The sequence below is a fragment of the Accipiter gentilis genome, chromosome 23 (assembly GCF_929443795.1).
Source record: "Accipiter gentilis chromosome 23, bAccGen1.1, whole genome shotgun sequence".
Taxonomy (NCBI): Eukaryota; Metazoa; Chordata; class Aves; order Accipitriformes; family Accipitridae; genus Astur; species Astur gentilis.
Window position 1 is genome coordinate 10,950,387 of NC_064902.1, and position 131,185 is coordinate 11,081,571.

At 49.9% G+C, this 131,185-nt stretch overlaps 3 protein-coding genes across 10 annotated transcripts; 2 read left to right on the forward strand and 1 right to left on the reverse strand.

Annotated features, from left to right (window-relative positions):
- The first annotated feature begins 4,486 nt into the window (after positions 1-4,486).
- On the forward strand, positions 4,487-78,289 carry FLNB (filamin B). 5 transcript variants are annotated; one of them, XM_049826104.1, is made up of 47 exons: positions 4,487-4,871; positions 29,240-29,488; positions 30,479-30,576; positions 31,491-31,638; positions 34,818-34,936; positions 35,692-35,769; positions 36,548-36,710; positions 38,001-38,198; positions 39,916-40,053; positions 41,256-41,382; positions 41,942-42,078; positions 42,438-42,631; positions 42,983-43,096; positions 43,667-43,810; positions 44,159-44,282; positions 44,531-44,691; positions 45,294-45,384; positions 45,618-45,787; positions 47,958-48,075; positions 48,791-49,053; positions 49,599-50,196; positions 50,427-50,600; positions 51,016-51,178; positions 51,561-51,721; positions 52,874-53,041; positions 53,638-53,727; positions 54,549-54,672; positions 54,945-55,101; positions 56,835-57,024; positions 58,898-59,145; positions 60,891-60,965; positions 61,688-61,790; positions 62,688-62,828; positions 64,421-64,549; positions 65,026-65,199; positions 65,349-65,507; positions 65,894-66,097; positions 66,478-66,630; positions 66,947-67,069; positions 67,632-67,898; positions 68,359-68,496; positions 68,587-68,702; positions 70,571-70,703; positions 71,751-71,927; positions 74,396-74,614; positions 75,560-75,763; positions 76,470-78,289. In XM_049826104.1, exons 1-47 carry the CDS (start codon positions 4,523-4,525, stop codon positions 76,655-76,657), a joined length of 7,959 nt encoding a protein of 2,652 aa, XP_049682061.1. In that variant the 5' UTR covers positions 4,487-4,522; the 3' UTR covers positions 76,658-78,289. The 5 variants fall into 5 exon arrangements, with proteins under 5 accessions (XP_049682061.1, XP_049682056.1, XP_049682059.1 ...); XM_049826099.1 differs by lacking the exon at positions 53,638-53,727; XM_049826103.1 differs by lacking the exons at positions 4,487-4,871; positions 53,638-53,727 and adding an exon at positions 25,273-25,393.
- Positions 78,290-87,161: 8,872 nt separating this feature from the next.
- On the reverse strand, positions 87,162-95,699 carry DNASE1L3 (deoxyribonuclease 1 like 3). Its single transcript, XM_049826944.1, has 9 exons — positions 95,541-95,699; positions 93,504-93,674; positions 91,708-91,796; positions 90,978-91,070; positions 90,572-90,684; positions 89,942-90,054; positions 89,414-89,571; positions 88,479-88,575; positions 87,162-88,244 (listed from the first exon to the last, which is right to left on the reverse strand). Exons 2-9 carry the CDS (start codon positions 93,633-93,635, stop codon positions 88,116-88,118), a joined length of 924 nt encoding a protein of 307 aa, XP_049682901.1. The 5' UTR covers positions 93,636-93,674; positions 95,541-95,699; the 3' UTR covers positions 87,162-88,115.
- A 1,311-nt stretch (positions 95,700-97,010) lies between these two features.
- ABHD6 (abhydrolase domain containing 6, acylglycerol lipase) lies at positions 97,011-116,125 on the forward strand. Of its 4 annotated transcripts, none has more exons than XM_049826545.1 (10): positions 97,011-97,216; positions 104,285-104,349; positions 106,058-106,201; positions 109,690-109,846; positions 110,266-110,379; positions 110,596-110,728; positions 112,028-112,185; positions 112,819-112,873; positions 113,361-113,461; positions 114,200-116,125. In XM_049826545.1, exons 3-10 carry the CDS (start codon positions 106,083-106,085, stop codon positions 114,374-114,376), a joined length of 1,014 nt encoding a protein of 337 aa, XP_049682502.1. In that variant the 5' UTR covers positions 97,011-97,216; positions 104,285-104,349; positions 106,058-106,082; the 3' UTR covers positions 114,377-116,125. The 4 variants fall into 4 exon arrangements, with proteins under 4 accessions (XP_049682502.1, XP_049682506.1, XP_049682504.1 ...); XM_049826547.1 differs by lacking the exon at positions 97,011-97,216 and adding an exon at positions 100,462-100,586; XM_049826548.1 differs by lacking the exon at positions 97,011-97,216 and adding an exon at positions 103,535-103,776.
- The last annotated feature ends 15,060 nt before the right edge of the window (positions 116,126-131,185 follow it).

Genomic DNA, 131,185 nt, shown 5'->3' on the forward strand with positions numbered 1-131,185 from the left:
GGCAATACCTGAACCAGGATCTGCCAGTGGTAGAGAAAAGCCCTTCCACCTGCAAAGTCTCAGCCCTGAATGCTCAGCCACGGCCAATTCCTGCTCTAAACAAAATGTGCAGATGTTGGATTAACATTCGATATTAATTCTGATTCTTGTCCTCTTGTGATAAAAGCAAGCTGTTGCTGAATAATGCATCAAGCAGAGAGCACATACAGTGTCCCAAATGGTCGGGATCACTCATAAATAGCCGATGATTTGGAGGAATCCAAGAACATACTATCACATGAGACTGTGATACAGTTGATTACCCTGAAGCAGACCTCAGACTTCATTAGTCACCCCATCATGCGCTGCCTGTCCACTGATGTCAGCGAGGGCCCGCGCCGCCGCTCCCCACACCCTTCTGCTTTTGCAAGCCAGGCTTAAGCAGACCTTTCCTGAATGAAACAGCTGGTGGTCAGAGCTGCTATTTCTCCCTGCTCTTAGGATGCTCCAGAAAACTAATGGCAAGTGTCCACCGCGAAGTCCCACGGTACACTTCCAGGGCCCCCAAAGATGTGATAAATAATCTGTGCTGAGATTAAATTTCCATTAAGGATTATCACTGATCCCAGCAAGAGCAGCAGCAGACCTGTAAAGGCCGGCCAACTTTTATTTATCTTTACAGTTTAAACTATGCTCCTAGGTTTTTTTATTCCTGCCTACAAAGCAACTCCCTGTAAATTCACAGAGCCTAATGCTATATTCTGGTTTGAGAGACATTCTTCAATATCTTTTTGCTAAAAATAGAGAAACCGAATGCCATTACAATTCATCCCATTTGTCAAGGCTGCATTTTCAAACGCAAAATATTCTGAACAGTTCTACGATAAAACAGTAAGCATTTGGCAGTGGAAGACCTCTGCTGCTGAATAAACAGGGTCTTTTTAAGTCCAGCCTTGCAGTGAATTATCATAAAGAGGGAGGAAGAGTATTTTTAAAACAGTGGAAAAAATTCAATGCTGTGTTTTTGCAACTGCTTACAGAGAACCAGAAAAGCAATGACAGTGTTCTTCCTTCCTTATATCTTCATCTAGTGAGCAAAGGAAGAGCCAGGACGGAAAGATCCTCATCATACAGGACAAATCAAAAGAAAAAAGTGTATCTGCCCCAGCGCGTAGCGTTGAAATCTCCCTCCCTCTCTGCATATATACATATGTCCACGCAAACATCTACCCGTATAAATATACACATAAGGTATTTCTGCAAGGCATACATTACTTCATTTGTAATAATATACAGTACCAAGACAGTATTCCAGCAAGTACAGATTCATGGGTTAGCTTGTTTTTACTTCTCTGCCTCCTGATGAAACTTGAAACACATGTTCACTTGTGTCGAAGTGCCTTCCAACTTCATTTCAAAGGAAATCCAGTTTTTCAGGCCAAACGTGACCCCAAGAAGAATCCGATCACGGAGCAGCAGACAAGAGGCGGACAAGGCATTGATGCCAGAGGAACTGCCCGGCGCAGTGGTCACTGCCACAGCCGGGTGCCACACTTGTGGCCAGGCAGCTCCCAGACACGGTGCCTCTCCCGATCTCAAACACCCATGCGGGCGATGGGGTGCACGCAGGGGCTGTCCCCCTCTGCTACCCGTCGACCAGAAACGTTACTCAGACCACAGCTGGGAGGGTCATCTGTGAATGGGGAAGGAAGGAAGGAGGGAAGGAAGGAAGGAAACAAGATCTGTTCCTCAGAGCAGAAATTATTTTGCTTTTTTTCATTCTCTTCCCATAAAGCAGTCTTTGTTTCCCAATAATCGTGAAAGCAATCGGGATGCAAAAGGCTGAATTATGTTCAAAAGCCCTGATGGGCAGGGAAGGGCAGCTGTGACATGGGGTGCTGCGTCCAGACCACCAGCATCCCACTGACCCCGCGCGGTCCCAAGCAGCAACAGCCCCGGCTGTGCCGCTGCCCTTCTCCCGAGGCTGACGGGGTGAGCTGGGCTCACAGCTCCATGCCAGCGCTTTGCTGAGCACTTCGCACCTGGTTTAGTGCCTCAATGCTTCTGGTGGGATGGACGGATGGATGATGAAGTGGTGCAAAACCACTCAAAGAAACCGCTGTCCTGTGTGCGCAGAGCATGTCGTTGCACAATACGTTGTTGGGATGAAAATTTTCATTGCTGGGTCTATGGAACAAATGACCCTTACTGAAAACTTCAACTAAAAATTTAAGTTAGAAATTCAGGTCCCGATACTGATTCTGCCTTTTTCCTGTTTAATTTTTATTCACTTGTTACAGAAAAAAATGGCTGAAGCTTCAACTTTCAGTGTGGCACGGGCACAAAACGATATTAAAGAGAGCGTGCATTACTAAGTGCGGGAGTGGAGCGGAACTGAAATTAAAACGTTATAAGCAATCAGCTAACCTGGATGTGGAATGGTTGCTACGGAGTCCCAACCCAGGCCAAAGTCAATAAGCAATTAGCATCTATTAAAAGATGAAGTATAGGATGACGGGAGAACGGCCCTTGAAAAAAAGGCTCAGCTCCAGGTTTGCAGCCTGCTTTCCCCAGGGCTGGACCAGCCTGTGCTGACGGCAGAGAGCTGCCCGCGGAGGCACGACCTGCCCCGGCTGGGGCACCGCTCTGGCCCGCCGCTGGTTTTGCTCTGTAAATAAAATCCCTCAGTTAAAGACAGTTTTTATTTGAATCCTTCTTGCTGCTTGGCTCAATAGTTTGAGGAAAGGGCAGTGGCTGCTGTACCATGAGATACACCTCATGGTTTCAGTATATTACATCTGATCTCCGATTTCTTTGACCGTTTTAAAACAGGAGGCGATGCCGGTCGGGGAGCAGTGGAAGCGTAGGCATAACTCCCACTTTACCACACCTTCATCTTTGCTTCTTTCTCGTTTTCTTGCGAACAAATTTATCTAATATAACTTAGTCTGGGGGAAGGAGCTGTTAGGTCACTGGAGAGAAACCACAGTGCCACGGCTTACTAAAGGCGTTAGAATAAAACCCTTGAAAGAAAATAATTGGAAAGCTGTATTCTAATTTTAGTGGAGAGTGGCTATGGTAATTTAATTCAATTAGACTTTATTGATCGTGTTTCAATGGATTTGTTTCCTCCGACAGACTCCCCGCATCTTTCAGTGTGACAGCTTTGATGTAAATAGACACGCAGGCGTACACTTCGCTTGAAATCGGTGGAGCAGCTCCCGGTAGCAAAGCCAAGGCTGTAAGTATGCGCAGGATCAGTCCCCGAGGGCAGGGCGAGCGGGTGGGCACGGGCTTCCCTCGGGGCAGGGACACGCAGGGACACCTCACGGCAGCTTTCACTGGCCCCGTAAGCGTCCTGAGACGCCTCGGCAACCTGCACGAAGTCGGCACGTAGCAACTGCAGATGGGGCAGTTCTGTTGACTCTTTGCTGTCATCAGATGAGTCAGTGGCAAGTCACGGTGCTGTCTGTCGGCAGGGAGTGGCGGGCCAGGAAACCAGTCACAGAAAGTGGGGGAAAAGAGGAGAGAAACCCCCGGGAATTCCAGCCTTACTTGTCCCCTTCTTGAAGTTTCGCTTTTCCTTAAACGGTCGATAAAATCCTGCGTACCAGCACAGAGGGTGCTATCCCTTAGCAGCGTGCTGCATCTCTTGCGAGCACCGTCACCCTCCCCAGGCTCCGCTGTACAGGCGCCAGCGCGGGGTCACCGCCCCCCCCCCCCCCCCCCCGTGGCTGCACGTCCCCCCCAGCAGCCCCCCCGGCCGGTGGCAGTGCCTGTGCTGCAGGAGGGGTGCTGACCCGCCCGGGGGGCGCACACGCGGGGGGCTGGGCAGTTCAGTTGCCTTTGCGGTGCAAGGTGGGGGGGTGGTGGCGTGTGCGCGCTGGCACCCCCCGGCCACGCACCAGCGCCAGGTGAGTCGCGCTCCCACCCGCCCACTAGTGCCACGGGCGTTGTGCTCCGGCCCACGCCGCGCTGCAGCGCAGCCCGCGATCCCGCCCGTGCCCCGGGGCAGCAGTGCCGGGGTGGGGGGGGGGGGGACGGGGACGGAGACGGAGACGGACACCGCTCCCCCGCCCGGCGCCACGGCCAGGTGAGGGTCGGTCCGGCGGGGGCCTCCCATCCCCGCCGAGGGAGGGAAAGGCGATGGCGCTGCCAGCCCAGCCCGGTACCCGCGCAGCTTCCCCCCCCCCCCCCCCCCCCCCCCCCGGGGCCGTGTACGGCGGGGCGCGGGAGGCTGATGCAGCCGAGGGCGTGCCGCTCCCGGCGGATAAAGGCCGGGCGGCGGCGCGGGGCCCGCGCAGAGCCGGGGAGCGGCGCGGAGCGGGCGGGCCGAGGCAGCGGGGGCGGCGGCTGCTGCTGCTGCTGCTGCTGCTGCTGCTGCTGCTGCTGCGGCGGGACCAGGCGTAGGAGCGGGGCCGCCGCTTGAGCGCCGCGCTCCCTCCCCGCAGGCGGGCGGGCGGGCGCGGCCGGGCGGGGCGCGGGCGGAGCGGAGCCGATCGCGGCGGCGGCGGCGGCGGAGGAGGCGGAGCGGGGCCGCGCCATGAGCACGCAGGCGCGGAGCCAGGGCGGTCGCAGAGCGGCAGATCCCGACGGCGAGATGCCGGCCACCGAGAAGGACCTGGCGGAGGACGCGCCCTGGAAGCGGATCCAGCAGAACACCTTCACCCGCTGGTGCAACGAGCACCTGCGCTGCGTCAACAAGCGCATCGGCAACCTGCAGCACGACCTGAGCGACGGGCTGCGCCTCATCGCCCTCCTGGAGGTGCTGAGCCAGAAGCGCATGTACCGCAAGTACCACCAGCGGCCCACCTTCCGCCAGATGCAGCTGGAGAACGTCTCGGTGGCCCTCGAGTTCCTGGAGCGGGAGAGCATCAAGCTGGTCTCCATCGGTGAGTGCATCCCCAGCGGGTGGGGTTGGGGCTTTTTTTTCCCCCTCGTTTTATTGTGGTTTTGGTTGTGGGCTGTTTTGGTTTTTGGGTTGGGTTTTTGTTTTGTTTTTTTTTTTTTTTCCCCTCCGCCGGACCTTTGCATCGCAGAGCGTGGATGGGCTGGGGGCACTGGGCGGCCGTGGGGTGCTCCCCGGGGCTGCGGGGTGGGAAGCTGAGGGGTTGCTGCTTTTCTTTCTTTCTTTGGAGCGTAAGCTTTGGGGGTGTAGCGCGGAGTTGGTCTAAAGCTGCGTGGGCCATAGGGCTGCCCCGCAGCCCTGCTCTCGGGGCTGGCAACGCTCTCCTGTCCTCCTGAGGTTCTCTCTTAGTCACTGTTTCCCAGGTGAGGTTTTGCTTTCGGGTCTTTTCCTGAAGAAACCCGGTGCCAGAGCACGTTCGCCCCCTGTGCAGCCCGTTTCCTCTCCGATAGCCCCAGCAGGAGACGCAGCTGGGACGATGCTTGTCCCAGCCTGGGGTCCCTGGGCTCCGGTAGGGTGCTGGAGCCTGGCTCCCGTGGGGTGAGCTGCGGGGAGGTACACGCTACCATAGGGGGTAGAGGAGGGCGAGGAGACTTTCCTTGCTCACTAGAGCCCAGTAGATGATGCCAGCGTTCAGGTTAGCGTGGATGCTTGCCTAAGCGCGGTCGCAGCTTTTGAACAGGGCTGCGCTTTCTCCTTAATCTTTCAGCTGTGGTAGGTCATGGGTGGAAAATGTACAAGGGCCTCTGCTAGCTCCAGGAGATAGGTGGTTTGAGCTAACGCCTGCCCTGGCTGGCACTGGGATTGACTGTCCATGCCATACTGGAGGGTGCAATTGCTAGGTAACTGGTGGGCTGCTCAGGAAGTTAAAGCTGTTGGCATGCATGTCAAATTGCAGATGATCCCTCAGGAATGCCTGTGGTGACTGTTTTGGGAATAGCTCAGGTGTGGCTGCAATGCAGTCTGTAAAGCAATAATTTGAATGCCTGAGAGATCTCTGGGAAGGAATGTGAATGCCTTTTCTAGCTCTTTGCCAGATAATTCTAATTACTGCCTCCTGATGACTCTGGCCTCGATGAATTGCACAGCTGAATTTGGGTGAGTGCAGCTCTGCTCAGTTGCCTAAAACTCTTGGCCAGGGTGAAAGCTGTTTCCCTTCAGAGGCTGTAGCTATAATAGCAAGAAAATAGAAACTTCTCCAGTTTGGGAGAGACCTGGCCCTCTCTGGAAACCTGTGGCTGGGCGGAGTAGGTGGGTACCCTGTTGTTCCCCACTACTAATGTGTAAAAGCAGCTTCGGACAAATGAGGACTGTTGGGTCCCGAATGGCTGATTATCCTCTTGGGGGAAGTCGCCTATCGTACTTGCAGCTGGGAACAGAGCTGGTGCTAATTATTTACTCGGAGATGCACTGCCTTTGCACGCAGTGGGGTTTGAGTTGCAGCTGCTGACTCCTGGGCTGAGCTTGCTTTTGCTAACGTTGGAGCTCACCTTTCCTCCTTAGCGGCCACAATGCTAACACCAGGCCACTGCTCCCCTCCTATTGTATTGTTTGCCCTAGAAGAACGTTGCTGCTCTAGCTGCCTTCCTATTTGTCTGTGGGACTTCCCGAGGGCTGCGGGTTTGGGAGATCAAGGTTAGTCTGGTCAGGCCTGGCTTCCAGCGACTTCCTTTTTAGAAATGCCGCTCCAGCAGCACAGCTCCCTCACAGGATTAGACTGAGCTGCAGGGTGGCCGTAATCGTTTAAGACTTGTCTAACCGCTTTGCAGCTTACTTGCATTGTGCTGGCTATTAAAAAAAAAAAAATAATAAAAAATTAAAAACCCTCCAAACCCTGAAAAAACTTGTAGTCGAAGCTTTGGGAGAAGGGAATGGCTATGGCTGCTAGTGCCTCTGCTGTACCCCAGCCTCTGCGTGAAGGGGTATACAGCTCCATCTGAGCTGTGCCACCAGAGCTGGAGCCAAGTGGTAGCACAGGAGCCCTGCTGTACAGTCCTGGATAAACTGAGCCCCTCCTGAAAAAACATCCTGCACTCACTTTCCAAAAAAGACACTCAAAGCAAGCCTTGCAGTGCTCCGCTTGGTTGAAGGGGCTGAAGCCCACACCACCTCTCCTGCAGGCGCAGTGTTGGCTGGGATCACTACCTGTCCCTATCCTGTTTCTCCCTGCACGTTCTGAAGAACTTGGGGCTTGCTTTGTGTTTCTAGTTTCTAGTCTCCTTTTGTGTTGCTGAACAAAACCAGGGCCATTACAGGGCCTGGAGCTATGTACCAGTAAAGGCTTTTAGGTGGAGAACTTTTATGACCAGGTTGGTCTTTAGGGCCTGGGGTGTTTAGGGCCAGCTCTGAGCCAAATCAGCTGGCAAAACCTGACAGCTGCAGCTGCTGGATTTCTGGCATTAATAATGCCATCAGATCTCTGCTAAGTGGATGCAGTGCCTGTTCCAGTTATTATTTAACTTCCAGGAATGTTTTGGAAGCCATCTATTATGGCTCAGCTACTGCTGCTATACTACAACCACACTTTTAAACTTTTTCAGTAGCAAACTTTTGGCATTTGATATTTGTCCATTTAAAATAAGTCTGCCTCTACACAGAGAAATCAGTTAAAATTTATAGTGTTTGACCACAACCCTTTCTGGATGTGGTTAGGAGTCCAGCCTCTCGTGCTGCTGTTACCCCTTGTTCAGTCTCTGCTCAGTCTTTTGGTAGTTTCAGGATGCTTTTCTTCTAAGCATGAAGTGCCTTCACTTCAGTGCGCATTCGACTGCATGTGTGGTCTACTATAAAAACGGCCATAAAGCACATAGGTGCTTTGTGCCATCCAGCAAAGATGGGATTGAAAGCTCTGAAAAACCTGCTGTGGGGGCAGGTGACTTCACAGAGTCTTCTGCTCAACATGAGGTAGCTGCTGTGTTACTCAAGTGTTAACAAGTGTTTAAGTCTAGCTTTTTTTTTGTCTGCTAGACTGAGATAATTGCAGATTCCTGGGTGCTGAGTGGTGTGCCGAGTGACAGGCGCTGGGGAGTAGGATGCCAGGAATGCAGAGCACAAGGGCTTTGCTCTTGGCCAAAGGAGCTGATCGACTCCACAGATTACTTTGTATGGGAGCCACATTGTGCCTTGCTAAAAGCTGTAGCAAGTGGCAGAGAAGGGGGGGCTGAAGCTAATTTGGCACTGAGCTTGCCCCTAGAAACCCTGATAACAGGCAATAGGAGTCAACTGATTCAGCTTAGAAACAGAGGAGTTCAGTGTCTGAAGCCTGTGGTTTCGGGCTGTGACCTGCCAAGTTGCACCCAAGCTTGCAGCCAGCAGGTCCTAGGTGTGTGCTCCGGTGCTGTTCGGTGTTTCTTGGCAGCGTCTTCGTGGGCAGCACTCGCCTGGCAGCCCCGTGTTGCTGGCAGAGGCAGGATGGGTGCGGAGCAGCTGGCTGGCTTGTTTGGTAAAACTGTAGTCTTAGACTGATGCAGTCAGATTGATCAAACTGAAAAACATGTGGTTTCTTTGCTGGGTTGTGCTTTCACCAGATAAGTGAGCTGATATGGCTTGCCTCGCAACTGCAGGATGTCAAGTGGCGATGCAAGTAAATGGATGGGCAGGGCCAGCCGGGGCTGCGTGGCAGCTCTGCTGCCGTGGCACTGGGATCCAGTGCCAGCCTCGGATACAGGTGTGTGGTTGGTTTTCAGGTTTGTCTTTGTGGTGGTCCTGAGTCCCCACTGCAGTGCCTGGAGGGAGCTGAGACATGCCAAGTACTTGATGCGTGCACTGCGCTCTGTAGTGCAGACCTCCAGCATGCTCTAAAGAGGAAAGTATCTTGACCTCGCTGAGTCTGAGTACCTTATGAAAATCTTATTTTTAGGAAAATAGTTAAAAACCAACTTTCTTCCCTAGGCTGTTCATACACTGAAGGGTGACAAAGCAAATTTCGAGTTCTAGAGGAAAATGCATCTCTTCTGAAACTTGGTAAATGTGTTATCCTGTAATGCCCAGAGCTAGGTGCTTGAAAACTGAAAAAAGGAAAATGTGTTTTCAGCCTGTATACATTTAGGGTCTCTCTCTGTCTCGCTCCAGGTGCTATTAACACATCATAAGGAGGTAGTCAAAATACACTTGCATTTTGTCTGCCACTTACCTGCGACTTCCCTGGAGGCTGTTTTCTGGAAAATATCCAATGTGTCTTGGAAGCAGGTTTCTGCTTCTTGGAAATGTGACACTTAATCCTTCCCCTCGAATTATTTTTGATAGACTGGCAGTGGGCCTCACTGCTGGAAACTGGAGGTGGCTTCATTTTCTGAGGGTGGCTGGTCTCCTCAGGGCCTTCTGTTTCAATAGTTGGACTGCTGGTCTAGAGAAAAAGGGACTTTGCATGAGCTGTTTGCTCCAAGGTACAGGAACCTATAAGGTAGCTTACACAGACTGTTCTTGCATTCTTTTACATATGAGTGGAAACTTGTAAAGTGATCAAACTTCAGTAAAATTACTTGGGACCAGTGAGACTAATATGCTAAACAGCTTTTTCATTTAAGGCACTGAATGCTATGCCAGCTATTCAAGAAGGACTGAAGTCTTAACTGCTCCATATTCTAATGCCATGTCCTGTATTGACTTACCTGGGGATGTTTAAATGGGTCAGGATAACTCTTTTCCTAGCCTACAACTGTAATCTAAGAACGTGGTTAGCCTTGTGTGTGGCCATGCTCCTGCGTTGCCAGTATTGTTCTGTGTCCGCTCCAAGCGATGGGAAATAAAACAATGATCTCTGAATTTCCCAAGCTGCAGAGGAATTCTGTTTTCTCTCTGCCCTCAGAAACAAGACTTTGATGTGCAGCTAGTTTGGGACCTGAACAAGGGCTTACCAAGTTTAGACTACTAATATGTGCTCAGAAAGCACACCAGAGCAAAACGGTGCGTTGCGGGTGATGCTGGTGTGAACAGACCTCTGCTGTACTGTGACACTCGCCAGGCTACTGCCACCAGCATCAGGTGGTCCTGCCTGCGGACCTGTCTGCCTTTACTGCCTGGTGTGGAACGCAGCTCACGAATACGGCCCCTAACCTGTAAGTCACTGCAATAATGAAGGTGCAAAGCTCGGCGACCCGGGGTTTGGCTCTGTTAGCGCTTGGTGCCGGTGTGCTTGAAGAGCCTGCCCCAGTGGCTGTTGCTTACAAAGCATCAAGCCCAACTTTGGCTCTTGGGGAGGTAGCCAGGCTTTCTGTGGAGAAACCTGTAGGTTCCTGTGATGTTTTCTTGCTTTGTGTGGGTGTACTCTGATAGTACTGTGGGTCCTGTTCCAGAGCACCCACCCAGGGGGAGGGGGGCTTGGTGCAGGTGCGTGGAAGTAGGTAAGGGTGTGTTGCTGCAATCTGCTTGGATTTGGCAAGAAAACCAGAATCAGGTGTTCCAAGCGTGTCTGTGCTGGAGGAAGGAAATGCTGTGTAGCTGAGTGTTGGCTATTGGAGGAAGAATCCAAAACAAAATACATGTAGAAAAGGCTAAGGGAAGGCACTACCCATCCTTGTAAGGAGATCTGAGCAGTCTTTGCTACAGTCTTCATCATACGGCATGCTCATGAGGCTTAGTCTGTTGCAGGCTGAATTCATGCTAACAGTGGGGGGGGACCACATATGTGCCTTCACGTGTTTGGAGAAATAAGAGTAGCAGTTTTGATGAAAATACAGTGTCTGTGAAACGTGTGCTAGCTGCTCCTGTACCTTTTCTCGATTGCTGTAGTAGTGCCTGTGTGGTAGAGGTGGATACTCACCCACTCCTCTCGCAGCTGCCGCCTGGGTGGGGTGAGCGGAGCTGCCCTTGCTCTTCTGGGAACTTGACCTTGGGTTCAGAGTTGAGTCAACAGAGATCTGAGGTTATCTCTTCAATGGGCTAAGCGAGCTCTGCCTGTTGATTTGGATTAATCCAATGAAGCTCAAGTGAGGTTTTTCCCTAGGTCTTGCTTCTGGGGACTTGGTGCACATTATTTTTTTTTTTTTTTTTCCCCCACAAGGCAAAAGGTTCTGTAGATTGCACTCCTGCCTGTTTGTGTTCCTCCTGAGGGAGGATCAGTGCTCTGTAATCTAATACGGAAGACACGTTCTTCCAGGTCATCATTAGGAGATAAATCCTACTTCCTGCACCCAAAAGCCTTGCAGTGAGTGTATGTTCTATCCTAACCAGATGGTTCTCTGGGCTCTGATGTGGTCTCTAACCTGTCTGTTGTAAGCCTCTGTCAGCTTTCTGTCCCTCCTGCAACTAACCTTGAGTTTTGGAGGTATTTACATAATATCATAGTGAGGATTGGATCTGCTGTGGTGTGCTTTGCATTCAGCTAATGGATTGCAATTCCTTGTGTAAATACTACTCTGCTGTAAGCAGTCGAAGTCTAACATCCGTAGTGAGATGTGTGCAATGTCTAGTTCCTACTGTGCTAGTACACGGCAACTGTAGTACTCGCAACCACTGCAAGAATAAACCAGATTTTTTGTGTGTGTGTGTGTTAGCGAAAACAAGCTAGGCAACTTCAAACAAGAGCCAAATGAAGCTTTGCCCAAGTTCCTGGGGAAGCAAGGGGTTGCCTTGCACATCCTCCCTTGTGCTGACTAACACAGCGGACACTGTCCTGGAGCTGCTTGGGGGTGGGCAGAGGATAGAGCAGCTGAATCCTGTCTCCCCTGGTGTGATGGGTGGGGGCTGTATGGATCTCCTGCTGATACCGCCCTTGGAAGAAAGCAGCCGTGGCTCTCTAATAAACCTGCTGAGAAGAGTGGCCACACATAGAACTGCGCAGTCTGGTTGCTAATGGGATGTTTCCTCTGAGTCAGATCATGGTCCTCTGCTGTTCCTTGCAACTTGCAGAAATAGACAGCTAATCTAATGGAAAGGAACCAATAAATACTGAAGGCAATCTCTAGCTTTAAAGCATAAATTCGGCTGATATTTCAGAGCTGTTTTCATCAGTGAAATATAGCAATTCTTACTGATCGGGCTGGTAAGTTGTTAGTGGCAGAGCTTTGAACATCCAAGCTGGGATCTTTCTTGCAAAGGGACAAGCTGTTTTCGTGTAACAGCAGCAGCAGGTTGCATGAACTCTCCTGCCAATGTTACCCAGTAATAGCACAAAAATGGCTGTGGGCTGCAATGACATCATGGGCTGTGGCTCCTTCTCCCTTGCTTCAGGGCATGCCGTAAATCATGATGCGCTTATTTGTAAGAGCATTGAATCACTCCAGCGTGAGCTGGCCAGGCTGCGTGACAGCACAGCTCCCAAACGCTGGGCCCTCTGAGGGCAAGGTGGGCGCAGACAGACAGACAGACTGCCACGCTGACACCCACCCACCCAGCCTGCCTGCTGCGAGGGACCAGTCGGGCAAGGGCTGCGGCAGCAGCGTGTCGCGGCATCGCCCAGGTGCCCGCTGGCAGGCGGTGCGTTGCTGCCGACAGCGCTCGCGTGGCGTGGGTGCTGTGCTGAGCAGCCAGCCAGAGGCCGTGAGCAACCCTCTGCTCTTGCCACGCCACTGGGATGCTCTCGCTGTCTTCTGCAAGCCTGGGTGGGGTGCAAGTCTTTGCAACGCTGGCCGCAGGCCCTCTGTGCCGCTGCTCTGCTGCGGAGCCGTAACCAAAAGCGGTGGAGTCACCCTTCCTGCTAGCCCACGGCTGGCGCGTCTTCCACCCGTTTGTTTTTTTTTTTTTGGTTTTTTTTTTTTCTGAAATCTTGGGGGCGCTTCAAACTGCGAGATGAGCTCTGGGCTGAGCGGTTAAATGCTGCTCTGACACACCAACTCCTGTGCCCTGCATAGGTGCTGCAAGCATGTCTGCACCTGGGGGCTGCTCCAGCCTGCCCTGGGGTGGGATGCTGGCGGCTGGCTCTCCTCCACCCCTCGCAGCCCACAGCCATTTCAGGCTACCCTGGGTGCTTGCGGCTGCCTCCTGGTTTTGATTAGTCTGTGGCGGCTCTTGTGAGGAGACAACGTATGTGTCTGTATTTCTGAGCCTGTATTAAAGGGCATTGTCGTGGTTGGTGGGCCTAAAAGGAGCTGTAGGTGGCAAGTGGTGAGCTGTGTTGTGTAAACAGGCTTTGAAAGGTCTCCTCTGGAACCCTGCAGCAGAAGGCGCAGTGTACAGAGCTGCTTTGAGCAAACCACCCGTGATACGTGCATCTGAAGGTTATTCAAACACAGAAGAGGAAATACTGTTCCCCTTGGCTAGGTACTAATGTGCTCTATCTATGCTTCCTTTAATTGGTATAATTAACTGGGTTACATTCCCTTTTCTCACAACAACCTTGCAGCAGTAGGTGCAGCATGCTTTTAGTGGACTTCCCACAGGCAAAAATACTGGCAAGCCAGGTCTCTGAGCTAGTTTAGGTCTCTAGGCTAAAACACTGACAAGTACATCTTGGAGGTGACCTTTACCTTTGTGCAGATCCTCCCTTTGTTATAAGGTGAGTGGTAGCAGCAGGACCCTCAGGGCTCAGACCACAGGAGCGAAGAGCCCGAGCTGAGGGGTACATGCAGGGTCTTGCATTTGTCTCTGAAGCATCTCCGTGGCTGGGCACTGCCAGTATAACAAATACACCTTGCATCTGTCATGGTGTGAGACGGATGAACCTGACTGGTTTTGATCCTCACTACAGAATGGGGAACACTGGCTTGCTAAACAAAGTTGGTGTCAAACTGTCATCTCGATGGTGCAAGATATCAAGTGTTACTTCACCTCTAGCTAGACAGTGAATTTCTGCGGGGTTTCCTTCTCTCTGCAAGGCTCAGAGTAATTCTGCTTGTTGGTCCCCCAAATAATCCAAAGCCCAGGCACCTTTGAGCCTGCTCCAACACCTGGATGCTTCTGCAGAGCAGCTGTTTGCTGGTGTTGCTGCTAGTTGTGGTGGCCCTCTGAGCAGTTGTCACTTGCTCAGATGTGGCTTGTTATCAAATTCCCGTGTGGGGGAAGAGTTGGTGTCTCAGCAGACTTAACATACTGGCTGTGGGAAGGCTTAGGATGCTAGTCATGGTGTTTCAGCTTTGTTCCAGCTGTTGATCAACAGTGTGGCTGCATGCAAATATCTGATAGCTTATGTAACTGCTTGAACAAGATCAATGATCTAATTAAAAGTCAAATAGAAACAGCTTTAGTTGTCTGAGGATTATTTCTTTTGGTAACTCTTTTAGGCTTGTGGTAAAATGCCACTATGAAGAAATAGAAAAGCTAGGCTGGTGGCTGCTAGGAAGATTTGTGGTGACTCTTTAGAGAGAGTGGTGACTTCCAGTGCCACAGCCTGAGCTCAGCAGTGCTGGACACTGTGGCTGTCAGATGTCAGGAGAAAGACATGGGTGCTTTTAAACTGGGACTGCAGGACCCTCTCTAGTGGTGCCATCTTAATGCTCTCTTAATCCTCTGTGGTATCTAGCTGTGGTATGTAGCTCTGTGGTGTCTAGGGCTGGCTGAAGTGAGTTTGACACTCTTAACAGGATGCAGCATGTGTGCTGGACAACTGAACTGCTACATCAAATAGAGATGGCCAAAGGGAGGAGGGTAACTCTTACCACAAACCCAGTACAGCTGCTATCGGAGAAGACCCCGGCAGGCAGAGATTGGCAGTGTGTTGATAAACCAGCTCCTGTGCTAATAGTACTTCCCTGACCTAACCTGAGTAGTGGGCAAGAATCGCCAGCTCAGTCAAGTCACCAAAGACCATGTGAGATGCCTACTTGAGGGGCCACAAAATCAGGCTGCTGAGGAGCCAAAAAAAAGTTAGAAAAAAAAAAGTTAGAAAAGCCTGAGAGAGTCTTCCAGGGGTTCAGATTCTCCTCCAAAATGTAAGAGTGAAGAAGCACTAATTGCATTCAGCTTGCTGCCACAGTACAGAGGGGCTGGCTCAGCCCTGCCCTTGGTGCCGTCACATGGGATGATTAGTGGCTGCTAAGTGAGCATTACTGAGCATGCTAATGACTTGCAGACATCTGCAGTTATAGAGATGGGAGCATGTGGGACTCCTGGACAAGGGTGTTGCAAAGACCTTGTCCCAGAGAATTAACCACATCGCCACTGGGATCCTCACTTGAGTATATCCTAATATACCGCTTTCTGGGAGGAAACGGTTCGGAGCTACCCTGCGAGGGTCAGCTCACAGAGGTGGTTTGTTCTGCCATGAAAGCACCAGGAACAGCAGAGTCCAGTGAGGAGCTGCTAGTTCAGGCCCTGGAAACAGCAGAGATGTCTGGGGTTTCCTGGGTGGAAAGCTCTGCTGAACAACCCTGACTCAACCAGGGAAAACCCCTTGAAGTTGGTGGCATAAAACCCTACTTCAACAAACCTATTTCAAATTTTGCTGTGGTTTTGTAGCCTAGCTCTGAGTTCAGTGTTTAAAGAAATACCTCTTCTGATACAGGTAAGTAACTGAAGAAAACTATGTACCTTTAACAGGTTTTTGATTGCAAGGAGGAAAACCAAACTGCTTCACATGAAGTGCTGCAACTATTGGTTGGAAACACTGCTTAAGGCAAAGGAAGCCTAAATATTTTAATTAACCAGCTTTATTACTTAAACATAGGCTTTAACAAGCTGCAGAATATTTCATACTCTACCTGTAAGAAAAGTAGCTCAGGCTTCTGAAGCAGTACCTGGACAGCAAGAGTATTCAAGCTCAAATATAGAAGCTGAAAGGAGCATCCCAGTCTTCGTCTAGGAGTAGGACAAACACCTGTGGGGCTTTTGTTCTGTCTGAATGCAGGTAATAGCATGTTACTCAACGTTTTTCGTGGTGAAATGGAGGAACTGATAACAAACGAGGTGGCCTAATGCTGTACCTAACCTGGTAGGTAACTAGAAGGGTTGTGTGAGATCAGGCAGAACAGCATAGCTTGCAATGTTGCTGCAACTATTCCAGCTCTAGCAAAATTGCCCCTAGAGCCAGTGCTTTATTTTTTTGTGCTGTGTTAAAAATGTGAAATACAATAGGCTTGCAAATGTGAACAATGTGAGACTGCAGATTAAAAAATGAGATCTTGCAGCTGGTGAGAATTTGGGTAATTGCCTGCACCCTGCTCAGTCAGCATGTGTGTGGTGGAGTGCTGTCCCTGAAGACTAGGGAGAGCTGCAAGCTTGTGAAGTTTGGAAAGACTTGTGTGAAGCCTTTAGTTGGAAGATTTTGACTGTCCAAGCTGGACTTAGAAGTCCAGCGCCCTGAGAGGAAAGGTGGTATCCCTCTGAGCGCTGGCTAGCTCAGAAACACTCTTAGCAGCCAGAGCCTGTTATGGCCGAGCAGCTCCTGACACAGTTGGATTAGGCTGATGGTGTCAAATGAGCAGAGCTGCTCCTGCTTCTTGCTACGAGCAGCCTGTGGGGGGAAGAGGAGGAGGAGGAGGAGGATGGCTCCTGAGCAGAGCCTGTGCATGGCAGAGGACCCGTGGTGTGGGAGAGTAGCACGGGGGGCTGGGGCCAGGCAGCCCACGGCAGCTGGTGAGAGCCAGGGGGGTCCCTCGGGCTACTCGGAGCGATGCAGAAGTCACCCATACGAAGCAAAGCTTCGCTGTGCAGTGAGTGAGTTTGGGTAGGAGGAGTGGGTATGTGGTCCGCAGAAGTGTGCGTTGCACAGCTGTGGCTAATATGTGCTCAAGCTGTACCAGTAATCCCATATGGTCCTCTTTAAGGTGCTCAGAGACCACCCGTGCAGACTGTGCCTCTGCAGATTCACCACTGCTCTCCTGCTCATGAAAGCTCCTCTCAAAAGAGGTCTGTCTGATAGTGGCTGCCACCGTCGGATGAATTACCTGGGCCTCAAGCCAAGCGTCTATTCCTTATGTTAGCAGCTTGTAGCTGAAACCGTATAAACACAGCGCTGTCCTGTGTGGGATGTTAAACACACAAGGCTTAAATCTCGACCATGCAGGGGCGAGCGTTGTGCTATGTGCAGATGGAAGTGTGTTTACTGCTGGGTTGCACAAGTATACAAAAATATGTTCAAACAACTTCACTGCTTTCTCCAGAAAGAGGGAAAAGCTGCTTCCTTCAAGAAACAGCTGCACAACACTGAATTTTTTTTATTTAAGGATTAACGTTCCAGGAAGAAAGTCGCCTTCTTCCTTCTTGGACAGGGATGGTCATGGTTTCCAGTGGAGGGGAAGGTAGGTGTCGGTATGTGAAAGCTTGTGAAGAATTAATGTCTAGCTAGCTTACGCACAAAAGCACTAAGACCTCTTTGTTGTGGTCATGGAAAAGCAACAGTGCCTGCTCGGACTGCAGGGATGTGCAGTGGATGCATGTGTTGGTAGTGACTGTGCAACTGCCCCAAGCATCCTCACTCGGTGCGTGGCTGCAGAAAGCAGCCTGGCTTGTGCAGATGTGTAATCCCCCTCCTAACAGGCACTCGCATGGCAATGCGGTGGCCAGAGCTTGGAGACGGGACCACAGCTGATTTCAGGTGGTTTGCGCCATCATAGCAGTCCTGAATTGCAGTGACATGGCAAGACATGTTCTGGTGGCAATGCGTGGGTGTAGGGCTGCTTTTGGTGCTATGTGTTAAAGGTGCGTACCTATGTCTGAATGTCAAAATGAATTATTGAAATGGCTCACATGTTGGAGGGAGATTTTCAAAGCGACTGTTCTTGTCTGCAGTGAGGCGCAATTGCGTGTTAGAGATTAATCGCCTTTGCTACTGCTTCTCAGGGAAATGGTAGGACAGAGATAGCTGACCTGCTGGTTAATTCTGGCATAACTTTGTCACTATCCTACAGAGGGCTACAGAGCATCTGTAACAGGGTATCTGTGCTTAAATGCTTCAAAACAAACCTGGGTGGAGCTGTGCCGTTAGGTGCTGGGAATCAGAGACTATCAAAACTGAGACAAACCACAAATCTTTTGCATAGCTAAAGTAACTGGCAGGGTGTTTTCTGATGCGTCACCAACCCCAGACCACAAAGCGTGCTCCAATGCTGAGCTCTATGGTGCTGCAGTGTGGAGTGGAGATGGGTTGAGCCATGCAGGCCTGCATGAATGGGGATTTCCTTCGAACAGCCCTGTGCACAGTGAATCAGTCAGTACAGCGATTCTGGTTTCAGATGGAAAAATTGAATCTTGGTGTATGTTGTGGCCAAGGATTTCCCCAAACAGTAATCACTTCTGATAATTTCCAATGTGTTGGTTTTGGCTTCAGAAACTCCATCCATTGCAGCTTTCATGCCTGGCGTCTGCCGCGCAGAAGATGTTAGACAGCCCTATCTGAATGGGTTCATTTATCTCGGCAGGATTTTACATGCTGTTTCTTATAACTATCTTGACCTACCCCCAGTGTGAGTAAACATGCTCTTCAGTAACGCAGAGGTCACTGGCGTCTGGAAACCTCTGGATTACTCATTGCTCTTTGGCCTTGCGGAGGCTTTTTTTTTTTTTTTTTTTTGCAGTTGCATCTTTTGCACCTTTTCCATCTCCAGTGCATGCTGGTGCCTGAGGATGGACCTTCCTGTTGGTCTGCTTCACTGAAGCTTGGGTAACCTTCCTTCAGCAATGTAAGATGCAACACAGTGCTAATGACTGGTCACCTTAATGCCTCTGCCGGCCCCTGGGAGGTCTTTGCACGAAGTAGCCAGGTTTTTCACCTTGGTGCAACCTGAAGTGACCTGGTGAGATTTAGGATTACTTTAATCCTGCAGATGTGGTTACAGCACTCGCATGCTTCGGTGACAATTCTCAGTTTTGTTGTGTTACACTTGCAGAAATAGGACTCTACGGCCGTTTTTATCACCTCACCCTGCTGGTGGAGGCTTGGCTCTCCAGTTGTGTATGCCCATGATGTGTTCTGAGGAGGTGCTTTTTTTCGTTTGCATGCGTGCATGAAAGAACCGCCTCCAGTTTATCAGACTCCTCGACAAGTATTTCTTGCTAAGGTTAAGACAATTTTGCATTTGACTAAAAAGTTAGTCTCTTAAAGTGGCACTTGTTTCCTGTGAATCGGGTAGCGGTGTTGCTGATGTGGGCGTAGGCGCCTGCTCTGATGGGAAGGCGAAGCCTTGCAGCGCTGGGGCAATAATTGTACTGACCCCTGGGGAGCAGAAACCTGGCACAGGATCATTCCCCTTTCTTCTGCTTTCTTATCCCACCCCGTGCCCGGAGGAGGGGGGGTGTAGTTTGTGTCGTGTCCCTTGGTTTCAAGAGCCGAGCCAAGCGTTTCTCAGCAGAGCGTGGCAAAGGCAGGAGGGCTCCCCTCTCCCCGCCTCCCTCCATTTAATGGAAATCGACTTTTCCCGCATGTTAGCTCCCCGCTGCAGGGACTTTCCTTCACCAGATATTCCCGAGTGATCAATCACCACTCGGGTCGCTTGCACTGCCCCGTCCCCGTGCCTTCCCGGTGCTCCCCTCCTCCGGCGTTTGACCCCGGGGGCGAGCGGCAGCGCGGGCGCAATCCTGCGGGCCCTTCCCACGGCCCGATCCCACGCTGCCTTGGCCCTTTCCGGGAGCTTTCCCAAGCCGCCTGTCACCCGTGGGGTCGACGCAACCGGTCTTTGGGGTGCTGCCAGCCACGCGGTCCCGGAGCATGGGGAAAGGGGGGGGAGGGCCTGCCGCGTCACCCCGAAGCGGCGGGGAGCGGGACCAGCCGCCGCGGGCGCGGGGCTCCCTTTGGGCGGTGAGGGGCCGCAGGCCTGTTCCCGCCCTTCGCCGCCCAGCCTCCCCTCGTGCCTCCCCTGAGGCGCGGAGCTCTGCGGCCGAGGGGGGGGGGGCTGCGCCGCAGGGCCGCTTCCAGCGTCGCCGGCGGAGGAGGCGAGCGGGGAGCCGCGGTGTCCCGGCCGCCGCCGGGGCCGGCACCGGAGGGGCGGTGGGATGAGCTCAGCAGCGGGGAATGCGCTTCGCTGGGCGCGAAGGGGGGGGGGGGGGGGGGGGCGCCGCTCACAGGGCCCATTGTCGGGGTGGTTTTGGCAATGATGTCATGGGCCGCGGCGTGTCGCGGCAGGCCCCCCGCGCGCTCGGGAGGGCGGCCGGAGCCCCGCTTCTCCCCGCGGCGGTGGGTGGGTGGGTGGGTGCGGGGGGAGCCGCAGGTGGGGAGCGGGGAGATGTTGGGGTGGCTCCGGCCCCGCGGCCGCCAGGCGCTCGGCCGAGCCGGGGTTTCGGGGTCAGAGCGCGGCGGTGGCGTGCTGGCGGGCTGCCCCGCGGAGCTGGCGAGGGGCTGGCTGGCTGCGAACAAAGCAGCACTCATGGAAACTTGCTGCTGTACAAAGGCTGAGCATTCAGGCTCCTTTCTCTCTGTTTGGGGTGGGTTTTTTTTCTTCCCTCTCTTTCCCCCCAGAGCAGCATTCCTGTACGCGGCTTGGCTGGGTGGGCATCTGCACCACGGTCCTGCGGCTGCGAGCGGGGACCTGCTTGGCAGCGAGCAGCCGAGTCCAAAATAGCCGGTGTGAATGGCAGCTCTTATTCTGCTGTCTTCCATCCTTGCTCGCTGCTGATCCCGTCCCAGCATCCCAGCGGCGTGGAGGCAGCGTGGAGCCCTCCTCGTGCTGGTGGTGGAGATGGTCCCTGGGAGCACTCGCGGCAAGAGTCCGACGTGCTCCAACAGCTCCTGCCGGGGGCTGTTCCTGAGCGTAAGACTGCACACTTACCTTCTCGTATCCATAGCTTGGTATATGGCTCTTAAGGCAACAGAAACCCTAGGTGTATTCAGACTGAAAGTATTAAGGAATTTGATCGCAAGCCACCCGCAGTTTGACTTTTTTCCCTTCCCACCCTAACAATTCCTAATTTTGAAATTCTTGACTTCTCCTTCCAGCCCCCTTGGGTGTTTTTGGTTTCTCTTGGAGAAGCTGGGTTGGTTCTAGTGTTATGCCTTTCCCTTCTGGATGCAAGACTTAAGTGGTCTCTGGGTGCCCATTAAGAAGTTGGGCAGAGCTATTTTAATCTGTATTTCACTCCTGTGAGCTCCACTGGTTTGATTCTTTTTATTCTTTTCTGTATTAAAAGTCTATATGAATTTTTTTTCTCGCCAAACCTACAGTGAAAGGACTGGATTTGAACTTATTTTTACAGTTGCCTGTTCCACCTCATGAGAGATGCTTTCCAGGGGCCCAGCCTGCACCAGTAGACAGTACAGGGTGATGGATGCAATAGTGGCCTGAAGTTCTCTTGACTGACCTGAAGGGTTTCAAATCCAGTTAAAGTAAAAACTATTAGAAACCTCTGAATTGTAATGTTTAATCTCTCAAATCCTAAGATGAGTTTTACAAAGGAATCTTACTTCTTTTTAATAACCAGACACCCTGGTAACCATAGAGGAAAATGGTTTCTGTCTCCTTGCAAAAACCAAAACAAAACAAAAAACCAAAAAAAACCCCACCAAACTAAAACCCCAACATCTTTTGCCATCCTCCTGTTGGTGACCACGTCAGCACTCGGTTACTGTTCTTACAATCCTCCAGTGAAATGGCATTCCCCCTCTGGAAAACTCACCTTGTAAAAAGCTTAGTGGATCTGCTGTGTACATGGTGTATCACTTACACTTCCTGAAGATCACTTCCTCAGGTAACGAATGCCCCCAGGCTCGTTAGTGAAGTTGACCACTGGCTGCATCTTGGCAGGGTGCAGGAGCTAAGCTGGGAGCAGATGAGCCAAAAAGCCCTCTGGTATTCAGGTAAGCTGGACGCTGAGGAACAGCTCTCCTGTGGGTCACAGCACTGACTGCAAACACCACTGAGAAGCAGAGATGCAATGGGGCTGGAGCACGTTGCTGTTAGAGGTTAGCAGGTCACAGCTAGGAATCCACAGAACTGGCCAGAGTTCAACCGCCCGGATGCCAACTCTGTGCAATGGGCACAGCCTGCGCTTTCGCGGGGTAAGCTGGCTGTGCGGGGGCAGGCGACGAGCTATGTGCAGAGCCCCGAGAAGCTGCGAGGTGGACCTGGGCTTAAGGGTCACTGGAGGAAATGGTTGCAGTATGTTCTCAAAGCACAGAGGAACCTGTGTAATTGATTTAAAGACATATTATCCCTACAGAGGATGTCGCTAATGTCTTTAGCAGGCACAGTAAGCCTGTGAACGCATACTATATGCTTCAGCAAAGAATTTCCTTAGACGGCTTGCTCAGCTCCATCTCATCTGCATACTTCTGTGTGGCATGTACGCAGTGCGGAGCAGGGCTTTGGAAGAGCTCGGTTCAATGTGGAGTTTTCACTGTTGCAGAAGATTGAGCCCTAATGAGTGCTTAATTTTTCTATCCCCCAGTTGGTACAGCTGTTTAACAATAAGTGAGAATAATTAAAGGTGGGAAAGTACGCAGAAACTTCAACATAACAGGACTTAAAATTCCTACAGTCTCTACATAAATCATCCATAATTGAGGTGAACTTTGTCTGTTATACAAAGTTCCTTCCATGTCTGGAAATAGGGAGTAAGGGCTGTTGAGACCACTCCTTTGTTTTATATTAAGGATCATGCATTTTGGGATTCTTCCTTCATATAATACCTAAAATTGTAAATGGGGAAGACGTCAGGATTGGAGAGGGTGACCACTTTTTAGAGCAGCTGGATGCAGAGATCAGTGCTGGTGGTGTCAGAACTTCTGCATGTGGAGATCGAAACTCGGATGACTTTGCTCAGACTGCAGACAAGCCATGTTGACTGTAGCCTCACCAAGAAACTTTTCTTAAAAAATAAATTCACTACTCAAAAATTGCTTTTTCAGTCCTTCATTTGTTTTACAAGACTCTGCATAGTCTGTATTGCTAGCTCAATTTAGTAAGGAAGCTGTCTGCTGCAGTAGCTTATCTTGTTTCCACTAATTGTCCAACAGAAAATGACTTGCAGCTCTGCTGTAGGGCAGAGTTCAAGGAGCATTGCCACAGTTCGGGTAATACTTGTGCTTAATCTGAATGCAAAGCAGCCTTGCACATAAGCAAAAGATACTAGTCGCAAAGTTGTTTGTAACAGTGGATTACTTTTTTTTTTAATTGTAGAATAATTTAGCTTTGCAGAGACCTAATGAAGGTCACATAGTTCAAACCATGTACTCAGAGCAGACCCAACTTGATCAGGTTGCTCAAGGGTGTGTCCAGTTAAATTTGAGCGTCTCTGAGGACGCAGACCTTATGGACTCTCTGGGCTTCTGTTCCAGTATGTGGCAGCCCTCATGGAGAAGGCTTTTTCCCTTTTTCCTCAAAATCTGCTTGGAATTTTCCATGTTGCAACTTGGAAACCCTTTTGAGCAGAGGAGTGAGGGAACTCCCAGTCTGCAAGATCTTCTTTTGAATTTTACTTTTTTTTTTTCACCTTCTGGAAACAGTGCTTCTTCCAGTATAGAGCTGACTGACATAAAGGGTGTACACTGGACTGGGAAAAAGCCCAAGAAGGACAAGTGAAGTGGTTCTGAATGATGCATGAGGTCACAGGAATTTCTCTTGCAGCACTAGGTCTTGAAATCAAGTGATGATGGATTGTAAGTCTAATAAATATTCTTACAGCTCTGAAGATGCCTTAAAAATAATTTGTAACATGCCCTAGGTGCTTAGGTTAAAGGCAAGAGATGCTGAATTTACTTAGTCGTGGATATTGTGACTTCAAGGCTGTTAAGACAGCTCTGAAGAGCCAACACCAAGTGAGATCTTACCAGGCTGCTGGCTGTGGCACAACACTCCAGGTAGAGTTCAGGGATCTCTACTGCAGCAGATGAATTTGCAAGCTTCAAATCAATGCCAAGTTTCAGTTCTGGTGCTTGCTGCTGGGGCAGCTGCAAGCACAAATAGAGAGGAGCCAGTTCTGCAGCGTTGGCGGTTTTCCACTTGGTAGGTTGGGTTGGGAAGTTTTTTGTGGCCCAAGCTGTAAAAATGACACACGTTTGTCTTGAGATGGTCACATTGTTGGCTCAGGCTAGTCATGCTGCTGGCTGAAGGCTAGGCACTTCAGTGTCTTTCTTTGTGCTTTAAGGAGTGTGATATTAACAGTCCAAGTGTAACATATCGTATTAATATTTAGTATAGAGCAACAATTATAAATCAGCTTGAGCAGTTAGAACTTGGTTCCTTTTCAAGACTGAGACTGGTGGTGTGTACTGCCGACCTATGGAATTGCCATAATCCATTTTTTGGGCCAGTTGCCACTTAGTTAATAGGATAATAAAAGGGGTAAGAATTACAATCTAGACTCAGAGGTGTGATGGGGGAAGCAAACGAGCTCTGGTTCAGTCTGTTTTCCTCTTCACCCTACCAGGCAGCCACTTAAATCCTAATAGCTGACTAAGAAGCAGGATACTCCTACATAAAACTTAATGTTGTAGGCTATATATAGGCTTCTTTTTTTTTTTTTTTTTTTAAACAGAAAAGTGAGTGCTCGCTTGTTCAATGCTGGTGTTGATTCTGCAGAACAGCTTAAGTCTGGTTGGCTGGTTTTCCCCAGCCGTCAGCGTGCAGGTCCTGTCGAGCTGCAGCCCGACGCCAGGACCTCTCGGCAGCGGGCGGACTGCAGCCTCTCCCTGCAGACGGCTTCTGCCTGCGTGCCGCTGAACCAGGGCTGCGTCTTGCTTCATGGCGGTTGCTATTTTGTTGACGTTGGATTGCCATTGGGTGCTTTTGGAGGAGGAAAGCAAGTTAGAGTGGAGTAACCGGAGTTAAAATGCACAGTGAACAGTGTAGGTGGGAGTGAAGGTTCCTGTTAAAGCCAAACTTGAGTGTTTCTGCTTCTTGTTGGTTCTGGACCATGTGTCTAGTCATGATAACTTGCAGGCTGTCTACAAGTGGTCATCTAAGGGCATTTGCAAATTTGGAGTCTGTAGCTGAGTATCAGCAGACTTGCACGTAACAGCCCGAAAACTCCCGAGTTCTAAGGAAACAAACAAACAAAAACCCCAGCCAAAGAAACCCAAACCCCTCACCCTTTGGCTGTTCTAGATGGCACTTGAAAAGCTGGTTGTCTGTTTTCCCAGCTGAGCTGAAGTCCTCTTAAGTACTGGTCTGGGGCAGGCGAGAGGTCCTGTGGTGCTCCAGCCATGGATTCCTGCTTCATGCCTGGGCTCCTATAAAAATGTGTCCTTTGAAAAAAGTACAAGTCAAATGGCTGTCAGCAGGTATCCTGCTCTGCTGCGGTGGCGTGACTCAGCTGTGCAGGAGCTTTGATCTCCAAAGCACGCATCTCCTGCCGGGTACAGCGAACCAGTGAGCGAGTGTGCTCTGGCATATGCGTAAGTACATCTGCAGATGTTACCATAGGCATTGTAATGTGAATAAAGCAAATTATGCAGATGACCACACTTTCTCCAAAAGAGGTTACATTAAGGCTGTCTAGAGTGGTGCTGTAAAGAATTTGTTCAGCCCTGCTAAATTATCGTGGCGGATGAGATGTGACAGCTCGCTTCCTCTGAGCCGCGGGAAGGCAGGGATCGGTGGCTGTCGCCTGCGTGGAGAGGCCTCCTTTAATCTGCGGAAACTCGCCTGGTACCGTGGAGTAAATACACACTCTCCGTTTCAGCTGAAAGCAGACAATTTGTTCCCATCTACCTAATTCATCAAAGCTGAAAGCCAAACACTGCTGCTCGCGCTGCGAATGGTGGAGGTGCGTCCTGGAGGGGCTGGGCGCTTGCACTGTGTTTCTGAAGCACTGACCACGAGTGTGCATCTCTGCTGTAAATTTTCTATAAGCTCCAGAGGAGTAATTGAGACACGTAGCTTGAAAGGCTCTGTAAAGCTTCAAAGCATAGATTCTGTGAGTAATAAGTATGCCTAAAAGTAGTGTTTGTAATAGGAAAGCAGTGTTGCAAGATCTGCTGTTCGTATAATCCGTTTTCCAGCCTGGGATGGCCAGAAAATGTGTCTTGAAGCAGACCAGGGAATGGGGGAAATCCAGTGGAAAGCCAGCTGAGCTGGGGTACATGGCAGCGCCTGCAGTAGTGATTGTTGGTGCTTAAGTGTCATTGGAAACACTTCTTTTTTTTTTTCACTGTTCCAAAGCCTTGGCAGCATTACACTGGCAGTGTGCACTTGGAGCTGGTGGGGGGTGCCTGCGAATTTGGTTGTACTAAGAGGGTTTCAGGGTTCTCTGGGCCAGCTCGGTGCTCCTTGTGCAAGACATGTTAATGGATGCTTGTCTTCCTGGGTGCCGCTTGCATCTTAATGCCCAAGAGACCTCAAGGAGAATGCACTGAATGTTTTTAGTCAGTTAATTAAAAAGGCGGCAGTAAAGCGGAGGCTTTTCTGGAGAGGCTGAATGCTCGGGTGGAGCCAAGCTTTACACCAGCGCTTGGAAGCCAAGCCTGCGTTGGGCTGGACTCTGGTCTCTTCTTGGATATGGAGGGTCCTTCTATATCATGATAGAGATTGCGCACCAGGGCTGAGCTGCTGGCGGGATCCCCTGTAGCTGGGAGCGGGGTGCCTGTGGAAAGGGTGTGCGGGTGGCTCTGCTGGGTGCTGATAAGGTCTACTGTCCTGCCCAGGAGTTCTTCTCCCTCCCTCCTCCCCACCCCAAATGAAAGCAGACAAGCCCTCCTACAAGCAAGCTTGGAAAAAATTACATCATGAGATCCCTATGCCTGTCAGGAAGCCGGCATGCTGTAAGAGCTTGCTAACTTTGCTAACGAAGCGCAGTCGCGGGGATGGCACCAGCCCCGGGAGGAAGAGCCGTCCCGTTTCTGCGGTGACCTTTTCCCGTCATCGCGACATCAGCTCTGTGCCTGGCCTCTCTGGACAGGGCTGATGAGATGGGATGTTCTTGCTCTCGATGTGAAGCTGTCTTGCGCACAGGCTCTTTTTCCCCAGGTCAAGGACCGCTGCCCAGCCGTGCCCTCGGGGATGGCGGTGGGGGGCTGGAGGAAGCTCTGAGCACGCGGCTGGTTGCTGCAGTAACCGCAGCGCATCCACGTATCGCCATTATTTATGCGCTGTAAATATGAAACAGACCATTCTTTATCTCGAGTAACGTGCGTGTAGCAGTGTGCTCGAGGTGATTCTGTCCCGCTGGCTTTCCTCCCTGGGAATGCTGGATGGCTTTCTGAAATGAGTTTACTTGTAGCATACTAAATCATCGCTGCGTCCACTCCAGTAAAAATGCCGATGTCGGTATAAATCCGAAACTGAAGCTCAGAGGCGTTTCTGGCGCAGGGGTGCGGTGGCTGGCGGTACGCTCCAGCGCCGTGGTGTGAGCGGGTGGTCCTGCCGTGGGGGTGCAGGATGGAGGTGCTGCAGGCACGGGCAGCGGGTGGGTGGGGGGGGCTCACACCCACGGTCTGGTTTTTGTGCACTGCAGCTCTAAATTCCAGCTTGCGGAGCTCAGGCACCATGGTGAGCCCGCCAGCAGGGCTTTGGGTCTCTCTCTCCTGTAAAATGCAGCTCTTTCTTCTGCTCTGACGCAACTTCTGTCAGGAAAGCTTTCCCTAGTAGGTTGTAAGAGAGCATCTTCCCTCCACAGACCAGTTTGCAGCTCAACTGCTCAAACTGGAAAGAGGGGGAAATGGCTAACAGCAGGGACTGTTTAGTTGTCGCTAGGAGACACACTTCTTATGTGATGCAGGCTTTTACCTTGGAACGTGTAATTAAAACCCAGCGGGGCTTAATCATCTCATAGATATCTATTGTATATCTCAGACTGGATGTGAAGTCAGCAGTGAGCAGTCAAGTGGCACACGTTTATCGTAACACTGTAAGATTAGTCAAAACTGATGTTAAAAAAAATCCAATACAAATAAAATCTGAATAGAAACTAGATGTTAACTATCCAGAAAGGCCAAACACCATTCAAGGTCTGAAGTTACAGTATTATCTGTTCAGAACGTACCGCCCTATTGTGAAACCATGTAAATATTAACCACTCAGCCTGAGCATTGGGTTAAAGGGAACACCCTGGTGCTTACTGTTCTTGGTCGCTATTCTGTATAATCGGTATCACTTGTTTTGAAAGTCAGGAGATCTTTTTGTATTAATAAGATGGTGTTGGATTGCTGCTGCGGTCTCTGTAGCTGAAGGGGAGCAAGTAAGGCATGTGCAGTGGGTGTTGGGCGTAGTAAGGCTCAGCTCGGAGGGCGCTACCTGTTAACACTGAATTTGAACTGGAGAAGGCAAACAAAGTATTGAATGCTTTTTCTTTTCTAGCTAGGACTCAGTAAGGTCCCTGTACAATTATTCTGGTGGCATGAAAGTGAGTTTACACTGCTGTAGTTGTCTTTACTCCAGCATCTGCTCTGGGAGCTGGAGAGGAGACAAAAGCTTCCAGGTCACTTGTAACTTCTGTTGACTAAAAAGGGGTTTCTGTAACAGTTTTCACTGAAACGGAGGAAAGAACAGAAAAATGCTCTGCTGTAATGTGCTGCTGGGAATGAAAGGATCGGTCAGGCTGAGGGCATCCCAAAACATTGCAGCCCTGGTTTGGGTGAGCTTGGACAAACTGGAGCTTTTACAAGTGTAATACAACCTGAGTGACAACTACGAGCTCAAAGGGAGTGCATCCAGTCTGTGACTCACTAAAACCAAAGTAAATTGCAAGAGCATTCACAGAACTGTAGAGGTCACTTCATAAGGCCAAACTGATGCAGAAAAATATCCTGCCCCTTCAGACAGCTTCTTGCAACAATCTGATCTTGCTACCCAGCAGCTTTAAACTTAGATGCATGGTGTGTCTTAAAGTAGACCTGTGGTGTGGCCACTGCGGTGATAAACTTTTGCTAGGCTAGAGCATGACATAGAAAAGCCAGAGCTGGCTTTTCCTTTTCTTCTAACTCTGAAGGGATGACTTTTTGTGCAAGCAGGAGTGTGATGGTGCGAAGGATGCCCCATGGCCCTCTGCTCCTTGCTTTGCCATTTGTACCCAGGTCATGATATATCTCAACTTTGTTCTAATTCCAAACTCTGGCTTTGCTGGACTTCATTATATAGCACTTTTTTTTGCTGCCATTTTTAATGCAAACTGTTGATGTGTGTGTGGAGGCAAGTTTCTGTGTATAAATGCAGTTTACTAAATGGTGCTGCTAGGTATGCTCTGGGGTATTTCACGCCTGTTGGGATGCTGTTCTTGTGAACTTCATCACATGCTGTTTGGCTTCCTTCATAAGATACAAATGCCATTAAAAATACCAGGTGGCACTTATCATCTAAGTGCAAAATACCAGAGATCTTAAACTGCCAATTCTCCTAAGCTTAACACTGTAAAGCTTCAAGGGCAAGTCACACCACCCTTGGAGAGCACCGAGCCCTCGAGACAGCTGGAGAGCACTGAGTCATTGGACTCGGCTCTTTCCTCCTGTCTAATGCAGGGCATGAAGAATAGTGTCTCTGCCTGAGCAAGTGTCTGCAGTGACCTGGGTTGCTTCTTTTGTCCTTGATTACCTGGGCTTGAGTGCAGACACAGCATTTTAAAAACATGCCTCTTTCCTGTGGGGGGGAAATAATCAGTTGTGTGTCTTTCGTCTTCCAGATAGTAAAGCCATAGTTGATGGAAACTTGAAGTTGATCCTTGGCCTGATATGGACCCTTATCCTCCACTACTCCATTTCCATGCCCGTGTGGGAGGATGAAGGTGATGATGATGCAAAGAAGCAGACCCCTAAGCAGAGGCTGCTGGGCTGGATCCAGAACAAAATTCCTTACTTGCCGATCACGAACTTCAATCAAAACTGGCAGGATGGCAAAGCACTGGGGGCTCTTGTTGACAGCTGTGCTCCAGGTAGGTCCTTTGCTCTGATGTTCGTGTTTTCCTTACTTGCTGTCCTTGTGGCTGCTCTGCTGTTCTTGTGGGAGGAGGTTTTCACTGCTGAGCTGGAGACGGGAATGAGGCTTTCAAGAAAACCCGAGACCAAAGAGGCCAGCTGTGGGAAGCAGCAAATTGTAAACGACTTGGCCAAGAGAAATACTGGCCTAAAGCAGAACGTGTGATTGCGTTATTGGAGGCGCCATGTCTAAGCTTTGTATTGGGTGCAAGGGACAAAGGCACAAACGCTGGCTCCTAAATGCAAGAAAGACTTGTTCCCACAGCAAGTGCCAGCAACCTTTCAACTTCAGGGACGCAGCAGGAGGCTCCATGTGCTCTCCTGAAATAGGATTGCAGAGGGAGCACAGAGCGGCCAGAAGCCACATGCTACCTGAAACTTCAGTGTTCAGCTAGCTGAGGCTGTGCTACTTAAGACAAGTAATGCGATGAAGTGTGAAAAAGGCACAGTTTCCTCACCTTCTTGTAAAACAGCCTTGCTAGCGCGATTTCTGGTGTTCATCTAATGCAATCTGGGGTGCTATGGCAAGCAGTTGAAACTTTCTTTTCCAAATTTTGCTGGCTCTCCTGCAGCAAACATAAAGGATGGCTAGCTGTATTCGTGCTGAATTTAAAGTGGTGTCTTATACAGCTTAAATTTAAAGCAGTGCAGTTAGGTGGCTGACTGAAAAGCTATACATCTTTAGTTGATAGGCAAGGTGGGTGGGAGTCTTTCTGAACTGGCTGTTACTGCCTGTGCCGTCAGGGCCTGCGGAGATGCTGGTTGCTGTCTCGGAAGCGTTTCAGTGAGCAGCACGTGCTCGTCTTGGTTTGGCTACTTCTGCAAAGCTCTATTCAGAGCTTTCTGTATAGCAGTGTAATACAAGTGGCTGCAGAGTTTGTACTTGGTTTCCTCAGCTGGGGAAGCTCCTTCGCAAATAACGCCTAACAACTGAAATGTGCTTGCAGGCCTGTGCCCTGACTGGGAGACCTGGGACCCGAAGAAACCCGTTGACAACGCTCGGGAAGCCATGCAGCAGGCGGACGACTGGCTGGGTGTGCCGCAGGTAAGGCTGCGCCGGCCACCGAGACGCAGGCTGCTTGTGGGAAGCACAGCGCTTAGCTTTGTACTTGCAACCAGCTTGCATTTAGATTGAGGAAGGCAGGTGAAGTTGCTTGGACGCTTCCGAAAGTTACAGTATACTTGTGTGAAATTGCCTGAGAAAGGGCAAGTTGTAATGAAACGCGCTATTAGATTTCAGAGCTCTGGTTGTAAGATTCTGGGTAGGTGTCACCGCTGAAGACAGCTGGTGTTGCAGCATGTAGGTGGGGTAGGGGAAAAAGCACACGTGTAGTGGTGCCTGCTTGGTTAGTCCATGGAGTGAGTTTGTTTTGCTGCATTGAATTCCACAGAAGAAAAACTCACTGGCTTCGGAAGTCACCTGCAAAGATGACTTTCAAATGGAGAGCAACGTATTTGCAAACTGGGTTGTTTTCACGCTGATAAAGTTGGACAAAAGTGCCAAAGTCTCTGAAGCTGTCAGAGCAGCTTGTATTGTGGGAGCAGGAGAAGAGACTGGTCACAAGTTTCACTTTGCAAGCACTGCAGTTCAGAGCTGTGAAACACAGGATTATGAATTATTAATTCTTTTAGTTTCAATTATCCCTCTATTGCTTTTCGGGAGGAACGTAGCCACCGTTGTCTTGCCTTGCTACCGTTTAGTTTGTCACGATCTCCTGAGAACTCCTTATAACCAAGGAACAAAAAGCTCCCAAATCACATTTGGACCATAATGGGCTTCTTGACTTTCTTGCCATGAGATAATAAATGATGTTGTGTGTATCAAAGGGAAAATAAATGTAAGAAGTTGCAGTAGCATGCGGGAGTTTTGAAATGTAAGACTGTGTTATGGCTCTGTTTCTGTGTTGACATGCGGTAACCAAGCACTGGTACAATATACTTAATTGCACTGTCTTTCAGGTTATTACCCCTGAAGAAATTATCCACCCTGATGTGGATGAGCACTCTGTAATGACTTACCTGTCCCAGTTCCCCAAAGCCAAGCTGAAACCAGGAGCTCCTTTAAAACCCAAACTGAATCCAAAGAAAGCAAGGGCTTACGGCAGAGGTAAGGACTCGGTGAGCTTAGGCTGCACAGAGCGTTTAACTCTTCAGAAAGCTGGGTGGGGTTTTTGCTTATGTTGAACTCCAGCCCTACTGTAACTGACTTCAAAGTTTCACTTGTATACTCTTGGTGTGGTGCCTAGTTTCAGAAATACGTGGATATAGTCCAAAAGACACTCCTAGTTCTAACATGTAAATTCCCCAAAGTCTCTGAACCTGTTCTGCAAGCTGCCAGCCTTGCAGTCCACAGCTGGAAGAAGTAGCATGATATGGGGCTAAACCAACCTTGGTGTGAAATTTAGGCTAGCAGTATTGCTGCTGACAGTCATTGATCTAGCAGTGAATGCTTCTTGTGATAAAGGACTCCTTTAAAGAGGAAAACCCTCTTTACATCTGTGCGTATGTATCACTGAGAAGGCTCCCTGTAGAGGCAGTCTCCAGTTTCCCAGGCTTGGTGGCAGATGTGTATTAGGGTCCGCTGTTTCTAAATAAGGTATTTGAATTGACCCGTAGGTGTGAATGCTTTGTTTGCACATGCACAGAGGTGGGTTGGTAACCCTTCAAACATGAAATAGTGCTGAGCTTTTGTTGTAAAGGCTGTGTTGGCTAATTGGAAGGACTCGTCCACAGATGTTCATGCAACTGTACATCTACGTAGGCATTCGTATTTTTAACTTACCTTTTAAATAGATAATTCCTGTAACTTCTGATGTGGTTCTACTCTAGATTGGAATACAATCACAACTAAATGAATAACATATTTTTACCTTTAATGTGCTTGGTGTGTAGTTAGACATCACTCAGGCATTACACTTTCTTCTCCATTCCATCTTTTTTTTTTTTTTTTTTTTTTTTTTTTTTTAGATCTGGGGCCAGCTGCTGTCCTTCGAGACTTTTAGAATTAGTGGGTTTCAGAATTGAATGTACAAGAGCATAATGGAAAGAAACAAGACTTTCCTCTTTTTTTTTCTCTCTGTTTTTGTTGGAGTTTTGTTTGTTGGGGGTTTTTTCAACCTGATTTTCCATTGAAACTTAACTAATGGAATGAGTGGACATGGACACTACCTCTGCACTGACGAGCAGTCACTATAGTCAGAAGTGGGTTTAGCATTTACCCTACTTGGGGTTTACGTCCTTTGTTGATGCCTTCCATTGCAAACCTCGATACATAGACACATTTGTCAGATCCCGAGCATATAGACTACCTATACTCCACTTAGTGTGTGAAATGACTGATCAGCCTGCCTCAGTCTGTCAAGCCTGGCTTTAGTCATGTTCTTATTCTTTCAAAAACTGGAATTATTTTGTTGTCTGCTTTTGTGCATGCAGTGCTCTGGAGCCATTGTAATGGAAATTATAAAGGGTGAGAGATTCTTCTTGAAAGATTGATGTTTTCCCAAAGTTAGTTACCAAAACAGGTTCACTAAATATAACTGACAATTCTGACTGCTAACATATGTCAGAACCGAAAGGTGACTCCAGCAGCAAGGGGCTCACTGCCAAACTGGACAGGGTCTTTTGGACAAATGAGTGACAGGTCTTCATGCTTCTAGAAAAAGGTGATTGTCAGGTGTGAAGTTGGTCAGTCTTAGCTTTTTTAATTGCTGTTTTTCGATGTACTACAGTAAGTTATTAATAACTTCCCAATGTGAATCTCAGTTGTAGCGCATCACCCTGGACACTGCAGGGGTGTACTCCTAGGGCGGCTGTGTGTAGACTTGATGTGAAGTGAGCCTGCAGAGGAGCTGTACGCAGTTGTGTGCATCATCACTGACCCACTAGGAGTGCTCATTTACCCAGCTAAAACAGATCTCTGAGAAGAGAATAAAATCTGGAAGATTAAATGTAGGCTAAGAAAGTGCTGTGACTAATGCTGTCCTGGCTGAAGCTGTCTGCTGAGGATCAGCAATCCTTCTCGTGCTTGCAGAAGGAGGGATACTTGAATACCATATTCTAATGCTTGTGTGGTGGACTGAAGATACGCAGGGCGAATTTATAGCTGTTTAAACTAGATGATAATCTAGGGCTTAGTCTGACGGAATGAATATGTCAATTGTTAACACCTTATCGGAATGCTCAGATTTCCTAGTAAAAACATGATCTTCCTTGCACTGCTCTCAAGTTATTGTTTTCTGAAGATAAACAAGTTCAGGAATTCTGTTGTTCACAACCACTTCCTTTATAATCTATCAGACGTTGCACTTTCCACTAATTGTGCTGTGGAGCAGTAGTGCCCACGGTTTTATGAATAAGCCAAGGAGTAATTCCCTTCAACGGAAAGGTATATATGTTTGGGCTAGTCTGGAACCAGCAACTTTGGGAAGTTCTTCCACCCACTCAGTCTGACACCACCATGACAGGTGTCGTGACCTGGGGCTACGTAAAGGGGGATGATGAAACCCTGCTGGTAAATGCAGGCTGTAGCAGGCCCTGTGCTGAGGAATAAGGAAACTCTGATTAAAAGTTAAGCGGCAGTGCCACTGAACTGCAGGATTTTCGTGGCTTAGAGAGGTCCCCGTGTGCCATTTGTACAGTGTTCACTCTGGCAAAGTAGTTTGAGCAGCTTTCAAAGAGTAATAAATCTGAGCAGCGTCTGTAGAGCTGAGTTCTGAAAATGGAGTAAAATGGGACAGTATAGGTAAGAACTGTCTTGCTTAAAATAAGTCTTTTGCCCTTGGCTCTAGGATAATGCCTTTACCGAAAAGCTTCCCAAAATTTCTCTCCTGCCTCCCTGGTTGCCCTTCCTGTGGTGCAGCACTATTGCAGTATTTAGCCGCATGAAGCAGGGCAGCTCCTAAAGAGCAACTAAGGCACATAACCTGCTCGCTGTCAGTGTCGCCAGCTGTGGGGGTGACTCTCAGTGCCTTGCTCAGGCAAACAGGGTAACTTGTTTTCACCAGAAAACAGACGCCAGCTGGGTTCCTGACTTGGCCAGAGATCCCAAGATGAGTTGAGCACCAAAGATGCAATGAATTTTTAAAAATGCTTTTATTGTAAGAGTAGGGATTATTGTGAGCATGGTGCTCTGGGCAGCTGGTGAAGAGATGTCATGCAGTGGCCTGGTGGAAGCTGGTGCTGGGGGCTTGTATGGGAGGATGGGTTGGACAGCTTGTGGGTAGCCTCCAAACTACCTTTTGGGTTTTGTAGCAACAGCTGATGAGCTGCTCTGTGTCTTCCTCACAGGGGTTGAGCCTCATGGGAACATGGTGAAGCAGCCTGCCATCTTCACGGTAGATACCATCAGTGCTGGGCAGGGAGACCTGATGGTCTTCATAGAGGATCCAGAAGGAAATAGGGAGGAGGTATGTATGCTAAACATTCTTTGTGGAAGAGTAAAGCTAGTCTGAACGCTGAAGTTTTTGCAGTAACCCTCATCTTTCACAAGTGAGGTCTTAACAGATAAGTAATCTAAAAAGAAGTTGCAAAATACCAACTATCAAAAGTGCAAGCCTCAAGCTTTTCTTCATAATTGCGTTACTGGATGAACTTGAAAAAAATGTCACTATGTGCAACTAAGCAACACAACTCCAATGTCCAGTAGTTGCAGTGATTTAGCTTGACTGGCCAAGTACTTTCTGACACACTTTCAGATAACACACATCACTAAATCACTGTCTGCTCTTACTCATTCTTCAGGAATGGCTAAAGCAGCTATTTAGATGCCATGAATCATTTTGAGTTAAAATGCTGGTTTTAATGTTTATAGAAACTTCTCATCCAAGTGCTCCACTTGATCATGTTACAACATTCCAGAAAAATATAGCTGTACGTTGGACTTAACGTCTCCTCAGTTTTGGCCTGCCTTAGTAGAGCAATTAACAGCAAGGGAAAGGGCTGAGGTGGGGAGAAGGTAGCTTGCTTTGTCTCATATAAAGACAAAACCAATGGGTTTTTTTCCATGGGAGAAGAGGAGGTAGCAAAGATCCCTGCTCCCACAGCAACGTGTCTCTGACATTGCTGACTCTGGAAATAGTTTGCACTATCAAGTGCTACCCAGGAGAGTCTTAGGCTGGCGTGCGTGGGCACAGCTCAACAATGGATGTGTTTTCTCTCCTAGGCAAAGATAACACCATCCAGTGACAAAAACAAGACCTATTCAGTTCAGTATGTGCCAAGGGTTACTGGACCTCACAAGGTAGGTTGTGTGTCAGTAACTAGTATTCTCTTGCGCTGCTCTGCTGGTTAATGTGTGCCCACGAGGGCTGCCTGTTTACTGATGGCAGCGTAATAGTCACTCTGGGCATCCTGAAGAAAAGGTAACCTGATGTGGCCTCAATTCTCTGCCTGGGCTATTAGGCTGCCCCTTCTCGAGGGCGAAGGGCGTTTGCGTTAGAAGGTGTGTGGGTGTTTCTGTATCAAGTGCTACAGCTGGCTCTCCTCTCATGTGAGGCCACTTCTTGCAGCTCATGAAGCCAGTTTTGTGAGTTGTCACAGAGGTGCAGAGGAAAATACCAGGTTGTTTCTATAAGGCGTTTCCTTAATGGTATTGTACACCGTAGGCGTTTTGCAGAGAAGGTTCCCCACCCAACTCTGTCCCCAGATGCCTGCAGAAGCAGGTTTACGATGGGTGATCCTATTGCTTGGCGCTTGCCTGAGTGGCTGGCCCGCACAGCCAGCCTGAAAAGATAAATGCAGCTTCTCTTGCCACCTCGTTGCTGGCTGGCAATCTGCCTCTTGTTGGCACATCCAGATTCAAGCATCCCCGCTGGTGTGGCTGACCCCATGATCAGTAGCACTTTAAGGAGGTGGCCAGCAGTTACACTGCATGGAGAGGACAAAGGCTGTGGGGTGGATGGTCTCCCTCACCTCTGAGGCGTAGACTCGCTGTGCTAGGAACACGGGTGCTCGACCCCTCGCTGGGCTATCTGGAGGTGACGCTGAGCTGGGTCGGATCTGATGCTGTCTGTCTCTAGGTTTCGGTCCTGTTTGCTGGGCAGCACATCTCAAAAAGCCCGTTTGAAGTGAATGTTGACAAAGCCCAGGGAGATGCGAGCAAAGTAACAGCAAAGGGACCAGGACTGGAGGCGACAGGGAACATTGCCAACAAGCCTACCTACTTTGACCTCTACACAGCAGGTAAGCAGGATGAACGAGTGCTGAAATCCTGCAGCTTCCACAAATGTGAAGAGAACCCAAGCCCTGGAGGAATAAACAAACAGAAAAGTGGATGAGGATTTGTAGCCCCATCTAGTTCAGAGGTGAAATAATAGCCAAGCTGCTCTGGAGGCTTCAGCTGTGTATGAAACATTTGACGTATGGAGCTGAGCTGGGGCAGGAAGGTGCTAAGTGTTACCCAGAAATTCGCCATGCACTTGCTGAATGGCAGCAGGCAAGTTCCTGGATGGTTTCTTCCCCCAACTCATTTTAAACAGGAATGTGAAATGCCCACCTCTGAAGAATGAATTGTGAGTAAACTGTAAAGGCTTAATGTGTTCTGAATTTAGCCTTACAGAAAGAATCTGCCACAGTGCTACTTTGAGTTCATACTTCAGTACCAAACTGGTTTCAACCTCTGTTGTAATTATCAGAGGGCTACTATCTTCATTAGAGCATCTCCATCACGTGACTTGTTGCCTGCTATTAGGCCAATGCTGTAGCCTAGAGGAATGAGTCAAGAAGATGCTACAAATGCTAATTCATTTAGAACAATGTGAAACTACTTAAGGCAGTTACTTGAAGTATTTAAACACCAGAATATGCTGAGTAGCATATTTTAAATTGCCTTCTGCCTGAGGGTGCTTAGAAGTAAAATTAAATGTGGTTATAGTGAGGGGAAGTGTTAGGTTCAGCCTCTAATTGGGAGAGGGAGTGGTGTGAATCATGTAAAGACATGTCTGGCCTCCAAAAGTGTCTGGAAAACTGTTTTTGTTGCATGGCAAGTTGAATAAAACGTGAGAGGAGCAGGTGTCTGAACAAAAGTGAATACGTATAGTCCAGCAGAGAAGGATCCTTGTCCAGACCAGCATGCACATTGTCCGAGCTCTTAATCTACACTGCTTTGAAGCTTGAGAGATTGATCTGACTGGCAAAGTTGTGGGCTAGTCTGTGACAGAGGTGCTACAGGGTGGTAGCAACAGGGTAATCAGGCTGTGTGTGTATTCAGTACTGTAATACTGCTGTGAAACTCTGTGGCTGGAGCAGCAGAGCCCTGTCAGTTTGATGGCTTCATGGAGATGCCACCACCCTGTCGTGCCCCCTCCCCACTTGAATGTCTGGTTGCTGTCAGCAGAAGCTGAAGGTTTAGGCTGTGCCTGGAAGTGGTAGCAGAGGACGGCTGGCTGGGCCCAGACAGCTGGCTGTGATCCTAAATGCAGTGCACGTTGCTGTGGGGAAGCCAAGGCTCAGCTGGGCTTGTTTCCTTTGCAGGTGCTGGTGTGGGTGACGTGAACGTGGAAGTGGAGGATCCTCAGGGGAGAGGCCTTGCTGAAGTTGCAGTAGAAGACAAAGGCAACCAAGTCTACCGTTGCACCTACAAACCTGTTCAAGCTGGTCCTCACGTTGTCAAAGTGACTTTTGCTGGGGAGGCAATTCCCAAAACTCCTTGCACTGTTCTCGTTGGAGAGGGTATGCTTTTTATAAATGCTCCTAGATGTAGATGGCCACTTTTCTCCTTGGATGTGATCACAGAATATGCTTGAATCTTGCCTTGGACGTTCTCTTACCATTCAACATCTTGAACCTGATTCAGTGGGTCACCTGGGTATTTACAGGGTGAAACAGTGCTCTCTAACAGTAATATGGCTTTTGTTGCTAGAGTTCCCTCTCTGCCTAGACCTCTGAACATTAAGCTGCCCTTTGTATTTTTTTGAGGTGTTTTATGCAGCTATGCAGTGTCTTGCTGTTTTCCACCTTTGTTCCTCAAATGACTATATTTACTGTTTTCCTCCTTAACTGACACCTAACTTGCTTTCTGTTCCATCCTTACGTGCTCCTATGCTTTTAGATCTCTGCTCATCTCTCCTGAGCTACCCTCCATTTGTGGAATTTTGGACTTCACTGCTAATGGCTTCATAGTTGGTAAGAGGTGTGCAGGATGCTCTGTCATGTTTGCTTTTCGTAAGCTTCTAGCCTGCAGCTTGTCCCGGCTGAAAGGGTTTTTGGTTTTGTTGGGGTTGGGGAAGAAAGTTGCAAGCGAACTGAAGCGGTGTGTGACCCAGTCAGTGAAACTGGCTTAACCACAGGCTGCCTGACTCAGTTGTGTAAAGGCTCAGCGAGCCGTTCCCACTCCACATTGGGCACGCTTCTCTATGCTCCCACTGAGTTTTCAGAGCTAGCAGATGGCATGCGATCTTCGCTTACACCGTCCAGTGTAGGATGCGGAGCGATGTTGGCTGCTGCAGGGGTGAGGGTAAAACTTGTAAGCTATTGAAACAAGTAAAAACCTTAACAAGCTGCTTCGCAGACTTGTGCTCCTGCTGTAAGCACGGCGTATTTTGGGGAAATGCATGTTGGGTTTACGCTGCTGGGAAGCTGCGATTATTTGTAAGTCTCTTCAAACCCTTCAGGTCTCTGGAGTTGAAGGCCACGTGATAGCTGGGATCGTGTAATGAAAACTGTTCATAAGTGCGTGTTACTTATTTATGTAGCCACTCGGCAGGCCTGGAGAGGCACTTGGATTAAACGGGTCAAGCATAAGCTTAAGCTCAGCCATATGTAACCTACTGCCCCTACCCATGGCTGCTTCGGTCTGCAGAGGGCTTGATGGCTTCTCTTCTGAAAGCGTGAACTGCGGCAAGCAGGAGGTTTTGGCGTGACATCTCTTAACGAAGCACGTGCAGAACTCGGCTTTGCTAGTAGCAGTTATTCCAGTCATGTGCTTCTGAAAGAACAGCACAATAATACTGTTCACTGGGGCTTATCTGCAAAGGGAGACTTCACCCCATGCTGCAGTGTGCCTCTCGATGTGAAAGGCATCAAGAAGTTTGTGCCTAGTACGGTGAATATCTGTACGCGATAGCAGTGTAGAAGTTTTGTATTGATAACTGGCATCAAATTGGAAAGCCACAGGGCTTCAGCATTTGCTTTAATTCTCAAAAATGGCCCTTGAGGGGGTCGACGTTGCCTGGCTGCACCGAACGCTGCTGCCCAAAAGCCATGGGACATAGTCAACAGCTGGGCAGACTCCTGTCTGTCTGCCTTAATGCTTAATGTTAAAACTTGTCCTGAAAGCTAAGCTGTGGTAGCCCTGAGTCAACATTAAACTAAAGGTTGTTCCAGGCTGGGTAGGCTACATGTACGCTGAGAATCAAAGACAGTATTGATGTCTGAAATTCCCTTGCAGCCTGCAATCCGAACGCGTGTCGTGCCACTGGTAGAGGTCTGCAGCCCAAGGGCGTCCGCATGAGGGAAACGGCTGACTTCAAGGTTGATACGAGAGCAGCAGGGAGTGGAGATCTTGGAGTGACTATAAAGGGACCGAGTAAGTATTCAGGTGAATTTGTGCTGTGGGTGTGTTTTGGAGAAGGGGGGGAAGCGGAGACTGCAAAAAGAAAGAGCAGTGAGGAGATGGTGGCCTAATGGAACAGATGGGATTTGTATCACTGTAAGGCGCCAAATTTCAGAAGGGTTTTCTGGTACTTTGTGTCTGGCGTGAAGGTTTTAGTCTGTAGGGCTGGGTAGGATTACACCTGGTCTTAGGTGTCTCCATTTTAATGCGTATCAGGTTAGCAAAACTGAGGAAATGAACGCATCTGCCTGCCGTGGTTTCCAAGCTTTATGGGTTTGCATTGCATCTTCATCTGATCCGTGGGAGCAAGTCATGCTCCAGGGTCTCTGGCAGGGTGGAAATCCTGCTCTCGTAAAGCTAGGAATGGCTCAGAGCAGCACTCCGGGCTGCGCTGGATGCTCGGGCACATGAGCAGGGAAGGAGAGGGTTGAAGGAACCCACGGGCTGACACGGAGACCTTCTGCCGGGATCCGTCCCCAGGTCCTTTGCTGCGTCCTGAGCTCTGGATGTGGCCCCTCCGCCTGGACCGCAGCAGGCTGGGGCGATGGGAGGGCCGGCAGCGGTGGCTGTGCGGCTGCTGCTGCTCTCCGGGAGCTGCTGTGCCCGAGTTGTACTTGTGTTGTACTTGTGAGCCGGTCACCTCCCCCCGGCTGGGACGGTATTAAAAGGTGCATTGTATTGCCTTCCCCTCCTCCACGCGCACAGTGCTCTGACTGTGTGGTTTAGTGCGGTTGGTGGGGCGGAGCGGGAAGCAACAGACGTATCGATGTAAATTTTAGTGTATTAAGCTTTTCTCCCTAAATTCTTCATCTTGAAGAAAATGAAAAGTAGGCATTCCCTGCATACTTGTGGTTGTAAAGTCTGACAAATGTTAAGCTTTTTTGTTTTAACATATGACATGCATCATACTGCAGACTAAGAAAATAAAACACAAGGGAACCTATTAAGTCTGGTAACTTAAAATACTTTCTGCTGTATTTCTTCTGGAAGTGTTTGCTGTCTTTGTCCTAGAGGGCAACTAGAACTAACTTCCCTTATGACCTGACCCTTTTTTTTTCTGTGGAAAAAATTTATTCTTGCAAGCTAAAATAAATACTAGAAAACATGAACTTGTCTGAGTAATTGAAGGCAGGATGGAAGCTGTTAAGTTTAACGCTGGACTGATCTTTCAACAGAGGGCTTGGAGGAGCTGGTGAAACAAAAAGGCTTTATGGATGGTGTATATGCATTTGAGTATTATCCAGCTACCCCAGGGAAGTACGTTGTCACCATTACCTGGGGTGGGCACAACATCCCAAAAAGGTGAGTTAGAAGTAGCTTTTTTAGAGTTTTTGTGCCCTTCGGTGGGTTGTGTAGTTGGTGAGCTTTTAAAGCAACGCTGACCTTTGAAGAAACTCTAGGGGGACAAAGTTAGTGGCAAGCAGTTGCTGTGACAGTTTATCTACAGCCTGTTTTAGGGCTGCAGCCGCTTATATTGGGAAAGCTTTGAATGGTGATTCGCATCAGTCTTGCTAAACCCAAAATGATGAGCATTTACAAAAAGCAATAAAACCTGGTGGATCATGCAGCTTGGACTTCGCTGTGAGTTTTTTAAGAGATCTGTTATTTTAGTGTCCAGAGCGACATCAAGCAGTGCAAGCCAAATATTTGACACTCAGGATTTGTGGTGTAAGATGTAAGCACGTGATGGGTTGGATGACCTCTCTGCTAGAAAGACAGTCTGCTGGGCACTATGCCACCACATGATAGCATCTGTTAATTTGGGAAATCCAATGTAAAGCCTCATTAAAATGCCTGAGGGAAAACATGGGTGCTGTATTTGTCCTCATTTCTAATCCCATGCTTTGTTTTTCTCTTGCAGCCCTTTTGAAGTTCAAGTGGGTCATGAAGCAGGTCCTCAGAAAGTGCGAGCCTGGGGGCCAGGACTGCATGAGGGGATTGTGGGCAAATCGGCTGACTTTGTGGTAGAGTCCATTGGCACAGAAGTTGGCTCTCTTGGTATGTTACTTTACTTAGTTTGCCTGAAATATTTATATATTGCAATGCTAGCAACGGGCTCATGAGAAACAGTAGCTTTCCCAGCAGTAAAAAAACATATCTGTAAGACACTTTGGTCTAAACACAAACTTATATCAGAGTATCAAAGGCAAGTCCTAGAGGCAGGAACGTGTGTGATGGGGAGTGTTAATCTGTGGTTTTGTGGGATAAGATCCAGAAGGGAATGATGAATTTTCTCCTGTATTGCTGAAGAAGGGTGATAAAGAGCATCAGGCTAATAAAAAGCAGTTTGGGGAAGTGGTGTTAAATTAGCTGCCACCACAAACCTAACACAAGGAACCTACTTGTTCCTCTTTCAGGCTTTGCAATAGAAGGCCCTTCTCAGGCTAAAATTGAGTGCGATGACAAAAACGATGGCTCATGTGATGTGAAGTATTGGCCTAAAGAGCCTGGTGAATATGCTGTGCACATCATGTGTGATGATGAGGACATAAAAGACAGCCCTTACATGGCCTTCATCCGACCGGCTTCAGGAGACTTCAACCCGGATAAGGTAGCGTATGAGAGTTCACCCATGGCATAACACATCTTTGATATAACTATGGTTTCTGAAGGCTTCTGGTAACAGACTGGACTCTTAAGCTGCCTCTCCTTAAAACTGTGAACTTGCCGTGCTCCAGCCAGATATTACTCAGCTTTTTCTAATAACACTGTTGTGGTTTTGATTTAATGTAATGAAAACTTGCTGAATTAGTCCACATTCTCAACTTTCACACTAGCCTCTACTTGTATCCCGTGCTTCATGGGTTTTCTGGGAAGGGGAAGGACTTTAGAAATAAGTTGCTTTAGAGTTTTACTTCTCTCTCTGAACTGCAAGCTAAGACTCTTGGGGTGGTTTTTTTAGGTGAAGGCTTATGGCCCGGGCTTGGAGAGGACTGGCTGTATAGTGAACAATCCTGCTGAGTTCACAGTTGAAACCAAGGACGCTGGGAAAGCACATCTGAAGATGTATGCACAGGTAAAAAGCCAAAGGCAGCTATGTGAAACTTCAGCAAAAGGCCTTTAATATTGTTGAGAAAAATGCCGTAAGTATTTCTACTCACTTACACACCACTTAATTCTGGGCACGTGTGAATCTCTCAAAGCTCAGTGCTTTGATCAGTGTAATGTAGTCAGGCAACAAACCTAACTCAAGACAAGGTGACTTCTCCCTGGCATATGAAATACATGGCTTTGCTTCCTTACTTGGAGTCTCCTCAGCAAAGCAAGCTGTAATTTCATGGAGTTGTCATTTGGAAGCACCTGAAGTGTCTCTGAGACTGTGAATTTCAGGCAAGCTTGTTAAAATGTGTGTTGTAGGATGGTGTTAGGAATGAGTGAGTGTTGGATGAGGAAGACTTACAGAAGAGTAATTTGCATGTTCCTTCAGTATTTCTGAACTGCAATTCTGGGGAAAAAAAAAAAAGAAAAAAAACCAACAAAAAACCCCAAAACCCACCCAACGCACTTTGGAACAGTCTTGGGCTGTTCAAGCTGTACAGACATTTTTAAAGTACCTGAAACTTCTGCTTGTATTACTGCTTTTCAGGATGGAGAAGGAAACCCTATAGATATCCAGATAAAGAGCAAGCCTGATGGTGTGTTTGCCTGTTCCTATGTGCCAGTTAAACCAATCAAACATACAATTTCTGTTGTCTGGGGAGGAGCCAACGTGCCCAATAGCCCATTTAGGGTAAGTCCAGAGATGGATATTACTAATTCTAGTCAAGTAGGACATTTGTGCTCGCAACTACTTCTTGTTACTATCTAGGATGATAAAACCTTTCTGTGAACTTCAAGGAGGTGTGCCCTTCTGCTCCTTTTTTTTAGGAATCTATCCACTTGAAAAAAGCTTTCTGTTTTTACAAGCTTACATGTTGGAGGTCTCCTATCAGTCCAGCTGCAGCCTAGGGGAGTCAGGGCAATTCACTCTTACCTTGGAACTGTTTTCCTGTAGCCTCCATCCAAACAATGCTCCGACTTGACTGTGATCTCGAGCATGACACAGATGTGTGATTCTGACCCTTGTGAATCCATGTAGGTCCTTATAGGTCAAGGGAGTCATCCTCAGAAAGTGAAAGTGTTTGGACCTGGTGTGGAGAGAACTGGCCTGAAAGCGAATGAGCCGACCCACTTCACTGTTGACTGCACGGATGCAGGAGAAGGTAAAGGCAGGCTGGTCTGTGGTTGTGGTATCAGAACCACGGGTCATGCAAGGACGGGGGGGATTATGTACTGTTTCATGCTGGTCTTCCTTGTTTCATGGAAAAACCTTGGGAAGCAGAAGATTGCAGTGAATTGTGATGTGATCTGTTACATCACTTGAACAACTACTGGAAATGGGAATGTGCTGGCTGTTTGGCTAGCAATGTCTGTACCATCCAGCAGCAAAACCTCCATTTGCTTTTCCTAGGTGATGTCAGTGTTGGAATTAAGTGTGATGCTCGTGTGGTCAGCAATGAGGAAGAAGACATAGATTTCGACATCATCCACAATGCTAATGATACGTTCACAGTGAAATACGCACCACCTGCCGCTGGGCGCTACACTATTAAAGTGCTTTTTGCAGGAGAGGTTTGTAATCTTTGTCTTCCAGCCTGATGTTTCTGGAGTCTGTTTATCTGCTCTTTGATCACCAAGCATGTGCCAGTTCACAGCTGGCTGTGGCAGTTTATGGCTGGCTTCTTCCATTTCAGCCCATGCACTTTGTCTGGTCACCGTTTTTAAAAACACTTTTGTAGTACTTGAAGGTACACAAATGAGAGGGGTTGGCTGGAGACACCAAAGTTCAAGCATGTGATGTGTTGGGCTGGCATAATAAGTGTCGTCTCAGTGATGGCGCAAAGCTGCTTTCTAAAGGATAGAAAGCCTAAGTGACTCTCTGAGGAACATGGGAGTAAAAATAAGTTTTTCTTAAAAAAAAAAAAAAAAAAAAAAAAAAAAAAAAAAAGGCGGGGGGGAGAGCAGAGAGGTTACTGCAAACTGTCCAGCTATTAAGTTTGCCCTAGACTTTGAAAGATACTACTCAGTAAAGCAGAGCAGAGTGTTTAAGTGAGGCAAAATTTTACTGAAGATGGTGCTGGATTTAAAGCAGAAGTATCTTAAAACTATTTTCTGTCTAGTTTTGACTAGTGAAGAGTGACCTGGTTATGTTTAGAACTGTGTTTCTGTTGCAGGAAATTCCTGCCAGCCCTTTCAGAGTTAAAGTAGACCCATCACATGATGCCAGCAAAGTGAAAGCTGAAGGACCTGGGCTGAACAAAACTGGTGAGAGTCGAGCTGAGGTGGTGTGGCCAGTGCTGGACCGTGAGGGGCTGTTGCGGGGTAGCCACTGCCTGGCTGAGCATTGCTGGATACAGCAGGGTGGGGTGTCAGGCAATTAGAAACAACTCCATTCGCTTGGCATTTTGCTTGATTGGGCTTTATAGGTACCAAATGCTTCTTGGGAAGAGTTTCTGTGTGCAAGCTCTGCATAAATTAGAACGAACATTTTTCTTCAGGCGTGGAAAATGGCAAGCCAACGCACTTCACTGTGTTTACCAAGGGAGCTGGAAAAGCGCCGCTGGATGTGCAGTTCAGCAGCCCAGTGCCAGGAGAGGTGGTGGCAGATCTGGATATCATTGACAACTATGACTATTCCCACACTGTTAGGTACACTCCAATACAGCAGGTAGGTCCGACTCCTGTAGGAATACAAGAGTGAACGGCTGACGGTGCTGTAGTGCTGTGACCTCCCTCCCTGGTACCTGTGCAGAGAGGAGCAAGCAGATAAAGCTTGCCAGGTTGTCCTATTCCCCAGGATCCCTAAAGCCTGCAGGACAATTGGGATTGGAAAGCAGTAACACGGTTTTCTGGTGTAGCTATTGATAGCTTGTCACTGTTTTCTGGGAACAAGTGAGGTGCTGAAGCAGTAGCGCACAGCTCGTGTTGTCATCCCACACTTTATCAGTCGAAGAGGAAAGGTAGTGAACCTTCCCAGGGTCCAAAACGGAGCTGGCTGCTGCACCAGCTGCTCTGGGCTGCCGTGGTCGTGCAAAGTCGGGGCCATGGTGTGCCGCCTCTCGGCAAGCTGCTGTTGTCAAAGGAGCTGTAGTGCAAACCAGAGCAGGGACGGAAAGCGGTGTTTGGGTGATGGTGCAAAAGTGAACGAGTCGGTGCTGAGGAGGGAAGCTGGGCTGCAGATTAAATGTGTCAAAGTATTTGTCTGTATTTGAAGTTTGCCCTTGGTTTGGAAAAAAATTCAGTCTAACTCGTTTTGGTTCACAGACAGATGCTTCCTAGCAACACCATTAAAGAGCTGAAAGTGGAAGCTGCTAGTAACTAGAAGTATTTTTCCTTATGCTGCGCTTGCGTGTTTATAAAGGGCCATTAAATGCCAGAATGCATGAATCTCATGTATTTCTGAAGACGTAGGTGCTGTAGTGCTGAGATGAAAGTGTTTTGCTGCTCTTGTTCTGCTGAACAAACACGAGCTACTTGGTCATCTGCACCAGCTTCCTTGAATGTAGCTGTATAAAAGTGGGCTGATACAGAGGACTGCAGCATTATTTATCAGATAATGCTGGATTAGCATTCTTGGAAGCACCCTAGAGCTAGCGTTTGTTTTTGGATAAAGCAGTTGCGTGATCTCAGGATGTGGCTGGCGCGCCCATTTGGAGAAGATTTTGCTTGTTCAGTCTGGGCTGGTATGTAGAAAGAAGCAAAGTCATCTGAACCCCACATCTGTGTGTGAGCAGTACCAGGTTGCTCTGTTTCACGTGAAAAGCAGTGGTAAAACAAGCCAGGATGCCCAAACCAGGTTTCCCACTTGGGTCTCTTGTTTGGAGGAGTACCTTGGGTCACGGAGGAGCTGTGGACTTAGAGGAGATAGTCGCAGATAGCAGTGGCAGGAAAGCAATGGTTAAAAAGAGGAGATGAAAATAGACTGCAGAGTAATTAGAGTAGCCGTGTTGTCCCTCCAGGCTGTGAGCACATAAGTCGTTCCTGGACCCTGTCTTTCTTGGGTTTGTAAGCAGTAGCTTACGAATGAGACTCTGGACTCTTCAGAGCAGGGGGAGGATGGACTAGGTAGTTAAATTCCTGAGGGGCTGCGTCAGCAGCAGAGGAGCCTTGGTTTAATGCTGTTTACTCAGCCTTATCTATCTCACGGTGTTGCTACAGCTACCCGTGTGTGTGTTTTCTAGAAACAACCAAGAATAATCATGGAAGCTATTCACTACTTTGTGTGAAACATCCATGATTATTTCACTTGGGAGCTGAACCGGCCAAGAACGAAAAGTAAGCAAACAGTGAATATAGCTAAAATATGGACTGTGGTAGGAGGGAATAAAGGGAGCACACATCGTGGGCTGGAGCTTGCCATGGCTGTGCAGTATTCCAGCCAAAATACACAAGAGCATTAATCTTTCTGACTTGTAGAGCTTAAAACCCTGGTATTTCAGATGCTGTAATAATACGACCTCTTTGCAGGCTTGGCTTTAGCCTGGCCTCACCATGCGGTGGAAGGGGATACCTGGTTCGGAGCACTGGGACATTCATTCAGCTGTCGGGTCTGAGCACCGGGAGGGTGGGAGCGAGCCTGAGCTGGAGGTTTTGCCAGGCAGCTTGAATATAGTCTAATTAAATGTTGGAAAGAACTGTCTCTTTCTCTTCCTGCGTTAAATAAAAACCATTTAATACTTTGAAGGGCTGCAGCGGGATGAGAGATTGAGAGTCCATAAACCTGTAAGTTTGGCTGTGGTCAGCTAAAATGGATTAGGTGAAGTGGTTATGTACTGCTTGGATTTCAGTGCATCTGTATGAAGTGAGGAACTGAGCTAACTTGTAAACTCTCCAACTAGGGTCCAATGAAGGTTTTGGTAGCTTACGGTGGCGATCCTATCCCTAAAAGCCCTTTCACCGTGGGCGTTGCTGCTCCGCTAGACCTAAACAAAGTTAAAGTCAATGGACTCGAAAACAGTAAGTACCTCTGGGCTGGAAGCCCCATAGCCTGCCTCTGAAGTGTCTCCTGAATCTGGGTCATAACCAACATGTCCTGTTGGAACAGAAGTGGGCAAAACAATCTTCTTTTTAACTTGCTACAGTTGGGGATCAACCAGCTCCAACTCTATAGCTTGATCACTCTTAGCTGGTCCTCTTGAGGACTGAATCCCAATTTAGGTTTTGTTTTGGCGTGGTTTTTTTTGGCAAAGATTATGTAGCAATGTGGACAAAGCATGTGTTGAGGTTTAGTCCCCTATGGTGAACAGAGCTGGACTCTTCACCAGGCGGGGCACCTGCTGATGAAATCTGGTTTCCTTGGGGCTAGATGGCTGTTTGTTCAAATATATGTAACTGCTACGGTACAGAGTGTCATTCATGCAGTCTCTTTGTTTTCTAAAAGTAGAAGAACTTAGGGCTGTGAAATATTATTGCATTTCTCAAGTGAGCTACTGATACTGTTAGGCCGTGTCTTACAGGCTTGTTTAGCACTGTAGCTTTGTAGCTCCAATTAACCAAAGCACTTGTTTATTTTTTTGTTTGGTTTGGCAGGGTTTTTTGCATGCAGAGGGATGCAGACTGAGCAGGCCTCTGCCAGTGCTTGTTCCCTTGGTGGTGTGTGCATGAGAGATTTCTTGGAGCACTGTCTGATGTTGAGTTCTTAATGTAGTAACATGGGTTTTGTCTTTTTCAGGAGTGGAAGTAGGGAAGGACCAGGAATTTGTAATTGACACCAAAGGAGCTGGTGGGCAAGGTAAACTGGATGTTAATATTTCCAGTCCTATGAGGAAAGCTGTGCCATGTCTGGTGGAACCGGTTCTGGGTAAGGAGTGCAGCACTGCAAAATACATCCCAAGGGAAGAAGGACTGTACGTGGTGGATGTGAGTTATGATGGCAACCCAATCCCAGGGAGCCCCTATACTGTGGAGGCCACGCTACCTCCAGACCCCTCCAAGGTAAGTGAACAGTTTAAGGCTGTAACAGCAACTGATACCCGAAAACTGCATTATGGGCTATTGCATGAGACTTGACTTGGTTTTGGCTAAACCAGACCCAGGAACATCCTTACTCAGAGTGCTGAGCCATTCCACTGCAAGCATCCTCCATAGTGTGGCAAATGCAAGTATTGCTCCTAATTTAATAGAAGTTGGCTTCATGAGCATCTTGAATGTATTAATTGAGATGCTTCTTTCTAAGGAAATAGATTCAAGAAAAACATGTGTACAGCTATCAAATATTTTAACATTTCTACCTTTTATATCCCATGGCTATATAAAAACAGCTGTGGTGACAGTATGAATATCCTTGCGTAGAAACCTCTTTGGAGGAGAGATACCAACTTTACAGTAAAACTGGGAGGAGTGGCAAAGGAGATGCTGCTTTCTGTGTATTTTTAAGAGCTTGTTAATTAAGTCCCACGTACAAACAAGTCTAATTAGGCAGTCTGTGCTGGCAGTAACATGAAAACATGAGTTTAGTTCAACTGCATATTCTCTTCTAGGTAAAAGCTCATGGTCCAGGTCTTCGAGGGGGCCTCGTTGGAAGACCAGCCCAATTCACGATAGATACCAAAGGAGCAGGAACTGGAGGTTTGGGTTTGACAGTAGAAGGTCCGTGTGAAGCTAAAATTGAATGTTCGGACAACGGCGATGGAACCTGCTCCGTCTCCTACCTGCCTACAAAGCCTGGAGAGTATTTTGTAAACATTCTTTTCGAAGAAGTTCACATTCCTGGTTCACCGTTTAAGGCAGACATAGAAATGCCGTTTGATGTTTCTAAAGTCATTGCCACAGGCCCAGGTCTGGAACGTGGTAAAGTAGGTGAGGCAGGGCTGCTGAACGTCGACTGCACAGAAGCAGGTCCCGGGGACCTGCGGGTGGACATGGTGTCGGATGCTGGTTCCAAAGCTGAGGTCCAGATCGACGATAACAAAGACGGGACCTATGTTGTAACGTATGTGCCGCTCTCAGCTGGCATGTACACAATCAAGATGAGATATGGAGGAGAGCAAGTGCCTAAATTCCCAGCCCGGGTCAAAGTGGAGCCAGCTGTGGACACAAGCAGAGTTAAAGTGTTTGGGCCAGGAGTGGAAGGGAGAGGTGAGAATAACTGTTGTTGTTATCAGAGTTTGTAGGATTTTCGGTCTTTTGTCCTGCACAGAGTATTCTGAGCATTAAAAGTTGTAACAGCCTTGCGTGTTCCCATGGTGACCCTTGGATGAGTTTTTTTCATTCTGTTCCCAAATGCATTATTATGCTGGTTCACAAGATGTTTTGTCATTGGAAATACATGCGATTCTTGAAGTGACTCTTCAAAATGTATCCTGCAGATGTCTTCCGAGAAGCTACAACCGAGTTCACTGTGGATGCTCGACCTCTAACGAAGGCTGGTGGCGACCACATCAGGACGCAGATCACAAGCCCGTCCGGCTCCCCCACAGACTGTCTCATCCAAGATAATGCCGATGGAACGTATTCAGTAGAGTACACGCCATTTGAAAAGGGTAATTTCTGGATTTTAGTGTTTTGCTTGTTTTTTTGGAGTGGTTTTGTTTTGTTTTTTTTACTCGAGAGGGGAAAACCAAGAACAAGCAGCTCTCCTGACACTTTCATCTGGCAAACTGCTGAGGTCTGCCATTAACTTGTTGGCATCTTAGCAAGACTTTTGCCAGCAGAGGAGCTAATTCTGCAGGAAGTAACTCTATTTTAACTTGAAGAACTGACTTTTACAGTAACTTGGCTTCAGAAGAACAGTGCATAGTTGGCATCTTGGTTATGAAACATTAGTGAAGACTTGTGAAATGCAGGAGGAAGCTCTTACCCATATACTGATGTTTAAGTCTGTAGCATCTTGTAGAAGTGATGTTTAGTGATGACAATATTTAGGGAATTCAGAGTGTTTTCTCCTCCTCTTAACAGGTCCGCACACAGTCAGCATAACGTACGATGGTGTACCTGTGCCAAACAGTCCCTTCAGAGTGAACGTGACAGAGGGCTGCCACCCGTCACGCGTGAAGGCACAGGGACCTGGGCTCAAAGAAGCTTTCACAAATCAGCCAAACGCTTTTTCAGTTGTCACCAGGTAACTGGGCCTACTTGATCCTTAAGGAGTATCTGAGGGAGGGAGGAGTGTAGTGGGCTGTGTGATGCAGGATGCTAAAGCCAGTACAAATATTTATAAAAAGGCCAAGCTGTGTCCTTCTGATTACCGTTCGTGCTACCTCATCGCATACTGAGCACTCTGCAGAGGTTCAGGGTTAATAGTGGTTGAGAATAAAATTCTAGGAAAATGCAAGTGAGGGTATGCTGAACAGCTCTGCATGCCAGAGCACGCTGAAGGCTGGGCATCAGAAGTCAGGTTCCCGCATTTCCAATACGGGTAAAAACGCAGCCAGAGCACGCAAAGGCTATGAAGCGGCTGTTAGAAGCAAGTAATTCTAACAATGTGTGTTTCTGTCTTGCAGAGGGGCAGGAATTGGTGGCCTTGGAATAACTGTTGAAGGACCTTCAGAGTCTAAAATTAGCTGTAAAGATAACAAGGATGGGAGCTGCAGCGCCGAGTATGTTCCTTATGTTCCAGGCGACTATGATGTTAACATCACATATGGGGGAGAGCATATTCCTGGTAAGAGCTCTTACTCAGCGGCTTTCAGAAGAGGGAAGGAATTGAGCTAAGGACTCAGTGCCTTGGCTGCATCTCACTTGTGTTGCGGGATGATGAGGTTTTGACTTTCTGCTTTTCCTAGGAATTCAGGCAGAATTCACCGCAGAAACAGCGGTGGCATTTGTTCCTCACAGCCAGCAGGGAAGTGTGGAGCACTTTGTGCTGTGGTGCAGTAGTTTTGAGGAAGGGCTGTAGTCTCTTCTCATTTCTGAAACAGCCTCTCTGGGCATGTGGAGGAGCCTTGTCGAGACTGTAGCAGCTGCAGGGAGGAACAAAAGAGCGAGTATAGGTGGGTGGGACAAGGAGAGGGACGCTAGCCCTTGACAAATAACTGTTATCATGCAGAAGTAGTGCGTAATACATTAGGTCAAGAAAATAGCCCTTTAGTATATGGATGCCTTCAAGACTGTTCTACAGTAAGATGGTCTAATGGGTGAGCTTGTCATGGGGATTATATTAAATACCGTGAATTTTGGTCACTGTGGAAAGCACAGTAACTGGTTCCTAAACCAGACATTTACCTGTGTATGCATTTGCCCTAGAGGTTAAGCTGAAGTGAAGTAGATTAAAGGAATGTTCCAGGTACATCTGGCATCTAGCATTTCACGATTAAAAGAAGGGTATTTTGCTTAATACCAAGAATTAAATGCTCTTAAATGCCAGATACATTTTGCTGCAATGTTTGAGGTCTTACGTGCTGTCACACAGCATACATCTAGGTATTCGTTCCACATTGCAAGTGAGCTGATTCTTTCCCGTTGGTCTCGTTTTATTTGTCAACATACTGAACTTGGTAAAATATGAAGCAAACGAGTGCCTGCATGACACTTTGTTTGCACTTCTGGTTTCTTTCATGCATTTTTTTCTGACGTGTGAGAAGCAGATGGATCACAACTGAATTGTTGAGTAGACAGTGAAAATGTAGAAGCACCATTGTTACGCTTCTGGCTTTTGCAGAAGCAGAGAAGTGGCATGGAGGCTGTGGGGTTGTCATTCCTGCCTGAGGTTGAGGGATAGTAATAAAAAAGCCTAAGAAAAAGTAGGAAAAAAGGCCCTTGCTTTCCTGTAACTGTTCACTTTGTGGTGTTTAATAGTTGCTGTGTTAACTTCCAGGCAGTCCTTTCAAGGTTCCTGTAAAGGATGTTGTGGATCCCAGCAAGGTGAAGATAGCTGGACCAGGTCTGGGAACAGCTGTTCGAGCCAAAATCCCACACTCCTTCACTGTAGACACCAGCAAGGCAGGAGTAGCACCCCTCGAGGTGGTGGTGGCAGGACCCAGAGGTAAGAACCAAAGTACTCCATCCAGCTGTGCCCCCATCTCTGCATTCGGGTGGGTAACATGGTCCTGGCCGTGCTTGCAAAGGTGGTGATACCACTTGAATGAGCATTTCCCTCTGTTCCTGTTCATCCAACGTGTGCACCTTGACAGCTGACCCGTGTGTCATGCTGTAAAAGGAGGAGAGCTGTGTCCTAAGTAGTGCTGCTTTGGGCAGTGTCTTCGATGGCTTTATCCTAATCTTCAGAGCTGGGAGAAGTGACGTGAGTAACCATCACCGGTGAACAATTGTGGCTTAGGTTTAGACACCGAAAAGTAAATCCAAAGTCTCACATGCGAATGGTGACTTAAGAAGCCCGTGTCACTGGGTTGCAGGGGTCTCTGAAACATGGTGAAACCCCTCAGTGGTCCCCAGAGAGCAGCAAGACCCTCAAGCGGTAGCATTAACCTAGGAAGCTGTGTCTTGGTGGCACAGTATCTTGGTAGCGAGTACCTTTTGGCTGCAAGTCTCACCTTGCTGGGAGATGAGAGCTGCTTCCCCACTCGAGTGTCAGGTCACGCTGGTGCGGGTGCCCCTCAGGTAACCCTTTTTTAATTTTAGTGGATGAGACGGATTCGCAGGGATGGCGCTCCCCATTGAAAGTGATTTCGGATTTCTTTAAAGGTGATCCAAAGGGTGACGCTGAGACAGGTTTGAACTCTCACTAACTACTGGCAATTTTGGCTCTCGGAAATCCAACTGGCAACAGCGAGAATCATCTGGAGAAGGGAGTGGGAACCAACGGTGTTGCTTTTAGGCTTTGCATGGCAACTATACGTTTCTTTTGCACTTGCTTTACTGCTAATCCTTCCTGTGTGTTAAAGCCAACTTGTAATTGTAGACTGCTTTGTGTGTTGATCTGAACCGATAGGTCACGTAATCTGCTGTAGATTTAGCTTAATGCAAATTGAAATAATTGATCCTGCTTTCTTAGGACTTTGGCAGCTTGCAGGGCTCTCCTGCCTAGGCAGTGAGCCTGCCTTTCCAAATACCTGATTGTGAAAGACTCAGTTGGTGAATGCTACGCCCCAACTGGCTTTAGGGCTCAATTCTGTACAGTGAATCCCAGTAACAGTATGTAATCTTGTAAATGACAGTTCAGGCAATTATAACCATTACTCATTTTCTTTCTCAAAAGATCTTCAGTGTATTTTGAGCAATTGCTCTTAAGCTGGACTGTACAGAAAGGCAGTTTTTTCTCCAGTACTTTCATGCTAGCTTTTGTTTACAGTGAGAAGATGGGAGCCTGGAGAGTGGTGGATAACAAATCTATCGCAAGTCAGTGGCTCTTGAATACAAAATAAGGGAAACTGATCACTGATTCATGCCCATTGCCTTCATTAAAAAAAAAAATTAAATTCACCTTGTTGCAAACTGTAAATGAGCAGTGCGTCTTGGAGCTTTGTGCAGCAAGTGCCTGGTAATGAATTGAGTTTCAATAGCGTAGCTGATAAAATCTATTTCATTTTTAGGAATTGTGGAGCCTGTTAATATAGTAGAAAACGGAGATGGCACCCACACGGTGGTGTACACCCCTACGCAGGAGGGACCCTACATGATCTCTGTCAAATATGGTGATGAAGAGATTCCTCGCAGGTAAGGTGATGAAGATAAACTTAGATGAACTGAAGATTTAATGACCTGATTGTGCTCCCCCAGCACGTGAGCACAGTTTAAGGGCTGGCTGTGGTGCTTTCTACTTAACTAGTGCAGCTCCTTGCACTACTTCAGGGTTCAGCAGTGGTTTGAGCCTGCTGCTCCCACAGCAGAGATGCCGTGGGGGAGCTGTATCCGCACCTCAGCGTGTGCTGCAGTAACCATCAGCCATCAACTTAGGAGGAGGGGGCAATAATGGGTTTCCCTTTAAGTCCCTTCAAGGTGAAGGTGCTTCCTACGTATGATGCCAGTAAAGTGACGGCGAGCGGACCAGGTCTCAGTTCCTATGGCATACCAGCCAGCCTGCCTGTGGAGTTTGCTGTGGATGCTAAGGATGCTGGGCAGGGGCTTCTGGCTGTACAGATCACTGTAAGTAACTACAAAACCACACAGGAGTGGAAACGCGTTGTTCTAGGGGGGCAGGAGTGGCTCCTATAGGAAGTGTCCACAGCTGTACTCTGACATACCCAGTGTCCTGGAGACTGGGCTGCTGGCTGGACCTCAAGCTCTGGTACAGGAAAGTCTTGCATTCTGTGTTGGTGAAGCTCCTGGGGCTGCTTTTATGAGACCTCTGTCTTAAAGTCATCACCCATGCTGTATTTGGCTCTTGGTTAACCTTGCACTCTGCAAATGCCCAAAATGAGATAAATAGTTTCTTGTAAGATTATGAAAATGCTGGAATTTGAAATGGAGACAGCCTTCTAGCAGTGTAGTTCAGCAAGGCCGTGAGATAACATCCACACTGAGCATTACATGATGATAAATTAACAAACAAGTCTCCCTCAAGGTTGCCAAAAGTCATAAGCTGCTTAAGGAGATAGTACAGGAATGTTTTTATTTTACTTTTGTTATTGCTTTTCCTGAAATTTCTGGTGCCTGGACTCTGTGGCCTCAGCAAAAAAGTCTCTGGTTAGTGGGCCATAAAGCACATTTGTCAGCTCTGGCATGCCTAGGTCATGGCATGGCCAGTTGTACTTGCCCTTCTGCATTCTTGCTCCCATGCTGTCCCAATGTCTGCTGAGGTGCAGCAAAGCAGTTGCCTTTATTCTGGCATGCAGGGGTGCTCTTAAAGGATCCAAAATGCTTATCAGAGCTCCCAGCCTGGCTGCAGCTTTGAAGATCAAGTTCCACAAGTCTTGCATGGTGGGAGTGCATAGGTGATTATCCTCACAGTATTTGTTTGCTTCTCATTCTGGGCTGTTGAATGTCAAATGTTTCACAAACCTTCCTGAAAGAAGTAAGCTCTTTTGTGCTCTACCTAAAATCTCAAGTCCTTTACAGCTTGTTACTGTACCCCAGGCAGTGTTAAGTCATAAAACGCAGAACGGGGTCAACATGCGGTTACCTGTAAGCAGGCCTGGAAGATGTTCTAAAATGCTTCACGCTTTGCAGCTGATGAGTTGCACTGAAAGCTGAGGCTGGGAGTAGCTCTGTCAGAAACATTATGCACAGTGCTGATCTTGGTTGTATATATGAAAGCTTGATGCTGAAGCTCAGATTTGTATTGTTTATGCGTCTCTAATTCTTGTATTCACCGTAGAAATGGTAGTTGAAGAGACTACGAAGACCTGCTTTTGACTGTAGACTTTGCAGTGTGTCAGGAGCTGGATGCCTCATCCAGTAGGGTTGACGGCAGACTCCAGTGATGCTTCCCCTGACCTCAAACCTTTATGGGAGCAGCTGGTCAAAGCTACCCAGTGCTTGTCAGGACAGAGCTGCACAGTCTGGCTCCTGATCTGTGTCTCAGGGACCTGGGAAGTATTCTTCCTTTCCAGCAGCAATATGACAATGAAGCCTAAAACTTCTTACAGTTAATATCAAGTTCATTAAAATGGCTTGCTGCATCTTATAAACATTCTCATATCAAACAAAGGGTAGTTAGTGATAGCACTGATTGTTTTATAGTGGTCTGACATCTTTTTGCTCCTAATAGTCTATTCCTGGTACTAGTCCTTGAGAGAAATATATTTAACCCTCAAAAAGCTGCAGTTCTGTGTCTGTTTAAGCCTATCTAAATATAGTTGTGAACAGATTTGCTGCCCTGCTAAAGGAATTCATAACTGACTTCACAGGGCCTAAATCTTCTGTTTTGCATTCCACAGGACCAAGAGGGCAAACCTAAGAGAGTGGACATTCATGACAACAAGGATGGCACTTACACAGTCACCTATGTTCCCGACAAAACAGGCCGCTATACAATTGGTGTGAAGTATGGTGGAGATGATATCCCATCTTCTCCCTATCGGATCCGGGCGTCTCCAGCTGGGGATGCCAGCAAGTGTTTGGCCACAGGTGAGTGTTGGCTCCTCTCTGTTGCTGCTGTTTGTACTTGGTGTAAAGCTGCCTTCTGAGCATGGTACAGTTGATGTAATGGGTGTAGAAGATGCTAGAGACTTGTGTAATCTGGCTGCTCTTACAAGAGGGGCTTTCCTAAAGATAAAGAAGCACCCACCCTGTGGGTGAGCAGGAATCTCTTGTAGTCTCTAGCAAAATCTTTCAAAACTGCCTGGGTGGTTATAAACAGCTAGATGCAACTGAAGTCTCATGCTTATTTTGGCCTAGATAAATCCTGCTGAGAAATGCAGTGAGTTGATTTAAAAATAACACATCTGCACACGTTCACTGCATCACACCTCTTGCACTGCTAGTGTTGCAAGAAGCTATTCGTTCGCAGCAAGAATAGAATTAATTCTGAGGATGTAAGTAGCTGGCCGTGTGCTTCTGCATTAGCAAAGCCTATTCAGGCTGGATGTTACTAGTGGAGGTTTCTGCTGCTTTTCTGGCTGGTCAAGGTTGGCCAGGGTCTGAACAGACTTTTGGAAGGGTCGAAGGAGAGAACCTAAAGATAAGATGTTACTACAACTCAAAAAAATCATTGCCTCAAAAATCAGTGCCTTGGTGTAGGGGAGGGGACTCCAAATTTGTTGCTGTAGGAGCACACTTACAGCTTTGACCCTCACCCTTTCTCAGGATGAGTGGTCATCACGCAGCTTTGGGCTGGCCACCGTGGCATGCTGCCACCTCCCAGCCAGCCAGAGGCTGTGGCAGGGAGCAGAAGTGATAAACTAGTTACAAGAATGCCACTGAATGTTAAATCCCCTGATTTTAAAATAAATAAGGCAAGACCAAATTGAACAGGGAAACTTAATCTGTGGTTGTAGACCTGCGAGAGTGGCCATTGTGCTGACCTGCATCATGCAGTTAGAGCATACCTGATGCCTGTCCAGCAGCTGGCTGCTTTCAAGCCTGCTTAAACAGAAATATATTCCTGGCACAATGGAAAACAGAGCAGTATCCCCTTTGCTTCAAAATTTGTTTAAAAGAGACCTTAATGGCTGAATCTGATACTCTTCCAAGTAACTCAAGTCACGAACTATTCAAAATAACTGCAATGGAGATTACTCTCAGATGCCAGCTTAAATTTCCCCTTTCCAAGAAGTGCCTCTGACTCTCTGCTGTAAAGCAGGAATACAATCGCTGTAGGACTAGATGCTGGAATACTGTCAAGGTATTAAAATGGCAGGTTCATTGCCACTTGAAAACAAGCCATTTACCTGGTAACAAGTGCTGGTCAAAAGCAGGACTATTAAATAGGTACTGCAAATAAGACTTAATAGTTCTCGTTTAAACACAGTGTTCTTCAGGCTGGATCTGATTGCTACAATTTGGATATTGTTTTATGATTTTCCTTTTTTGGGATGTGTGGCAGAACAGTGGAAAATCATTTGTGGGTAATGTGAGAGGAAACATGGCCATGGTTGCTACTATGCCCTTTTGTAGCTGCTTACACAGGGAGGCTTATGTTAAAGCGATGACAGCCGAGTCGCTGGCTGGGGCAGAAGATAGTGCCTTTGGCTCTGCATAAAGGAGTATGAGGATAAGAGTATGGGTTAAGGAGTTGCTTTCTTCAAATTTAGCTTTTTTCCACTCTGTTCTTGTCCAGCCTCTGTGATTGTAGAGGAGAAGGAAGGCTGGTGGCCGGCTGTCGCATGCCACTGTGCTGACCAGCACTATGAATGTCCCTTGTTGTACATCTGCTCCCAAAACCATGTGTGTGGGTTCCTGGGACCGGCATTTTGGTGCCGTGCTTCCCAAGCGCCTCATGGGCAGCCTGCCTGGGAAAACTGTCCTCTGAACGCTTTCTGTAACGAAAATTGCCTTGTAGGTCCTGGAATTGCACCCACTGTGAAGACTGGTGAGGAGGTTGGTTTTGTGGTAGACGCCAAATCAGCAGGGAAGGGAAAAGTGACGTGCACCGTCCTGACGCCAGATGGGACAGAAGCTGAAGCAGATGTTGTTGAAAATGAGGACGGGACTTACGATATCTTCTACACCGCCGCCAAACCAGGAACCTATGTGATTTATGTCCGCTTTGGTGGGGTGGACATTCCCAACAGTCCTTTCACCGTCATGGTAAGCCAGCTCTGCTCTGAAAATACCTCCTACTCAGATTCCTGCTGCCACGTTTTATTTAGTGATGGGTTAACTCTGAGTGTAAATGTTTGTTTAGGCATTTACGACACTAGCAGGAGCTAATGAATTCTTGTTACTTGCAGAGCTTGTTTTGAGCAGGCAATGCAGTTAAGAGGGATAGAAGCCATCAGAGGATGAAGACTTGGCTTCTCTGAACAAATTCATTTTTCATTTCCTGACCATGCAGTTCTTTTTCTAAATGATGTAAGGGTGGTTGTAATCGGCTTCTACGGCTAATTACTTCAGCCGCTGTCAGATACGGTGCTCTGACTTGTCTGTCTCACTCTTTATAACGTTGACCCCAAAATAAGGAACAGTGTGCTGACAGATCCCAGGGAAGCAGGCTGTTAGCTCACGCTTAAAAATTATTTGCAAGTGCTAGTTAAACTGTTACAGCCAAATCCCCCTCCTTCTAATTATGTTCCTTCCAACACGCAGTACTTCAGCATGTTTAGGTTTGAAAAGCAGACAAAACCCCAGCCTCTCTGAGGGAGCAGACTACGTGCCTCTCAGGCACACACAGAAGCCCTTCACGTGAAGAACAGCTCTCAGTGTTGGCAAAACAAGCCTTGGTCTTGTAATCTCAGCTGAGGTGGCTCCGGCGCGTTTCAATCGTGAAACCACACGGCCGTAGTTGTGCCGAGTCTGCTGGAGCCCGCGGGCGCGTCCTTGGGGCCAGGCATGCCGGCTCTTCCTACCTGCCGCCCTGGCAGATCGCTACTGGTGTCTCTGAAGATTTCCATGAGAAAAATGACTCTCTTGGTCGCAACTCAGAGCTCACCGCAGGAAATGCCTCTCGAGGTCAGGGAGCCAGCTCCCAGCCAGCCAAAATTCCCACTTCCTAGCTGACTGATACAGTATGTGTTTGACTTGGGTGTCTCAGCTGGGGACAGAGAGCAGTGAAACAGCAGTATTTCTGTTTTGTGTTGGTTTTCTTAGAGGAGTCTTTCCATGCATGAGTTCCCAGCAGGTTATTTTGTTAGGGTGGTTTGCAGCGGTGTAAACGGGCAGGAGGAGCTGGGTGCGTGGGTGCCAGCCCCAGCCACTCTTGTTGGGTTAAGTGGGGGAGATGGGAATTTGCAAGTCATCCTCTTGGCACGCCTGGTGGGAAGGGAGGCTGCGCCCTGGGAGAACACATTCCGTGTCTTGACGGTGCTATCCCAGCTATGAATCAGAAGAATAGCTTTGCAGCTATGACTGGACGTGGGCTGGGTCGTTCACCCCAAGTGTATGAGCCGGGAGCAGCCTTCCCACAACGGCAGGCTCCCCTGCCTCCCAGCTCGCACGCGGTGCTGCGCGGTGCTTGGCGACTTGCATCTTAGGTTTAAATCTTTCGCTTCCCACCCTGCAACCGTCCCATAAAAAAGCAACTCTGAAATTCAATTCCGTCAGTGTTTAGGCACTGCTTTCCAGATTCCCTCCCAAGCTCCCAACAATGGCATGTACCAGCTTTGTCCCTTTGCTGTGCTGCTGGTGGCTTCCCCCAGTGCCCGACGCCTGCGGATACGGGCAGTTTCCCAGCTCCCCGGCTGGATCCAAGTCCCTGTGATGGCGAGAGGACTGGGAGGGCTGCGTGGTGGGCGGAAGGTGTTAAGGAGCTGGAAGGAGCTGCGTGTTTTGTACTGCGAAAGGTGGGAATGCCTCCGTGCCAGAATAACACCTAACCTGCCTTTACCCCTGCCCAGGCTGTAGACGCAGATGATGCCACCGTGCGGTCGCAGGAGCCAGTGGGCGCCTCCCCCCCCGGATTCCGCCCTTGGGTACACAATTTTTACATTTTTCAGCTGTTTTTCCCCCCATCTGTGTTTCATTTCAGATGACAGCCTGCTTCTTGGGACTGCTTGAATTGCTCTGATCATTGTGTTCATTCTTTGTTTGATCAGTTGTTCTTGGGATCCAGACCTTGTTTTTTCTTTGCTGCTTGAAGGGAGTCTCCAAATAAACTCTCATTTAAACACGAAGAGGATCATTATACCTACAGCTTCTACTTCTGCAATGTCTACTGTTGGCAAAAGCAACCCGAGTGCATCGCTTTGTTTTCCCAGTAAAATAGCACAGTGTCTTGAGTCCAGAGTCGCATTGTGAAACTTGTTTCTTTTGTCCATTTTATGTTGCAATCACTCTGCCCCATTCAAAAATCACTTTCTCTTCCAGGCCTTAAGCAACTAAATCCTTTCAGATGGAGTCACTTTGGGTCTTGTGTGCGCTACATTGTCTTCCATCCCTTTGTGTTCCATTTTTATCTCTTAACTTTTTTCCAGCATGTCTTCCATTCGCACCGTGTTTGATTCGCTCTGCTCTGCGGTGTGGTGGTCTTACGAAGGAGAGCTTGGCTGGACGCTGCTCTGATTGAGCCCAGTCCTGTGGCTGGCTGTGATAATCACCGCACGCTCTCTCATGCTTGTGCTTACAGTGGAGTTGCTCAGTGCTCATTTGGGTCTACCATCCTTTTTGAAGTGTCCCATCCTTTTGCTTCCTTTAGGTCACAGAAGAAGCTTATGTTCCCGTTGGTGACATGAACGGCATGGGATTCAGGCCCTTTGATATGGTTATCCCTTTTGCCGTAAGGAAAGGAGAAATAACAGGTACCTGGAGTACGCATAGCCTCTTGGGGAGGTTTTGCTTTTTGTTAGCATGTTTATCCATTTGCAGCTAACAGTCTGGGTGGTCTAGACCACAGCGTGTGGGGGAGGATTGTATCCTGCCAGCAGCTTAGTTGTTTAATTTCACATCAAGTGGCACCCGCTGAGGGTGAGTAGGATATGCCCCGCTGATGGTTTGAGTTAAATGAGGGCATTCTTGGTGCTGCTGTGGTCCTCAGTGCTAAACTGTGAGCTACTGCACTGTAGGACCTGTTGCTGCCTTTTCCCCTCTGGAGCAGCTACATGCATCCTTGATAAGCTCCCTTATTTATTTTGTGCAGATGCTGCAAAAGTCTAATCCCGCATTCCTGTCACATACCTTCTCCAAAGCAGGTGACCCCTCTTCCACAGGTCTGGCAGCTGAGAGCATCACCCCAGTAACACCCCAGTTGCACTAAGCTCCTGCACACACAGGCTGGGTCCCCTCCTGCCCTCTAGCTTGGCAATCCCACCCCAAGCCCTGGTCTCTCCCTGCTGAAAGGTCAATTGACCTTTCCTTTTCAAAAGAGCTGCAGGAGAGGGAGCGTCTTGTGACAAGGTAGATCGGTGCCTTTCCTGGGGCTTGCCGTGGAAATTTCAGTGGCTGAAGCAAACAGCCCTGCCTGTAGAGTTTGTAAGGTCACAGGACTGTTTGCCAGATGTCTACCGCTGTGTTGTATTCATGTAGCTTAAGTAGAAAACATGTCTGGTTAGTGTTCCCATTAGTCTCCTATTTGTGCCTGTGGGTAAGGAATTTAACAATTTAAAATGCTTGTTTAAAATGGCTAGACAATCTTCGTGGGTGGGAGAGGGGAAGCAGGCAGCTTCTCCTTCTGTAACTCCCACGGTGGCTTTTTGTAGGTGAAGTACACATGCCCTCTGGAAAGACGGATACGCCTGATATTGTGGATAACAAAGACGGCACAGTAACAGTGAGATATGCTCCTACTGAGGTCGGGCTGCATGAAATGCACATAAAATATATGGGAAAGCACATCCCAGGTGAGTATGACAAAGCAGGTGACTCAAATCCAAGTGCAGTGTCTTGCTGATGCATCTGCTCCCTGTTAGGGTTTCTATAGCTTAGCTGTATATGCTGCAGTAAGAACTGCCCAAGACATCTTATCATTCAGCAGCAGTTCATCTGCAAGCAGTCCAGATTGAAACTAAAGCAAAGGAGTAAGCGCTGGCACATGTGAGCTTCCATTGTGGTTTAATAGTACCAGCCAGGCTTAAAATGGATTTTGGTTTTGGAAACTAGCTTTTGTGGCATTTTATTATGAAGAACAAACATACAATTTTCAAACTACTGTTTTTTTCAGGTTGAAATTTACTGCTGCGGTGCTCAACAAAACTAGTGGTTACAGTATATGTTTACCCTTAAAACTGCATTGGCCTAAAATCTCCAATCTATGGGGAGGACTAAGTGGCTGAAACACTATAGTTACTCTTTCCATTTCATTGCAATAAAATAAAATGGACATGTACACTATGCTGTAATCTTTCTTTCTTCCTGGCTGCTTCTTAACAAAGAGAAACCACTGCCTTTCATTCCTGTTCTCTTCTTTGTCCTTACTTCACCAGCTCCCCAGCTGAAGTTCTGCCTCGCCTGGAGGCTGGGGCTGCCCCGCCGTTCTCTGAGCTTGCCGACTGCGTGGGGCTGGGGCAAAAAGGGGCAGATCCGTAGAAGGATGTGTAGACATGAGACAAAAATACCTTCAGCACTGCCTGAACTGGGCTGCTTGTTCTGTTGGTGTACAGAAACGCAGGATAACTTTGAAGCAGGGAGCACGATAATGTGATGCGTGGTGCTTCTTCAGTATCTTCAGCACTTTGTATGGATATAGCACCTCCATTAAGTGCCAAACCGTTGGAGGTATTGGATCAGTAAGACCATTACCCTGCGCCTGGACAGAAGGATGATGTGCCGTAATGTTTCCTTCTTGAAGGCTATCATGAATCAAACTTGCTACTGTCTCAGCAGCAAAAGCTAGCTTTGGGACTTAAGAGCTATCTGCCTTTTTTTGAAACCATTACTGGCTGTTGGTGACTGTACTTTTTCTTCTTGTGCACCAGCTTAGCTAATCTGAGGCTGGCAAATGTGTTTTTGGATACCCTTCAAATTTGCTAGTTCAGGTTCATTGAGTCAGACAATGTGCTGTGCTAGTTCCTAATTCTGAGCTACCAAAATTCAGGATCTGTGCCTGAACTGGAAGCCTGCTTCTGAGTCATGTTCTGATTTAATGTGCTAAAAATAAAACTTGAAACGAATAAGACCCTTTACAACATCATTGAAGCTTATCTCTGGTAATTTGAGTAACACTTACTTTGTCATGACTGAATGAGGAACAAATTGTTGAGAATTATCTTCTGAAGATGAAAGGGGAGGCTTACTCAGTTTTTTTAAGTGCATTACAGTCACATAAAGGTTCTTCAAATATCAAGTAGTGAGAGTGGCATTTAAGAACGTGGGTATCAGTGAGCATAAGAATAAGGTCCTGTTGTGTCGGAGCAGCTTGATGTCTGTTTCGTTCTTGTAGTCCAGGCCACTCATCCTTAAAAATGCTTCTTTTGTTTTGTTTTTTTTCCTTTAGAGAGCCCTCTGCAGTTCTATGTGAATTATCCAAACAGTGGCAGTGTGTCTGCTTATGGGCCTGGCCTCATTTATGGGGTTGCCAATAAACCAGCAACTTTCACCATTGTCACAGAAGATGCAGGAGAGGGTAAGTCTGTTCTTCAAACCCATCGTACCCTAAACTAGAAACTTCTTGGAAGTGTAACACGTGTCGGCATTACTTTGCGTTCATCTGTCCAGCTATGAATCTCTGGTGTGATACAAATGACTTGTGCAAATACCAGGCTGTATTTTGCAGTAAAAACTGGTTTATTACCTCTTTCCAAGAGCAGTAGAAGTACCCTGTGGCACAGGGTGCAAATGATTCATTTAATTAAAAATAAACTGAAGGCGGCTTAGATCTAGTGGGTGATGACTGGATGTGGAATCACTGTTAGGTAAATCTAACAGACTGAACAGAGTTGGGGTCGTAGAGGATTGGCCTGAGCTCTTCTTGCTGCTGTCCTTTGAAAACATGCATCTAAGCTGCGTTTTGAGTATCGAGTACTGGATCTTCCTTTTTGGACCGAGTCTTTGGGCTTGATGTGCTCAACGATTTACAGAAGTGCTGTTCTTGTTTCCTAGGTGGGCTGGACTTGGCTATTGAAGGACCTTCAAAAGCAGAGATCAGCTGCATTGATAACAAAGACGGGACGTGCACAGTCACGTACCTGCCTACTCTACCTGGGAACTACAGCATCCTGGTCAAGTACAATGACAAGCACATCCCAGGCAGTCCGTTCACGGCCAAGATCACAGGTAGAAAGTTTAGAGTTCTGGAAGCATTTCATAAATTAACCTCTGATACCAGGGGGACCTGGTTTGTGGCAGGAACATGAAGTCTTTTGACTTGTTCTGCACTTAAAACCTTGTAATATTTTCTGACTTGTTTCTCTTTATATATTCAGATGATAACAGAAGACGGTCCCAGGTTAAGCTTGGTTCTGCTGCTGACTTTTTGTTGGACATCAATGAGACTGATCTCAGTCTCCTAACAGCCAGCATTAAAGCCCCATCAGGTCGTGATGAGCCTTGTCTTCTGAAGAGGCTACCCAATAACCATATTGGTAAGCTCTGGCAGTCCTGATCTGAGAGAGTAGTGTATAAGTAGCCTCTATGCCAGTTTGCTCTGCTATGTAAAATGACTGACTTCTGCTTCTTCCCAGAAGAGCATTGTCAAACCAAGTGGTTGATATTGTTTGGTACAGTTGGCCAAAGATAGAAGAGCATGAAGAATGACCTCTTGTGTTAGCTTGCATGTGACATGCCAGGTTGTGATTGAAGTGATTTTTGTCAGCATATGTGAATGGGTCTGTGGCCCATTTGAGTGCAACACTTCAACATGTGTAAAGAGAGTGCTCTTTCAGTATTTAATTTCTTGGTGTGATTAAGGCATTGAAATCAAGTATAACCTGCATAAAAAGTAAGTTTGTCACATTTCTCTGCTTTGTAGGCATCTCATTCATTCCACGGGAAGTAGGAGAACATCTGGTTAGCATCAAGAAAAACGGGAGCCACGTACCAAACAGCCCTGTAACAATCATGGTGGTCCAATCTGAGATAGGAGATGCCAGACGAGCAAGAGTTTTTGGACGTGGCTTGGTAGAAGGACGAACCTTTGAAATGTGTGACTTCATTGTAGATACAAGAGACGCAGGTTAGTTCCATCGCAAAGAGGCTGAGAGTTATGTATCCTCTCTAAATGAGAGCATTGTCTCCCTCAGTGTGTGACCACCAGGTCACAAGCCGCAAAGCAGCAGATGCAAAGTAGTCTGTTAAGCATTGCATGGTCATTGTTGTCAGTTATTAACTACAGACAATGCTATTAACTTCTGAAATGCTTTGCATTGTCTTTGGCTGATGTCTTCCATTACAGCCAACAGGGACTGTCAAAAATGTCATTCAGGCATCATGCAACTCCCATGTGCCCATTATGATACAAACCTACCAGCTAGCTACTGCTATGAGTTTGGACTATTTTATGTCCAATGTATAACAGCACTATGGAAATCTGAGGCTAACATAGCTGTATTGTAGGTTATGGTGGCATCTCCCTGGCAGTTGAAGGACCTAGCAAGGTAGATATCCAAACTGAAGACCTAGAAGATGGAACTTGCAAAGTGTCCTATTTTCCAACTGTACCTGGCGTGTACATTGTGTCCACTAAATTTGCAGATGAACATATTCCAGGTAAGCAGAAGTGTTTGGCAACTTTTTTGGTTAGTACCACAAAAGTCTTGCCAGCGCACCGGAGCTGCAGGTGGGCTGTGTGATCTGGCTCGGACTATAAGTCCCAAAGATTCAAGGAGGTCCTACCAGTACCCTCCACAAGCAGCAAGCATCCAAAACTGTTTTGGTTATATGGGTGTATTTCACTTGGACCTGACTGTTAGCTGGCTCTAAACCTTCCCCTACGATCCACTACAAGTCAGTGGAAGCTTTCACTCCTCCCCTCGATGCAGTGTGTAATGAGCAGAGGAGGAATGACTTGCTGTGGTACTTACAGGCAGCCCATTTACTGTGAAGATAAGTGGTGAAGGAAGAGTTAAGGAGAGCATCACACGAACAAGACGGGCTCCCTCTGTTGCAACAGTAGGAAGCATATGTGATCTGAACCTAAAGATTCCAGGTAAGTAACATCCTTATCCCCATAACCATAACTTGCACTTACATAGCGTGGGTGTACCTGAAGCAATGGAAATAGGAACTTCAGTGTTGTTAAGACATCCTCATATTAAGATAGTTTAGGGAAGAAACACTGGTAGTGGGGTCTCTTTGAAAGGTTAACAATAAGCATAACCATGATCAACATATTGAGAAATAAATAGCAGGGAGGCCTTAATCTATTCTGTGTACAGCAGGCTGGAGAATGGGCTGCACAGCTCACCCTGTCTCCAGGGTTTTAAGATCATCATGTTGGCTATTTGTAAATGTGAATCACACAGGCCAGTCTAAGCTGGCTGCACTTACCCAGCCTTTTCATCTGTCTCCATAGCACCTGGTAAGCTGTAACTGGCCGGCCTTGCTGCTCAGCAGCACGCATCTAGCTGAGTGTACAAACTGGTACCTACATGCCTCTTCTGTCATTTGTACTGTGTAATCACTCGAGCTCAGGTCCTGCTTCCAAAAACAAAGTGCCAAAACCCTTTGTTACTTTCTAATCTGCATTTTTTTTATTCTTTTCTTGTTAGAAATTGATTGTGGGGATATGACAGCCCAGGTAACTAGTCCCTCTGGAAGAAACTTTGATGCCGAAATTGTAGAAGCTGACAAAAACACCTATTGTGTCCGCTTTGTGCCACAAGAAATGGGGGTCCACACCGTGGATGTCAAATACAGAGGGCAGCCGGTGCCGGGCAGCCCCTTCCAGTTCACCGTGGGGCCGCTGGGTGAGGGAGGAGCCCATAAAGTGAGAGCTGGAGGCCCAGGGCTGGAGCGTGGAGAGACGGGAGTCCCAGGTGAGTCCTCTGCTGTCGCCAGGCTCCAGTGCCTGCCGTGTGCCGGTGTGCAGCGCAGTGCTTTGGTTTCTGTTGGCCTCTCCTCTGAGAGCTTGAGCAGAGCTTGGGGTAACACCGCAGGGTCGCCCCAAGCTGGGTGTGGTTGGTGGAGAAACACGGAGAAATAATATTGCTGCGTCATATGGATGGAGGAGTCTGGAAATCCACAGTTTGGAAAGTGACTGCTCTCTCGGGATGAGCTTGAAGTTGTAAGGTGTGTTATACAGGGCTGATAGACCTAATTCAAGGCTGATAGAAGCCTCTTGGAGAAACTGCTAAGTGTTATCACTCAGGGTGGTGGGACAAGGTACCGTTCCTCATACGCCTAAGTATGGGATATGCTGCACAGTCTGTTAGGGAGAAGCTGCCAACCCAGCAGCAGCAAACTTACTCTTGCGTGTGCTCTTGTGTGCTTCAACAGCCGAGTTCAGTATATGGACACGGGAAGCTGGAGCTGGAGGACTTTCTATTGCTGTAGAAGGCCCAAGTAAAGCAGAAATCGCCTTTGAAGATCATAAAGATGGATCTTGTGGTGTATCGTACATAGTTCAAGAGCCAGGTACCTACCAAGACCACATCACACTGAAATGACACTGAATGCTACTCTGAAATAAACTAAGAACACTCACTGCTTCTTTTCTCCCTGCAGGCAACTATGAGGTGTCCATAAAGTTCAATGACGAGCACATTCCTGAAAGCCCCTATCTGGTTCCCGTCATCGCCCCCTCCGACGATGCTCGCAGGCTCACTGTCACTAGCCTTCAGGTGAGACATAAGGAAACATCTCCACAACTTGCCACACAGACTGATTTCGTCCTTGTTCTCCAAGACCAAAATGGTTGTCCTTTCTTCTTAGTAATAGCCTTGCTTTGGTTGGTGCTTGTTTTCAAGCTCAGCTTGCAGCCGGAGAGAGGTTTTTGGCAGCTGGCCCCTTGGAGCTTGGGCCAGTAGAGCTGGCCCAGCTCTGGCTAGCCAGAATTTGAAGGCAGAAGGTTCAGCTGAGCGTATTACAGGTGGTAACGCTTGGGAATTACGAATAAGAGGCTCTTTACCCCATTAGCTAGGGGAAGGCCAAGGAGAACTGAAACATGAATGTGAACTAGCAGGGATCATGCTGGTACCGAGTTACTCGGTTGGCATGTGGACTGAAGAGCTGGGTTTCCACGGGTGAGGCAGCGTAGGGCTGCACGGTTGGGACGTTGCTGCAGCCTCGCTGGAGCATTTGTGTGGGCAGATGGGGGGGGCCCTGCCGTGAGGTCAGAGTGCAGATTTGCTCTGGCTGACGTCACGAAACCACACAGTCGCAGCTCAGATGATTCATGAACAGTAGTGAATCTCAGAGTGAGTCACAGCTTTGTAGTTGGTCTGGGCACATCTGTTAACCTCACCATATCATTTTTGTATGTGTGTGGTTACGTGAATTAAAATAAAACTAACATTAAAGGCCTGACTTAAATCTCCAAAGCCAGAAACTTGGATGTGAGACTGAGAATCTGTGTCTAAATATACTGTACCTCAGTCCTCATCAAGTGGTGATAAGCAATTAGTACTTCAGTTGAGGCTTTTTTTGGATACATCCCAGCTGTGGTCCCCAGGAGTTTGCCTAGGCTGCAGGACTCCTTCACCTTGGCTGTGCAAATGAATCGTGACAGCCTGATCTGATAGTATCTCTTCAAACCAGGAGTTACAAGGGCGTTAATTAGTCGCTGTGGTATTGATGTTTGCCTTGTGTTTCATTTAAAGACTCTTTGACAGGAATACTCACTTCAATTAAGTCCTGGAGAGGCAGATAAAGCTGAGTATTTGGTAATGGAGCACAGTGTGAGGCATCAGCCTCTGCTAAACCTGGATCAGAGACTTGCTTTATACATTGTACCTCAGTTCTACTCAGTTGCATTTATTTCCCTCTTCAGGATTTAGTTGAAAACAAAAATCAGGTAAAGTACATTCAGCATAAAATATTACTGCTGCATAGCTGCATGGGCTGCGCTGGTTAAGGACTGTTGCAGCACGGATGCTGAGCTGCCTCGCCTTCCACTGATGGCCTGACAGCACAGCAACATCTGGTTTCATGTTTTAAATTACTTTCTCGTGTTAAGATGTCTTGTGGTGGCGTTCTAAATGCAGCCTCTTGTGGCAAATATAAACATGCATATTACTCTTTCAGACAACTGGATTACCAGAGGCTTCTCCCCTGAATGAATCTGGAATGAATGAACTGGCTCAAAATGGAGCTGTAGCTTAAACATCCTTTAAATCAAGTGCCTGAATACTGGGGGGCTGACCTCAATGATAACGGGTGACTAGTCTCGTAAACCTGCCTCTGCCTGATTTGGCAGTCATCTGGCTTCCAGAAACAGTTATGTTAACATATTAACAAATATGTTACTATGGGAAAAATCAGTCTAGCCAATGTGGGTGACTCCTATATCAGCCACTTGCAAGAGGGAGAGAGCTTCTGATTTGATAGTTAATGCAATTCACAACTTTACGCCTTTTGTTGAAATCTAAAAAAAAAAAAAAAAAAAAAAAAAAAAAAAAAATTGTGCTGAAGTGGTTATTTCCCTGCCACAAATCTTGCTCTGTCTGAAACAAGAAGTTTAAATTTGATGATCTGACTGTTGCATTCTCAGGAGTCTGGATTAAAAGTTAATCAGCCAGCATCCTTTGCTATAAGGCTGAATGGGGCGAAGGGCAAGATCGATGCTAAAGTCCACAGCCCCTCCGGAGCCGTAGAAGAGTGCCACGTGTCTGAGCTGGAGCCAGGTGAGCACGGCTTTACGTCGGTCAAAACAAACTGGGTGACCTCCAAAGCATGCTTGCTGCCCCATAGCGCAAGGGGGTTTAGTCCCTTTGGCTTGCGAGCAGCGTACCCAAGGGACGAGCACCTTGCCTGGAGAATGACTTCTTAATGTCAAGAGTTGTTTGGTCAGGGTTATGTCCATGCTTTTCCTAGATAGCTCATGAAATGACTGAGCCCTGGCTTGTGTAAGATACAGATATTTAAGTCTTGGCTTGCCAGTGAAGGTACAGTGATATTAGTCATGAAAGAAATACGATGTGGTTGTTGAATTTAGCCAGGGAAGAAGTTTATTTTTCAAAGGTATGCTTCCATCTTTGACTAATAGTTTATTTTTAACTCGCACTCACTCCTTCATACAAAACGTCAAGGAAGCTGAATATAAGCAAACACTACAGAAAGCTCAACACCTGTTTCAGCAATGAGCTTTTCTTTTTCACTTGAAGTCTGAATGACTTATGGTCTGTACTATGGACAGACAGCAGCTGTCCGGCTGGGGAAGACCAGTCCCTTCTCTGGGTTAACACGCAATCAAAAATGTTAAATATCAGCAAATTGCTAAATGACTTTCTTAAATAAAGGTGCGGTATCTGTGGTGTCAGAGCAGCACACTCAGCCCACTGGTAAGATTTGGCTTGCTCTTACCAGCTGCTTTTCTTCTCTGCACTGCTCCGTTGGCCGCTGACAGGTTGGGCTGTGATTAAGCTGTCATGTTTCGTGCACGTGTGAGGCAAATAGCCCTAAAATTCACCCTGCAGACTAGATGACAGCTGAGATCACATCCTAGTAGACAAGGTGACAATGCAGCCCGTGACACCTCCTGTGATAAATACAGTGTTTTCCTACTGAAATATGCTTAGCAGCTTGTGTAGCTGAGTTTGCATAAGCTGGGACCAAAATATGTCGAAGCGTTACAGAAACCTTGCTTGGGTTGCTAACCAGCCCTGCGTTGGGCTTACTTGCTGTTTTATTGTTCTCTCTGGTATATCAGAAAAGCCACTTCTCTCTTGCAGATAAGTATGCCGTTCGGTTTATCCCCCATGAAAATGGCATCCACTCAATTGACGTGAAGTTCAACGGAAGCCACGTCGTGGGCAGCCCTTTCAAAGTGCGTGTTGGTGAGCCCGGGCAGGCGGGCAATCCCGCGCTCGTCACTGCGTACGGATCTGGCCTGGAGAGCGGTACCACGGGTAACCCTTCTTATACAGCACTGATACAGTCCTGTTTGCACTTTGGCTTTCTGAGAGAAACTGAAGCTGTTCCTAGGCATATTTTTACATGACTTACCCTGCTAAGGCAGCTGAACTAACCCCCATACTCTGCCAACCTGGGCGTATGCTAATTTTGCTTTTTTGCATGCTCCTCAAGTCTTATAACCATCAATTAGCGAGTCTGCAGGCTACACTAGAGCCTTAATGAACCTAAACCCTCTGTAAACCAGCAACTGCAGCACAAGTTCACTTGAACTGGTTAGCAGCTGGGCTACGACTCCGCCAGTTAGCTTAGCTCCACGTCGGTGGTCCCTCAGAGCTCCGAAGATGCTCTGGCTCCCTTCTGCGTGCGAACACGATGTCTGCAAAAGCCGGAGGCTTTTGTGAATGCAGATACTGAGTTGGCTGCCTAATTGAAGGAGTCTTGTTTAACTTGCCTACCCCTGTTAATTAAATGGGTATGAGGGTGTACCCAGTTACCTTTTCTTCAGTGCTTGCACCTCTGAGAAATTGCAAGTTAAATGCGATATGATGCGTAAACTCTAGGGAGTATAGTGGATTGTTGTGTTTGTAGTGTGCTGTACGTGCTTCAGATGCAGTGTGAACACTGACTCTTCTTGGAAATCTGACACCCAGTTATCTGCTGTGGCTGCCCCATCTGATAGTTCTCAACTCAAGAATGTAGGGTTTAGGTTTTTGGGTTTTTGGTTGGGTGGTTGTTTTTTTTTTTTCATTTATATGATTTATGGTCTTGGTAAGGAAGTATGAAAACATTCCAGGATACGCACTTCGATTTATTTAATTGTGTGCTTTCTTGGGCCACACACACAGATGAATAGCAGAGTAAAACCAATTTGGTTTTTTTTCCTTTTGATATGCAAGGTGATAGCTAGTTCCTTACCCTATCTACTGCTGTCTTTTGTGGATTCCATTTCGTACCTTTTTTCTCCATGGAAAAAAAAATAACTGCAGTTATTCAGTCAAAGCTTCTGCTGTTCTGCAGAAACCAAGCAGTTGATTTTGGAAACATGTATATACTATGTAAAATAAAGATATTATAGCCTGTGCTGCTTTAATAGGTGGAAACAAAAGCACTCATTAATACTAGCCACTGATGCATCAGGGACAGGGGAATTTTTCTCCATCTATAAAGGTGCTTGGGGTTGTTTTTAATCTAAACAGACTGTTTAACTTCAGCAAAGTTGCTCTGTGCCCCCTTGTTGAATCCTGGCCGCTGCCAAAAGTGCAGTGCCCTGGGAGCTGCTGAGCAGCGTTTCCGAACAATGATCTAGTGTAGAGGTTTCAATAGCCGGTGGCTGAGCACCTGAAACGTCCCCCCAGGAGTGGTGCGCGTCTGCAGCCTCCAACAATGCGAGCCTTCATTTGGGGCATAGGGAAAAAGCAGCGACGTCGGAGCAAGAAGTCTTCAGTGAGAAGCTGTGAAGCTTGCTGGCTTTGGAAATTAATTTTCCTCTGGTTGAGCAGTGCACGTTGCAAACTGACTGCCGTGCCTCCCAGGCAGGCGGTGCCAGTGAGATTTACTGCTGAAAAACTGGAAGATGATACAAGGCTCTGTGGAAGCCGGGTTCTTCCAGCATTGCGACACAGCAGCCTCTTGTGTGGAGAGGCTAGAAACTTCTCCCTAGTTTATCACCACGCTTGCATGCTTCAGTCGCAGCTGTAGTAAACTTTCCCGTAACTGTCCTGGTTTTGACTGAGCTCGAGCACTTTATTCCTCCTCAGCAGTGTCTGATGGAACAGCCCAAAGATCATAAATATTTGAAGCCAGAGCTTGACAGTAAGTTATTTGGGGCTGAAAGCCTTGCTTAATTTTTTCTTTTGTTGCTGGCATTGTGTCATTGGCTTAGTATGAGCAGCAGTAATTCAGCTGCGTTAACCAGATGCTGTAATTAAACAAGCTTTTGTTCCACAAACTGCTTGGAGTGCTGTTGCCGAGCACTTCAAACAGCCATCCCCTCCAGGAGATCTCCTGCCCCTCGTCTCTCTTGCTTTTTTGTGGGCTCTTCGCTGCTGATTTACGGTCCAGGCAGCGAGATGGTTCCGAGCTTTCCCGAACTTAGCCGTGCAGGAGGCTGTGTTGGCAGGGGCTCCGACGCCCAGTAGAAAGGCTCTTGTTCTGAGAGCTGGCTCTCCAAGCCAGTCTTTTGATGCCAAGATCCTTCCGTCTTGGTCCTGAAGGGCTCTCGTGACCCCTTTTCCCACCTGCCCCGCATCACCCAGCGTGAGGGGAGGAGGGAGCCGGGGTGCTGGCAGGGAGACGGCCAGGCTGCAGAGCCCCCGCTCGAGGATGCTGGCGGGAGGCACGCTGTCCCTCCCTGCCTGCAGCCTTGTCTTGCACTGAATTACCTGTTCCGATTTAATAACAGGCTGCTTTTGTAACATCGGGTGTGAGGAAGAGTGTGTCTTACTATGCTCCGTCTTTCTAGGATTGCAGTCGGAGTTTTTCATTAACACGACCAAGGCTGGTCCAGGTACCCTCTCTGTTACAATTGAAGGGCCGTCAAAGGTGAAAATGGACTGCCAGGAAACTCCAGAAGGTTACAAAGTCATGTACACACCCATGGCTCCAGGAAACTATTTAATTGGAGTTAAATATGGTGGACCTAACCACATAGTGGGCAGCCCCTTCAAGGCAAAGGTTACAGGTAAAAAGCTAACCAGTATTTACTGTGTGCCTGAAGTAGTTTGTGTCATTCAGCAAGTATGTCCCTCCGAGATAGTGTGGCATTCAGGTCTAGAGGCCCAAAAACATGAGAAGCTTAACGTTCCTCCCCATCACCTCCAAAGCCTGGCTGAGGGATCTCGGGAGAGGCTGCAGGAGCGTTAGTCACAGAGCTTGCCAGCTTGGCTCGGTGGAGGGCCGTAATCAGCTTCGGGGAGAATATCAAATCCTGACCTAGTGCTAGGGCGTTGCACTGGCAGTGGGGAAATACGACTTATTTACCCCCCAAAGCCTGAAACCTGGTTGCTTGTAGCGTACTTGATGCCCCTCTTGGACTCATTTTGGTGCGGTTGCCACCTAACCAAAGGTCAGTAATGTCTGGGAGGGTTTCAGATGATATGAGGAAGGCTGGATTAGGAAGCTTACGAAGTTCTTTCTCTCTGGTGCTGTGTTTAAGCACAGACTGGAGTTCATCTCTACTGCTTCCCCTGAGCTAGTGAACCCTCTCCTGGTACCTGTGGCGTGGTGGTGTTTTTGGGAGCGGAGGCAGGGACTGCGCTCCCCCGGGCTGGGACATGCTCTGCTTTCAAAATGGGTTATTGCAAAATTGCACCTGCTTTTCTGCCAACTTGAATCGTTTTTGGCATTTGGTGATTGGAGCACAATTAACTCTTCTTAAGCAGCCAGCTTTGCTTAATGAATCCTGAAGTTCCTGTGGTCCTTTAACCACTCAAGGGCTCTGGGATGGGATTGTTGCCAGTGTTGCTGGAAGATGTCAGCTTAAAAACCCGAGTAGGAAATTGCTCCTCTCTAAAAATGCATTTTGGATGCAGAATGCATGCTAGTCACTATGAGGGTTTCAAAACCTCCTTGTAAATGCCTTTCAGATGCGGTGAATCTGAATGTCAGAAATCTTTTCTGTTTCCAGGACAGCGACTGGTTAGCCCAGGCAGTGCCAACGAAACTTCTTCCATCCTGGTAGAGTCGGTGACAAGGTCGTCGACTGAGACTTGCTATAGCGCCATTCCCAAATCCACCTCGGATGCTAGCAAAGTAGTTTCCCGGGGAGCAGGACTCTCAAAGGCTTTTGTGGGTCAGAAAAGCTCCTTCTCCGTGGACTGCAGCAAAGCAGGTATGGGTACAGGAACCAGTGGGATGTCCGGGTGGTTTAACTGGACATTTTTTGCCCTAAACAGACTTGCAAATTCAGAGCTTGAGGTGATGATCTGGTTTGAAAGAAAAACTCTAAATGCTACATGGTGCTCACCAAATCAGTCCTAACATAGAGGCTGTAAAGATGCCAGTTCCTCTCCAAATGGCTTTATCTGAGCCAGGTGCACCTGAAAGAAACCACAGGGTTATGGCATGAGAACAAACAGGTTGCTGAACTTAAGCAACCTTCATGGTGCATAGTAGCATGTAATGCAAGGTGTTCCCCTAAGCCTCGAGCACTGATCATTGTCATCTGGGAGCTTTGCGGTGGTGGGTGGATTACAGGCCAGTCGTGTTCACTGGTCTCTGCTGTTAACTTCTAATGAAGTACTTGAAAGGCAGTGCCTGTTCACTTTCACGAGCAGTGTTAGTATCTCCTGTGCTCTGGTTAGATAGTGGTAGCCTGTCAGGTCTGGCAAAAGGCACAAACAGGCCCTTGCTTCTATGAGATTGAAGGCTTTCTTAAATAAAATTCCCTCTTATACCAAATTAGCTTAGCCATACCTCGGACTACCACTCTGAATTAAAATGACAAAATCCTTGTGTTATGGAGCTAATATATTATGGTACAACCGTGCTTGCTTGTTTAAGCTTAGGAATGCTAACAGTCTGTTATTTTGCTGTAGGTTCAAATATGTTGTTAGTTGGCGTCCACGGACCTACAATACCATGCGAAGAGGTATCCATCAAGCATTTGGGCAGCCATCAGTACAATGTAACGTACGTCGTCAAGGAAAGGGGTGACTATATTCTGGCGGTGAAGTGGGGTGATGAGCACATCCCTGGGAGTCCCTTCCACGTCACCGTTCCTTAAACTCACCAAGCGTCGAAGTCGATCTTTGCGTTTGCAATTCAGATGTAGAGTTATACTGGGTGCAGTCCTGTTGCAAAATGCAATATCTAGATACACACGGCTCACATTTCAATACAGTCAGAAGTAATAAACTCTGTAACTTTTTTTTTTTTACAAGCATTTCACTTCTATCCTACTTAACCAACCTAATGTCAATCTATTTAATGTCCTTCTCAAATTGTACCTTTGCAGTACTGTCCGGGTCACTGTTAATGTTTGGAGGATCATGTGGATAAGTAGACACTAATTTCCCTTGCGGATGTTAAAGACTTTAGATGCTAATTGAAAACTGGAATTTGTCTTTGTAATTGGGTATCTTAACTACTGATTTTATTTGACTGGAGACTTTACGTTTTAGTTATGGAATATGACTTGGGCTGTCCCCAGTTCAAATTCTTTTCTGTAAAGAAATGAGGTGAAACTGGTACTATAATAGGTGCCTTTGTATACTTGATCAATTTTAACGCTTAACATAATAAAAAGCTACTAAAAGTGGCTTTACCACTCAAATTTGAAATGTTCCTGAAAATGCTTTGCTAATGGTTTACACTTAGGAAAAGTTTATCTTTTATAGCAAACCAAAAGCAGACTGAAAATGACTTCCTGGAAGCTTTCAGCCTTTTTATGTTAACGCTTTGTAAATCTAGACAGGTAGCTTTTTGGCCATGATGCTAGCAATGGGGTTTTTAATTCGCTTGGGATTCTGGTGAGATTTTTGTAACTTTGCAGGTAACTCCCCGTACTCTTATTGATTTACTTTAAGAACAACCCCTGGTTTGGCTGGGTTAAATAAAGCCCCTAAACTTGCCGAGCCAGGTGTAGCTCTTGCCTGTGTGACCCAAAATTGATGCAGGTCAGCGCACAGCTGTGTATGGGGAGATCATCAGTGGTTTCCCTGGAGGCTGCGGGTCAGGCGAGTAGCTGAGATGGTGCAAAGAAGCCAGCCTGGGGATGGGACCCCACATCTGTAGTCAGGTATGGGGTGGGAGGGAGGGTAGGTGTGTGAATTTACCAATACTAGCAATACTGTTCAACAAACCTGTCGTTGGTCAAAGTCGTTTTATTGTATCTCAGTCCAAGGACATGCATGAAGCACACTCATCTCTCCTGAAATCCCCTTCGTGCTGCAAGAGGCATTCTTGCTAAGGGTCAGGGAGTGAAAACTTCCATTATAATTTGTCTGTTTGTCCTGGATTACGCCATGCTACTTCCCAAGTGCATATCTGAATTGCTGTCGTCTGCTGGGGCTTTAGTAAACTCTCCAAATGAGCTTTAACTCTGCGATTAGGAGAAGGTAGGATTTGTTGAAAATGTGTTGAAGTGTCGCTGTCTGTCCCTAGGGAGAAGTTTACGCTTACGGTTCTGTAGTTATGTGTGGATGCACTACTCTCCAGCACAGTCATTGGGGAAATAAAGGAAGGTTGGGTTTTTTTACTGTGCTTTGTTTGTGCCTTAATGTGAAATGCTCACTACATTGTAAACTAGGAAGTAAAAACAAAATAAACTGGAATAAAATGCAGGATTGTAAAATTGTATCTTATAACTTATTAAATAGAAATGTTTGCTTCATTAAAATGTGCATGTTAAAAACAACACTGGATTCTTTTCATATGTAGTCAGTAAAGTTCAAACAAACTACAGCATGCAGCAGCTTCAGGCAGACCGAATAACCCCCAGCCCACAAGCCGTGCAGGTAGCTGTGAAAAACTTGAGCATAACCTCAGGGCCATTCTTTTTTTTTTTTTTTTTTTTTTTTTTTTTACCTAAATTTTTTTTTTCCCCCTAAACCAAAATGTCTGGCAAAAGTTTAAGCCATGGCATAAACGTGCTGGGCGGCAGCAGGCAGAGTGTGAGCGGGGCGCGACACAGCCGTGCCGGTTTTCCCCTGCGTAGACCCCAGCCACGTACTGGGGCGGCAGAGCTGGGCAGCGGCACGTCGCCGGAGGTGCTGGCAGAGTTATAGGTCTGATCCCGGGGTGCTGCCGGCGGCACCCGCCGGCTCCTCCGGGCTCCCTGGGGTTGTTTGCAGGAGGTGGTTCCCGGCACGGCACTGCACCTGGGCCAGCCGGCTCCGGTGCATGGCCATGGAAACCAGCAGATGTTTTCCCAAACACGGCTCCCACTGGAAGCCCCGCTGAAACCCGAGATGCAGCAGCTGCCAAGGACTTTCCTGCCCCAGGTTTATCAGATTATTTCCTTTTTCTAGTTAACTGTGTTTCATTAGCTTTGTACTATGTCAGCCTGAACCTCCTATTTAATGTTTTTAAACAAAATAAAGCAAAAAAACCTGGATGCAGCTTTGGGTTGAGTAAACCTTGAGAGCCTCATGCCCGTGTAACTCCTATTTTCTTGTCTGGCCTTCTCTTGCCTATTACTGCTTGGTGTCTCGGTCTAATCACACTAGCTGAAATTAATGGGAGTTGTTTGTGAAGCTGATGGACCATGAATGTTGCTTTGTCCGAGGTTACCTCCTGCAAGGGCTGAGCTCCGCTTCAAGGGAGCAATTCTGCCTTGCCTGGGCACTGACAGCTGTGGGGTGGCCACAAAAATTGACTTGCTAAGGTCAGCAAGCACCCAGTGGTGTTGATGAGAAGAGCTTCTGGTGCAACTCGGGTGCGTCAATCTTCTTCGGCAACAACATTCAACCAATTCCACCGGTTCTGGCAGCTGGGGACTATCTTCGCGTTGGGCACAAAGCAGTGCTTTGCGGGGCACTGTGCTCTGCTTTTGGTCTTTGGCACCTTGACAAAGGTTTCCATTTGCAGCGCCCACCTTAGCAGGCAGCTCTGGGGCTGGCGTGTCAGTGTACCAGATTACTGGTGTCCCTGTGCCTCTTGCTGGATAGACTTGCAATGGTATGTGATGCGTTGTCTTCATTATTTACGGAGGACTGGCATGGTTGTTTTGCCTGTAGCAGTTGAAGTGGGGGGGGGTTTTCTGCCAGTTTGCTTGAACTTAAGGTCTCTTTCTTTGTTTATCATCTCTCTCCTTGGTGGTGGTTTGCAGTAGGATTTGGCCACCTGGTACCTGTGACTCTCACTGGGAACTCATCCATTCCTTCTCAGCTGGCCCAGACTGTCCTGCGAGCCCTTCCCTAGGTCTGGCAGTGCCCTCGGCAGCCAGCTGGACCCTTGCCAGGGCAGCCCGTAAGTCAGGGCACTGCCACATAGGAACGCCTGCCGGCACCCACTGCACCTCCCAGAGGTTCACTGGATTTTTTGGTGGGTGGTGGAAGGTAAGTCCCCGCGGCACACCAGTTACCCGGGGATGGTAACTCTCCAGGGCATCCCATCCCTGTCTGGTATTGGTGGTCTTTGATGCCAGAAGCATTTGTTCATCTCCGTGGGCAAGGAGAAGGGGTCTTTGGAGATGATGTCCTGGAGCTGGAGCTCCTTACAACCTGCCCTCTCAGCCTGTCCTTCACTCCACGCTGCTCAAGTCCATCCTGTTGCAGTCCCTGTGCTGTGCTTGTTCCTGCCGTACCCTGGAGTCTTGCTGCCTGCTGGCCTTCTCCTTTGGTTTGGGGAGCTGTCGGAGTTCCCTCTTCAGATCCCTCTGGGTGTCCCTGGCCTTGCCTCCATCTGTTCCTAATGGCCATCGCTGGAGCCAGCATGGCGAATGCCTCGTATACTTGGGCGTTGCTGAAAACTGACAACGGCGTTTCGTCTTGCGCAGCTTTCTTACAGGAATGCCATCAGGAGAGCATCCGCCACTTCTCTTCTGATGGAAGCCTCTTGGAGGCTGCTCCTGGGGGGGAGGCGAGGTGGGTGATGCCCTCTCCACGCACACATAGCGTCCTTAAACCTGCTGACAGCATCGCCCTTGCCTTCTGCACCACTCACAAATGTGAATGGAAGCCTTTTGTTTTAGTGTGCCGGACACAAAAGATGCAAGAAGTCTCGTGTTAGCTGGGGGAGGCAGCTTGTTACAGGCCTGGCTCTGTCAGGCGCCGACAGTGGTAAAGGTCCCAGTTTGCTGTGGGTGTCCTTCACGCTGGGCCCAGAGCTGCCTTCTGCAGGGCGCTGGTGCCTGGCTGCGCGTCATTCTGCGGGGGGGAAAACCTTGGGCATGGGCGCTTCCAGCTGCTGGCTGGTGCCAGGCTGCAGAGCACACTTTAAATTTTGCCAGGTCTATCATTTGCCCCAGCATTACCCCAGCAGTGTGGGGATTTGCTTTTCAAAGTAGCTTCAGCCTTTTTGAAATAGAGCATTGAAGTGCAGCTCCTTCCAAAAGGTGTAAGGTGCTGTTTCTGCTCGGCTCGTTGCCTCAGGCAAGGGAGAAGGGGATCCATCCAGGGCCTGCCAAAAGCTGGTCTTCTCCTTCAGCGTTTGCATGCCAGTAAAATAGTTCTTGTGCCATTTGTCACCTGGTATATTCTTCCTGCAATATAATAAACCTTGGGTGGTATTGTTTAGGGTGTAGCACCAAGTGCCTTGCTTTATTAATAGGCTAAATTGTGTCCCCCATGATGCGTGTGCTGAGGTTTGCTGGTGAACTCGTGGCAGCTGGGGAGTTGGGTGACCGGCCGGGCTGGGCGCGGGGTGCATGGGTAGAGGGGAACTGACGGTACCTCTTTGCCCTTTCCAGCGTCGGTGTAAGTGATTATCATTAATAAATTAAAGATATATATCTTTAATTATTTAAATTAGTAAATCTTAAATTATTTCAAATTAATCCTTGAATTAGTTTAAGAGGATATATGTATATGCAAAAAAAAAAAAAAAGATAATCTAGTATACTTAATTTTTCTGGTGATGTTACTGCAGCAGTAAGTCTCCAGTCCAGGCCTAGGCCTGAGACTGCGCAGAGTACTTTGTGTGTCCTAAATGGATCTCCCTTCACCCACTGAAAAGCACTGAGCTGCTCTGACATTTATCAGGTGTATTAGCAATGCAGGTGGTGGGGCTGTTGCTTAGCAGGGCTCTGGTTTTGGTCAGATGATGCAAACCCTGTAATTAGTTTTCCCTCTAATTGTCTGTGGTAAGTGAGATTGTGAAGTTTCCAATCCAGAACCTGCTTTTTTTTCCTACTCAGTTTTAACTTCTAATTGCTATTGTTTCAAACTGATTTGATTTTATTTTTGTTTTATTTTACCCCACATTAAAATGTACTTGCAGTACAGACAATGCACCTTTCTTTCTTTAAAAAATAACCAACCACCAAACTGTTTATTAATCACATTGAAAAGCCTGTCTGAAGTGGTTACGTACAAACAGACATCACTTGACAGAAACTGGGATTGAGTTGCATGAAACTGTTAATCCAGGGAACGGCACAGTGTTTTTTACACAGTGTTTGTTATTTGTTTGAAGAAAGACTCCTTCCAAAGCATTTGTTATCATGACAGCTGGCCGTGCCGCTCTCTCCCACAGGCCAAAAGAAACTGGTTGCCCAGTTTGGCCTCTGCCAGGTCAGGGACAGCTCTGGACCCACTGGCACACGGGGGGACAGGGTCTTGCAAAGCTGCCATCAGCATCCCCAGGTGTTTTTCTGTACTCTGTGCCAGCTGGCTTGGAGGATCTTATTTTTCTTATTTTATATATCTCTTGTCGACATCCAGAGCAGCAGAAAGAAGCGTCTGAAGTTTTGCCAGCGGCAGTGCAGGATGTGCCGCCGGAGCACTCAGGCCCACCGAACTGCTGTGGGCTGGGAGCAAAGCCGCTTGGTACACACACCTTTCAACAGCAAACTCCCCAACTCCTGTAAGCAAATGTTTATTTTAAAAAGTATTTTTTCCCTGTGTTACAGTAACTTAGAGATCTTGCCATCCCACCGTGAGGTGCCACATCTTCACGGCTCCATCCGAGCTGGAGAGAAAGCAGCAGGGTGGGCTACAGCAAGTTTTTTTTCTCTGCAGCCTGCAGTAATCGTTAACATTCAGCAGGTCCCTCTTGCTGAAGGTTATCAAAACAGCCCAGCTGCCAGTTCTCCCTCTTGCGCGGGGCTGTTTCCCCAGGACCTCCTGGGAAAATGCTTTTAAATGGCTTTTCAGAATTTCTCAGACTTCCAGAGTTAATTTTCATAGTTGTGAATTTATATTGCACACTTAGAAAAAACATTGTCACTAAATCAGGCTGGATTTATAGCTCATGTCACTATTAATTTGGCTAGGATTTAAAGCATATTCTCTATAGAACATGAATGAAAGGCTAATATATGTGATTTATATAAAAAAAATTGATAGGCAAAATATAATTTAGTGGGATCTAGAGGTATGTTTGACAGCTCTTTTCTGTGATGAACTGCCTTTCTGCAGGACCTTGGTACTGCAAATATTTACATCCATGCTTAGCTGGAAGCCTGTGAATCCTTTGAGCCCTGTGGAAGAGCTGGTCTTGCTGGGAGGGTATTTCTTTCTGACAGTGATGTCCTGCTAGGGTATTTTTTTTGGGGGGGGGGGAGATTTTGCATCTGGCTTCACTGAAAATGGCTGGGGTCAGGCCCTCCTCCCAGCTGCGACACACAGAAAGTGGGCACGTCTCAAATGCCAGCATTTGCAGAATTTTTCAGGGAAGTTTCTGGTCACTTTGCCAATATGGAACTTAATTCCTATAAATCTGTCTCCTGACTAACAGAAAATACCCTGCAAACACTAACAGCTGAGGCACTACATTTAAAATGACACATTTTAATGTATTTAACCTTGTTTTTCGCACCAGCTAGAAAACCAGAGCGCATAGAAAGGGCGTTCATAGTTTTATACCAGGTGATAGTGGAGAGGTGGTGTCGCTTAACCCTTGGGACGGTGGAGAGGAACGTGGAATAAATCTGGCCCCGGGGGTTGCAGAAAGAGCCCCTGATCCAAATTGCAGTTTCCCCCAGCACCGGAGAAGGGGGTCGGCGGCATTTGCCGCAGGCAGGCACGGCACAGAGGGGATGGTCGCGCTGGTGCTGGAGTGGCCTCGCGACGCTCCTAAACCCAGGTACAAACCACCAAGGGGAGAAGCGGAGTTGCTGAAAGAGGTCCCGAGGGGTCAAGCAGACTGGAAAGGCTGTGCTTGCTGGTGGGCTAAACCAGCTGTCCTGATGCTCTTGGTGCAGGTATGGCAAGGGACACCAAGGAGTCCCCCGGTGGATGTGCCCCGTAACCTGCCAGCACCTACCTGGTCCTGGGAGCTGCCGCCTGCAAGCAGGACAATCTTGTAAAGGTCATAGCAGCGTGTTTCCTATAACTCTGGACAATGAATAAACAGGCCTGGAGCAAAAAAACGTGCTACCTTTTTTGTTGCAAAACTCATTTACGGACACAGCGAGACCAGGGATGCTTTGGGGTGAGCTGCGGGCTGGCTCTCGACAGTGAATAAGAAAAGGTTTGTCTGGAGACGCGTACGGGAACGCACATCCGAGAGCTCCCAGCTAAGGCTGGAATCGTGTTTCCTTGCCGGAGCTGGGTTTGCTGGCTGTGCTGGGGCGTCTGGGTCTAAATACGGCGGGGACATCCCCCCCCCCCGGCCCGGTGCTGGATTTATAGCGGTGCCACCAGAGGGGGCCCTAATAATGGTTAATGCGTGCGCGGCCCCGCACGGCCGGGTGGCTGGATGCCCTTGCAGAGGGAGAAACCTGCGTTAACCTGGGCAAGGGGCTGACAAAGGTTGTGGAAATACTTTTAATGACCCATAGGTGGAGGGAAAAAAAAAATCAGTGAATTTTCACATTGTTTTCCGTGTTGAATAAAGGCAGGGAAAAGATGACTGCTGTCTTCAGCTTCTGCTCTCTATCTCCTTGGCTTGCTTGGCAGAGAAAAGCCCTACCAGGGACCACCGAGCACTCTGCTGCAGGGAGATGGAAAACAAGCTCCGCGTGGGTGCCACGCGAGCGCTGCCCAGGGAGTCCCTGCTCTGCTCTCGGTCCTTTTCCGCAGCAGATGCTCCATCAGTGAGTGGCCAAGTCCTGCCTGGGGCACCGAGCTTCTCCCCACGATCCCTCCAGATGCCCAGGGAGCCATGAAACAGCCAGACTCGGACCAACTGCTGCTTTTGGTAGTCCCGTGCTGGTAGGCTCTTTGATTTTTCTGTCTTTGATATTGCTGTCAGTGCTACTGGTTCTGCAGCGCGATAGCGCAACACAGCCTTTCTCGGGGCTGCAGCTCAATTGCTTGCTGCACACCTGCAAGTGGTCGTACACCTGTAGACGTGTACATCTGTATGTCCAGATACAGGATGCATACAGGTCCCAGCCCAAACCCTGTCAGTGGAGGCTTTGGCACCTGCTTCTGTTCACCCATTGCCCACATGGCGGGGAAGCAGCGGCAGCTTTGGAGGATGTTGAGGCTTGAATTGCTTATGTCTGTGTTTATTTGTGCACAGTTAAACTTTCAGGAAGGAAAAACGAATGTAGATGTAAACCTAAATAAGAGAGGCTGTGGTACACATGGGTATTGCCACGCCAAAGGGGACACTTGCTGTGATACAGAGGGGACAGTCCCTGGTCCTGCTGACGCCTGTCCTTCTGTGCAGTTTGTTAAACGGCACATCCCAGCATGTTTGATTGATGATGGTTTATATATAATTTTTTAATGTTCCCCTAATGGTGCATGTTCAATCGCAGTGCATGCTCCACCAGTCTGTGTCTGGGGATGTACAGACCCCAAACAAACAAGCCAGGTGGGTCCCTGTGGGGTTTTGTACTAGCCCTCCTGTGTCCCCATTGCTGCCAGTACCTAAAAGGAGGCAAAAGGAGGTATGTAGGGCCTTGCCTGGGTCCAAAGGGTCTCTCACCCTGTGGCACAGGCACAGAGGTGTCGGGGCCCTCCAGGGTTAGTGGGGAGCAGTCCCAGGGCCGGGAAGAGGACACGAGCCCTGTTCAGATGAGTCCAAGGTGCAGGTGGACAAACTTAGCCAGTGGAGATGATGGAGGCTATGGAGAAATGGTAGTCCTGCCACAGGCTGCTGCGGTGGGTTCCTGGGGGTTTCCCTGCTAAGGAACTCGCTCCCCCAGGGCAGCAAAAACCATACTTACGTGGGATTCTGCAGGGCGAGGGGCAGCCCTGGCCCCATCCCAGTGCAGGGCAGCAGGGACCTCCCGTGGGGCTGGGGAGGGGGGTCTCTGTGGGGTGGTGGAGACCTCAGCTCTGTGGGAAGCGAGGATGCCTCCAGCATCACGCATTGGAGAAGGGCTTCCCAAGGAGCCAAACCTGAGGGTTTGGGGTGTCTCAGCACTTTTTGTTCAGCTGAACCCTATCTGCTCTCTCTTCTCACCTGGCCAGGGCTGCTGTGGAGGAAACAGAGTTTTCAGTTTCTGAAGAGCCTCTTTGTTTCTCTCCCAGCCATAATCTGAGACCTGGCTTGCATGAGACAAAGTCTCTCCAGGTCATTTTGGATTCCCAGTGTAGAACTTCTGCCTGGTCGTAAATCAAGCTCAAGAAGCCTCATTGATTGAAAGAGAAACTTTGTTCTGGCTGCAGAATACATTGAGGCTCGTGCAGGCTGGGACAACTTAAAAATCCCTTTGCAGTTGGGACAGCTGGGTAATGATCCCCTGGGGGGGGGAGAAATCTAGAGATGACATGAACTGTTAAACATTTCAGGATGTAATTATAATATTGTCTAATGAATGCATGGAATAAACACAGGAATATCTATAGAGACCGACTGCACTGACTGTATGAGCTTTGGACACCTCCCGGCCCCTATCAAACATGATGAACCAGCCACAGATGCTGTCTGTCTGCTTTGAGTCCCACAAAAGTGCATCCCAGCTCTCCACAGAGGAGCATGATTTTGCATTAAGATGTCTCTCTGCTGGTCAAATGCTCAGTCTCTCTGCAATAGCATCTCTAGACTGACAGCCACTAACATCATGCCCGAGGCTGCAGCTGCCACAGCAGCTACTCTCTGGCCACATCTCTAAGCTTCAAATGTTGGGTAAAGGATTATATATTTAATGTCACAAAGAAGGACAAAGATTTTCAGTAAAACTTAGTTCTAATTACATATTTTTCATGATTAAATGTATCCATTATTTCTTTCCCGGAGTGTGATTTATTCCTTTGTGCACTCCTTCTTTCTGAAAGCCAGGAAAGAGTAGGGACTTATGTAGGACTAAGACATGAGGCCAGATACTTAGACTGATTTCAGCCTTCGCATGAACCATCACTGCTGTCAGCCAGACAGTGGCATTTCTATAAAAATCCCAATGTAAATATTTGTTCTAAATCAGGCTCTTTCCTTTTGCCTTGACTGGAGTATAACCAAGGGAGCTTATGAAACGCTGTATCGTTTCAAGATTAATTGCTACTGAAAGTCAGAGGATTTGTTGCCTGCCCTGCATGCCCCTCCCCCAGGATGATAATCTCTCAATTTAGTTTCTTTCCTCAAATTCTTTCTCCCCAGACAGTGAGTTTTGCAAAGGCCAAACTGTTTTCCTCCCCTAAAAGCCTATCTCGTTCTCTAGTCCTCCCTGCCATGTCAGCAGCCAAATCGGGGACCGTTGAAGAAGGGAGATGAATATTTACCTCTATGAACAGTTGGATTATTCTCACTTTGCAGATACCATCTGTGTGACAGGGTTTGGTTTGCACTAAATACAGCCTGTGGGCTGAGCTGAAAAAAACGGATCGCTGCACCACGATGTTATTTAACCATTATGTTAAATAATCATCGTTAAAGTCTGGTTCGTTGGAGAACTTTAGGCTGCCATGGAGGTTTTTTGCAGGAGGAGATGCAGCTCACTTCCACGTCAGGATGCTGAAATCAGATTTTAATGTAACTTTTATGACACTCTCTGTTGGCAGCTCTGTCACCTGGGATCCGCAGGACTTCTCACCTGAGGTTTGCAGGCAGGGTGAGGGCAGCTGGCAGGCAGGCAGAGGTGAGAACCACCAGCGCTCTCTTCCCGCTGCTCCTGGCTCGGTTAGTGCAGAAAAGGGGCTCTCACCGCCTGTCCCTCTGTCTTTAATTTCTGTCCTTCCCCAAGCCCTTGATGCTGTGAGCAGTTTCAAACCCACACTGAGCAAATTAAGTTCAGCAACGTTTTACATTGCAAATCACCACAGACCTGTGTCCTGCCAGTTGCAGCTCTGAAGCATGCACACACACACACATGATGCAGAAAGGTCCTTTTAATCCTTCTGCCCCTGCAGAGGAATGGCAGAGGTCCAGAGCCCACAGGAATGTGTGGAGATCCCTGCCCTTCAGGTGTTACAGATAAAGCACACACAAGTATTTTACCCTTGCAGTAGCTCCTTACATTTGTGATCAGTGCAGTAAGTATAGTACAGTGCTTCTAGCTGATTTATTTTTGCATACAATGAAGAAGATAACCTGAAGGTAAAATTTGCCTTCTTACCCAAAATACTTGAACTTTACCAAAATAATTGGGGTTTTTCCACTAAATATTGCACTTGCTGTGAGTATATCTACACTAGTCTTCTACAAGATCTATCGGCATCTGCGCATTTCCACGCCATGACTCGGCATGCTCAGGAGCTTGAGTGGCGGCTCTTTCTTGGTCTCCTCTTCTTTGAAAACTGCGATTTCAGCCAGTTGAAGAAGCCGCCTTTTGGTTTTAACTCAAACTCTACTGGGAAGTGGTCGCTCACCCCCAGTGCCTGCAAGACAAGGGCACAGGGGGGTTGGGAGCTGGTCACCCATGCTCTTTCCAAACCCTGCGCCAGGGGGGTTTCACCACAACGGTGGGGAGGTGCAATGTGAGCATTGCATCCCTTTGGGAGGATGCAGTGGTTTTATGGACAAGACCATGTTCAAAACTGCCTGGATACCATAGGCTTTGTGCTCCTCTGTTAGCCCTTGTCCCACTGCTGGAGAGGCTGTGCTGTGCCTACCTGCTCCTCAGTCATCTGAAAGTCCTTCTGGAAATCAAAGATGTTGACAGAGTGTGGCACGATGGCCTGGATGAGCTTCTGCCCGCTGACCACGATCCTGCAAGGAGCAAGGGAACGGGGTGCTGTTACAGGGTACCCGACCAGCAGCCACCTCACTGCACCAAGCTGGTGGCCAGGGGGGTGGCCTTGATGGAGTCACAGCTACATGGGGTTTGTCCTTAGCCATGGCCTGCCTACTCAGTGATGCCAGCACCTGCTTTCTGCTGAGTTTGGCTGATAGCTTTCCTTGGCAGTGAGGCACCTAAATATCTTGGTGTGCATTGGCCTTGGAAGTCAATATTAAATGACTTGTATCTAAACCCACCCCAACAGTGATGCAAATATCAGAGCCGTACTTTGGATGGATACAAAAATCATAGGAAACCAATGACTGGAGTCTTAGTGAAGTCCTGCTTTGATCCAGAAGCTTGTTCTGCAAGAGGTTTAAGCGTTGACTTACTCTGGGCTCTAATAAGCCAATGTATTTATTGTCCCTGCTGAGGGGGCCACAAGTAGCAGCAGGACTCGCCACGTGGCCGGGGAAGGCGAGCCATCCCACCTCCTGAGCAGAACCAGACTTTGCATTTGTCAATCCAAATTACGAATGCAAGAGCAAAAACCATGGCGCAAAGCCGGCACGGAGGAGGCAGCAGCACCTTCTGTCTGGATGTCTGCAGGGCTCCCTGCAGATGAGAAGTGCTGCATAATTGCCTGTCATTTATCTCCACCTAAGCTCCTGACTGTAAGTATTCAGATCTCATTTCCCCCTGGACACTGTTTTATCTTTCAAGGCCTCATGCACGTTTGCTTTATCTGACAGTCACTGACACCTTTCCATATTTTTTTTTTTCTCAGAAAGTCATAAACAGGGAATGGTTTGGCAGTGAACCCTTTACCTGTCATATGGGCAGCTTGTGCTTATCTTCACTGTAGTGTCATTTTTGTCACCTATTAGCCAGACGAATTCAGAGTAAGTCCTCAGCCGGATGTTCTTCCACTGCTTTTGGGGAACATAGCTACATCCAGCATTGAAGTCCCCCAAGAAGATGAAGTTCTGGAAGGTAGGAGGATTTTCAAAAGTAATCACGAGGTCAGCTTTTCAAAAGAAGACCGGCAAGGACTTTTAGGGTCAACAGATGCTCCCGATAGCCCATAGAGCTCAGATAGCAAGCTCTTACTGAGTGCAGTGGGGCTTCTTTCTGCTGGGCACGCTACCAAGGCATGCTGATAAACCAGCAGTTTTATTGGGAGATCAAGTTTACCAATTAAAATGTGGAGAACTCAATTAAAATACATCAGAAAGATACTCAAAATCTGGGGTTTGTTATCAATGGTTTTAAGGCTATCAGGCTGTGAATAGTGAATAGCATGCCAGGGGACTCAGTACCAAAGCTGCTGTTAGTAACATAGATGTGTCAACTAACCTCGGTTTTCCAGCGCTGTTTTACGTCTAAATACACATCATAGAGCTCATCAATCTCCCGTACTGCTGTCTCCGGTGTGGTGTGCAGAGGGATTATAGCAAACTCTTTGACAGCTTAAAAACAAGGCAAAAGAACAGGAAAAAATGTAACGGTTAAGCACACAATGAATCACAAAGAAACAGAGACTGACTTGGAAGCAAGAAGGTTTTTCTGAAGAAGAAACAGCTTCCGTTCTGGCCGTGGATGGGGGGCGATTGCTGTGTAATTGCACAGTGCTCCCCACCGGCTGCCCCGCCGAGGCTGAGCCGCGACGCGGTGAGGTGCTGCCTCAGGGCAAGGCAAGCCCTGCTCCGACACCCACGGCAATAGCTGCTCCCGCGGCCGTGCCAGCGGCACGGAGCGCATCTGCCAAACCACGGCCCGTGGCGGCGGCAGAGGCTTTCCTGGGGCTGCGGGCGATGCTGGAGGCGACAGCCCCAAAGGCAAATGCTGCTCTTGTAAGGAAATGCAGCGTGGGGTCAGGATGCGGCCCCTTTCGCCTGCCCCCACCACACGCTTGGGGCCAGCCGGCGCTGTCTTGCTCTGTGAGACTCGTCAGTGGGAGAACAATTTGTTTCTGAAACATCTCACCGGTTTTTGGTGACTGGAACCAGATGATGAAGGGCTCTCTGGAGAAGGCGTCCTCGTCCCCAGGCTGGGTGTCAGGGTACTGGTAGGTTTGTTTCACCGATACCAGATGTTGCCTGCAGCAGAATAAACAGGATAGGGGATGTCACGCTCGTGGCTCACCAGTATGTGTCTAACACCGACTCCGTGCTCCGACCCGGACCCTGGGCCATGGTCCAGGACGGATACAGCCAGGCTGGTGGCTGCGCCTGGGACGATCCCCACAGCCAGGCACAGCCCATCCCACCCGCACAGCCTGCACCCTGGAGCTCCCTCGGAGCAAAGCCGTCACCACCACGTCCAGCCTGTCTCTACAGGGCTGCAAGGGCAGAGTAAGAGGCTGGCTCGCTGGCAAGGGCAGCTCGCTTACCTGTAGAGGAAGGCGTACTGCTCCTTGTAGCTCTTCCTTCCCAGCCTCTCGCTGATCACGCAGCTGTATTCCTCCTTCGGCCCCTTCGGCTGACTGGAAGGAAAGTGGTGTTCCTGAGTTTATTTCTGTATTTACAAGGGACTGAGGAGGAGATAATTTTGCCTGTGCCCAAGAGTATGGGATGTTGCCCGCCTGACCTCAGAGGCAGGTGGTAAAGAAAATAAACCCTTCTCGGGACCTGTGGTCTGGACCTGTGCTCCATCGCTGGCATTGTCATTCTACCCCCTCCCTGCTTATTGTGGCCTCTGTCCCTCTTTCAGCTGGGTCTCACGTCCAGCCAGGCGAATGCTGCTCTTTCCTCTGGACTCTCAGTCCAGACAGGCAATCCCCAATCTAAAGCAATTCCTAACCCTGCAGAAAGGCAGCTGCCCTGCCGCAGCCCGATGCTAGCCAGATGAGGGCCTGTTCCTCCCTTCTGTTTTCTTTTGAGAATTAATCTTTAACAAATTGAATCTAACTTGGTTATTTTGATCTAAAAATACATATCCTACAGAGGTCTGGAGCTGGCTTCGTGGCCTTCAGCAAGGCTGCCAGAGCCTGGTCCTTCCTCGGCAGCTGGGACAGAGCCCAGACCCTGAGCTTTTGCCCCAGTAAGGTGGTGCTGAGCAGAGCACGGGCTCTTGCCAAGCATCTTTCCCAATATTTGCCTACTTGCAGGGGGCCACCCTACCTGGTGAGCTTCTCTACCAGGAGAGGACAAACCCGATTCTTGTTCTCCTTTATTTCCATCAGCAACATGATGTCACAGCGAGAAATGATCTGCAAGGGGAAGGAGCAGAAGCAAGTTTGCATGTGGTGGGTTTTGGAGGATTAGAAAGAGGCTAGAAAGAAGTGGTTACTCATGTGGGGGAAGTCCTTTGTGGAAGAAACGGTGCCCAGCCTGGGGTCACGGGAGGGGGGCAGCGGCTGAAGCAAAGCCCTTCTGCTTTCGGAGCTGCCTCACGCCTCTGCAGGAGCTGGGAGAGGGAACTTGGGAGCAGACCAGTTTCGGGTTTGTTGAAAAACGTCTGTGCTCACTCCTGAGAAGGAAGTGTGGAGGCGAAGGGGCAACGAGAGCTGCTGCTGTGAGCCCGCTTTCCCCCTGCCACTGCTGGGGTGCAGCCCTTGGCCCCCCTCCCACCTACGGTCGGTTGCGCTTTTCTCTCCTCCCTGCCCTTTTCCATGAAGTTTTTCTTCTCTGCTTCAGCCCGGTGCTGCGCGCAAGCATCCCAACTCACTGGGTGTCCAGATGGTAGTAGCAGGAGATTTGGGGGCATCAAGGAGAGCCTGTCTGCGTCTATCATCGATCCACTGCAATGGTTTCCATCCTTTTTCTGGTGTATATACCCCCAAGGTCCTACTGCTCTGCCGTGCCTCCCGAAAGGTGTGTGTGCTGTCCGCATTCGCCTGTCCCAGTCATCTGTTGCAGACCCCTCTGAAATAGCCCGTAGAGCCCAAAGTGCCCCCCGGCCTGAAAACAGGGTCCTGGCACCTGTGGGCTGCAGCACTGCAGAGGAGCCGCAGGGTGCTGGGAGAGGGGGGGAGGCTGTCCCAGCCTGGCTCAGCTCCTGCGGCTGGCGCTGGGATTCCCCATGGGAAAGCCCAACTCACTCCGCAGCCCAGCATGCTCGGGAGGCTTTCTTCTGACCCCGGTTTTGTTGCTCTTTGAAATTCGTGGGTGATACTCATGTGAAAAAAGCCCCCTTTTTTCCCCCTGAAACTTGTAGAAATTAATATATTGCCCATAATTTGGTATATATTGCTGACAGTATAGGAAGGATGGTCCAGAAATGCAAACCCCTCTTCTCCAGCTGTTTGTAATGGAAGGATTAAAACCCAACTAAATGGTGGCATTCCCCACTGCTGCCATTGGCACGCACAGCCACCCTGCTAACACCAAACACCGCGTCCTCTGTTACTGTGGCATCTCGGAGGGAACTTACAAAAGCTGTAAGTCCAAAACATGGTTCTTTTAAAAAGCTGAGTTATCTTCAGTTGCTGCAGAGGAAGCCTGAGGGTGAGGGTTTGTTTACATAAATTAGTAATCAGGCTTTTCCATTTTGTACCACACTCTAATGTGATACTCTCTGCTGTCCTGAGAATATATTTAATTAGACAAGAATATTTCAGAATAATTAGCACATAAGCAAGGTAAATAATGTATCACAAAACAAAGCTCTGTGGATTCAAAGTGAAAATTATTTTTACTGTCCACAGAGGTTTTCCTCCTTTTCTAACTCCATTTCCAAAGGAAACAGCAAATGTTGTTTCTGTTATATTCCCATGCAGGCTAAAATAACAGCAAACATACTACTCAACCACAGGCTGATTTTTACTTTAGGAGTACAGAATTATTTAAATTATTAATTCTTTTTTTTTTTTTTCTCTTGAAATTCAACTGTGAAAAGATAAATAAAGTGCAAGATTATGCAGCTAAGAAATCCTCACAAAGCTCAATGTCTCTCTCATCCAGGCAAATGAACGTACCTTTACCACAGCATCAACGACTTCAGGTCTGGCTATTTTAGTTTCTCCAAAAGACCTTACATTGAAAGAGCAGATTTTTAGGCTCAGAGATGGGTTGAAATTGAAGAGCGAAAGCAAGATGAAGAGCAACATCTTCAGGGACTTGGACAAAATGAGTTGCTGCGAGTATGCCTATAAATATATATGTGTGTGTGTGTGTGTGTGTGTGTTTGTGCATCCGTCCCTCTGCGGCCAACTGGGAGGTTAAACTGAGCAGTCAGCTGTGTCGATCACAAACATGAACAGGAATTGCCATTTCCTCCTTTCCCTCATTTCCATCTCCCGGCACAAAGCAGCATGGAGACTTTGAACTCCTGCCTTGGGGCAAAACCGGCTCCTCCAAGCCAACCTCCCCATCCTGGAGGAGCAACTGCTCTGCCAGACCCCAGCATCCCTCCCCAGAGGGAGGGACCTGCTGTGGGATGCCTGCCATGCCTGGGCACCAGCCAGGACCACCCCGGGCAGTGCTGGGCCAGGACCAGGCTCCCTGGGCTGCCCCAGGCAAGAGGTCAAGACCAGGAGAGTCAGGATGGGGCAGATGGTGAAAGGGTCTGGGAAGCAGCAGTGGGGAGAGGAGAGTTTTGGGAGGGCACCAGTGTTGGGCACCAGGAGCCCTGGTGGGCATCAGAAGCCCCAGCAAAACGTGATGGTGATGGTGGTGGGACACCCTGGACACAGAGGCTTTGACCGTGTCCGTGTTTTGCTCTGTATTCACCATGGTCGGAAAGTCACGCTGTGAAAAAACAATGAACCATCCATCGCCCCAGGCTACCCGCTTTTATCCACTTCTCCCTTCGCCCGGAGCTGCCACGTGCCCTGCTCTGGGACAGCCACGTTTGTTTGCCCACAGCTAACGGGGCCCGCTGGCTCAGCCACCACAGTGCAGCTGTGGGAAGGTATGTGATGCCCCCAGCACTGCCTCCCAAGCTCCCGGCCAAGCGTCCCCATCACGGCAGTCTCAGGTTAGTGATCCAAGGTGTGTGCACGTGGGTCTGGCTCGTGCTGCGTGGTGGAAGGGGACACACAAGTTTGGCCACGATGATGCTCGAGTGAGGATGCTGCAGCTGGATGGCTTGGTCACACCAGGATGGCTTTTCCAGGGAAACCATCCCCCCACCCTCCCTTACTCCTCTGCCGTGTGCCAGCCCTCAACCAGAGACTCATTTGTCAGCCCCCAGTCAATCAGGTATAATGGCGGGAGGTGTAACAAGAAGTCAGGCTAAATGGTGTCTTTAAGTGTCTCGGATTTTTTCCCCTGTGCTTACAGGGCGCTTTCTCATCCTCCCTACTTTTCCTGAGAACAGCCGCGCTGCCTGCTTGCACCCTGCTGCCCTGCCTGCACGGCCACCCGTACAGATCTAGATCCAGAAGCACCAGCGCATGGCTCCCAACACCGTCTAAATCAATTAAACAGCGTCACGTGGGGCTGGCACAAAACACAGCACATAGTGGGGCTCCCAAAAATGCGGCACAGCTGAAAGCAGTGAGATCCAGGTCTTGCTGTGGAGGCACCCACAGCTCTCCAGGGTGCGTGCGACAAGCGCAGGAATGGGCACCACAAATCTAATTTTGGCTAGACAGGGATGTGAAGCAATTGCTGCTAGCGAGAGGTGTGCCACCATGCTGCCTTGGTGCTTGCTAATAAACACGGATACTTGGGGAGCAGGCGTGCGACCCCCCAAAATACCAGGGTTGCACAGTGCTTTCTCTCCGCTGGGTCTCTAATGAGCCAGCCTCGGGCAGGACAGGTTCTGGAGGAAACTAATAAAGAGGGAGGGAAAGCGACAGCTATAGGGGTTGTAAATCTCCCGCCCGACCTTGCTAGAAGCATAGCGCGAGCCAAGGGCTTGTGCTGGCTGCTGCAGCCTCGGGGTCAGAGTCATCAAAACCCAGAGCTCCCCCAAAAAAAACCAGGCTCGCTTTGGCTACCCTGGCGTCAAAAAGCAAATGTTTTGTGGTGCCTATGAGGGCCTGTAACCCTGAACCGCAGGGACCCACCTTTGTTGATGCCGTGTTTGTCCCCGGGACTGCTTGTTTATCAGCCTCCCCTTTCCCCTTCACCCCAGGCGTTATCAGCAGGACAGGCAGAGCCTCCCTCCGCAGGGACAGGCAGCAGCGAGGCGACCTGCGGTGAGGACATGGGGAGCTCACGCTCCTTTCTGCATCGCTTTATCTCTCTGTTTACTGCACTTTCTGTGCATGTACTCTTTGCTCCTTATCGGGCCATAAAACCTGCTCAGTGTGGGCTCATGAACCCTGCCAGTTCAGGGCTGTCCTGGTCTTGCTCAAGAGGGGTGAAGCTCCTGGTGAAACCAACCTGGGTTGGGTTTTTGCCCCTACTCGGAATGATGCTGGGTGAGGGATGCCACCTCCTACTGAGCAGCACCTGCGAGACTTTCCCTAATAAGGCCCCTCCTCAGCCTCTCCCCACTCCCAGGGGAGAAGAGGCAGGTGATGAGGTTGCAGGCAATGCCAAAGCCATCTCGGGTAAGAGCTTAGAGCAGCGAGTAGGTGCTGCTCCTCCTGAGGGTCCTTCAGCCAAGCTTTGCTGACAGCCTGTGCTGGGCGTTATAAGGACTGTGGCTGGTGGGCGCCTCTGGAGCAGCAATTCAGCCCTCTGTCATCTTTCCGCTCTCAGGAAAGTGCTGAGGGATGGATGGGGTGGGATGTATCTCCACGTTGAACGCCTGCTTAGGGTCCCCAGGGGACAGTGGGGTTGTGAGGGTCTGGCAGCAACACAGAGGTTCCTCCTCTCCTGTCGGGCGCAGCCGCTTCCTTTTGGCCGCAGCCCCAGGGCTTTGTTTTTGCTGGCAGAGATGGACAGAGAGGATCCTGCGGGTAAGCCCACATCCCCTTCTGCTCCGCCAGAAGAAGCCTATTCTGGGCTTGAAGGCAGTATGACTCACGGGGTGCCCCATGGGGGGAGCACCTGTGGGGCATGAGGTCGCCCCCAGGGCTTTGCTCAGCACCTGAAAATAACGCTGAAAATTTATTTCTCCTCCTGTGGGAAAACGTGGTGTCTGTGTGCCGGCTGGGGACACCAGCGCTGCTGTGCGCCTTCTGCAAAGAGCGCAGGAGGCTGGCCCAGCCTGCCCAAGCCCCGGCCCATCAGGGTGTCCCTGCTGCCCCGTTCAGCACCCCCATAAGTCTGTCCCTCCAAAGGTGAGCGTGCGGCTCCGGGGAAGCACTGGCAGCACGGGCAGAGGGTAGAGTTGGGGTGTGCAAGGGCGGCGTGGGGACCGGCACCTCCAGGCTGGGGCTGCCCAGGTGCCACCACAGCTCTGTTTGCTGGACAAGGGGCCCACGCGCTCCCCTTCCCACATGCTAGGCTTTAAGGTGGTGGGTGTTTCTTAATTTTTATCATTTTTACCCAAATTGCAACTCTGCCAACATCCACTGTGACGAGGCGAGGTCTGCGGGAGGAGCAGGAAGGGCCAGCCCCAAAGTCACCAACATTACCATAAAAGTAGGTTCCTTTGGGCAAATGAAATAAACTTTGGGCTCTCGGTGACCTTATCACAACTATCAGGCAGAATATTTTATCTCGGACTCCTGGAATTACAAGTTAATAAGTAGCAAAGCACTCGGGTTATTTTGTATTGCTGAAGTTCACAGTTGGGCTGCAGACCGAATATGGTCATCTGGGAAGCGGCTTCAGTGTCAGCCTAATGTCGGTAAGTGTCCTGGCGTGACCCTCTGGAAATTCAGTATAACTGAGGGTAAAAATATGTGGTGTGCAAGATACATGGTATGTTTTGAATCAATAGGGTCTTCTTTGATACTTAATCTTTCTTTATAATTCTGGAAGGTACATGTTCCACTTAATAAATTACTGTCAGGGCATAATTCCTTTGCTGGTACAGGACTCCGATAGGGTTTTCTTTTTCAACTTAATACATCCGTATTGTTCAAGTAGTGGTTCAAAGTGTGAAAGCCTGCACGCTAAAGCAGTTCAAGGAAAAATGCCTCATCATGTTTTCAGTTTCCTGAACGAGGCCACTTAGCTGAGACGTAGGAGTGCACGCCATAATCTGAAATAAAGACTTTGACGTATGGCGATTAGACGAGGCTTTGAAGTTGCCTCTCCATAAAGATATTGCAGCTACCAAATAAGGAGGGTTTTGTGACAATAAGTACACCCTGACTGTTAGCAGTTAAAGATGCAATTAAAATGTGTGTAATATATGCATTAACTTTGAACAGAGTTAAGAAGGTATTATTTAAAGCTGTTAACAGGCAAGTAGGTCTTGCTTTATAACATTTTAAAAGTCAGGAGCATTTGTTCCTGCATTTGTCCCAGGTTGTGCAATGCAGCCACTGAAGAGCGACAGGGCGGCTGCCCGGAGCACACAGCAGTGCCCGGAGGTGTTACTTACTCCTGTGCTCACTGAGAGCTGTCGTTTGCAAACTGGGGTGAGCTGAGATCTTACCCCCTGCCCTGGGGGGTGATTCTGGCAGCTGTATGTCATTAAAGTTGCTCTCTGCTTAGGGCACGGTGAGGCGTTCCTCAACAGCAGGTCCCATGGGTGGGCTGTGGGGCCATGCCGGGTTCGTGGGGCATCTGCCTACCCCGGCGCTCTCCCATGCCCACGGTCCCCTGGGGATTGCTCACGGCATCGTGCCGCAAGGCCAGCACTACGTGAGTGGAAATAGATGGGGACGAGTCACCCTGGGAAGATGATTCACTTCACCAAAGCGGCATGCTGTCACTTGTTATGGTTACAAACAATCCCGCCATGCTCCCTGGGAATTCATCACCCAGCAGTGGAAAGTAACATGGAAGCCTTTCATCTGGTGGAGCAACGCCGCTCCTCAGCTTGGTGAGGTAGAAGCTTCAGTTCCCCACAGCTACCCTGGCCTGAATCCAACCAGAGCTTCCACCTTTCTATGGAAAACAAGACAGTTTATGTGCAAGTCTCGCTGCCTCGTTTCTGGGGACATAGGACAGCTAATTTTTTTATTATTTTTAATTTTAATTTTTTTCCTGTGGCTACTCTGATTTAGAAAGATATTTTGTTTCTGACCGGATCATAAGTCATCCTCTGCCCTGCTCACAGCACTAAAGCTGTGCTCCTGTGCCGGTGGGAAGCCCGGCTCCTGACGCTGGCATTGGAATGAGGAATTTTCAGCTGAGGGCCAGGATAGCTGGCACTGGGCTCCAAAAGGCCGGCAGCCAGGGGGGTGATGTGGGCCTGACTTGGTCTGTGCCTGCTGCTGCAGCTGTGTGATGAGTTGCGTCTGTGGGCTGAGAGGAGACATGAAACGCGCGAGGCAGGTCAGTGCAGGCGCTGGCCTTTAATTTGAGCTTGCCGTGCCGCAGCCACCCCAAAAATGGCTTTGCAGGGCCCTCAAGGAGGTGCCCGGGGAGCTGCTGGGGCTTCCCCTCAAGCCCGGGAAGCTCTCTGCAGGGACAGGGAGCCCAGCTGTGCCCCGTGCTCCCCCAGGGTCCCCCATGCCACCCAGAGAGCCCAAGGTCCCCTCCACTGTGCCGGGACGGAGGAGCAGCCTCGGCGCCTGCACAAAGTCATCACGGTGCTGCCGCCGCCTTGCCGGGGCGGTGACCTGCTGAAGTCGTGGCCTCATCCCAGCAGTGGCTGGCTCAGGAGAGCCCTGAAAATCCCTCCTTTCCCCATTGCCACCAAAGGAAACACTTGATGACTCTTCCCCGTGGCTGCGCGCTTAGATTGCGAGAGTTTGTTCCCTGGTTGGCTCCTGCTGTGTTTCAACATAAAACCACTGCAGGTCTCTGCTTCACCTTCTCTATTTTAAGAGTCATGGTTCGCTATGACTATTTCCAGGGGCGTTCCCACCAGGTGGCCTGGAATAATCACCCACTGGGTAATCCATCCCTGGCATGAGTCAGCCCTGCCCTGCACGTGTCCTGCAGGAGACTGGGGCCATGCATGAGAAAGTTGAACAAACAAGTGCGACTGCAAACAATGTTTAAAGGCTTGTGAAATACCTCCTGTGTCTGCTTAGGTCACCTTAGTGGAAGCTCATCTTTGCTTAGCCTCGCTTGACTGGGAAGCTTTTCAAACAAAACCCCCCAAAAAGCTGCACGAAGCTGTGCCTAGCCTTCACTGGGCCACCTAAAAACCTTGATTTCAGTTATAAATCTCTTCAAATAGCTCATGTTATAGAAAGCTTTTGGTTATTGTAGTAAACTCTGACCTGGAACGCCCTTTACACCAGTTCTTCTCTCGGCTCTCCCAGCCTGCCAGACTAAAAGGACATCCTTTATCAAAGCACAGATGTGGCGAGGATTTGCCTGCATTTACTCAGGAGCTGATCTCATCTCCAATTAAGTTTTCTTATCTTTTTGGGCATATCTTAAAGGTGTGTACCAAGCTGATATATGACCCAGAGGGAATGAAAGTCAATTTGCTTATGGCAAAAGAATTTGGGTGGCAGTTTTAAGAAAAAATCAGAGCAGATTTTAAATGCGGGTTGAAATGCAGCTCTTGAGAGCAAACGGTGTGATCTGTTGGGAAGAGAGGGCAGGGAACAGCCTGGTAACCTAAGGCTTAGAAATCCTATTTCAGGTGTAAAAGCAGCAGTGGCACGCTCCGATTTCAACCTTTGTGCCCTTTCCGTGGGAAATGCTGCAGAACTCCGCTCTCCCTGATCACAGCCCCATCCCGGGACCTGGCAAAAGGACAGATATCCCCCCAACTCCCACCCCCAAACTTGCTCCCAAGCCTCACGCAAGGGGGGGGGGGGTGTCCAGCCCCGCGTTCCCCTTCTCATCTCTGTGGCAGCTCTGTCGCATCCCTGGCGTAACCCCTGGTGTAACCACCCTTGTATCTCCCTTTTACACCACCACCACCCCCCCACATACCTTCCACATCCCGCCCTCCCAGCCCTCCCCTCCGCACCGCGCACGGCCCCGCCGCATCCCCGCCTCGCCGCCGCGCTGCGCTGCGCCCCCGCGGAGCCGCAACCGGGAACGACCGGCACCGGGGCGGAGGGAGGGAGCAACGGAGACGACGTGTTTTTCGCCGCTCAGCGCTGCCGTTGAGGCCCGGCACGGTTTGGATCGGCACGGTGAGAGGCGGGGGGGGGGGGGGATGCGGGGCTGATGGGGGGGGGGGGGGAGGACCGGGGGAGGGAGGGAGGGGGGGCCCGGACGCCGGAACGGCGTCCGGGCCCCCCCTCCCTCCCTCCCCCGGTCCTCCCCCCCCCCCCCCCGTGTCCCGAGCAAAGCCAAAATGCAAGAAATAATAAAAAAAAAAAAAAAAATAATTTTAAAGATTTAATTAATTTGCTTTAAAATCCCCCCACCCCCCGAGAATAATCAGAAAACGGGGCAAGGGCGTTGCTTCTCGGCCCCCGCTCTTTGGAGGATGCCGTCATTTTCCTTCAGAATGATGCTTTTGGGTGGGGGGGGTGTCTGTGTGGTGGGAGAGGAGACCTGGAGGTGGGTCCCTGGTACCCCTACCCCATCCCTCCCCAATTCTTTCCTACCCCCCCCCCCCCCCCCCCTCCCCAGGAGAGGACTGAGTCCGGGCACACTCGTGACATCAGTTGCGCCGTGCATCCTCCGCTGCGTGCGTGTGGGGCAGGATGGGGGTGGCGACGGGGTCCGGAAGGAGGTCTGGCACGTTATGATTTTCTAAATCAGCGCCTGGCTGGCAGCACAGCCTGCTCCGGTCGTGCTTTTTCAGCCACCTTGTCCCCAGGCTGGCTGGCAGTGACACCGGCGGCTCGTCCCTACGTGTTCCCAGCCTGGGGTGCAGCAGTGGGGTTGGGGGCCAGCCCGGACTCTGGCTCGTGTTTAAAAGCCGCGTTGCACAGATACAAATGGGTCAGAGATGCATGTTTCGTGAAACGGCGCTGCAGAAATAATGATCTCATTTCTGCCTTCTATAAATAAATGAAGGTGAAAGGGCACGTTTCCTATTCCCAGCCCTCCAGAGGCTGGATTAAGACCGAGAGCAGGCTGGCTGATGGACAGTGATCTTTCAAATATTAATAGATCTTAAATTATAATTTCACTGTGACTAGCATCTAAAAGATCATGCTGCAAAATGTACCACTGAGGAATCGTAATATTAGTTATGTCATTGTTTATGGTCAGTATTATTTTTCTGGCTGTTGAGGATGCCAAGGAGGAGGCGGTTTCCAAGGGAAATGGCTTACTTGCATGTTTCGGGTTTTTCTTCTTACACGGTCAGTGGTGTGAGTCAGGGTTTCTGGGGGCCCCATCTCAGCTGCTGAGGCCTGTCAAAGCCCCCTGTTTCTGCAGCGGGATCTTAAAATTGGTTGATGTTTCTTCTTCTTCAGTTCTTCAAAAAAAATTAAAGTATGCCTAAATGTGCCACTTAGCTTTCAGCTATTCGGAGGTTTTAAATCTATTGTCTTTTCAGCCATGGGCTGCTCTGGGCGCAGGGAGCGGTAAGTGAAACACCGAGCGTAGGGCAGTAGCTCTAGTTTTGCAGCCCAGTCCCGATGAGCACAGCCCAATACAACCTTTGTGCTTGAATTTTGGCACGTCTAGACAGTGAGCGCACACATGTGATTCCTGTGTTGTAAAAACCCTCTCGGGCTTTGCACGGGGCTGTCCAGTGCATTAGCTGCTGCTTTCCCCTTCCCAGCAGAGCCCCTCTGCCTTGTGAAGGCTTTTGTGCCGCAGCCCCTCTACGTGCCACCCCCATCCCAGCTCTCTGCGAGAGATGTTAATCCTGGTGAAGAGCCTCCTGTCTCCCTGGGTAACAATCCCAGCTGCTTTCACGTTTCTGGGATTGCTTTTTTTTTTTGAGCTAAATGCAGTTTTTTGATCTCACACACTGGGGTGTGCTGCTGCTGCTGCTGCTGCATCTTACATGGGGCTTGGAAAAAATTGATATATACACCTGAGTTGCACTGTTGGGTCTTCTCCAGCCTCCCTGGTGTGACCCACCAAGCTTGAAAGAGAAAAAAGTACTGATGAGGATTCAAACCTTGCTCACAGTAATTTGTTGTCGCTTTGGCCGGTAGCCCTGGGGACTGTTGTCAACATGCTGTCCTCTGTAGCAACCCACAGCCTGCTCCTGCCTCTTGGCCCCTCTGTTTGCAGGTGATGAGTCCCCTGCCTGAATTCAACACAGGGAGGAAAATAGGAGACAAGCGGAGACGTGGAGCCTCCCCTTAACATCTGTTCCCGGGTCCGTCCCATTACCTGGGGTGGCTCGTTTGGGGCGTCCTCCCAGGTGGGATGCAGGGGCCGCGGTGGTTAGTGCCTGCGGCTCAGCTGCCGGTGTGGCAACCGGTGCTCCTGTTTGGCATCCCGTACCCTGCCGGGTGCACAGCCCGCTTGGCCTTATAGCCACCATAATCTCACGGCATTTATCAGACTTGTCTAACTGATGTTTGCGAGTTAATTTATGAGGTACTTGGAGACCCTTCCAAGAAGCAGTGGCAATGCTTGGGGCCTTTGCTGTGACTCTTGGTCACAGGGCACCTCAGAGTGATGAATGAGCTGCGGTCTGAAGACTTACAGCTGTTACCAGGGCGCTCGCTTTTATTTTTAAGCCCACAATGTCTCTCTAGCTGGTAGCAAAGGACTGTGCCGGTGCCTGGGGTGATGCTGCCCGTTCCTGTCCCTGGTACCGGTGCAGCAGGGAGGGTCATCGTCCCCTGAGCAAAGCACCGTTTGGTGTGGGGGGGGATGGCACCAGGGGTGCTCCTGCGTGGCTTTCGGGAGCCGGTGTCCCGGCAGCGCTGCTGGGGGCAGGGGTGGCTTTATGGGGCTGGGGGTGCTCAGGACCAGGGTGATAATGGCTGCCTCCAACCGTGGAGCTGGGCCTGCCGGCATTTTCCTTCCCACCGCCTCCATCGGAGGTAGCCATGGAAATCGATGGCGATGCTCTGGCCACGCAGAAGGAGGCTGGGCTGCGCCGCGGGGCTCCCCAAGCATCCTCCCCCCCCCCCCTCGAGCACCCGTGGCCGGCGGGGGCCCCGAGCGAGGCTTGCTGGGTGCTCGTGGCCGGCATTGGGCGCCAGGGCTCACGTGGTGAGCGGCAGCTGCCATGGCCCTGCCGAAACGTTCCGGCACGATGGGAGTGGGAACCCCAGGGTGCCCCTGGCCCCACAGCCGTGGCAGGGGGGGATCTCTCGCGGGGGTTTCTGGCTCAAAGCAGTCCCCAGCGCTCAGGGCAGGGGGGGGGCTCTCCGGTGCTCCTGCTGAGCCTCCAGCTTGAATTTCCACAGCCAAAAGCTGCCGGCGAGTTCAGGCCAGCGTTTTTCTGCCTCTCAAGTAATTTCCTGCGGCTGTGCGCGACTCGCACAGGGAAGGCTCGGGGGGGTTGGCACTGAGAGCGCTTAGAAAATTACATTTAAGACGAAGAGGAAGGGGATGGGAAGCAGCTTAGCTGGCTTTGTTCTAATAGCTATAATCACCCAAAGCGCAACCATGAGCCCCGTTTCGCTGGGTGCTGCGCAGCCCGGCCGTGGCAGGGGCTGCTGGCGTTGGCTCTCCCCGCCGTGCTGCGCCAGCTTTTGCTTCATCTCAGATGGCAGCTTGCACTTTGCTCCTACTTGGAAGAAGTGCCCTTGTTTGACTTTATTGTACAAAAGACCATATTTTCATAAACAGGGGAAAGGTTGGTCAGATGGTGAAGACGAGGTGTCTTGAAGAGAAGCTGGTGGCTTAAATACCCCAAACTCACCATCTTGCCTGGCTACCGAGTCTGAAAGGAGGAGATAAAGCAGGAGTGCGATTTTAATCTTTTTTTTTTTTTTTCCTCTTCTGACGGTGTTTTCAGACGCCTACACACGCTACTCACAGCGAGCGGGACCTGTGCCGAGAGGAGGAGGGGATTTCTGCAAAGTAAGCTGGGCTTTTTAAAGGCTTTCTCCTTCTTGTTTTGCTTTCCGAGGGCGGTGGAGGCGGAGGTGGTGACCCCGCGCTGGGGAGCGCAGGGGCTCCCACCGCCCCGTGCTTTTCCCGTGCTTTCTCCTAGCTGCAGTCTGCTCTTGTTATGGGTCGCCAGTGGGAATGATGGTGATTTTCTGTGCTTAATTTCTTCTCTGTTTTAGTGACATAGTGAAAGGCAGCAAGTGCTCTCAGGTGGGCTCCCAGGCAGCCCTGCTCTCACATAAAATGTTTATCTGTTGCACAAATTGTTTATCTATGAACAAGCCGTGCAGAGATCAAAGATCTTTCTACAAAATGTTAATTAAATGAATAACGGCATGTTGTTGAGTCTTGAAGAAGGAAATGAGGTTTAGCTTTGTTAAGGATGTGCCTGGTGGAAATATATACAGTATTCCTCAAATTTCAGTTATTCCTATTTTCCCTGGGGGAAGAGGGCAAACCTGACTGTTGCTTCAGAGGTTCTATAAACTGTTTTTCTCGGTCGTGTGTAATGTGGGGGTTTGATGTGATCCAGTGTGACGGCATTGGAGGGGGAGAGAATGTGATTGCAACGATTCTGTTCCTGCTTCACGCCATAATATACAACATACCACATACTGCTGTGAGTCTTGCAGGAAGCAGAAATAAATCTGTCTGTCCTGGCACGGACAAATGTGGTGGTGGTGTTGGGGGGGGGATGGCTGGTGGGAGAGCAGGCGTTGAGGATGTTTCGTTTTATAGATGTGTGACAAAAGAGGTAGTGCTGAGGAAAGGGTGAGACGTATGTTGGTTAGCAGGGGGAATTAGAGGAGATGTGTGTGCGACAGGGTTTAATCTCTTAATGAGAAAAATATATCCCAGCTGCCTGTGGTGGGGCGAGTTCAGGGACGAGCATGGCGTTGCGTGAGAGCTCGCCCTTGCACCTTGTGTCCTCCGCCTGCCGCCCCTGAGATTTGTCCGAAGGAAGCTCGGGAGCCGGGATGGGGACCTGTGATCAACAGCAAGTGCAAAACGCCCCGTGGGGCAAGAGTGAGGACATGGGGGAGAGTATGAATTTGTCTCAGATAAGGGCTAGTCGCCAAAGAGCCCCATGCCAGGTTGTTTCCTTCAATTCCCGAGCCCATTACTAAGCTCTGCTCCCTTGATTAGTTGGTGCCTGCGTGGAGCAGTAATGAGAGCTGGGCTCAAGCCATCAATTCTAGGTCAGTGGTTGTGTGCTGGGGATTTGGGATTGGGCAGGGGGAGGGGAGCCGGAGCTGGACGCCTGCCTCCGAAAAGCAACGTGGAGCCTGCGTTAAGGCAGCCCTCCCTGCACCCATCGGGGTGGAAAGGCTGCCTGCACCCAGCGGAGCGGGGCTGTGCTTCCCCGGTCTGCAAAGTGTCCCAAGGGCCACGCTGCACCCCATCACCCTGGATGTGGTCTCTGCCTGTTAAGGAGGCTCATTGCCCGTTTGAGATGTGCTCTCCTGAGAGGATAACATTGGAATAATTAGATCCATTAAGGACCCAGAAGAAATAATCGATTTTTAAAACTGGAAGAGACTTTGCCGTGCTCCTGAGCAGTATCCTTTGCCTCTCGCAGAGCCGCTTTCCTCTCCCCCCGGCAGCAGAGATCTCATTTACTGTCGACTTGTCATTGTTTCTGGTGTTTAACCTCTGATCCTTCCCTAAACGTGGGCAGGTGAGGCTGGGCGGTGAAGACCAGCATGGACCTGGATGTGCTGAACATGTTTGTCATCGCCGGCGGCACGCTGGCCATCCCCATCCTGGCCTTCGTGGCCTCCTTCCTCCTCTGGCCCTCAGCGCTCATCCGCATCTACTACTGGTGAGTTCATTAGCCCAGCTGCTCTCGCTTTAGCGCAGGGGTGGAATTACCTGATGGTGATGGTCCCCATCAGGTCCCTGCGCCCTGGCACGCACACAAATGCACAAAGAGCCCAAAGGCAGCAAGGTGGCACAGACAGACGTGGGTGTTCCTGCCTGTGACAGCAACAGGAGCAGGTGAGATGGGGTTTTCCACAGGCATACTGGCTGTGTGTAGCTTTAAGCATCTCTGGGAGAAGAAAACGGCATTTTCTTACTGGTTTTTTTGTTGCTGGGGCTTACGTCTGTTGGAGCAGCCTCAGCTGGGCTGCAGGATGTCTCCGAATGTTTCTGGGTTGTTTCCCCCAAGGACAGGACTGCGACTGAGAAAAGCGTCACCGAAGCTGCCTGTCCCCCAGCCTGGCAGCCCCGCAGGCTGGTGACCTCCCACCGTATCAATGCAGCCGTCAATGTGGGTGTCCTCGGCTCTGCCGCGGCTCCCCGGGCTCACGCACTCCCTCCCGGCTAACAGCCTGCTCGGCAGGCAGGGACTTTTCTCTCGCTAGTAGTTACAGAGGAGGCTTTTCTCATTCTCTCCCTCTCTTCTGGGCTGGGAGCATCGGAGAAGATGGAGCGATGCTTTTCCTTACCCCCTTGCATCTCGTCCTTTCTGATACCAGGAGGCAGGTGCTACATCCTTCAGTCCTTGTCTGTCCCTGGAAAACAGTGATAAGCACGCTGCTAGCTTTCCCGTCTGGGTTTGTTGCAGGGGAAAGCTGGAATAATGCTCCTTTCAGAAGCCGGGCAGCGTCTCATCGCCCGGTGCAGGCAGCAGCAGGCAGCACGGCAGGCTGCCCTCACGTGTTGCTGGCAGATGGTGGCTCCTGCAGTTTTGCTCACAGGGTGTTTCCAAATCACTGACCTCCTGTGAGAGGAGGACGTTAGCCCACCCCGGCACTCAGATGCAGCAGCGTGATGAAGCCTGTTTCTAACAGCACATTTATTAGCAACCTTTTAATCACAGCATCTGGGGGCTGAGAGGAGGGAGGATGGGATGAAAACTCCAGCGACTGGATCGACACAGGGGAGAATTTCTTCCCGTTGTGCATTGCACGAGGACCTGAGAGGCCAAATGTTGCTCTGCAAAGGAGAGCAGGCGGTGTGACAGCCTCCTGCCCCAGGGACGCCTGGGCTGCTGCCCGGGGCAGGTCCAGACCGTACCGGGTTTGTCAGTCAAAGGGTTTTTTTTCCTTTGGACATATGAGAGGCTGGTGGAAGCCAGGGAGGACCCTGATGGGCTCAGGTTCAGAGGAGGATTGCTGGAGAAATGCGACCACCCCAGGGCAGAGCGAGTGTGGTCTGAGCGAAGCCTTCGGAGGGCCACAGGCAGGACAGGGCAAAGGAGGCGCCAGGGGCTGATGCCGGGAGCTTTGAGGACCCCGGTTAAGAGGGAGATAGAAAAGACCCTGCTGCCTTGTCCTTTGGGGTTGCAAGTTAAGGGCTGAGTAAAAAGGCGCCGTGGGTAGGTCAGGCTGTGTTCGGCTGAGGGAGGGAGCATGTGAGCAGAGATCAGCAGGGCTGTTTTCTTTTGAAGGGTAAGTGCCTCCATCTCTCTCTCCTCCAGCATTTCTGGCAGCACTGACATCTTGCAGGAGTAACTGCAATGCCCTCTTTCACGGCCACCTCTTTTCTTAGGGATAGTGGGTGAGAAGAGTGGGTTTGCCCTTTACTCTTCCTTTCCTGTTTGCTTCTTTCTGAGTCGGCTCTTTTTTGGGACAAAATTGTTGCGTTTCCCCATCGGCAGAGGCAGGAGAGGGGGCAGGCAGCATGCCATGCTGTCCGCCCGTTTCATCCCCGTGCAGCTCCAGCTTTGCGGCACCGCTCCTGGGAGGTCCCCGGGAGGTCCCCGGGGACGCTTCTCCCTTCTCCCACCACTCACTTCCCCCTTCCTCCTCCTCGGTGCCGGTCTGCGTGTCCTCGGACGGCGCGGCCGAGGGTCACGTTGGGCCCCCGTCGCCGATGGCCTCACTCCCACCCCTGCCGCTAATGCATCTCCCTGCCGGGTGTGACGTCCAGGGCTGCCCCGCTGACCCCAGCCCCAGAGCCTGCCTGCTCTGCCTGCTCTGCCGCCAGGGGTTAATCAGTTTAGCCACTGCCACTAAGCGCGTTAACACCTCGCAAGGGATCAGTTCAGCTTTGCACAGATTATTTTGCCTTCTGCTGAATTGATCCATCAGGATCAGTTGCTAAAAATGTTATCATCTTGCCCATCGGTAGTTTACACCAGTGCCTTTGAGGCGAGGACTCTTAAGACACTTATTCAGGGAGAAATTCACCTCTCCTTGTAGGACCAGCACAGAGCCGAGATGCTGCTTAAGTTCCACTAACTCCCTCTAAAAAGGGATTATGCTAAAAGAGGATTGCACTATGCATAAGCTTTGTGTGGGCAGAGAGCTAGGACAGTCCAGCAGTGTTGGTGACCTTGCTCTCGTGTCTCAAATAAATTCTGATATCGCTTATAAAAGTATTTGCCCGTATCTTGGCCCTCAGGAGTAGCCCGGTAGTTATCCTGACAAGGGTTACGTCTGAGCACAGGGGAAATGCAGAAGAAGCGAGCCTACTCCTCCGTCTTGGACTGCATGTACACATCATGTGTCCAAAGTGTCACTGATAATCTCTGCCCAGGTCCCCTCTGGCCAGCAGTTTCACTGCATCCTCCTTGAGCAGGCTCCAAGCATGCGCTGGCAGGAGCTGTCTGCCTCTGCTTTCAGAGGAATAACCCAGGTTTCCCTGGGCTTAGCCTGGTATCTTCTGGGGTATTTGACCCTGTGTAAGGGTGCCCCCCCCCCCCGATCCTTTATGTACGTACAAATAAATTTTTAAGGATCATCTAGTTCATATATGGGGAATGGATTTCTGTGGTGCTCCTGGGCAACATGGTTGTTTTGGCTGGGATCCACCGTGGTGTGATGTTGTCCCATGGCTGCAAGGGTGCGCCCCAATAAACTCGTGACAGATCCATCTTACCCACCTGGAAAAAGTGCCTCCCTTGGCCTGCCCATCCTGCATGCTGCCTTGCCGTGTGTGTTCTGCCTTGCTCTCTTGAGCCTCTCTCCTCATACCAACCTTTGGGTGTTTTCAGTTTTCAGTTTGCTACTTTGGCCCATTTCCATTGCCTTGAGGGAACTGTGCAAATTAGTTATTTCGGGTATTTTTTGAAGTTTTTGACAAACAGGGTGTCTCCACAAGCCGTCTGCAGCACAGCCATGAATAGCCAGCGGCCAGTACTACACCTGTAAGGGATCACATGTAAGCATAGGGTCTGGTCCAGGGGCAAGATGCTCAGAATTAGTCCCAGTTAGGGCCATGACAACACTGATGTGAGCCCAACCTAATTGGCCTTAGCAAACTAGCAAACCGCGGCTGAGTTTGGACTTGTCACCTGGCTTATATTACCACTGGGCCCCGGTCTTGCCTTGCTCACTGGTGGTGTTTTCTCCTTGTTTCCAGGTACTGGCGCCGAGCCTTGGGTATGCAGGTTAGATATGCAAACTACGATGACTATCAGTTTTGTTATTCCTATAGAGGGAGACCTGGATACCGACCATCCATTCTGATGTTACATGGGTTCTCAGCCCACAAAGACATGTGGCTGTCTATAGTCAAGGTGGGACTCAATTTCTATCATATTGCTACTTAGTGAGAGTCAATGGTCCTGGGCTTGAAGGCGGTGTGGGGACCCAATGGTTGCATGCATGGGATGTGATGATCACGGTAACATGCTAGAAACACCCTCCTTAGCTCTGTGCTCATTGCTTGTTGGATCCCTTTCATCCCTATGACATGCCAAGCTGCAGGGGAAGAGCAGTACATACCTGTCTTCTCCATGGGAAGCGAGTCTTGCCCGTGGTTTCTCATCTTGTCATCCTTGGTAGGATGTGAGCTGACTTATTCTGGTGCATGAGTAACCAGGGGCTGCTAGGAGGAGAGTGACCCCCCCTGCTCCCACCCGTGGCCACCAGTTTCCAACCCTGAGCTTTGCAGTGGTTCCCCTGCACCGTAACCACCCCCGGTTTGTTTCTGCAGTTCCTGCCGAAGAACCTGCACTTGGTGTGTGTTGACATGCCCGGGCATGAAGGCACAACCCGCTCAGCCTTGGACGATTACTCCATTAGTGGGCAAGCTAAAAGAATACACCAGGTAATGCCCCGGTGTTGCATCGCCTTTGCAGAGGGATGCAGGGATGTGGGGACATGAGGGATGCTAAGCTCTGTGAGCCCTGCCTCGTGTGGCCCCGCTCCCTCCCCCCCCAGGCAGCCAGAGCCATCGACTTCAAGCTTTTGAGCTGAATTTCTCTAATGACCCCATGCCGTTGCTTCGTCCCCGCTAACAATGCTCCTTCTGCTCCCCTGCCAGTTCGTGGAGTGCATCAAGCTGAACAGAAGGCCCTTTCATCTGGTTGGGACTTCCATGGGGGGAAACGTTGCCGGCGTCTATGCTGCTCAGTATCCAGAAGACATTTGCAGCCTGACCCTTATCTGTCCTGCAGGTGGGCAATGCAGGGGAGGTGAGATGGGGAGAGGGCAAGCAGGAGCCAGTGCGAAAGCCCAGAGCAGCGCTGGAGGCACAATAGGCTTTTAGTGCAAAGCATTTTGAAATAATTTGTATGTATGGTCTGAAAATCTCTAGCAGGGCGAGCTTCCAGGGCACGGGAGCAAATCACAGTCTTGTCCTGACTGGTCTTCCCTGGGGCTTTGGAGTCTGCCCCGCTCTGCCATGGTTAGAGCTGGGACTAGAGTAAATGGGACAATTCCTGCTCTGGAGGAAAATGTGTTTCCCCTTGGGGTGGCAGCTGTTTTATATGGCATGTCTGTAGCCTCTCAGTCTGGAGGGGGAACCCAGGCAACAATGGGAAAAGGTCTCCCCAGTCGGACTGCTTGAGAGCCCCGGCGTGCCGGAGGGCTGGGGCTCTGGGAGCCGGCGAGCTCACTCCTCCCACGTTTGGGTGCTCCAAGACGGAAGACCATTTTGAGGCTGGGTGCAGGTCAGTAGGGTGTCCCCATGCCCGTGCACCACTCCTCCATCCCCACCATCCCCTTGGCCGGTGCGGGGCTCGGGAGAGCCTGGGCATGACATGCTGCAGAAGACATGGGGGGTTTGGCAGGGAGCTTCTCTGCCAGGGAGGGCTTTGCTGCATCCCGGTTGGTACAGCAGCTCTTTCCCTCTCCCATGCAAGGAAAGCAGTTCCCAGGTAATTAATGAAGCAACGCGCAAGGTTACCAAGCTACCAGGCGCTGGGTGTGACAAGGCTCCCCTCCTCTCTGGGAGAGGTGCTGGCCAACTCTCCGAGGGCTTCTGGATGTGAAACCTCTGGGGGGGGCTGCAGAGAGGTTTGGGGTTAAGCTGCTGGGGGATTCTTCCCCACAGTGGTGCATGTGGACGGGGCTTCTGAAATTTTCTGTCTAACCCTTTGCTGTAGCAGGCTGGGCATGGGCATTAGTATTTGCATCCACCGTCCACATAAAAATAAACGCTATATATACTATATAGTTTTTGCCGAAGCATTCACGCCTGTCTACAGGGAATACACCTCGTGTTGCATCAGCCCGCAGGGCTCGGTGGTGTCCTGGAGCAGGAGAGAGCCTGGGGTACCTCTGGGTACATATTAAGGTTGCTGTATGTACAGATTTAATTCTCCCCCTCTATTTTAATTTTAATTTTTTAGTGATAGAGCAAGTGGCAGGCCAGAGGCAGGGATGATGCAGGTCACTACAGTGATGCTCTGTTGCTGAGGCTCTTGGGGTCTCATCTGGGTTTTAGCTTGTGTCCCCCTTCTCGTTTGACCCAGGCCTGCCGAGTACCACCGACAGCAAGTTCATTAAGCAGCTTCGGGAGCTGCAAGAGTCCAAATGCATCGACAGGATCCCTTTAATTCCCTCGACACCCGAGGAGATGGCAGATATGCTGAAGCTTTGCTCCTACGTTCGCTTCAAGGTGCCACAGCAGGTGAGAAGCCCGGGCTGGCTACAGCAGCCGGGAAAGGGGGGTTGGAGAGCAGGGGACAGGTTTGCTTCTCCCTGAGCCTGCATGGTGGCAGCCGAGGCGATGCCAGGAGCAGAGCTAGTGCTGCCATCCCCCCATCAACCAGGCGGGACACCCCCAGCCCCGCTCCCAGCACCCTTCCAGCAGTTTCCCTTCAAATTCGCTTTTCCCACCGCCCTCCCGCAGCGCCCGCTGAAATTTCTCCTCCAGCGACACCTTTGGCAGCAAGCTGGGATGTCGAAGGGCTTTTTAGTAAATATGGCTGGCAGGAAGAATTAAATAACTAAGGCAGCTGTTGTCCGGCCTGAAGGGGAATTGTTTGCTGCTTTTTAAGCAAAAGCAATGGAAATGTTAATCACCTCATTGTCAAGCGAGAGGAACTTGGCAGGGACTGGCCATTAAGCTGGTTTTCCTTAGGAAGTCTGGGATGAGTAGATTGGAGGGTAAGAAAACAAAAAGTATGGTAACACCAAGACTGCCGGGGTGGTGGGGCCGTGCTCCCAGCTGCCTGCCATGCTCATGGGCGCTCTCAGGCACGGTCAGCCCTGTGCAGGGCACGGGGCCCCCCCCAGCAGCTCTCCTCTGCTCTCCCTGCAGATCCTCCAGGGCCTCGTCGACGTTCGCATCCCACACAATGATTTTTACCGGAAACGTAAGTGTGTGGCCGCAGCCCCCCTCACCAGGCTTTCCAGATGGACCCCCCGGGGTACGGGGACAGGCTGTCACCGGCCCCGTGTCCCCTGCTGCTATCTGTCCCCTGCACCCCCCTGCTGCCTTGCTGAGGGTGGGAGGGGGCAATGTCATTAACAGATTTGGGGATGCGCCTTGGTCACTGGTAGCAACCCACTGCCACCCCCACGGGCAATGGGGTTGCTGCTTTACCCTCGTCCTGCCAGCTGGGTTAATTAGTACTAATATCTACGAGGAGATGGGCTCGGAAGAGGGTCTCTCTGCAGAGGGGCTTGGTGGCGGTGCAGGACTCGGCCTTTGCAAGGACAGCCCATCGGGGCTCTCGCCATCACCCCTGCCTGGGTTTCCCACTGAGGGGATGCTGGCAGGGCTGGCCCGCGGGGACCACTGTGAGAAGGGAAGGCAAAGCATCCCCCTTGTAGGACTGACTCTCCTCTTGCCCCCACTAGTGTTTTTAGAAATCGCAGATGAAAAGTCCAGGCACTCTCTCCATGAGAACATGAGCAAGATCAAAGCACCAACGCAGGTCATCTGGGGAAAGCAGGACCAGGTACGCAGCCTCCTCCGCCTCCCCCACGGGACCGCGTCTCCATCTCTGCCCGTGTCCACCCGTGGGAGCATGGCGTGGGCATTGCTGCCAGGCCGCGTGCTGCTCTGCGTCAAGCTGGCACACGTGTGTCCCCATCCCCAGTGGGTTTGGACACGGGGACTCGGCGGGGTGATGGGCAGAAAGTCAGCATGGGACCGGAGGGAGGAGAGGGCAGAGCCGGGGCTGGGGAGGGCGAGGGGGCAGGCGGGGGGCAGGCGCCAGCGCAGCAGGCGTGGGCTGGGAAGAGGAATAAAGTGCCAGCAAAGAGAGTTGTCCTGGCAACTGGGAAGAGATGTGCTGTTCGTGGGCAGGCGGCGAGGTGAGGCAAGGCATGGGGCTCGTAGGGCTGGTTACACAGGGAGGAGTGAGAGGGGGAGGAGGCAAGCTGCAGGCACGCAAAGCGCTCTGTAAATGCAAGGGTGCAAGCATTTGCTTACAATGACCCCTTTGCACTGAGGCGGCAGCCAAAAAGCGTCCAAGAGAATTCCCTGCCACATGCTGAGACCGGCAAGGTGCAGCCTCCCGGTCCTGTCCCCAGGTGGGCACTGCATGATGGGGCTGGCATCTCAAGGACCGTGTCCGCATCCCTGCTCAGCATCTCGCTTGGACTTGCAAAGGCAGCTGCAACAGGGTTTCTATGGTGTCCAGCAAAACCTAGCTCTGCCCGTGGGAATGACTATTTTTTCCCCTGCCATCCAGGTCCTGGACGTTTCTGGCGCCAGTGTTTTAGCAAGTGCTATCCCGGACTGCCATGTGTACATCCTGGAGAACTGCGGGCACTCGGTGGTGGTGGAGCGGCCCCGCAAGACGGCCAACCTCATCCTGGAGTTCCTAGCGCTGCTGCACAGCATGGACAGCAACAAGAAGCAGGCATGAGTGTGGCGGGGAGCTGCGTGCCCACACCGGGTCTTTTAAATTGTAAAGTACTGCAGCTTTGATAAGTTCTCAGGGATCTTGTATGAATCGGGGTGAATGTGCCAAAGTCCCTGAGGAAGGCAGAATCACTGATACCTAAACCTATAGCACCGCCGACACAGCGACCTAGGGGTCATTGAGCAACCTCCATAGATACAGGAACGGAAGCAGAATCTCTCCCTTTTCTACTTAGAGATAAAGTAGGAATGAGCCGAAATCACCAAGCGCTAGCCATGCAGTGTGCTGAAGCTCCTTATGCAGCCACCCATCTTACCCGAGTTACTGGCACGTAGTTGTAATGACATTTACCTAAACTATATAAGAAACGTAGGAAGGAGGAAGCATCCTGGACTGAGACTTATGATATTTCTACTACTTAGAGTCCGTTGCGTTGCATGCTGCCGTGCTGTAAGAGAACCCCAGTGCTCCAGGCGTCTGCTCGAGTGCCCTTTGTGTAGCTCCTTAACTCGTGATTTACGCAGAAAACACCAGAAAACTTCATGCGTGGAAGTCCAATGACTGTATGTGCGAAAATGTTTACACTTTGAGTGGGTTTTTTAAATCCCCCAACAGCTCTTGTGTATATGTAATGCCTTAACATTGCCCAGGGTACGGCATCCATGCACAGCCTGCCTTGCCTGGGGGATGGTTACCCCTGAGGGTGAACATGGCGAGTGAGAACTTGGGGTGCAGACAGCAGCTTTGCCACTGTTGTGCAAACCAGAGGGATGGAAACCCCCCGGGGCAATTTGGTCCCCAAGCCCAAGTCAGCAATAAACCTGTGGGCAGGGTGCGAGTCAGTAAACTCGGGTGAACTCTTGTCTCAGCTCTTCTACCACGTAAGCTGCTGAACACGTTGATGTAAATAACGATATTCTTAATGAATTCTGTGAATTCTGTGAATGCCGACGTCACCGAAACCAGGCGTGAGGAGTGGGAGCGGGCTGTGTCTGCGAGCAGCGTGGGTGTGCAGGCTCCTGGGCTCGCTGGGTGGCGAGGAGGGGGACAGCTCTCCTGAGAGGCGCTGGGCGGTGGCGTGGAAACGTATGGTGTGCTTGTGCTTCTTCTTGATGGTTTGTAACTCCCGGCCAAGTGAAATTATAGATAGAGACGGGTAATGCAGACAAGCTACGCTTTGCAGCCTGCAAGGCGATGTACGGGGACAGATCCTGCACCTCCCTGGGTGCAGTCCCTCACTGTGTGTTCAAGGGGAGAGGGCTGGTGCTGGTCTCGGGCAGGACCAAGGGCCGCCGGAGGGCAAGGCGGCGTGTGGTCCTCTGCAAGGCAAAGCAGCAGGCGGCCGTTACCCCTCGGACAGCCCAGCCCTCCTTCCTCGGGTGTCGACACCAGGTGCGGCCAGAGCCCCCGCGCCGACCAGGTATGCACACTACACTTGCGGTGCTGACAGCCATCTTCTCACCGTCTTTCTGAGGTACCCCAATCTGTACGTGTATCTGGAACTCCCCGTCAGCTTCTCTGCTCTTTTTAAGAGAAGAAACATTGTTCTTTTAGAAAATTAGAAATTTGCTGTTAATTGCTTGGTTATTGTTTCTACTACAGGAGTTGATTTAAAAAAAAAAAAAAAATTGCTGATAGTTTTATGTGGTAAAAGCCAGAAAAAGTTGTTGGGTATCTATATGGTTTCTCATATGCCACAGATTGCTGTACGCAAAGGATTTATATGGCTATTAAAATCTAGTGATTTAAGGAGTCTGCTGTGCAATGATTATTTTTTGCTTTGAGGAAAAAGGGGACTGTGGAGTGGGATGATGCACGTGTGGTGGTTTTGGCTGGAATAGAGTTAATTTTCTTCATAGTAGCTAGTATGGGGTTACGTTTTGGATTTGTGCTGAGAACAGTGTTGATAATGCAGAGATGTCTTCATTACTGCTGAGCAGTGCTTACCCAGGGTCAAGGCCTTTTCTGCTTCTCCCACCACCCCACCAGTGAGCAGGCTGGGGGGGCACAAGGAGTTGGGAGGGGACACAGCCGGGACAGCTGACCCCAACTGACCCGAGGGATATTCCAGACCATATGATGTCATGCTCAGCGTATAAAACTGGGGGAAGAAGAAGGAAGGGACACACACACACACACACAATTTGGAGTGTTGGCATTTTGTCTTCCCAAGTAACCGTTACACATGATGGAGCCCTGCTTTCCTGGAGATGGCTGAACACCTGCCTGCCCATGGGAGGCAGCTCATGAGTTTTCTCACTTTTACTTTTCTGATTCTCTCTCCCATCCCACTGTGAGGGAGGTGAGTGGGTGGCTGCATGGTGCTTGGTTGCCGACTGGGGTTAAACCGCGACAGCACGGCACAGGGGTCTTGTTCTGCTGCTTCTTTCCTCCCCACTTTCTGGGAGATGCAGGTTTTGCCTTGAGGAATATCTGATAATGTCAAGAGAGATGGTGAAGACCAGGAAGGCTCAAGTATCATCTCTTCAAAGACAATATGAATTTTGCTTTTTTCTTTTTATTACAAGGAGGTGGCCCTAAACACTCAACAGCATAATAAAACCTCAAGGAGCAGAGGAGTTAGGTTTTAAGCACCAAGATTCCTCTTAAATCTCTTGAAAGTGTGTTAAATACCAATTTCAGCTGTAATTACAAGTCTTAACCGAATTCATACAGTGTGCTAGGAATAGCGTTACATCAATATCCAGGCAAAAGTATTTGAATTTCTCCTTTCCCCAGGAGGCTGTCGAGGCCCAGCAGCTGCTTTGTTTGACAGAGGAGCTGCAGGGAGGGCTGGGGACCATCCTCCTGGCACCTCGTTCCTCTGCCTGGGCCCTGCCATGGCACCCCGGCCCCGCTGCTGCAGTAATGCATGGGTCGAGGTGATGGTGGCTGCAGCAGACCTATTCATTACTGCAGCGCAGGGGGTGGGAGGGAGCCTCTCGCCTGCAGGCAGGGGTTTGGGCAGTTCGGGTGTCTGCATCGCACATTGCAGCCTCTCACAGTTCAGTAATAAAAATACCCAGGTCTATTTTGCAAGGGGGAGTCTGGGTGCTGACCCACGGCTCACTCCAGCTGCGCAGTCAAGGGTGCCCGTGCCCGTGTCTGTGCCCAAGCTGGCCCCGTAGCAGCAGCTGAGCCCACTGACGAGAGGCAGGGTGGGAAGCTGCCTGCACCTGGAAACACACCCGAAAGCACATCTGCTAACACTGGTCGCTATTCCTGCTAACCCTCATTTCCTGCTGGGAGCCAGAAAAGCCCTATCCTGTGCGAGGGTTGCTCCCATGTTTTCAGTTTCTCCCCCTTGGCAGCGAGTCCCAGTCACCCCCAGGTAAGGCTGCGTTCCTGGGCTGTGCGTGGGGCTCAGGAAGGGGCCGAGGGTCCTGCTCCTCCTGGTGGGTTTGGGTGTCCTGTGGGTAGAGCTGGGGGAACTACAGGGAAACCACTGGATCCCAGTTGTGGTGATCCTGGGCACCCTGCCAGGGTAGGAGGGAGGAGCGTTCCTTTTGGTTTGTTGCCCGGTGTTGCTTTCCTTGTAATTGTGTGAATAAACCAGATCTGGGCTGGGTGGCAAGGCTCAGGGAGGTAGAGGCTCATATAAAAGCTAAGTAAGGAGTCAGCCCTTGGTTGTTTTGGGTCTTGCCAAGGCTGATCCACTGTATCCCGAAAAGAGGTTGCAAAACACAATAGGGCTGGATTGCTAATAAACGTAACGATGCACCCACGCAAGCTGTCGTGCTGCTGAGCGTCCAGGTCTATGGTGGTGCCCGTGGACCCGCTCCCAGGGTGTCGGTGGGAGCAGGAGGGACAGAGCTGGTGGCATCTGCTCCTGGGCACACACAGGGAAACCTGGGCTGGGTCCTGCTCCACACAGCTGCGGTCAGATGTTTGTCTGCAGTGGAGAAGTACCTTTCTCCCATTTTCCCAACAAAGGAGAATAACAGCATCTGCTGCCTTGCGTGGGGGTGTTCACCAGTGCAGACCTGTACAGGGCATCCTCTGACAGGTGGAGCGGTGCTCGGGGTGCCTGGTGCTGTGGTTTGCGTGCTCCTGTGGGTGTCTCTCACCCGGCTGAACCTTCCTCTGACTCGATGCGTTTCACAATCCTCTTGGACACAAACCGTGTTTTTTCCCACGGAAGCCTGGATGGGAGCACTCTGGGGCTTGGCCCCTCTCGCCCACTGTGGGAGGGGGCACCACTGTCCCCACACCCGTGTCCCTGCACGCCACAGCACAGCGGAGACATGCGTTCCCCATTACACCCGCGACCGCCCCACGATGTGGCGAGGGTCCCCTGCCTGGACCCTCTAGCTGAGACTTATGGCGAATGCAAGGAAAACATATACAGGGGCGGGGGGGATGTTGGTTTGTGGTTTTGGTCGGTTTTCCTTCTGGGAGGCCCTTTTCCGAACACCAGCCTCTTGGGGGCGGTTTGGGATTATTCACTGAACACCTGATGGGCCACCAGTACCGGCTGGTTTCTCCCTGCCATTCCCTGCCCGACAGCGCTGCCTGCCTGCTGCCTCCTGCCGCAGCTTGAGGCATGGACAGCGAGCCTTGATTTTCTTTTCTTACACAAAAACTTTATCTTTAGCCATCTCAACAGGGTCACTGCCTCTTTTTTTTTTTTTTTTTTTTCCTAAATGCCCAGCAAACAGCTGTGAACAGGGTGCTCTGACAAGGGCTTTTGCTGTTGCCTGAAGCTGGGTGCCCAGCAGAGACGGTGGCATTACACCGCTTTCTGAACCCCACTCTTTCCCAGAAACCTCTGTTTTGCTCTGGAGAGCAGGACCCATGCACAGCACTGCTGTGCTGCTTTATTGATTTTATTTGTATTCTTGCTTTCTGGGAAAAGCTGGACAGGAGCACTGGGTGAGCTGGCAGGTTTCCGGTAACAGCATGGGGATTTGTGCTTCCCCTGGTTTTGCAGGGCATTCCCTTGGCCCGGGCTCTGGACCACCTCAGTGCAGATGACTCGCATTCCTCAGGTGGATCACATAAAGTCCTTGCGAGGCACAGGCAAATACAGCTGCAGGGGAGGCTTCACACACGTTTTCCTTAGCCTCTGCCTTTGGCACCTAAGTGGTGGGGAAGCCCAGTGCCTGTGCCCTGAAGGAGCAGCCATTTCATGGGATAGTAGTAGTAATGTAAGGCTGGGAGAAACCTTGGGAGATCATCCAGGCCCTCCCTAGATCGACTCCTGCATCAGCTCTGAATGACCCCACTGGTCTTAGACATCCCACTACAGCTCCCCAGGAGCTGCCAGGCTCACGGGGCGTCCTAATGAATAGCCTGAATCTCTACTGAAATTTAAGCTTATTACTTCTGTCCCCACTGGATGCTGGGAGTGTGTTCATAACTCCCTGCAGCACCTTCTTGCATGTTCGCAGACCTGCTGTGTCCGGAATAAAATCCTGCAGGCTCTGCCAGCTGCTCCTCCTGTACCTGGAGGGGTAATGCAGGGAGCTGGGCATAAACTCTGGGCTCAGACTTTACTGGATTCAAACAGCAGGTGTCTTGCTTCATGAGTGTGTTAAGAGCAAACATCTCAGTCAGTTTGGTTTTAAAATAAATAAATAGTAACAGTAAGAGCCGACCACCCCCCCACCCCCCCCAGTGGTGTTGCTCAGCCTGTGAGTCACCCTTTCCTGGGATATTGCTCTCTAGCCTACCTTTGCACACTGATTATTCATACCTGAGAGCAGAATCCTGCATTGGTCTTTCTAGAATGACATCCTCCTTTCTTTCTCACCCCTTTTTTTTTTTATTTGCCAAGATCATCCCTTTCCCACTCCAGCTCTCCAGCCCACCCCCTTGGGGCAGTCTCAGCTGTGTATTCATTAAGCACCCTGTCCTCCAGCTCAATTAGTGAGCTACTGATGGGGCTGTGGAAAACAGTGTGTCTCCTTCCACTTCCGCAGGGAACCACTGGTAACAGGTGAAAATAATTTTGCTGTGTGCTTTGCAGCCACCTTGCAGGTTGAGTTAATCTTGAGTTTCCTTATTTTTCCAGTGGAAATGACACAGTCTTGTTTGACAAAAACCCAACTAAAGAAATATAGTCCCTACTGCTTTCTCTTTGCCTTGGGGGCCAGTTTCACATTACTCCAAACCAATGTTCTTTTGCAATAGTGTATAATTCCTGTTATCTACCGCCCTGCTGGTTTCTAGGTGCTTTGTATTCCCGTTCCCAAGCTGTTCTGGGACACCACGGAGGCCACCTCCAGATTCCATGCCTGGAACAGCCACCTGCCTTAGGGGAAATAACTCCCCGTGGTGTCCGGGAGGTTGGGAAATATTTGGAGTCCTGGCTTTGACCCCGTAGGCAGGAGAGAGGTCACTGGCCTGTTTGGAGAACCAGGTGAAGGTTGTCCTTTGGAGGACGAGTGGGACTGCTTGGGGCCACGGGTGTCGAGGATGGGGACCCCACGGGCGCTTTGCCTTTTCCCCCACGGGCCTCCCCACTTTCAACACCCCAGGTCCCCAGCACTTGTGGCGAGGTGGCACCAGGTGGCAGCAAGTGACCAGCGTGGGGAGATGCTGCAGCCCCCTGGGGGGAGCAGAGAGTAGTCCTGATGCTGCACCCCGCTCCAACCTGCACCCAGCACAGCCCAGCACCCCACTGGGGTCCTGCTCCTTGCTCTGGGCTGGTGCCCGGGCAGGGTCTGGCAGCGCTGCCTGCGGGAGCTGGGTGCTCCACGCATCCCCAACCCGTGTGTCACCCGTCCGGGGGCAAAGCCCAGCGTTCCTCTCTCGTGTTCGGAGCTGGGTGCTCTCGAGGTCAAATTCTCTCCTTCCATAAGATGTCCAGACTTTCAAGTTTAAGGGCAAGTCACCCCTGAAAGGAGTTAAATCATTAACTTGTTTTGAAAGAGCCTCGATTTGGCCTTGCAAGCGAAACCCGTGTGCTCCTGGGGATGCTGTCACCAGCTCATAAAGGCTGTTTCTGAGCTCTGGCGCAGGGGGATGGAGTGAAGGGTGTGAAATGAGAAAACTAACGGGTGCTGGGCCAGAGCACCGCTGCTGGGAGCAGTGACAGTGTGTGCACCCCATTCCCTGCGGGGGGCTGGAGGAGATGGGGGCAATGCATGTGGGATCAAACCCCCTGCACCCCTGGAAAAGCGATGCCAGGCCTCCCATCCCACACAGCTCAGGAGACCCTGTGCAGCATCCTCCTATCCTCTCTCTTCAGCACCCGCTCCCCTGCCAGCATTTCCCATCCACACAACCAGAGCGCTGTGGCCAGGAGGGCTCCTGTAAGTCTCCCCACAATCCTTGAGGGCTACTGAGTTGGATTCGGTTAGTGGGAGATGCACCCAGCCACAGGCTACCTGGAAATATTATCTGTCTTGCTGCCTGACTCGGTTTAGCCACGTTTGAACCCCAAGCAAGCGGCTAGCACGGCACCCGCACAGAGCAAATGGGATCAACAGCCTCTTCCTGTTGTGCAATCACCGTGCAGCCCACGAAGAGAATTTTTGGGAGATTTGTCAGGGCTTTTGTGTTTGCAGCTAATATTTATTTGCTTGTTTCAGGTCTGGCTTTCACAAGCTAGGGATTTAAATAGCACAGGCTGAGAGGGGGCATGAACCTTGCCTAGTCTTCCCTGAAGTGCCGTCTCCTGCCCCGGGGGGCTCCCCGTGCCCATCCCAGCAGCCCCCACCTGCCCGGCCCCAGCTTCCCATGGGCATGGCTCCCCAGTCCCACTGGCTCTGGAGCTGGGATTCTGGCACAAATGTTATTTATGGTTTCACCTAGCAGCCCACACGTGTTCCAGCCCTTATGTAATAGTTCAGCTTGGGGGATGAGCCTGCTCATCCATCCCCTGCCTGCGCGGGGGGTCCTGGGCTTTCGGTACCGACACCCCTGCCCCAGACCTTGTGCCGGGGGCAAAGGACAGCTGAGCTCATCCCACTTGTGTGCAGGACCCCAGGTGAGCTCTGCCCGTGGGGCCTTAGGCTCCTGGCCAGGCAGGCATGAGATGTGAGCTCCTCTCTGCTCCGAAACCTGACGTTTTGCCACTTTTCTGCTCCCCAGTTCCAGCTTGGTCCTCTCCTGGTTGATCTTGGGATGCAGCTGGGGCCGGGAGTAAGGTGCAGAGCTGCTTACTCTAACCAGCGTCTTCTAGCAAGACCTGTATTTACTTGATTTCAGGCATTTTGGCTGCTGTGCCCCTGACCTTGCTGTGTTTCTGCTTGTGGTTCCCAGAGCAGGCACAGGGGTGCAGGGTGGCCAGGCTGCAGGGAGCTTTTCCCCGGGCACTTGTTGGGGCAGGAGAGCTGGCTGCCCGGGGCATCAGGCTTCCAGCGCCAAAGTTGTCCATGATGTGTGTGGGAGAAAGGCAGGGAAAAGTTGCAAAAACCAGGCAGGGGCCAGACCATGAGGTGTGCGGCTGACACGTGCCGTCTGTGGTTCAGGGGGCATCAGGATATGTGCAGCATTTAGAAAAGCAAACCTTGGAGAGGCTCCTAATGCTGGTGAACGTCCGGTGCTCACTGGTGTCCTGGCCCTTGCTGGACGAAGCACCACTGCTCATGGTGCCATTGGCACATGTGCCATCCCCGGGCTGGGGTGCTCGGTCAGCAGTGGGGTGCAGGGCAGTCCTCTCCCCATCTCAGTGTGCTGGACGCCGAGAGCTGATGGCATAAACACCAGCTGCTGAGAGCAGCCCGTGCATGGCTGGCAATGGGGGGCTGTGGGATGGGGCAGGTGCTCCCCTTGGCCTCTTGCTTTTGGGAGGGTGCTGCAGGGAAGGAGTGCTCTCCTCCCACGGCCTCCAGCCTCCCTCCCTCCCCCCCCATGCCAGTGGTACACCAGCAAAAGGCAGTCAGGTCATGAGAGGTGTCCAGGGTTGGGGTGGGAGCAGTGGATCAGGTGAGGCAGGGAGCAGCTGCCTGCAAAAAATCCCCTCTGCTTTTTCAGGCTGTTATTTTAGCTCACCCCCGTGGCCCCCAGGAACGAGGTGACCATGCCCTTGCGCTGGGCTTGCTAGAAACCGAATACTTATCACTTGACTTCATCCCAGCCCTGGGACACTTCTTGGTGGGTTTGTCTTTAATTGAGCAAGCGAGGTGCCTGCCAAAAGAGCAGCTCAGGGTCGGCTCCAGCTTTCCCGGCTGCGATCCTGTGCCAGGGAGGCTGACGTCTCGCCCTGCTGACCGAGGGAGGCTGGCATGTGAAAGGCCACCGAGGGCTGGCAGGTGGCATGCCCAGGCAGCACGCTCCTGCCTGCTTTGGGCTGCACAGGCAGGACCATGTATTTAAAACCGTGTGTGTCAGCATCAGGGTTGTGGTCGCTCCTATAACCAGGAAGGTTGTTGGCTGTGCCAGTGGGTTCAGCTGGAGTTGTTCATGTTGCTCCAAGAAGCTGAGGGATCCCCAGGGAAAGGGGCAAAGCCACCGCAGTGGCATTGGCCAATCCCTGGGATGGGAGCATCACCCCATTCTTAGGGAGACAAGCGTGAGGATATAGTGGCATTGGGAAGAAGCAGTCTCTCATCAGCGGTGCTGGGAGGGACTGGAAGAGTGGCAGAAACCTTTGTACGGTCCCAGCTGCTTTCTTGATAAGAGCTACTTCAAATCAAAATCTGAACTGCAACCAGGAGCTCTCCTGGGACATACCCTTGTGTCCCAGACAGCAGGGATGGGATGTGACACCGACACTCCTCCGCAGTGTGGTCATGGCCAAAGCTTGTTCCCATCATCCTCGCCCCTCTCCCCATGCCGGGTCCCAGCCCCTAATGCCTGGAGGGACAAATGTTGGTGGGTGGTGGAAGCAGAGCCTCCCTGTTCCCTTGCCAGATACCAGGAGCAATGAGATTCTCGCAGCTCCTTTGGGGAAGTCAGAAGGGGTTTGTCTAAGATTTAGTCATCAGGGGTGGGGGTCACTCTTCCAGGACCATTACTGGGGCCGGAGTGATTCCCCCCGCTTTGTTGTCAGCGGGAGCCAGTTTCCAGGCTCTGTGCCACTTCCTGTCCTTAACAATCCCCATGTCCTTCAGTAATCTGCCCCAAGGTAATTACGGGTCCTGTGCCAGCCCACCCATGGCTGCAGGCGTGCCAGAGCCGAGAGCACCCAAGAGCTGGCGCTGGACCCCCGCCTCGCTACAGCCCTGCCGGCGCTCCCTTCAGCACGGCCAAATTTTGGACCTTAAAACCTGTCTGAGTGCTCACGAAGCAATCTGGCTGTTGTAGGCTAGGCTGATCAGCACCGCTTAGCATTAATTGCCCAGAAATTCCCTTTTTTCCCCCCCCCGCAACTTTATTCGCAACTGCTCGCTGCTTTATCCTGTCTCAGCTGTGGGGCTGGTGGCATATGGGACAAGTCCCCCGCCTGAGATGGCTGTTGCTGAAATTGTTTTAGATGTGGCCAAACTGAGCCACATCATCATCTCTGCAAAATCAGAAAGGAAGTATAAAATCTAAAAGAAAATGAGATATGGCATTACAGGTGCTGGGCCCCTGTGGGACAAGTCTGGGCATACCTGGCCTGACGTGGGGCATCCTCATACCCCTCCCAGACCCTGACCTGCTTGGACCCCATGCCCCCGGGCTTCACACAGGGAGCTGAAGCGAAGGGGAAACACAAATGTGAGGAAGGTGTCTCCCCTTTCTCCAAAGCCATGGTTGCATTGGAGCGTTTTAGAGGAGCGCATGGCAGCTCCGTGAGCTTTGCTAATGGGAAAAGCCTCCTGGCGCCGCTGCGTTGGTTTCTGTGGTGGCTCCCTCTGCTAAGTGTCTCATTACAGGGTGAGTTAGTGTTTTCGATATTTTTAGATGCCGCTCAGCACGGCAAACACAAGTGCTCGGGACTTTATAATTAAAGCAACTGTTTTGGCAGTCAGATGTTGCCAAGCTGGAGCTCTTGGTTTGAAACCACCTTCCCGCAGAAGGATGTGCGATGCTGGCACCCCATCCCAGTGAGGGCATGCCCATGCTGGGAGGGACAGGGTTCCTGGGTTCCACCTGCCTGTCCTGCCGAGAGGGATGGAGGGGCTCAGGAGGCACAGCCAGGGTGGGCTCGGGTTTTTTTGAGACTTGCGAATCTGGAGCTGTGTGGTCCCCATGCCACTGCTTCCCCAACAGGGGTGGCAGGAGTGGACCTACCGGGCAGACAGGGTGGCATGATGAGGACCAGCACGTTGGGGCTTGTCCTGCTGCATCCACTGTGCCCTCGGTGCATCTGAGGACCATCCCTCCTCTGTCCCCACCGTGGGAGTCACTCGTCCCGGCGCCCAGCCATGCCCCGACAGGTTGGGCAGAGCCTGCCTGAGCCAGCAAAGCCTATTTCCCTTCACAAGAGATAAACCTAAAAATAGCCTTGTTATCTTCTACTTGATCCAAATCAACATCAGCCCCAGCTACAAATAGCTCTGTGTGTGTCTAGGTGGATCGATGTCGGGAGAAGGGCTGTCGGCAGAGGCTGCGAGGGCAGGTTGCAGGGGACGGGGGCTTGGTGGGGTCACTGTCACCCGAGGGGAGCTGGCCCTGCTGCAGAGGGGTCTCTGCACCAGGCTGCAAAGTTGCTGCTTTGCCCCCACCACGGGTCTGAGGTGCTTGCTGGGTTGGGAAGGGCTGTGCCCCCAAGGTAACTGCATGCCAATGGGCAAGGAGGTTCTGTCCCATTGCAAAATAGGTCCCCAAAATAGCCTAGGATAAGTGCTGAATAAACACCACCCCACGTGCCCTTGCTGACATGGGGCCTCATGCAACTCATTACCTGAAAATCCTCCAGCACTGTTAGGGCTGCAGGACCCTGCCCCAAGGGGCTTCTGTGGGGGTCCTGCCCACTCTCATCCTGCCCACAGTCTCACCCCGTGCTGGCACGCCATGCCATGCTGTGGCAGCCAGGGCTTGCTGCAGCCCCTGTGGTGCCCCATGAAGGCCGCGGGCAGGCTGCCAGCACCCCCTAATTTAATGCCTGCACCCAGGTTTGGCTGCTTCCCTGCACTGTCGTTCCCCACCCCTGCACCCCCCCCCGGGAGGTGTGCCTTCTCCCAGATGCAAAAGCAGAGGAAGCTTTGGGATGGAGGCAGAAAAAGAAACTGTTCTTCTGAGGGGAGAGTGGTGGGGCCAGGTGGGTCAGTGAAGAGGGCGAGCAACCAGCTGGGAAGCGGAAATGGGATCCGGTTCTGCTCCCTGTAGGTTAAGGAGGAATTACTGTGCCAGTTAATCCCTTGGCTCAGCCACTGGGAACAGCTGAACTGGGACAAACCCCTGCTTTCACAAACTCATGTACGTGCTGGGAATGGGCTGCTGTCCCCTCACAGCATGGCCACCCATACTCGTCCCCATCAACGGGGAGCAATGTCAAACCAACGCATTTTGCACCTATCCTAAAGCATGGTTTCCCCTGGCCCAGCTGGAGGATGCCCGGTGGCAGCGGCAGCTGCATGCGGCTCTCCCCGGCTGCTCCGGACTGGGAAACCCCTGCGGTGGCACGCTGGGTGGAGGAAATGATGCAGAGATCTGCGGCGTGCCAGTGGGGAGCCTGACCCTTGTCCTGGCATCGGCAGGCGCAGGCGGCAGCAGGGCAGGAGGGACGGAGCAGCCTGGCACCGCACCGGCCGCTGTGCCGTCTGCTAGCGGGTTTGGAAACCGGTGCTCTATGCGCTGCTGTCAGGGTGAGCCCCCAGTTTGGGACTGTTTTGGGGCACAAGCAGCCCTTTGCAACAGGGCTGGGTAGGGAGCCCATGGTAACCCCGGTGCCTTGTGCTGGGCCCCAGCCAGCACCTTTGCACGCGCTTGTCTGAGCACTGAAATTAGCCACCAACATCAAAGAGGACTGGGGGGGGGGGGGGGGGGAAGAGAGGTAGAGGCTTTGTTTACTTGAATCAAAAATAATTTGTGGCAACACATCTTCGTCCAAGGCAAACAGAGCAGGAGCCTGCCGTGCTAATTTGGGAAGCTGAAAGGGAGCTAAATAAAACCATGAACCTCTGACAAGGAAACAACCGGTCTCTCGTGCTAAAATAGAGCCATGGATGCCAGTCAGCGTGAGGTGGAGGAGCTGGGGAAGGGCAGGGAAGGTGGGGTGAAGTCCAGGGCGGCGGGAAAGAGGTGTACCCGCTGCACGCCAGCATCAGGCAATAAACGATACCGTCACCCCATGCTTAGCCCTGTGCCAGCAGCCAAGGCCAGGCTGCATCCCCGGTTGGGCAGGGCAGGGCTGGGATGCTTGCACGGGTGGGTCTGCTTGTGTTTGTATAAAGGGGTTTTATATATTTATATGTATATATGTGTGTGTATGTCTGCCCAGTCTGCTTGGGGCTTAGGCTGGGGACCCAAACGGGCCACCGCGTGAGACACAGAAACCCCCAGGAGCTAATGTGCGTGGCCAGGGTGGCAGGAGGTGAAGCGTCACCTCCTATCACCCCATCTCTCGTGAGACCCTAAGCGGCTGGTGGTGTCCCCGACATGGACACTGGCACTGGAAACGTGTCACTGCCCTTGGTAGCGATGACTCGGGGGTCGGCACGCCCTGGGGACCCCGGTGCAAAGGCTGCAGGAGAGCGGGGGGTGGTGGCACCCCCGGCCTGGCAGCGGATGGGCCGTGGGGAAGGGTCCAGGCACTGCTGCTGCGGGATGGGGGTCCCCTTCGACTGCGCTTCTGCCGCAGCTCCTCTGCGCACCCTGAGCAGCTGGGGAAGCCCTGAGCTGGGACATGCTGGTGCGGAGCAGGCGGCGGAGCTGAAGCAGAAGCGGCTCCAGCTCCCCGTGCTGCCAGGCGAGGTGTCAGAAATCACCGCCTCTGATGCTGAGCGTCACCGTGCAGCTCCTGAAAGGCCTCCGGTGCGTCACTGCGCCGCTGGCACCCGCTGTGGGCGGAGGTGAGACCGTAGGGAACCTGATAAGAAAACCAGCTGCTTTTATGAGCGAGGCGGCGTGTGTGTTTGGGCAGCGGGGAGGAGCGGGTACGTGTGTGCGACATTCGTACCTGCTGTGGGAACAGCACAGGCTGTCCTGGGCTGCAAAGACGAGCTGTTCTGGCGCGTTTCCATATGCTCCAGGTGAGGGACACCTGGGAAACACCCCCGGTGTCAACCCCACCAGGAGCAGAGGGACTCCCCAGTGCTGCAAAACACCGAAGGAAGCCCTCCGCAGTGTGTCAGAGGGGATGGGACCCCCTTGTGTCTGCTGGGGCGGGTCTGGGATGAAGGATGAGCCAGCAGATTTGCTGGGGCTGCTCCCATGCTCCTGCAGGAATATCCTCCATTAGGGAGGGTGCTGGGCTTGGCCTTGCTCAGCTCCAGCCCTGCTGCAGCTTTCCTGTGGCCAAAAGCAATTAAAAAGTTGCCCACGGCGTCAGGCGCATAATAACGGCACCCAGCCTCTCCTCTGCACCCTCCTGGGAAACGGGCACGGTCCTGCCCACGGTGCTGGCTGTGGGCAGGAGTAAATAACCTGCAGTGGTGGGGCACCAGGGTACCGAGCGCTAGGGGCCACTGTTTCAGAGAAACTAATTCAATAGCTTGATTAACTAATAAGTAGGTATTCTTTATTGACAGCGCTGGGTGCGTGGGGGATGACTCCTCCTAACACACCGTCGGGCCTAATTGTGCAGGTTAAGTACATGTTCTACATACATATTCACTAGATTTCCGGGAAATGTTATACATATTCATTAGTTTTCCAGGAAACTATTAGCATATGCAAATGTCCTTTACACAGGCGCATTGAAGTTCTCTGGTGGTCTTCAGGAGTCCTCTGGTGGTCTTCCATAGTCTTCCTCACTTGTCCGCTGCTTGACCCTCCTCAGGTGATTCTGCGCAGTATGGTCCTTTACATGTTTTGATACATCAAGGCTTGTTAGTGCTCTTGGATATCTAAGTTTTCATTAGTGATGTAAAACCATATGGCTAGTTCAAGCTAAATTATCTACAAGGACGAGAACAAAGGCAGGAGTTCTTATCTTTTCTGGCCTCTGCTTGTGCCTTCTCAACAAGATCATAAATTCATCAAACATTTCATTAAGTTTTGTGATTGCTCATGGCTCCCTCTTGCTCGTCACTCCCAGGTACCAGTATCTGACAGGCTTAATCCTTGACAAACACCAGTCCTTGGTATGTAAAGTTACAGGGAGAGAATCAAGACGAGCTAGATCGTTAAGCAATAAGCAGTTCGTTCTCTATATCAATCCCCCCTTTCCTTTAAACGTTTGCAAATTCTTTTGCAACTATAGGATTCCAGTACTTCTGAGAGATCGTGTAAAATATTTTCCAGTTTCTACTTGATGTCTGATTTTATTTCGTTTCCAGCTTTCATAATTTTCTACTGTGCCCCGACAACACCACATAAAACACTTAAGCATAATACAGACCATTATTCCTAAAGTCATTAAAATTATAACCATAATAAAAATTTGCTTTAGCCATCCAAAATTTGGCAGTCAAGATGTTAGTTTATTCCACAATTCTTTAAATCCCCATGAGAGGTTATCCTTAGTTATTTCATGTAGTACTTTAGTCCGTTTCCAAATTTCTTCTAAGTCAGTGGAGATCCTTCCACTTTGATCTATATACATGCAACAACTTGGATTTATAACTGTGCATACTCCACCTTGAGAAGTCAATAATAAATCTAAAGCCAGTCTATTTTGTAGCACAATTTGAGATAAGCTAGATATCTCTAATTGTTGAGCTCTTATTGCATCAAGTGTTCTATTCTCAAGGTTTTCTATTACTGCTGAAATGTTAATTATGGCTTGTTCTAAATCATTCACTCCCAAACACGGGAGAAACCATCGGATAAAACTATGAAAGGCAGTAGGCCTCTTTACCAAAGGATTCTCAACATCTCGTCTAATCCTTTGAAAGTGTGTTCGCACCCATCCTTTTGGTGGAGAACTATGTATAGTCATATTTGGAACCACTGCTCCCAAAGTACATGTTCCCATCCAGTTCTTTGGTAAAACCTTCCGGGCAGTATCATTGCATAGCCAGTACCGTCCTTTTCCTCCTGGCACTGGCCATGCTGTAGTATTAACAGAAATTGAAGTTCCAATATCTATAGTTTTGTTACAAACTGTATGATTACCCACATACATCCCATTAACACAGTCAATTTTTTCCAAGTCCTCTAGTTGGATTACATCTCTGTACACACGTACAATAAGGCTCCTGGGCCTCAGGACGAGTTATTTCTAACCTCCGGACTTTGTCATTGTCAGTATACCATGTGGTACTTTCCCAAAGAGTGGCCCAGGAGTGACTACTTGGTATCAGAGTACCAATTAGTGAGATTCCTTTTCCGCCATGTTCTGGCACGTGAGTACATATCCAACTGTCAGTTCTGTTCAGAATTTGGGAAACATTTTGTGTCAAGGAAAAATGTGAGTTCAAGTTCCATCGAGCTTCATTCGAACCGAGTAACAACTCTGTTACCATCATGATCTGGAGAACCACAGGCCCGTGGGTCCTGTGGGGATGACCATCCATGGCCTCTCAGATGTTCTCCTTCACTCTAGAATAGTGAATCCAGGCCGGCTGTTCTTTGATCTTAATGGCAGTGCAGGTCATCAGCAACACTTGATAGGGTCCATCCCACTTCTCCTCCAGAGGCTGCCCTGAAAAAAATCTATATATATACATAATCACCTGGTTTAAAGGGATGATCTAACCCTCTAGCCCTAGTTCCCAAAACTTGTTTGTTTATATTTTCCAACTGCTTCTGGAGAGATATCATGTAGTCACACAAATACCCTGCAACCAATTGGGTTAAATCTTCTCCCGTAAATTGAAATTGATATGGTCTCCCATACAATATTTCAAAGGCACTTAAATTTTCCTTTGGTTTTGGTTTCATTCTCATTCT

Bases quoted from the DNA above. Each gene is read 5' to 3' on its own strand.
- FLNB (XM_049826104.1), top strand. From the start codon at position 4,523: ATGAGCACGCAGGCGCGGAGCCAGGGCGGTCGCAGAGCGGCAGATCCC. The intron at 49,054-49,598 runs GTAAGTGAACAG...ATTCTCTTCTAG, and splicing joins TACCTCCAGACCCCTCCAAG to GTAAAAGCTCATGGTCCAGG. The intron at 64,550-65,025 runs GTAAGTCTGTTC...CTTGTTTCCTAG, and splicing joins CACAGAAGATGCAGGAGAGG to GTGGGCTGGACTTGGCTATT.
- DNASE1L3 (XM_049826944.1), bottom strand. From the start codon at position 93,635: ATGTTGCTCTTCATCTTGCTTTCGCTCTTCAATTTCAACCCATCTCTG. The intron at 90,055-90,571 runs GTGAGATGTTTC...CTTGTTTTTAAG, and splicing joins GTTCCAGTCACCAAAAACCG to CTGTCAAAGAGTTTGCTATA. The intron at 88,245-88,478 runs GTAGGCACAGCA...CTTGTCTTGCAG, and splicing joins TTCAGATGACTGAGGAGCAG to GCACTGGGGGTGAGCGACCA.
- ABHD6 (XM_049826545.1), top strand. From the start codon at position 106,083: ATGGACCTGGATGTGCTGAACATGTTTGTCATCGCCGGCGGCACGCTG. The intron at 112,874-113,360 runs GTAAGTGTGTGG...TGCCCCCACTAG, and splicing joins CAATGATTTTTACCGGAAAC to TGTTTTTAGAAATCGCAGAT. The intron at 113,462-114,199 runs GTACGCAGCCTC...CCTGCCATCCAG, and splicing joins TCTGGGGAAAGCAGGACCAG to GTCCTGGACGTTTCTGGCGC.